This window comes from Melitaea cinxia, chromosome Z (genome assembly GCF_905220565.1).
Source record: "Melitaea cinxia chromosome Z, ilMelCinx1.1, whole genome shotgun sequence".
Classification (NCBI taxonomy): Eukaryota; Metazoa; Arthropoda; class Insecta; order Lepidoptera; family Nymphalidae; genus Melitaea; species Melitaea cinxia.
Genome location: NC_059424.1, coordinates 1981432 through 2124985, shown reverse-complemented (window position 1 = coordinate 2124985; position 143554 = coordinate 1981432). Strand labels below are relative to the sequence as shown.

Below are 143554 nucleotides of genomic sequence, written 5' to 3'. Positions count from 1 at the left end.
CGAAATGTGTATTACAACTAGCTAACTTTATCAATAATAATAAAATGTTTTAATACTGACTCATACCACACGAATATAATATATATACTTATGTTGATCAAATCAAAATTAAAAAAAGCTGTATTCAAATAGGGGGCCTAAATTATTATAATTATTATATATATAGGTATTCTATTCCGATTTGTGTATATTAGTAGTATATTCATAGATTTAGATATTTTGACATTTTACATTGATAGGTATATTTTTTTGAGTACTAATCTCGAGCATGAAGCATTAAGTACAGACGCAGTGAGTAACATTTCCTGAGCGCGTTGTGACGCCGCGAGGACCTTTTTTCACTCAGCTAAAAGTAAACTTCAGATGAAACTTGATAGTATTTTTAAAAGTTGTTGAGTACGATAATTATATAACAGTGTCCACTTACATAATATCGTAACACGTAACACATAACAGTGAACAAATGATTAGTTACTTGTACTTGACTTGGATAAAATTCTAATTTCATAAAGCTCAAAAACGTATATAAAATAAAATAAAAATTGTTTTCAAAACTTTTCCTAAAGATAAGCGCTGTGGTAAAGGGTAAAGGTGACTAAATAAAAAAATAAATAAAGGTCATTTTCGATACTTTAAGATATCTCAAAATCCGATCAGTAAAATAGAATGATTGAAGTTTCAAAAGACGGCGCTGGACCTCATCGTACGGAGCAGTAAATTGGTTTAAGAGCAAACATATAACTCAGGCTGATTCATCACAGAGTAGGAAGCTGATGGCTGTACCCGAAATGATTGCAAGCCTCATCGGGAATGTGCTGGGCTGTTTACACACGGACGATTTATTCGCCGGCCGCCATAAATAATATCGCTCCAACCGCCGACAGATATATGGAGCCTTGTATTTATTACGGTTTGTTGGACGTACCGACAGAATGACATTGCTCTGTAGGTTCATATATTTTTATAAACTTTCGTTAAAAAGTATTCAAATTAAATTAATGTTTCTTATAAAAAAGACAGAATTGAAATTAAAGTAAATATAAAGATACATGGATATGGAATCGGAAAGAAAATTCAAAATAATTAACTTTATTTTAACGATTTGAATAATTTTAAACTATATCTCAAGACGTTCGATCGAATCGTATCAAAGGGTTATGAATTTGATTAATTTTTCTTATTCTTCTCAAATGATTTGCTGACGGTTATCGCGAATCGAACGTACGTCGGTCGCGGTTTTTTCGCGCGGCAGCGACGCCCGGTCGCTATAAAGCGCTTTATTATAATACTTAGATATTTAGTAGTTTTGCGACGAATAAATTATGCAGTAATGAAAGCGAGTTTTTTCACCGTACGCATTCAGGTCTCATCCACGCCCGGTCCTGAGTTATGTTCCACGGTTTATTGGGTCTTTTTCCATATTCTCATAATCAAATTTTGATTTACTGCTTCCCGAGTTATTAAATGCTTTTAACTGTTGCCCGCCCGTTTTGGAGGTCTGCGAGATTTGGACGTCACAATGTATTCTAATTGAAAAATGATACAGAGTCTCAATGCTGTCTCCAACTGAGGTTCGTCGTACTCAAGTCCATTATAGAGACTTTTTCTTTTTTTATATCAAGTTGCTTGGTGTTAGATTCATTTGATATTACAGCGGAGTGTAAGCAGCAATTTATTTGTCTAAAAATAAATTATAAAGAAAAGTTCTGGTAGTTGTTATAAATTAAAAAGTAATACGTAGGTAGTTTGCGAATGTAGCACATTGACTAGACGTGCATTATCATAATAATAACCTCCTCATTCGATATAATTATCTCGTTAATAATTCACCTATTACTTAGTTCGTTCGTAATTTCTTTTTTATTACTTGTTTATAAGTCAGCAAGGAGGTTTGCTTACAATATAATTGTGCTCGCTCGCAAACGAAGAAACCCGATTTCAATGTACATCGACAAGTAATACAACGTAGGTAGTCGAAGAAATATTCATTTAAATACCCATTATCAGGGATAAGTTTAAAGCACTCGTCAGATCTCAGTCAAATTTAAATAGGAATATATGATAATAAGATTTCGATTTCAAAAAAATTATTAAAATCAGTTTAAATTACTGGCTTTGAAATACACAGATCGAAGACGGGCAGCAGCGTCTTCGGTGCGACAAAACCAGCCCTGCGGTCACCCACCCGCCTGCCCAGCGTGGTGACTATGGGCAAAACACATGAGTTCGCGCTATTTTTGGGGTGAACTTGTGGAGGCTTGTGTCCAGCAGTGGATTGTGATAGGCTGAAATGATGATGATGATGATTAAAATCAGTACGCAGTAAAAAAACTTGAAGTTACACATAATAACAAAATTATAAAAAATATACCTAGTCGAATTGAGAACCTCCGCCATTTTGTAAGACGGTTTAAAAATTGTATGATATATTCTGAGTTCGTCGTAAATAGAATTAAGATTAATTAACAAACTCTTAAATTATTAATTCATCTCATTCATCATTAATCTATGCTAAAAAATTGAGCTGGTTTTTTTGTTCGTTTATACCCCGAAAACTACTGAACCGATCGGAATAATACTTATACCATAAGATGCATCGTGTTTCGGAGAAAATTTTAGTATACGATATGTTGGTGATAACCTATCGTGTAAAAAAATATGGACGGGCAGAGGTCGCTAGTATTTTAGTATTTGTTATAACAAGTTGTGACACTGGTGAATGGTTATTACAAATGGAATATAAATAACTAATGTTGTCTCTAATAGTGTTAGCATTATGGCTAGAATATACTAAATACTGGTATTGCACGCCTCCGAAGGAAGCAGTGCTTTACTTTCACAAAATTAAAAATACGCTTAATATATCTTAAACGTCTATATATTAATAACAATGCATCGACATGCTGTAAAATAGACACTTTAATATAGAATACCTATACGGATGATAGCAAAATAACTCAAGAACTACTTGACGAAATAAGCTGTATAGTTGGAACGAAGTTCCTTACGGCAGGCTTGACATTTGGCTGGGCGAGTGAACTGAAAAATATGTGATACTAAAACCGTAAGATAAATATACAACGGAAGTGACGTAATATCAGTCACACGACTGTATAATATGACGTTTGTAAAACTACAATATTACTAATAAACTTTTTTTTAAATTATTTATGTAATTTTATACTGTCGACAAAAATAAATAAAGACATATGTTTTTTATTTCACTTAATAGTTTGAATTATTATTATTATTATTATTAACACCAGGTAGGAACTTCGTTGCTACCTGGTGTCCCATGACACCATTAATTATTTTTTTCAATTTTTTTTAGTATGTCAGGAAACTATTATTATTAGCCTTTCGAATATGAAAATTGAAAAATTCTTCGAGATTTTACCAAAAATATTTTTTCATTTCAACCATAATAATAATCAGGACCACCTGTGTTTACCTACAAGAATCAAATCAACCAATTGAACTTATTATTGTTTTATAGTATTATTGTAGTATAGTTGTTTTTTTCTTAATTTAAATAATTTTTTTATGTATACATACTCCCACACTCATACATACTTACACAGACATACACACATACACGTATACATTTATTTATCCATTTCTATTCATTAATTTATTATTCATGAATGAGCCTAGTTAGTAATTATAGCTTCAAAATAATAAATGCATGTACTTTATCATATTAAAAAAAAAACTATTTATTAAACACTATCCCTTTTGAAAAACGTAACACGCTATATGTTAGAGTTTTCCGACACGCATATTATTGTTTAGTAACTTTAGTACGACGGTTCCTTTACAGTTACAATATATTATAACAAAATGTCAACAATCGGTGTAAATCATACTTACGGGTAACGAAGCGTAGCGGCGGCGCGTGCTACCAACATAGTTATACAAAAACTTAATACAAAACATCAAAAAAATTGAAATTTGATGCAAGCGCTACAATAAATAACATTTTTTTTATTGAGTTTACTACTTAAGTTACGATATAAGAGTGTGGAAAATATGGTTAGTAAAATAAGTCATACCAGCTGACCCCGCAAACGTTGTTTTGCCCTGGTATGTGTTACCCTTGATTGCCTCCCTTATATCTTAGGGGTATGAAAAATAGATTCTCAGATCTACCCGATATGCACACAAAATTTCATAAAAATCGGTTCAACCGTTATTAACCGAGGTTAACCGAGGTTTAACCGAGAATTTTATATACATAAGAATATAGATATTATAGTAAACCAGCACAGAATACCGGTACGAATGTCAAGCGTCTTTTTTTTGTCGTACCAACTCAGAAACATTTGTGGGCACAACACTTTGCTGAAGACCATGACATGACAAATGCAGTTTATGATTCTGTAAAGGACATACAGAAAAACATTCATTTTTATATATATAGATGTTGCAATTAATTATTTTGATAAATTATAATCTGATTCATTTATCATTTAATAAAAAAAAATAATTTTTAGCCGACTTCAAAAAGGAAGGAGAGAAAGATGGACGACTCTATATTTTTAATGTAGGTATGTTACCTCAAAACTTTTTACTGGGTGGAACGATTTCGATGATTCTTATTTTATCCGCAAGCTGATCTTTTGTTTTGTGGTATCGTTAAAATTTTATCGAGTTCTGATGACAATTTTAAGTAATCATTGATAACGCGCTTTTTTTGCTGTGTAGTTACGGCACTAAGAATATAGCCCTCTCTTCCCGTAAGTGTCGTAAGAGGCGACTAAGGGATAAGACAGTTCCACTACTACCTTGGAACTTAAAAAGCTGATTGATGGCGGGATAACCATCCAACTGCTGGCTTTGAAATACACAGACCGAAGACGGGCACCGGCGTCATCGGCGCGACAAAGCCAGCCCTGCGTTCACCAACCCGCCTGCCCAGCGTGGTGACTATGAGCAAAACACACAGTTCACGCTATTTTTGGCGCGAATTTTTGGAGGCCTATGTCCAGCAGTGGACTGTATTAGGCTGAAGTGATGATGATGATGATGATGATGATTATTGATAACGCGTATTTACTTGTCTATTTTTTCGTCTACTTACGTTGTATTATTATACTTGTCGATGTAATTGAAGTCAGTTTTTTTTTTCGTTTTCAAGCAAACACAATTATTAAACATCGCGGTAGTCGTTGTTATGAAGTAGACTCCAATCGCGTGTCGGAGCTGAAACACTCACTTTTATACTTTATTAAAAAAATTTATTAATTTATCTACGGTTGTTGTTCTATATTAAATTTCAAGGTTATAAAAAACTTAAAAAAATAACTATTATTTTCTCTTTAGTGTATAATATATCTACATATCAAATGTAACGTTTCATGACATAATATATGACGACAAAAACATATATACCAGCTTAATTTTAATTTTAATTAAACGTTTTAATGTTAGCAAGTAAATATCATTCCTTATAATTATGCTTGATCAACACTTAAACTATTTGAATTAATAGCTTTTTGAAATAAATAAACGCCACCGTCTCAATGGCCTTTAGGAGAATTTATTTTGGATCGAGAGTCTGGTTAGACATAGAATAACCACAAAAGCCACCAAAAGAATATGAGAGTGATGACAAAAAATAAGAAAAAGAAAAGATACCAAATCAATTACAATAATTTAAAAGAAGTTTGAAAAAGAAAATGCCTTGACAGTTGTGCCAACACGTCGTCAGATTAGACGTGACTAGTTTTGTCTCAAAATATACAAATATACGATCATTTAATATTATTTAACGACAAATTTAATACTAATTGCAGTCTATTAGGAACATTAACAGCTATCAACATAGCAGATACTAAAATACATATTAAATCCGGACTCTCAGCAAATATAGAATCAACAATAGACCATCTAGTCACAGACAACTAATAATGATAAATAGTAATAAGCGCTCAGAAGCTATTCCCGTGTCCTTTTAAACGACTCCAATGAATAAGTGCCGGTATGAACTACCGATGTGAAGTTAATATCTCGAATGTGAATTATTTATCGAGTCGTGAGCTAACGATCGTCTCGCGAAGTGATCAGAAAATGTAAACTATAATTAAGTGTGAGGTTTCATAGCTTTTTTTTGATGCTATGAGATCAGAGGCTGTTTTTCATTTTATGTAGTTGTTTTCACGTTATTACTTTACTGTATTATATCACCATGAATAATCTTAGGGTTTTTTTTTCTATACCTCCGACTTCGGGGTCGGAGTCTGTGCTAAGGCTACTCATCCATTCCAGTTCTCGCTTGTTTGCTTCTCGCACTTTCATTCTGCATACTTATTTTCTTTCTTTCATACTTTCCACATTCACACACTGGGTGGGTTCCCATCTGCGCTAATTCTATATTTCTAGTTTTATTTCTTATTCTATTCTTTAACACGGGAAATCATTGGGGTTTGAGCATAATATTTTTATTTACAATTTTTTATCTTCTTTTTATCTTTTATATACATAAACTTACATTTACCATAATTCTTATTTCTACTTTATAATATAGGCTTCATAAACTACTTCCTTAATTTACAATCTTAACCTATGGAGGCAATTATTCTCGTTAACATTTTTCTTATGATTATACTTAATCTCTTAACAATTTATATCTATCTCCATGCAAAATTTCAACTGGTTTTACATTAAAAGATATCTTACCTTATTACTATTCCTACTTATACAAATTAATTGCTTATGTTATTCTAAATATACAACTATATTAAGATAACATAATTCATTAATGTCAATTTCTATTCTTTATCTCTGTGACTATTTTTCTACAATACTGCAGGAACAGTATTCTAATTTTTTCATTTTTAATAATTTCACCCAGGATTTCTGTTTTTAGTGTTACGCCTGTTTGACATTCGAAACGCAGCCTCTCATAGGCGAAGGTCGGGCACTCCAGGAGGACGTGGAGGACAGATTCGGAACACTCAGGGTCGCAGACGCACGACGGACTCTCCTTACACTTGAAGCGGTGCAAGTATTCGGAGAATCCGCCATGCCCCGTCAACGCCTGGGTGACGAACCTGTCCACCTTTATTTTCCTCGTGATCCTGTACGCGGCTATCGCGTCAGGGAAGAACACCCTGGTGACACCAGCCGTTTCCCCGTCACGATACCGCCGGTTCCATTCATCGAGCGATTGCATACGAATTGCTCCGCTTGATGAATTAAACCGGGCAACTGTCGTAGTAAAAAGCGCGTTTAAGCTTCAGCGCAGCCTCCTTGGCCAGATGGTCAGCACGCTCATTTCCCTCTAGTCCTGCGTGGGCTTTGATCCAGAACAGACTGACACGTTAGTCCTGGGCCAAAGCCCCTCGCAGATGTCCCCACGGCCAGGGGATGGAGAGCTTTCGGGCTATTCAACGTGAGTAGTGCCGACAAGAAGTCGTAATAAATCCCGACTGATCCGGCCAAGTGGTCTGCGGCCATCCGCGCCGCCCGGCATATCGCCAAGAGTTCCGCCTGGTAGACCGTACAGTAGGACGGCAAAGCAAGCTTGAGAGTTTTTGTTTCGGCGACGCCGGCCCATACGGACAACGCCGCCCCCACTTTGCCCTCAATCTTGCTGCCGTCCGTAAAGATATTGAAATTGTTTGCGCAATTCGCGTTAAATTGATCTTGGTCGACCAGGCACTTGAACTCGAGGTCGATATGACAGGCGGAGTGCGGAGGATAATCTTAGGGTTGGAATGATGATAAATAAATTAATTTAAAAAGGCATTACAGTAATTTATGTTCACTTTTTAGTATATGTTCACTGTACACACTAATTCAAATACATTGTACCTATACAGTATGTCCATCAGAAAATAAAAAAGGTCTGGGGGTGTGGGATCTTGGACCTTGTAACGATTAACGAAGTCGGAATCAGACCATTGTGTCTTTCCAAAGGTCGATGTGTAATATTTATCGCCGGGTACTGTAATAACATAAATAAGATCTTCAATACGAAAAAAAAAATGTAACGTCTATTTGAAATGTCAATTACAGATCACTTTTTTATGTCGTCCTTAAGACGCAATTGTTGTTAAAACTAAAATCAGTAGCTTTGAATATGCGCGACATTTGATTTTCTAGAATAAATTACAATTTATCTTCTATTGTATAATTGTGAAATAAAATTAATTCTAATCCGAATCGAAAATTTCGGTAGTTAATACAATTACAAAATATGGTTGTACACGCATTCAATACGTCAAAACAGTGCAATTACGGCCATCAAACATGTCGTAACAAGTGCGTCACAAGCGATGCAATCAAGTAATAAATTTTGTTAAACATCACCCGCGCCAGAGGGTTCGAGGAGCCCTATTTATCGAATTAGCCCTGTGTAATCACCGCTCGCTGACATTTGTACTGCGATCGCTTGCCCGTTGTTCTTGATACTTTATTTTACCTCGCTTCGCTGGAAGGAAAGTGATGTATGTACTTAGATGATGATGGAGCTTTTAATTGATTTAACCCTGAGTTATAACTCTTCGCAGACGTCCATTTGATAAGCCCTTGCCTGTAACACGATTTTTAATTTTACCCTAGTATGCCAGTATATTTATATAGTAACATCGGTAATTTATAGATACTAATATTATAAAACTGATGAGTTTGTTTATTTGTTTATTGGAATGAGACAATCTCAGAATTATGATTTGAATTGAAACGTTATTTTTGTGTGGGTAGTTCATCTAAATTACGCCACGGGACACATCTAGTTAACTAATAGTTCTATTTTCACTTGGGAACACTGGAAACGTTGTTCTTTTAACATTGTAATATTTTTCGTCCATATCTTCTATTAAACCTTTTTTGAATATTTTTCATAGTTCCAGCGTACCTTGTAGTCATAAATATATTAACTAATACGAACATATCGATTTCTTTCGTATTTCTTTAAAGTTTTACATTTATTTAAGAATGTGTGCTTTTTTCAATTCAGCCGCTCATCGTCGCACTGCTGGGCATAGGCCTCTTTCTCCACTTAGGAGAAGGATCGGAGAATAATCCACCACGCTGCTCCACTACAGGTTGGCTGATAGTTTCCTTACTATAAGTGATCGCTATCAGTAACCGCCGATGTTTAGGCGGTTACATGGCACTTGCACCACCACACCAGAGCGGATGTTGTTTGGCTTAGATAATATTATTATATTATACCCTCAAGTAGAAAATCATAAATTGTTATTATTGTGATAATATATTTTTGTAAATGACATACACAAAGGATCAAAGCCGTTCAATCCTACCACGCGGGGGTTGGGTACAATGATGCGTGCGATACATAATTACGTAGCTACAGAAGCAAGTAACCAGATGAAGATAACTGTGGTCACCTCCTGACCGAATAGATTTATTATTGACCATTTTACCAAGATTTTACTCGCCGCCATTTTCAGCAACGATCGTCTATGTTTAACAGCTAAAAAATTATAACTGCGGGTATGTCTTAATTACACCTAATCTACAACTTATCATTGTTATATGAATATTATACAGATTTAAATCAATTTTATTAATATGCGTATTTATAGTATTTAATTATTTTAAAAAACCACTTTGTCACACATTAATTGAAAAATTTTCAAAGTTGTCTCTTACAGATCAATTTCTAAACATAAAAGTTACATAACACACAAAACATTAAAAATTAATGAATTAACGTTTTATCGATGTCCGTAGAACCGCTTATCACATCAACGAAATCAGCTTATGCGAAATTTAAAAATCAAGGAAATTAAATTGTTCTCTTGATTTCGTTATTAGAAAATTAATCTTTAGCAACTTTGTATATAAAAATATGAATATAAAGTAATTCTCTTAGAGTAGGCTGTATTTGTGTAGTACAACGTATAGATGTAGACAGCTAACCCTAAACCAGGAGCAGCAGGAGTTACATTTGCTACAATGGCAGATAATTCGAGGGCGGTCTCCCCTTCCTCGGTGACTATTTTTGCAACTGCAAACAGCGCCATGCGGGCGTCTGGGAAATAAATACAAGATTTTTCTCTTTGTATTTGTGTAGGAAATCCTTTGATGTGATCGTACTGTTTTAGTAAACAGTATTACTAATAGTTCACCTGATTCGGAACAAAATAACAAGAATAATTTTCTCAAAAATTCACGAAAATACTTGCCTTGGGAATTATTTATTTATTTCCACTTATTGTAGGCCACATGTATCTAAATTATTAAATAGGTACAGTTTTAACATATTCTGTAGTACAGTGGGCGTTCTTGTGGTTTAATAACCAATAGCTATGGGTATAGACATAGGACATAGGCATAGATGGTTTCACCCACGTTAATTTGAGAAAAAATGTTCGAAAATATCATTTAGCCTATAGCCTTCCTCGGCAAATACATAATCCAACAGAAAAAGAATTTCAAAGCACCTAGTAGATATTTTCCCTACAATTTTATCTAGCAGATAAATTTTCAATTCGAACTTGTAGATCCTGAGCGCGTTCAAACAAACTCTTCAGCTTTATAATATTAGTATAGGTTTCTTACAGATTAAGTAAATTATCTTTAAGATAGACTTCATCTAATAATTAATCTATAAATTTTTATTAGGATGGTTTTAAATCAATTTTACATAGAGTCCATGTCAATATTTTATCTCTATCAAGCTAAATAAGTTATAGATTACAATACAAGCATACTGCAATAGCTCCGATTTCTGCTCCGATAGAAAATCTCATTAAGCACACCGCAAGCAATTACACAAACTACGGATCCAAAACTCCGCATAAAGAAACTCAAATTTAAACGAATTTCTCTCATAAAAAAAAAAATGAAATCAGCAAAAAATTCTATCCGAGATTTAACTATATCAGCATATGAAAGACCCTCGAAAAACTATCGGGGCGTTCATAATAAATTTAAAAAGGTAGGCGGTGTAGGAAGGAAGCGTTCAGTGAATGAGGCGCGTGCCGCTATTGTGCCGATATGCGGCTAATCCGTTTACTGATCTTTTGAATGAAAATATTGTGACGATCTTGACACGATTTAATAGCGATATATGTAAGTTTTCATCTATATATATAAATATAATGAATCTCTAAATATGTTGCCAAGTGCAAAAGTTAAACTGGAGTAATCCGATATTTAACCGACTTACAAAAAAGGAGGAGGTTCTCAATTGGACGGTTTTTTTAATGTATGTTAGTTCAGAACTTTTTACTGGGTGGGCCAATTTCAATAATTTTTTTTATCGAAAGTTGGTGAGTGTCATTTGGTCCCATTTAAATTTATTTGAGATCTAACAACTGCTTTTCGGGTTATATCTAATAATGCGTTTTTACTTGACTATTTTTTCGTCGACCTACGTTGTATTATACCGCATTACTTTTTACTGGGTGTACTGATTTTGACGATTTTTAATTCAATCGAAAGCTGATTTTTATCATGTGGTCACATTTAAATTTAATCGAGATCTGATTACAACTTTTTGAGAAATCTTTGAAAACTCGTATTTACCTGACTATTTCTTCTGCCTACGTACGTTGTATTACTTGTCGATGTAATTCAAGCCGGTTTTTTTTTTCCTTTGCGTTCAAACACAATTATTTTTTATTTTGTCATACTTTGTGTGTTCTCTTGGTTCTTATGGAATGATAAATTAAGAATATTAGAAATTTTCAGCGCTTATTTGAACTTTCTCAAGTGCCTACGGTTCAGCTAATAAACTAATAATTATTTTTGTAAATTTGTCAAAAAAAAAATTTAATATTAATATTTAATTTTAATATTACTGTAACATTAGTAGTTTAATTTTATAGACATTGTGTGTCCTACGTCTTCACCTCTCCGTTAAGTTGTTTTGATGATTCACTATTTATTTAAAGCAAATATTTAGAGCTAGAAACATAAATTCTGGAATCTGCTGGAATATTTATTTGAAATCGTAACAATAACAAAAAGCTATCAATTATAAGCCCTCGCGATTTTCCCTGCGTGGAATTTCTTTCGTAGACAGTTTAGTCGATATGCCTGATAACTATTCTTAAACGACTTCAAGAAAGGAGGTACATATATATACATATATTTAGGTATTTACCTTTTATTTATTTATCACTATCTTACACATTTTAAATTAAATAAAATTCCTTAGGTTTATTTATCAAATACAAACTGATTTCAAAAATATTTTTTTAATTTGAATGGGGATATGCCACAAGTGGCATATTCATCGAATCTGAATATATGAAAGTGGAGAAACACGTGAAAAAAATCATTTTATATTTTACTCGTATGTATATTCAAGGCAGTAGGTATACAATACCTACTGTAATATTAAACAAGTGTTACAATTTTCTAGTCAAACAAATTTGACTACTCATTACTCATAAACGTCCAGCAATGACCAACAATGGCCAACGTTTGTCTAATTCGAGTTCGCGTAACTTTTTAGAACCAAATCAAATCTTATCTTAATTGCAAATTATTGTCCAATTGTTGGAGTGTCGTGGTCAAAAGCGTGTCCATTTACCAATAAGTTGGTTAAGACTGCGGGGTTTTCTTAACCCCCTCACGTTGGAATTTCGACCTCTGGCCCCGAACTGATCACTTCTTAAGTTATAATTTTTGGATACGGTAATATGGTATGGAGTTACCAGAAGTGTTTTAAATCTTGAAGAAGTTACGAGTAGGTCGTTAATCTAAGTTTATATATATCTTGTAATCAAGCGTAAGGTAGGAAGAAATTTATTTTTTGAGTCAAGTAGGATTTAAGGATCTAAAAAAAATTTGAAAAGTATTTTAATTATAAAGGTATGTGAAATATATATAATTTTAGATATTTAACCGACTTCCAAAAAAGGAGGAGGTTCTCAATTCGACTGTATTTTTTGTATGTATGTTACATGAGAACTTTTGACCAGGTAGACCGATTTCGAGAAATTTTATTTTAATCGAAAGGTGGTGTGTGTCAATTGGTCCCATTTAAATTTATTTGAGATCTAACAACTACTTTTCGAGTTATATCTAATAATGCGTTTTTACTTGACACTTTTTTCGTCGACCTACGTTGTATTATACCGCATAACTTTCTACTGGATGTACCGATTTTGATAATTCTTTTTTTTGTTAGAAAGGGGATATCATTAGTTTGGTACCATGATAAGGAAACCAGGATCTGATGATGGGATCCCAGAGAAATCGAGGGAAAGTCTCGAAAATCCGCAATAACTTTTTACTGGGTGTACCGATTTGGATAATTTTTAATTTAATCAAAAGCTGATGTTTATCATGTGGTCTCATATAAATTTTATCGAGATCTGATAACTACTTTTTGAGTAATCTTTGATAACGCGTAGTTGCTTGACTATTTTTTCGCCGATGTAGATTGTATTACTTGTCGATATAATTGAAGTCGGTTTTTTTTTTCGTTTGCGAGCAATCACAATTATTTTCTATATATTTTTAATATAAAATGTTTTAATATCGCATTAAAATTATCTGATCCTCATTTTCGCTCATTGAATGCCCGAGTAGAAATTTTTTCGTCTTCCTTAGAAGGACTGGACCAGGCATGCCTGATCAGGACTAGATAAGGCATGTAACACAGATGTTTGGTCACACACCTGATCAGGATGAGATGAGATTTCCCGATCGAGTCCAGATCAGGAAATCTCATCTCATTCTCTTCAACCGGTTCGGTCCGGTCCTTTTAAAAAACACGAATGTATATTCTTGAAAAATTGTTTAACAAAAAAAGCGAATTGATATTATAAATATGTTACTTAACATAATTATTATGATATTTACTTCCGTTTATTTTTTCCAATGTATTATTTAGTTATGTTTTTACTTTAAATATTAATTGTTTTTATTATTATTAATTAAATTTTATTTATTAACTTCTAATTATTAACTACTAATTAACTATTTCCTATTACTTACGACTGCTCCACTGTGTAGAAATGGACTCCCTGCTAGACTATCCTGATAACTGTATATATACTAAGTGCGCTTAAAAACATTAATAGCGCGATTCAGGCTCAGTTCACGTAATTTCTTTCAGGCTATCCTGATCTGGACCGGACCGGGTCCTGATCCAGTATGCCTTACCATACTTGCTTATATTTCACATCAGGCTATCCTGATCAGAACCGGACCGGGTCCTGACCCAGTATGCCTATACTTGATTATATTTTACATCAGGCTATCTTGATCTGGACCGGACCGGGTCCTGATCCAGTATGCCTTACCATACCTGATTATATTACCTGATAGCGATCGTTACTCATAGTAGGGAATATATCTGCCAACCTGCTGTCTAGCAGCGCAGTGAATAAAGTTCTCGCCGACTGTTCTCCTATATGAAGAAAGAGGCCTATGCTCAGCAGTGGGATGTTACTGGCCACCCACCAAACCACCACGTAAAACCACCACGTGTGAGCAGTCGACTGCCTGGGTGGGGCGAGATGGAATCGCGCTAGCATTTGCCACCTCGCCTCGGCGGTAGGCCCGGACAAAGCCTCCGGGCCCAGGCACAATGGTGGGGTGGCCTCGCTCACAACAAGTCCACCCCTCAGACGTGTGAGGTCGCGTCGTCCGGCCGGCCGAAGTCTCCCGACTATCGGCCAGGGGGGGGGGGGGGGGGGGGCAAACCGTCTCCTCCTTCAATTGTGTTAGGCTCAATGTCAAAATATAAAAAATATTTTACAACCAATTCCTAATTCTTACTCCAATAACAGGCCGCATCCATTGGGTTCCAATAGTATTAGTAGATCGGTGTTACCCACTCGAGCCACTAACAGATATTGACGTGGCATCAAAGAAGCGCGTCATAGCCTATCCATATATCATCTTCAGTCTACACGCCGCGTTGTTACTAGCCTTTCATGTCGCCAGCCGATACTCATAGAGTAACCAACAGACAGACTTATAAACATGTCTTAACATTCAGTATTAACTCTAAGATTAATTTAATTTAAAACTAAACGAACAATTTGCTCGCGATCTTCAATTGCAAAATGATGTTTTTTTTTTTTAATTTTATTTATATAGTACCTATATACTCGCATAAATACGTGAAGCAAAATCTTTGTACCCCTTTTTACGAAAATTGCGCGGACGGAGGAGTATGAAGTTTCGCACACTTATTGTTTATATAGAGGAGTGCAGAATGCTAATATATTTTTTTAAATTAGGTATAAATAATACATTAAACCAATAAAAAACATTATACACGCTACCATGTATTTAACACACGCACGCATATGTACTCTTTTGTTTATCGTTATCTAATATATAAAATTCTCGTGCCGCGATGTTTGTAGTTAAACTCATCGGAAACGGCTTGACCGAGTCTCATGGAATTTTGTACGCATATTGGGTAGGTCTGAGAATCGAACAACGTATATTTTTCACACCCCGAAGTTATAGGGGCGGGGGGATTAAAGGGGTTAATAACAACAGAACCTTAATAATGTTCAAACTGATAATGTAAATTAATTATAGTCGAATCTCGACCACTGGACAACCGCTAGTATTCTTAAAGCGACCAGTTGTCACTGAATCGATTCTGGACGGGGAACCTTTAGAGCTAGCGTTTTAATTTTTTAATTAAAATTATTTAGAAAATGTTTCTGCTTCAAGAAAATTTTTCAAATGCTAAAAATATTAGTGGTTACAAGAACTGAGCATATCATAAAGTTCTTACTAATAAACAAAATATCTTCAATATAGTCATTATTTCAGATCGAGGCCAACATAATCATTTATTAACTTAGTTTCCAAACCCAGTTGACTTAAGTAAGTAAGTAAGTCAATTTATAATCTTTATTTAAAAATGTGTGTAGTGGTCGGCATTTGTTGTGGACCACCGGGCCTATGCAAGTCACTCTATCTTGTGTTTCACCACACACGCAATACACCTTTATATACATCAGTGATAGAGTCTAAATTCCCTTGTTCGTATGTTCAATGCAAGGGTTTACAACATTCAAGGATCTATATCATTCGGATTTTGATTTACTTAATCACTTGAATATTTTTTTTTTGTATTACAATGAATTAAAGGTATGCGAGGAATTTAACGCAAATAATTGTGCCTAATACTGCTCTAGTCAAACTGAACACGTAATGATTTGTAATATATTATTATGCTATGTTGCAACACTGTCACACAGACTAGCGTTACATGTTAGGATTTATTGAGGTAAGCAAAGTCCTGCCGTTTCCAGGAAATATCTTTCTCAATGTTTGTACTTTGGATTACCCCGACTGGGGCAGTACCTCAGCCTTAGAGAAGATCACAGCTAAATAATATAGCTTTCAGTGTTGTGTTCTTGCTGTAAGTAAGGTAGCCAGAAATCTTGGGGAGGACTGGGGGTCGGGTATGCAATGCGCGTGTAAAGCTCCTAGTATTGCAGGTGCCCATAAGCTACGGTATTTGCTCATCAGGTGGAGCTGCAGGTACGCTTGCCACACTACAAGTAAAAAGTTTGCTTAAATGTAACGCATTGATATCCTCGGTGACAATAAATACCTGTTTTGTTTGTTTGTTTGTTTGTTTGTTTGTTTTATTTTATTAGGAAAGCATATAGTGATACATTTTAACAATTGGTTAACAAAAAAGAAATATCTAAGCAACATTTAGTTGCTTTCGCAAGTACAAATCTATTATGTTTGAATGCTTTAAGACAATTATAAAAAATAAGCATAAAAATCCATCAAGAAATGAACAATATACTTAAAATAAGGAAAAGAGGTTTATGATATCATATCGAACCAGTGTCTTGCCAGTTTCGTTCTAATTGTTTCGACAGAAGTGTTAAATAGGTAAGGTCCTATGAATGTCTTAGGAAATAATGTATTTAATCAGCCTGTACACGTCATCCTGCTGGACAAAAAACATCTTATCCAAAAAAGAATTACAGATTAATAATCGTATAGGAAATGGTTTGTAAGACAATACAAAAATTCAGCTCCATTTCTGGTTTGCGGATAATTTTCCCTGCTATGAATAACGATTGTTATCAGAACGGCTATCAGCATAATACAGAATTATAAATACGAAATACTGAATAAATTTTAATTTGATTTCCGTTTCAATATTACAATATTCACGAAACGTAACAAAGTTACATTCTGTGGCTACTGTCATAGAACAAAACATGCAAAAATTTTTTTTTAATTAATGCGAAATATTACTCTTATTTTTTTGTTTAATGACGCTAAAAACTTAAACGAAACTTATTGTTATTGTTTATTAACGAATATTACTGGTATAGCGTATTAATAGTATAATAATATTTTTATTATTATTCTAGTTTTCATAGTTGAATTGAAACAGTTTGACCATTTCAATTAAACATATTTTATTTTATATTTCGGCTTAAATGTGTGTAATACGTTCCCTCGATATAATTTAAAATTTACGACAATTTCAATGTAAGCTTTAAACCATTCACAGATAAAGATTTATCTGGGAATGCGAAAATAATTATCTATAGGTACATCTATACAAGTCTGTTTGTAATATTAAAATAACCGCTTTTTACTTAATTCATATGTATGTATACACGGTATATATACCAAAATAGCATTTTTTATAATTTTTGTCTGTCTGTCTGTCTATCCGTCTCTTTGTTCCGGCTTATCTCTGAAACGGCTGAACCGATTTACACGGCCGGGGCTTACACTGGCAGATAACCGATGTGATAAGGAGTAGCTAAGGCTATCTTTATTTTAATTTTTTTTTTATATAACTCTGTAAATTGAACAATAACTATATATAAGTCGCGGGCACATATAATATATTCAATAAAATGTTTGAAATAAGAAACAAGTGATATAGCTTTAATTTCAATCGAATTACTTTTTAAGAACTAATACCTCTTCTACCTGAATGATTTTTTTTAGAAAATGTCACCAACCTTGTTAGCTAATCCTAAAGAGCTCGTAGCAATTACAGAATATATAAATATAACGAGTGCAAATTGCTTCGCTGTATAATATAGGCTTGAAGATATTATGAATTAAAAAAATGTTACATTTATCGAACAACTCTATTCTTATTACCGTCGAACCCTAGATCTATGACGAAATTTAAACGATAATCTACTTCGATGAACCAGCGGAAAAACAAACTTAATTAATAATTCCTAAGGGCGGGGACTACAAAGTCTACATAGATAATAAATAACTGTAGGTACTAAGGCGCGTCTACACTCAATAATCATTGCTGGGGCGTGGTGGTGATTGAAATCAGATGAGCAGCCTCCCGCGATATTTGCATAGCTAACGAGCCACCCGCCAGCTCCCCGTTAGCCCGGGGGTTCCAGACATTTTTACCTACATTGTGTCTATTTCAGCACAAAATATTATTTGCAATACAATGTAACGGACATATCGTTAAAGTTAAACTAGTTTTCATATTTTTATTCATTGTTATTTTTAGTCTTTTATTTAGCACGTTTGCGTACATCCGGACGGTATGTTGATTTTTCCAAAAGTTGCGAGTATTGTATCACCAACTTGCTCCTATCTGATAATACAAAATGTACCTAACTTATTATTATAAGACTTTACTATCTTGGTTTAAAAATGGAGTTGAAAGATGGACAAAGTAACATCTAAATTAGATATGACAAAAGTGATAAAAACATTTGACATTATTTTATTTTACTGCTAGATTGTAAAAACGCGTACGATCTGCCTGATGATAAGATGTTTGCGTAGTCTATACACGCCTGTAACATATATAAAATATTAAAATGATTCATAAACAATACATACGACAATATCGAACCCAATCCAATGGTTAAATTGTTTATGACTTAATCACGTTTGTTGTTGCAGCGCTTCTCCAGCTCTAGCGACATTATTCACAGCAGGAACACGCCATAAGTTGAGAGCAGTATTATTTGACTGTGAATTTGTGTAAGATTATAGTACCTACTTACTCAGTTGGGATGCTGTTTCAGATTTTGAGCAAGATGTATTCTATTAACCTTATGTTTGTGTCTTTACAAAAACATACGTTATTACATAAAGAAAATGTAATACTTACACTACTTACATAGCGTCTAAGTATACATATATAATATATTTTCAGAGTACTAAATTGTATATTTTTTAATAGATTTTTAGCGATTATTAACTCTTTATTAAATAATAATAATATAAAAAACAACAGCGCAGTAAAATATACGATACTTGCGACCCGCCCCGGCTTCGCACGGTAGCAAAAACTATCAGTGTTCCTCTACTATATTATGCATGTATTATATATATAAACCTTCCTCTGGAATCACTTTATTTATTAAAAAAAACCACATCAAAATTCATTGCATCTAAGCATACAGACAGCGTGAAACGAGTTTGACTTATACTACCTATGTGATGATTATTCCAAAACAACGTGCATATCGCCAATGATTGGCAACTAGGTATTGATATATATATTATAGTTTATCATTAAATTGAATATATTATTATAGAAATATCTGAAATATATAAGTTATTTGTAAACATAAAACCGTTATTCATTGAAATCTGATATTTAATAGACACTGTTTCGACTGTTTGAATGTTTTGAAGACGTTTGATGTTTCATTTATTGTTAAAATACTCAATTTATTGTGTTTACTCAATTTACAAATGTTCGAATAATTAATAATTTGTTAATAAAAGAAGTTATTTTATTTTAATTCATTAAAACATTCATTATATTATGTTGTATTTTAAGAATTATTTTACAGCACCTGACTATATTTGTTTGTTTTAAAAGAAGTTGTATTTGATACTATAAAAGCGGTTGATTTACCTATATATAAATCTTCCTGTTCTATACCAGCTATTGTGTGTAAATAAACTAAGAAATACTTAGTGTGTTATTTCACTGTAATGGACTCTGAGCGTGGAAACTGGCGTATCGCCGACATAATATGCACCTAGTAAAATATAAAATAGAATTAATGAATTGTAAAACATAAACCACATAACACATAACATAAACATAAACTTATAAAGAAAAATTCAAAATACAATTTCTTGACATCTATCAAAAATATTGTATAAAAAAATCAAAGCAAAAAATTAGGTTTAAAAAAATCCATGGAGTACTTTTTGAGACATACAGACAAACAGATAAAAATTCTAAAAACTATATTTTTAGCTTCGGTATCGATTGTAGATCACACAGTTTTGATTTTCCTACCATTTTATTATACCTATGTATAGGTAATTTATTTTTATTGAAAATTGAAATACTAAAAAGTTTTTATTGGATAACAAAATATTAATTAAAATATATTACTTTTTATAACGGCTCTTACTTAATCCTTAACATTTTTTAACCAACTTCCAAAAAAAGGAGGAGGTTCTCAATTCGACTGTATTTTTTTTTTTGTTTATGTATGTTACATCAGAATTTTTGACCGTGTGGACCGATTTCGACAAATGTTTTTTTTTATCGAAAGGTCGTGTGTGCCAATTGGTCCCATTTAAATTTAATTGAGATCTTACAACTACTTTTCGAGTTATATCTAATAATGCGTTTTTACTTGACGCTTTTTTCGTCGACCTACGTTGTATTATACCGCATAACTTTCTACTGGATATACAGATTTTAATAATTCTTTTTTTGTTGGAAAGGAGATATCCCTAAATTAGTACCATGATAAGAAAACCAAGATCTGATGATGGGATCCGAGAGAAATCGAGGGAAACTCTTGAAAATCCACAATAACTTTTTACTGGGTATACCGATTTTGATAAATCTTTTTTTGGAAAGAAGATATCCCTAGTTTAATACCGTGATAAGGAAACCAGGATCTGATGAAGGATCCTAGAGAAATCGAGGGAAACTCTTGAAAATCCGCAATAGCTTTTTACTGGGTGTACCGATTTTGATAATTTTTAATTTAATCAAAAGCTGATGTTTGTCATGTGGTCACATATAAATTTTATTGAGATCTGATCACTACTTTTTGAGTAGTCTTTGATAACGCGTAGATACTTGACTATTTTTTCGTCGATCTACGTTGTATTACTCGTCGATGTAATTGAAGTCGGTTTTTTTTTCGTTTGCGAGCAAACACAATTATTTAAGGAATATTTACTTCATCAACAAAAAAGTTTTATTTTATTTTCATGAAAAAGGGATAGGTAAGTATGCTACAGATAATTTTATAAGTTGGTAAATTTATTTTTAATTGGTACTACTAATTATTTTTTAATATTTTCTTTAAAAGTAATTAACGCGTAAAGTCTTGGCAACAACGAAGTCAACAACTTTGGAACTAAGTTAACTTTTTTGTAGCTGAAGTAAGGCACAGTAGGGAATATCCCTCAAAATCTGGAGCAGCTTGACTGGGGAAGTGCCTCGACCCTACGGAGATTACAGTTAAATAATACTGCTTGCAAGCAGTGTTGTGTTCCTGCGGTGAGTGATGTGACCAAAGCTGCTAGGGCATTAGGGGTAGGGTCGGCAACGCAGTTGTGGTGCTTTTGGTGTTTCAGGTTTCTATAAGCTGCGGTAATCGCTAACCATCAGATGAGTTGTATAAAAAACACGTATGAGTTTATTTTAAAACAGGAACCACAGATGTTTTTTAAAATTACAGACTTCTCATGCCATCTGTACGAAATACCAATACATGCAGCTCTCAAACAGCGCCATCTAGTTTGACTTTTAACGATTGCTTTATTTTAGCTATACAGCTAAAAGATGACGCTACTGACAACAATTTTTTCCTTAAACTTCATGTACTTTCAACTTGTGAATTATGTAAATTAGGTTCTTAAAATAATTCAATTGCATAAAAATAAATGAAAATAAACGATACAAGTAATAATAATAAAGTTAAATCTGTTACTAATTATTACAAAGGAAAATTACTATCACAAAAAGCACTTTTCAAGCAAATTGATCATACACAATTAGTCTAGCAACACTGGATTGCAAAACAAAAAAATATTCAAGCAAACTGTATTACGGTAAAGTTTGTTAAATTCGTGTCGCTTGTGTAGGTACGCCCATGGCAATATAAACTCACACAAAACATAACTATGAAAATTATCTGACAAAACAGTTTTGATTTTTATTTTTTATTTTGTTTCTGTTTTTGTTTTTTGTGTATGTCCTCAATCTTGAATAAAATGTCTTTAAGTGCGAGCGCAGAAAATCTGTCGACTGATGCTCAGGTTTGTACTGTAAATATAGTTAACGTTTATAAATCGTGAACTTAATCAAAGTTACAATTAAATTTACAGTAAGTTACATTTCGAAGGTCCTTTAAATTTAATATGGCCTCATTTGATAAATACAGGACGTAATAATGAGTCACTGCACTGGTAGGAACCCTAATACGGAAGACGATAGTTGCCTGTGTATTTTACCTATTTGCTTGCTGGCGCGTTATTATAAACTATAAGTTACTTTTAATCATGTTTTCATTCGTATGAAGTAATGTGAATAGGTTAAAAGTTATATCAAAACTTTGTCGAAACTAAGTAAACAATGCGTGTTCCGAACGTCAAATTAATAAATACTAATTGGTCTCATTTGTCTCTGGTTTTTTTGTAACGTGTTTTTAACGTATTTCAATAAACAATAGTAATTTCTTATTAAGCATTTAGAACTGTTATTTTAATAAAATTTTAAGGAAATGTTTGATTAAAAGCTTTAAGCTTAGTTTTTTTTTTTACTTTTGTCAAATAGTCTGTATTGTCTGGTACTTTATGATTATTTTTTAGGGCTATTTATATTATTTATTTTATACATTTTATTAGTACATATTTATATTATTTATATTTTTTACTATTTATAAATAATATTTTGTAAGCTTTTAAGTTTTGAAATTGAAACTGAAATAATTGAATCACAAAATATTCTAATTAAAATTATTCCATACTCTACTATATTATTACAAATTATAAATAATTGCATTGATAACATAATACACACAAGCAAATTGTCAAGTAATCTTAAATCATAATGTACTCAACATTGCATGTAGCATACGGTGTATATAATGAACTAGGTATATAGATATTGTGTAATGTATGTAGTAATAATTGATAATGTTATCCAATAATTAAATAACTGGCCATTCTGTACAGACATACCCATTGACTTTTACAAGGTGCGCTGTTTATATGAATTGTATCGTGATATTTTATGCGTAAGTTACAAATAGTTACACAACTGAGTTGGTTAGGGAAGCTACTTTCAAAAGTGGTTATCATGAAATTTAATTTTGTTGGACAAAATATATTCAGATGGTTAAGGATAGGAAGCAAAAATTCATTTAAGTTTGAAGGTTTCCTGATTTTGAATAGTAGCCTAATGTGTTGGATTTGTAAAAAAAATTGAATTTGATTTGTTTGTGAAATTTCTCCTAATTTACGCTAAGATTTCTTAAAATCAAGATAAATCAAAATAAAATAAGTTCTACTTCACAATTTTTGGAGCCCTCTCCCGTCCTTGTCACAGAGATGGTCACATTTATGAGAGCCCCCGACCTAGTGTGACGTAACATATTTTGCAATTCTATACCTGTACATTATTATTTATTACATTAAAACTTCTTTCTCTAATAATTAAAAAGTCTCTTGTATGTTAAACATAAAATAATCTCCACAAACCAAGTAACATTACAAGAGACTAAAACTATATAAATATAACTTGCAAAGACATATTTATAAATAAATCCAGTAAAGAATTTTTATATCACAAAAGTACGCTTCAGCCTGTAATATCCCACTACTGGGCATATGCCTCTTTCCCCATGTAGGAGAAGGATCAGAGCGGATATATTCCCTACTATGAGTAACAATTGCTATCAGAAGTACATGATTACAACCGGGACCGACGGCTTAACATGCTCTCCAAGGCACAGTGGGGAGACCCAAAAAGAATGCACAAACACCCAGACCATGGCAAACATCTGTATGGCTAATGCAAATGCTTGTCATGTGCAGGAATCGAACCAACAACCCCCTATGCAACAGTCACAAACAAGTGCTGTGACCGAATTTTAAATATTAATAAACCCATCTAGGAGTTCCTTTTATTAATATTTTTCAATTATTGCTATCCTCAATGTTTTGACCGTTACACTCCTATTTGAAAAAAATTGTCTCCATATTAAATATATAGATCATTTCTTGTCAAATATTGTTATAGTCAAAGACAACTCATACAAATTGTAACAGACAACAAGTGTAAACTAAGTCACAACATCACTTGAATTGTTCATACAGCACACATTATGCTAAATAATACATTTAATATGTAATCAGTTCACTTGTCGAGTACCAGTGAGTCACAATAACGATTACCTCTTATGGCTTTTATATGTGATTCAAATAAGTTCTCGAGAATTACGATTAAGAATTATACTTTAACTTACTAAATAATTATTAGTTATTTTGTTTTTTATTTTTATTTTATAATTTTAATTATGTAAATTAGTTTATTATGACTCTTTCTTCCTACCTTTTTTTTTATTGTGAGGTGTGTAACTACAACTATAATCTGTAATATAAAATTAGAATATTTTTAGTAATGGCATTATTTTAGTTTTCTATTTATAATTATGATCTTATATATTTATATATTATGTAAAAACTTTTTATTTAATTTTGAAAACATTTAATATGCACAGTTTCAATCAACACCAAACAATAAAAAATATATCAGACAGTCTTATTTTAGAAATTCTTTAGAGCGAAAGTTTAGTCTTCGGTTCAAGGGTTTAATCATTGAATATCATAACATAAGTCACAGTGTCGAAACAGTTTCTATCACTTGTTCAGTTCTGTAGCTCATTTTTTACTTTTATTTTATTCTCGTGTACTAAGAAGTTTGCTGCCTAGTGGTGTTTTAGACTTCTTGTAGAATTTTATTGGTGCCTTTTAATATTACCCTCCTAACCTCCCTTGTCGTAAATAGATCACAGCTAAATAATACTGTTTTCAAGCAGTATTGTGTTCCTGTTGGGTGAGTAAGGTGACCAGAGCTCCTGGGGGGATTGGGGATTGGGTCGGCAACGCGCTTGCGATGCCTCTGGTGTTGCAGGTGTCTATAAGCTACGGTAATCGCTTACCATCAGGTGAGCCGTACGTTTGTTTGCCGACCTAGTGACATAAAAAAAAAATCTTATTGTACTCATATTTATTTATTTACACTTTTTTACACACCAACACAAAAAGTAACAGAAATCTAATTAAGTAAAAAAAAAGTTGCATTAGTTGCAACAGGTGGCCTTATCACCAAAGCAGCGATTTCTTCCAGGCAACCTTTAGGCAGGAAACTAGATATATACTATCAGACATAAACATAAGTACATATTATATATATTTATACATATATTCATAGTGTGATGGATATCTACGAAGTTGGCGAGGTCTCTGCAAAGTTAGTCTGGAACCCCAAAACGTGTACTTAGCGATGTAATCGCCACCCGCTGTAAAACGATTCCCAAGAATTTTAATGTAATATCATTATTGTTGCCCTTTAATAGTGTGTTAATTTAACCTTTGATACTTCCCTCATCATTACTTTAGCCTATTGTAGTCCACTGCTGGACATAGACCTCGCAAGTTCGCGTCAAAGATCCCGGTTTTCCGCAATCCTCATTCAGCCACCACCGGCAATCTTACCTGGATCGTCGGTCCAGCGGGCTGGAGAGCGCGCCACACTACACAACTCACTCATACATTAGTACTTCAACATGAGCCTTACAATAAGGTTGAGATGGATGATGATTTATGTTGGATCTGATGAGAATGACTGAACTGCCGTATGCTTAGTCATCTGGGCGCAGATATCGTGTACTTGGGAATCTAAAAGTAGCTGTTGGTTATAAAATGAGTTTCCGAGATCAGCACTCAAATAAATATATTCACAAGGTTAGCTGATCCACAGCTTTGTCTTTTCTATCAGGGTATGATCCCTTAAGTCCGTGGTTTTGTTCACGCTATGTCTTTCATTTTCCTAGTACTTACCATCTCTGGTAAGCATTACCAATTACCATATCCATCACCTCCCACACAGCTTACACAACATATAATATAATAATAATATTTTTTTACTTTTAAAATTATTTATATAATAAACGATTAAACATCTAAACATAACAAAAAAAAAAAATACAGTCGAATTGAGAACCTCATCCTTTTTTGAAAGTCGGTTAAAAATGACAAATATGATTGCCTGGTTGATTGACTCTTGAAACAGTAACGGCTAATCTTGATCAGACCATTAAACAAGATTCTTTTCTTATTACAAAGAAAATTTGCTGTGTATGGAAATATTATTTTTTTAAATCATTATACAATCATCATCATTCATCATTATTGTCAATTATCTATATATTAATACGTCCTTTTTACGAAAATTGCGAGGATGGAAGTATGAAATTTCGCATACTTATAGTTTATATAGAGAAGGCGTGCAGAATGCTATTTTTTGTAATTATGCATAAAAAATTCATTATATCATTAAAAAAAAACATTCATTTATTTATTTATTAACATTACACACACTACCACGTATAGACACAGACACGCATATATACTCTTTTGTTTATTGTTAAAGTCTAGTCAAATTGAGAATTAATTAATTTTTATAATATAATTTTATGATCTAATAATTTACTCTTTGTACTTTTCAGAGTTGTGATGGAGGTTCAATGTGCCTTGAACTGGCGTTGGAGGGTGAACGGTTATGCAAAGCAGGCGACTGCAGGGCGGGGGTGGCCTTTTTCCAGGCCGCTATCCAAGCTGGCACAGACGATCTGCGAACCCTTAGCGCTATATACAGCCAATTAGGAAATGCCTATTTCTACTTAGGTGACTACACAAAGGCTATGCAATACCATAAACATGATTTAACTTTAGCTAGGTGAGTATTTTAATGGTTCATAAATAACCAGTTTTAAAGAATAACCGTTATATTATACTTGTTTAAAACCACATTTTACGTTATTATGTAAAATTATCCTACGTAAATAACTTGCTATGTAAACAAGATTCTTAAAATAAGTTACGACTGCTCTGGCGTAATAGTGCGTGTACCGTGAAGGCGTTTAAAACACCGTCGCTTGCGGGTTCGATTCCTGCTCGGAATGGATTCATTTATATTACACGCTGGACATAGGTCTCCACAAGTTGGCGCCAAAAGTGGCGTAAACTCATGTGTTTTGCCCATAGTCACCATGCTGGGCAAGTGGGTTAGTGACCACAGGACTGGCTTTATCACACCGAAGACGCTGCTGCCCGTCTTCGGCCTGTGTATTTCAAAGCCAGCAGTTGTATGGTTATCCCGCCATCAGTCGGCTTTTCAAGTTCCAAGATGGTAGTGGAACTGTGTTATCCCTTAGTCGCCTCTTACGACACCCACGGAAAGAGAGGGGACGGCTATATTCTTAATGTCGTAACCATACAACAGGTAAAATCTTAGCAGACAAGTTTCCCATTTTATAGATTGATGCATTTATATTTATTGTCAAGTCTGGGAGTCTGTCCATGTCTCAGAGAGTGAATACTCGGTTTTAGTTGTTATCATAGACACCTGATAGCGAGATCGTTACTCATAGTAGGGAATATATCTGGCAACCAGTAGTGGAGTAGCATGACAGATTCATTTTCGAGCCTTCACCTTCATAGAGAAAGACGTGATTTGTGGGTGCTTTGGGATGTTCCTGATCAATCAATCAATCAAAAAAAATAATATAAAAACTCTTTACATTTCAGAACAATGAATGATAAACTCGGTGAAGCTAAAGCTTCCGGTAACTTAGGTAACACTTTAAAAGTTATGGGGAAATTTAATGAAGCGATACAGTGCTGCAAGCGGCACTTGGAGATATCTAGGTCTCTTGGTGATAGACTGAGTGAGGGTCGCGCGTTGTATAACTTAGGCAATGTATACCACGCACAGGGGAAGCAGTTAGGAAGAGTTGGACAAAACGACCCAGGTCATTTTCCTCAAGAAGTGCGTGATTGTCTTCTACAAGCTGTTGCATATTATGAGTAAGTATATAAAAGTCACGTTTTATTTTAAGTAAGTTTTAAAGTTTTTCTTATAAAGGGAATAATAAAAATCTTAGCAGATAAGTCTCGCATTTAATTTAGAACCGGCAAATAGTAATAATCTGTTATATATAAAAGAGAAAATGTTTTTATCACATAATTCCAAATTAGCATAAAGTTGAAAGTCGAATAATGTGGACTTAGCATCTTAAAACTATATTATCTAATAAATAAATTTTAATTATGGTATAAATTGATATAACTTTTTCCTTCAGTCTCGTTTCGTATTCCATATTTTAAATCATTATCTTGTATAGGTATGTCTTGTCAGGATATAACACATATACTGTAGAATATAAAATAAGGATTAGAAAATTAATTGGAAAACTAAATAAAGCAATCAACAATCAAAACAATGCGTATTATTATTCCAGGGAGAACCTCGAACTTATGAGAAGTCTAGGTGATAGACAAGCGATGGGCAGAGCCTGTGGCAACCTGGGCAACACTTGCTACCTTCTAGGTGATTTCACAAGGGCTATACGATACCATACCGAGAGACTGAGGATAGCTCAGGAGGTCGGAGATAGGGCTGCCGAGCGAAGGGCAAATAGCAACTTGGGAAACTCACACATATTCCTAGGACAGTTTGAAAATGCAGCAGAACATTATAAGTGAGCATCTTTTGTTGTTAATTTTGTTGAAATATCCAACAAAACACTCAAAAATATGATTGTGATCATGTCTGCGATGGATGAATAGCATTGCGATGGCCATTGTTACAGAATAAATTATAATTGAAACATGCTTAATCTCGTTACTAATTGTATTAGACTTGGATTATCTATATATATATGCTGTAGCGTTGGTTTAAATTAATTTCTGTCTATAATTCTCCCCAAATTTTTAGTATTAGAAAAAATTAATACTATAATAATTTTGTTGGATTAATTTTATCATCACTTCTATTACTTAAGAAAAGCCTTTTGATTGTTCAAATTAGAATTAAATTAATGAACACTCAATCATTTTGTATTACGGGGTATACAAAGTTCGGGGTATCTAAGTAACCATTGAAATAGAAATTATGCATTTAATAATATTCAAACAAAAATAGCATGCTATGCTGACATCAGAATTTATTTAAACAGTTGCGAAAAATAAATATATGTATTAGCAGTTGATTCGTTATGCTTGTGCGAATATAAATACTGTTTGTCTGATTAAAATAACAATATTTAATATTGGCCTAAAAGTTATTTGTTGGTATGTTGAATTTTATGGGCTAATCGTAGAAGTAACCAATGAAAGTAATATATAAATGAAAAAATTATTTACATTATTTAAAAAATATTTATCAATTAAAATAGATGCTGCTCGAAGGAAATTATTTCAATTTAAGGCTAATGTTCTAATGCTTTACTTTTTGCATTGTATCGCAATTGCGAATTTTATTTATTATTCAAACAATATTACTAAAGTTAATAGAATATATATATGCTATGAAGTATTTTAAATAAGTCGAGACATAATTTAGGCATGTTGTTTAACTATAAATATATTTTATAGATTTATTAAAATGTTATAAGAACAATATAAATTAATAAAATATTATTGTTTCCGTTTGTCTCCGCACATGCTAAATACCATATTGAATTATACATTACATTTTTATACATAAGCAGATGTACTGCTTATTTTCATATCTGGATATCTAAATAACCTAATTAAATGAAAATTGTATTTTCAATAAAACCTACTACTACCAATCTTTAGTTATATATATAAATAAAAAGAGTACTGGATATTCTGATAGTGGATATATGAAGATTAATTATTATATCTATACAGACGTACCCTGGCTCTAGCTGAGGAATTAGGAGACTCGGCTGTCGAGGCCCAAGCATGCTATTCTCTTGGTAACACTTACACTCTTCTACGAGAATATCGCATCGCAGAGGAATACCACGCTCGTCATCTATCAGCGGCAAGAAAATTGCAAGATAGAGTCGGAGAAGGCAGGGCTTGCTGGTCTTTGGGTAATGCTCATGCGGCCTTGGGCAACCATGAAAAAGCACTGTATTATGCTAAGGAACATTACAACATCTCTAAGGAGGTGAGACTTTCCTCAACTTGCCTATTTATTTTATTTTTTATACTAGCTGACCCCCCAAACATTGTTTTACCATATATGTTATTAACCTCCTTAATCCCCCCCCCCCCTCTTATAACTTAGGGGTATGAAAAATAGATGTTGGCCGATTCTCAGATCTACCTGGTACACACACAAACTTTCATAAAAATCGGTCCAGCCGTTTCGGAGGAGTATTTTAACTAACATTGTGGCATGAGAATTTTATAGATAAGACTAGCTGACTCGGCAAACGTTATCTTGCCGCTAAACGCTATTTAAAAATAGGGGTTGGTGGTAGAAGGGTCAAAATTTAGGGTCAAATCAGAATAAAATAAAAAATAAATAATATATCTACAAATAAAAAAATAAAAATTTAGGGGTGGACTACCCTTAACATATAGGGGGATGAAAAATTGATGTTGTTTGATTCTCAAACCTACCCAATATGCACACAAAATTTCATGAGAATTGGTCAAGCCGTTTCAGAGGAGTTTAACTACAAACACCTCAACATGAGAATTTTATATATTAGATGTACAGGTCTTCTGTATCTTGATATCTACAGAATTAAACGTTAAATCCAATTGGGTTGAATTAAAATTAGTATGTGTTTCCGTGTAAGTAAATAATAATAATGAATCAATATTAGAGGACTTTTTATCATTTGAATTACATCTGCCCAAAAAATAACCTGTTAATCTATATTCTGAAACAAAAACCTTAAAAGTATTGTTTTGGCAACCATGTCATCAATATATGAAATAAACTTTTAGGTGTTATCTTAGCTTTATATATAATAATAATATTACATATATAACATTTAATAATTTGCATCAGTAAATCATCATCATCATCATCATCATCATTACAGCCTATCACAGTCCACTGCTGGACATAGGCCTCCACAAGTTTACGCCAAAAATAGCGTGAACTCATGTGTTATGCCCATAGTCACCACGCTGGGCAGGCGGGTTGGTGACCGCATCAGTAAATACTAGTGGGGATTAACAGTATACAGGCACTCACAGTTTGTTTCAACTGTGTACATGTAGTATTCAGGGCTATAATAAAAACTCACACATCACATCAATGTCCTAAAATGTGGACAAAATAGATAATTAATAAATGAGATTGGGTAGAAAATATATCATATATATAGATAATTAATAAACGAGGATGGGTAGAAAATGGTATTGGTTCAACAAGTTATTGTGTCTGCCAGACCGTTGAATATCATTGGATCCAAAGTCTCAGTTGATTATATAGCGATTTTTACTTATAGTAGGTTTCTACTAACCCATGCTGGAGTAGCGTGGTGGTCAGAAGCGGCTTGTGACATTTTTTGGTTCGGGTTCCCAAAAAAAAAAAAATAAAAAAAAAAATAAACGAAAAACCACCATTACCAGCTTACCATTTGTTTCATTTAATCCAAACCGTCCAAGCAGATTCACAACCACTGCCGACGCCAGCTACAAACACACAGTCACGGAAAACAAAATGATTTGTTGCCTTCTTCACTTCACACAACCTTGATGTGTTTTAAAATATTTTTCAGATTTAAAAACACGCGTAAAAGATTTAGTTTTCATACAATTTAATTAAATGCAATTATAGGACGTGGTGACCCCTTAGCTTTCAGTTTGAGGTGCAATTTGAGTCTTTTCACCCTATTTAATAAAAGATGACTCTGTATTATTATATTTTTAAAACAAAATGTCGCGCACAACCTGTTTTTTCAATACTTATTTAACAGAAAATCTGTGAAAAACTGACGAAGCCAACAGGTTTGTTTGTTTACATACGAACGACAACACCGCATAGGCAGGTTATCCCGCGGCGCGCGGAACGGCCTTACCTGTGGTTCGGCATGTGTCGATATTTCTCTTTCGCAATTTTTGAAAAACCAGTGCTAGGAATTGCACTAACCTTCGTTTCACAGGAGCGCAATTGCTGGCGCTCCACTCGTTACTACTTGACGCCAAATTTCGTAGCCATAGGGTAATATAAATAGACTATTATAGAAAGAATGTAATGTGAGGATAGTGTGTGTTATAAAGAAATATAGATTTAAGATTACCTATGTTATTTTCGTGGGAGTGCACTGCACCAGCGCTTTTTAGGATGGAGGATAGAGGACGCCTCCTGTATTGAGAGAGACTGCCTTTGACCAGCAGTGGATATATACAGACTGATTTAGTTTAATCCAGTCTCGAATGTACTGTATTACTAATAATTATGTTATCTACTTAAATAATTATAACAGTTTATTGTTTTGTATTTTATACAGCTAGGAGATGTTCTCGGAATGGCCACAGCCCAGATGAATATCGGGGACCTTTGTAAAGTCCTAGGGCTCCCAGTTGATGCAGCGCCTTCGCCTCCTCAGGCAGACTCTGCGGCTCCTCGCACGCCTTTTAACGCTCTTCGCGTTAGACGACAGAGTATGGAACAGCTGTCTCTAATACAGGTATGCTGTGGTTTTCTATTGGTATAGATATTAATCTGTTCCTTTTTATATAAAACTAGGCCAGTGATTTATTATTAACAAACGCTTTTAAAATGTTCAGCGCCATCTTACGCCGAGTGAGTGAATTACATTTAAATCGTCTGACTAGTTATGTTAATTACCACTATTTAATAACAGATGGCCATAAATGAATTTTTAGTTTGAAGCATAAATAAATAAAAAATCAATGCTTTATGTCCCATCTGCCGATTGATGCCGATTGCTCTAATTTCATTTTATTTTTCTTTAGTCGAGCAGCAGACAGGTTTATTTAATGTAAAGATATAAAATTGTATGTCTAATATCTTCTTAATTTATAAAACAGTCGGGTTTGTTCGAACACTTTCTTTTTTTTCCTCTTTCCGAGGTATGCCCGTGCCCATATCCGGCCACCTGGAGCTTCTTAGCGTTACTTTATCATCCACCCTCAATTTTGGCTCATATATAGAGGCAAAAGCTCAAACAGCTGCAAAAAAACTGGGCGTCCTCTCGAAGGTGAGACGGTACTTCACTCCGGAATAGTTTCTGAATTTATATCAAGCACAAGCTCGATCATGCATGGAGTACTGCTCTCATCTTTGGGATGGCTCAGCCAAGTACCAGCTGGAGCTTCTTGAATCAATTGAGAGACGAGCCAGGAGGCTCATCGGTGATGATGCATTGGTAGCCGCAAAGCTGCAAAGCTTGCATCATCGGCGGAGGGGGGCCGGCCTGTCGGTTTTTTATCGGATACACTTCAGAGTGTGCGCAACTTTCACTCGAAAACAGTTGAACCGATTATTCGTTTTTAATTTTTTGTATTTGTCTCCGTCCCGAATTGCAGAATAACTATTAAAGACATTGGAAAATTGACGAAAAAACAAAATAACCGAAAAAAAAATCCAATAAAAAATGTTCATGGGTTTCGTAACTGTCAAACAGTTAATGTTCATCCCCACTTATATCGTCGATACGGAAACTTTCCCCTCAAATTAAAGAACGTATTTAAATCAAGTTTTGGAATCGACAATATATATCCAAAATATTCGGATGATGGTGCATTTTTTATTTAAAAAATGTAGAATTTTGTCAGTAATGAAAAAGGATTGACATATATATTGGTTGTCAAATATTTATGTGTGCGTATTTTGTGTAAACAGCAGCGAAAGATAAAGATAAGAGATAAAGATATAGTACCTGGGTGACCGAGCTTAGCTCATATATATATATATATATATATATATATATATATATATAAGAATTGCTCGTTTAATACTATAAGATATAAAGATATAACATTAATTATCATCATATGAATAACTAAAAAAAAAGCCAAACAGAGTTCAATCAAATTTCAAGAACTATTGGCTCAGATTGAAAAAATCTTTTTGTGTTAAATAGTCGATTTCCCAAAGAAGACAATAAGCTAAAAACATTTTAGTTACTTTTTTTTTCAAATTAACACGAGTGAAACCAGCGCAGCTAGTTTGTAAGATAAATTCAAGTATCAATATATGCAAATTCAATATTCAAATTGGTAACCAATTTTTTTTAAATTTAATTTGACTACCATTTATTTGTCACCAGATAACTCCAGATGGTAAGAAACGGGAGGGTGAAGACAAAGAAATGGTCCGTGGTGAATCAGAAGAAGGCGATAACCCCGAGATGTTCATGGAGCTGGTGGCCAAGTGTCAGTCAGATAGGATGGATGAGCAGAGAGCTAGCCTCGATAAAGAGAACAGACCGAGAAAGCTACAGCGTTCTTCTAGCAGTGGGAATAAGAATCCGTGAGTAGTTTTTATCTGTTTTTGCTTTTTTTTTTTGCTTTTCAGTTGGTCAAATTGTATTGTTTTTGGATAAGTAGCTTCTGCCCGAGTATAAAATACAATATTGGGGACCAGAAATACAACAGAACCTCCCAAACACAGTAATGCACATGGCCGGTATAAACATTTACCTTGAATGTACATCAAACAAGCGACTGTTGTTGCTTCAGCCAGATTCTAAGGCGTGTTTGATAACGTTCGTATTTTTCAGTTTTTTGGTTAATTCAACAAAATTAAAAATATAACATTAAAACTAAAACCGATACAATATAACAATACATACATACAAGTGAACGTTCTGAATTTAAAATTTTAATTTAAAAACTGTTGCTTTATTTTATATCTATTACACATTACTATTGGTGACTTCTAAATTTTGAATCGGAATACACCAGAGCGGTTGTTAAGTCGCTACCTTTTTAAACATTTTAGGTTAGTTCAAGAAAATATCTGTTACACATTACTAGTAGCGATTTCTAAAGTGTGAATCATGTTATAACCCCTCCAACTGCAAATATTTGTTTCAAAATATTTGCCCCATTTTTCAGACATGCTATTAACGGTTTGCCTCATTTAATATTTGCATATTTATTTAACTTTTGTTAATATGATGTTATGGTTTGCACCTTAACACTGTAGATTGATGCTGAGTTCGTGACAATTTGTACCATTGGCGATCACGATTTGACCACCAGTGCCATACAGCTGTATAGCGTCTTATGGGTCATTGTATTTCTATTGTGTGCTTTCGGATACCCGACAAAGGGCAACTTTCACCTGGGGAATATCGAGTATATACTATTTGGTATTTATTCTAAATTAATATGAACGATCGTGAATAACGGCTTCCCGCGTTGGTGATAAGTGACAATCGACATTTGCGTTAATGTTTGCTAAGTCGATATATACCTACTTATAACAAATGTTAATATTAACAACACAAATATTTCTCATGATCTAGGACATATGTGTTTGTGCTGTATTTCTCGTGACTCCCAACACAGGTTTCTTTTTCTATTTCAAGTGTGATTAATTTATTTAAAAAAAATGGGTAATAGTTTAAAATTTTTTTATTTTGCAATAAAAGACACACTCATTATATTACTGTCAAATCAACTTGTCAAACTTTTAACTTATAATGACAAGGGTCATCACCACTCTTCATCATCACTTCAGCCTATCGCAGACCATTGTTGGACATAGGCCTCCCAAAGTTCGCGCCACACATCCCGGTTTTCCTCAATCCTCATCCAACCACCACTTCTTACTTCTTACGTAGATCGTAGGTCCAACGAGATGGAGGACGTCCCACACTGCGTTTGCCAAGACGTGGACAGGACACGTCTGCTCAAACGTTCATCGGTCTTGCGACACAGATGACCAGCCCACTGCTACTTTAACTTGATAATTCTGTAGGATATGTTGGTTATTTTCATTCTATCGCGGATAGTCTCACCTCTGATCCTATATTTGAGAGAGACCCCAAGCATGGCCCGTTCTACTGCAGGTTGAGCGACTTAAGATTTGGTCTTCAAGCATTGAAGCATCAAAAGTGAAGACTCGACGAAGCCTGTCAAACGCAGCCTAGCCCAACTGTATCCTACTATCGGCCTCCTTTTCAAAGTTTGTTGCGGCCTAGTTGAATGGTGTGGATTAGGTAGATATAATCTTGAACAACTAGCAGGACACCATCGGTCGATACAGGTGTCGGTATGACTTGGTTGTTAAACATAACTTTCGCTTCAGCCTGTAATATCCCACTACTGGGCATAGGGCTCTTTCCCCATGTAGGAGAAGGATCAGAGCTTAATCCACCACGCTGCTCCAATGCAGGTTGGCGGATATATTCCCTACTATGAGTAACGATCGCTATCAGGTGTACATGATAACAACCGTGACCGACGGCTTAACGTGCTCTCCGAGGCAGGGTGGGGAGACCAACTAGGAGTGCACAAACACCCAGACCACGGCAAACACCTGTATGGCCAATACAAATGTTTGTCATGTGCGGGGATCGAACCCGCAACCGCCAGCGCAACTGGTACAATCCATGGCTGTGACCTCTGCATCAACGTGGCGTCATAAATAACACAACATAACTTTCGTTTTGTCCAAATTCACACTGAGACCACTCGTCGGAAGGACTCGTTTAGGCCGCCCAGCATTTGGTCTAGCTCATCCAACGTCTCCGTAAAGATGACGAAAAACAAAAAAATAAACGAGGGTGAAAGATGTATTTTGGGGCCTGAGTCACCTTCGTCCCCGAGGTGTATACCCCGTTGTGAATCCCTACACGTGGTCCCTGGGTGGTGCTTACCAGGTCACGTACTAGTGGTAGGCTCTAGCTCTAGTCGTCGATTTGCGACCACCCACCGAACAAAGTTATACCGTCAAGCGGCTATCGTGTTTCGGTATGTTAATCGGTGTATCCGACTGAGAGGTTGGATCGAAAAAGTTGCTCCGTACGAATTGACCGGTCTGACTTGCACTGGCGCCACTGCGCTGTGGTGATTGGTTTTGGAGAGTAGCGAGATCCGAGGCACGGTGCACCGCTGACTGACCGCAGGTAGTTGGGGGCCTAATTAATGTGCTAGCCACACACGAAAGTCTTCCCCGCCACCTGTCGAAAAATCTCGGGATGCGCCTTCGTGCCGGTTGGCGACCGGATGAAAGAGCCCGGTGGATATCTTCGGGGGGGCTCGAGCGTCCCCGCAGTCTCCAGATCAATCCTCTCTCCAGTGCGGCAAGTCGGTGAGAAACTAAGGGTTAGAGTAGCGTGGAGCTTCGTTTCACTGCCTTCTTCTCGCCTTCCTTCTCCCGCCAACTTATATGTATATGACAAAGAGGAACAAAAACAAGGCAGAACAGCGGTTGCGCTCCGTCTCACTCTCAGTACGCCTCTCCAACATCCGAGTCCACTACCATCTCGAGACTAAGAAACCGGCCCTACTGTTCCTCTCGGAGACGCAGATTGGCAGTCCATCTGACACAGCATACTTATGTTACCCGGGATATAACTTGAAGCACAATTTTAATCCACGCGCGGGTGTTTGCTGATATACCCGCGACGACATTGTTGCCGGCGTCTCCGCAGTCTTGAAGACTCCAGCTTCTCCAACCTATGGGTTTTGGTGGATACAAGAACGAATAAAATTCTACATGTCTATATCTACTCAGCTCATCTACTACTCAGCTATCTCTCTCAGCATCGGTATCCTACTGCTGAATTGGTAATGCTGGAGGACTTTAATGCCCACCACCAAGAGTGACTATTCCCATACCATCACACTGACCACGCTAGTAGAGAGATTCACAAACTCGCTTTAGCGCTCAATCTCACTCAACTGGTCCGGGAAGCAACTAGGGTACCCGATGTTGACTCGCATACTGTCGATTGTTTAGACCTTCTTCTGACCACAGACCCTGGCCGCTATTATCGATATCGGTTTCATCGCCTTTAGGCAGCGGACCATTGTTTGGTGAAGTCTGTATCCGCCCATTCACCGCCCGTTATTGCCCCAAAGGAACCCGGCGAATATGGTGATACAAGTCAGCAGACTGGGATGAGATGCGTTTTTTTTTTTGCATCATACCAGCGGCGGCCATTCACTAACGCATCAGCCTCAGTGGCAGCCTGACCCTGGTTTAATGCTGACTGTTCTCGCGCTGAAGCATAAAAGAACATTGCTTACCTTCGTCCTTTCCACCTGACTCCCTCTTTCCGAGGTGTGCCCGTCCCCATAGCTGGTCACCTTGAGCTTCTTGGCGTTACTATATCATCTAACCTCAATTTTGGCTCATACATAGAAGCAAAGGCTGCAATAGCTGCCAAAAAACTGGGCGTCCTTTTGAAGGTGAGAAAGTATTTCACTCCGGAACAGCTCTTAAATTTATACCAAACTCAAGTTCGCTCATACATGGAGTACTACTCTCATCTTTGGGATGGTTTTTGTCAAGTACCAGCTGGAGCTTCTCGAGGCAATCGAGAGGCGAGCCAAGAGGCTCATTGGCGATGATACTCTGGTCGCTACAAAGCTTGGATCATCGGCGTAGGGTGGTCGCCCTGTCGATTTTTTATCGGGTACTCTTCGGAAAGTGTGCGCAGGAACTCCACGACCTGATTCTTTCCTGCTACTTCCACCTTCGAACAACCAGACGCAGAGCGTTACGCCACCCTTATATGGTTGACATACCCACTATATGCACTAAGCGATTCGCTAGTACATTCTTGATGCGTACGGCTAAAGAATGGAACTCTCTACCAGCGTCTGTGTTTCCGGATAGCTCCAATCTGGAGTCTTTAAGTCGCGAGCGAATAGGCTACTTCTAGGTAAGCGTGCTCCATCCTAGAAAAAAAATTGTATTCGCCGTTGACGTCGATACCTTGTACCCCCAATCTAAGGTATTAAAGACATCCTCCAGCGAAGTAGTAATCAGTTTCGGTGATGTTACGTCCCCCCGTCTTACCCCGCGCCCAATTTTACTACAAAAATGAGTTTTCACTAAAAAAAATCAATGATCATTTTAACATGCTTTAAAAGGGGAAAAAAGTCAAGTTTTAGTAATTGACAGTTTATTCATTATTTAAAACCACCATCATAATATTATGTTGATTGTTTTAAATGTTGTCTTCATACGGTCCTCACATCGATTTTTTTTGCATAATACAACACATTGGAAATAGTAATACCACAATTGTCACGCAATGTCAGACGATGATTCACAGCAATTAATTAAACATCAAGTAAAATGTCTTCGCATAGTTGAAATGCTATAATTATTTTAAATAAATAATTTATTTCTGTATATTATCAGGTCATGGTCAGGGAAAGTTTCTTCGTATTTTATATACAAACTAGCTGGCTCCGCAAACGTTGAATGATATTAACTCCCTTAATCCCCTCCCCCCCTATAAGCTAGGGGTATCAAAAATGGATGTTGGCCGATTCTCCGACCTACCTATAGATCTATCTCAGATCTACACAAAATTTTTCAAAAATCGGTCCATCCATTTCGGAGGAGTATCGTATTGTTCGAGAATTTTATATATAAGATTTAAGAATTTTTCATAACAATCAAAATTTTTACTGAACTAATAATATAATATATTTATATCTGCAACTGTGTCTAGCTCTTAGCTAATTCCAAGATTTTAGATTCCTAACATACGTAACTCTAATCATGCAAAATTTTAATTAAAATTACTTGATAAACGACAAAATTATAAAAAATATTAGTTCTACCATAGGTAACGAAAAAATAATAAAACTATTATAACTTTGAATACGTTTGGACCAATTACAATTAATAGACAAACACATAATGGCTAATATATGGAAACTACAAGATTGCATCTCAGTATTTTATTAAAAAAAGCACAGGTTACAATTCTCGCACTGTATACAAACGATTGGTATAATTAGCTATAATGGTACATTCCAAACTAACTAGTACAACATATATACTAAAATCAAATCCAGATCTCTCGTAGATTTATACCAAAAGCGACAATTAACTCCACTGGCAGGTTATGTAAACAAAATATCCAATATTACGAGTGATATAAACAGACTATATTTACAAATACTGGTAAGCCTTTGATTTAACAGGACGAAATCCCTTCCAATACGAATGTGAATGCATATATTAATCTGATTAATATGGTTGGCTACCGGCTCGCTTTAATATTCGGATCCCTGCACGTTCATTAAAAAAATATAAAAAAAAAAAAAACTAAGAGATAATTCCATATTCATGCGCTTGGAAAACTGACAAAGTACGGAATTATTGACGTTTTTCATAACCGTATGGTTTTAGAAATTATATTATACTTTTGTATCTATTTGATATCCTGGTGCAGTGATTGGCAAAACCTAATGAAATTCGTAAGTCAATAATGTTTTAAATTTTTCTATATTATTTTGAAAGAATAGTAAGGATATCTGATTAAAAAGGGAGGAATTAGTAAAACACGTCAGCAAAGTAAATTCTTTTTGTTTTAGTTGTCTTATAGATACAGAACATATGACGATTTAAATGGAATATTTACCACTTTTTGTCCGTTATTTTGTATTCTCAATACTTCGACATTATTGCAAGTGTTAGAAGCGCTGTATGTGGACTCGTTAAAAACTTTTATGTTGTCTAAGTAACGTCAATTATTACACAAATTCAGTGCTATCTTGAAATTAAAAATATAAATCTTAATTTCAGTTTTGAAAAACGATTATCACAGTATTAAAAAACAATTTTAAGTTTTTATTTGCCATTTTAGTATATCTAGGGTCTTGTTAATATTGCAAATTGTCTTATGAAATCTAAATCAATTAAAATTATATTGTATGTTACCAAGTTTCTACGCATTCATCCCATATTCAGCCTGTAACATTCCACTGCTGGGCATAGGACTCTTTCTTCCTGTAGGAAAATAATTGGAGTTTAATCCACCACGCTGCTCCACTGCAGGTTGGCGGATATATTCCCTATTATCAGTATCAGGTATTTACGATAACAATCGGGATCGACAGGTGGGTCTTCCCCACAAGGACAGACATCCAAACTGGAAAGAAATATTTGTACAAATACAAATATCCATCTCGAATGGGAGTCGAACCCGCAAACCGTGGGTGTTTTGAAAAGTAAAAATTGTAGAATTCTTGGGAGGAAAATCGCTTCTCCTTAATACAGATAGCTCAGCTACCTAGCTAGGAGAAGTAGAGATCATAATAGTAATTGCTTTCAAATTACACCTAGATACTGATTGTTCCTTTTTTGTCACTTGTTACTTGAATATGTTGTGTAAATACGGAAATAAATAAATAAATACTTCTAGAACTGTTATATAAATTTTATTGTAATAAAAATTAGAAAGACATTGAGTTTTAGGCTATTATTCGCACCACTACACCAGAGCGGTTGTTCACTTCTAAAGAAATGTATTTTAAAATATCACGCTTGGAAGTCTGTAATTATGGTCATAATGAAATCATAATGACCTCCGCTGCTTTTTTTGTGAACAGTAACTGTACTACTGCGTGCAATTATTATTACCAATACATGTGCTACTTTCGTGCATCTGATAAATGTATTGTAAACTACTTTTACTACTATTAGTACTACTGAATTGAACTACGATCCTAATCTTGTCGAGTATTTTTTTTTAATACAGCTAATAAATAAAAGCTAGCCGGTGACTTCCACGTAATTGTCACACAACAAAAAAAGTAATGTCAATTGCGTCACTATTAACGATAAAAAAAATCAAAAACTCGTATAAAGGATATCTTTGTATTCAATTTATTTTGTACAGCTTCATTCGTATAATATTATAAATTGTTAAATTTTTCATCACTCCAGGCAATATGTTATACAATACATGCTTTGTTTGAGTACAATTTAAAAAGCATTTTACATTTAGTGCAAAGGTCCATTCACATAAATCTGTATTTTAAAAAGGTTTGCAACATTTTTTTTTCATATTTAATATATTATTGTTAGTTTTCAACAATTCACTAAGTTACTTCCTACTAGTTTTACATAACCGCAGGTATCCCTATAACCCTCTCAAAACCTAATTAAACCCACTGTTATAAGAAGTACACTATCAAAAGCCCCCCTCTCTATGTGCAACTGACATTTCGATCTTAATTAATACTAAAGCTCAGTATTCTGAGTCTGTGCTCGTCGAATTATCTCGGCAGGATACCGTTGGCTCACCCTCCTCTTCCCCCCTCCCCCGCTATCCTAAACCAAATTTCATTGTCCTTTACGCACGCATAATTATTTTAGGTTCACTTGATACATGTACATGAACTAACAAGTCCGTTTGGTGTTGCCTAAAAATATTGTATCGATTTATTAACCCCACTGACTAGCCCGTTGGCATTGTTTGTATTGACCCTGCGTTTGTCTGCCGTCTTTTTATTTATACATATCTAATACTAATTAACGAGTAATTCTTGTATTCTATATGTATATAATTTGAATCTCGGAAACGGTTCCAACGATTTTCATGAGATTTAGTATGTAGGGGATTTCGGGGGCGATAAATCAATACAGCTAGGATTAATTTTTAGAAAATGTCGTTTTATCCCTGTTTTTAGGCAATGAAAAAATGGCTACAGTATCGTTAAAATACGAAGATAAATTTAATAACCTTGTAATAACTCAGGTGGGAAATGGGCCAGTCGGGATTGACTGAGAAGACCACGATTCAAATTCCTATGTCTCCAGATCGATTATTTTTTTCCTTTTTTTTTCTAATTGCACTCATAATTTTTTATTTAAATAACTAGTTCATATTTTTTATTATTATGTCGTATATGTAATTCGTATTTAAATATAATTTCAAAAAAAAAACACAACTAAAAATACCGAGCTTAACTCGGTCACTTGGGAACTGTATATTTATTTAAAAAAACGAGGTATGCCTATATCAGCTGACTTTTACCTAAAACATATGCATTTAGTTGCCCACCTTACAAAACAGAAGACGTGTGCATCATCATCATCATCATCATTATCATTACGATTACCATCACTACCATCACCATCACCATCACTTCAGCCTATCGCAGTCCACTGCTGGACATAGGCCGCCCCAAGTTCGCGCCAGACATCCCGGTTTTCCGCAATCCTCATCCAGCCTACACCGACAATCTTACGTAGATCGTCGGTCATAAATAATCGTGTAATATATGCCAAAAAAGGAGAAAGTTCTCATTTCGGCTGTATTTTCTATGTGTGTTATTTCATTATTTCATTTTGTAAATTTTTTAAACATGCAATTCTGTTGGTGGTTCTAATTAAATAAATAAATAAATAAATTTTACCGCGTGTACGAATTTTGATGATTAGTTTTTAATCCACAGCTTGTGATGTGGTCCCGTTTAAACTTGATCGAGATCTGACGACTACCTACTTTTTATGTTACCCCCTGATAATGCTTATTTTATTGACAGTTTATCGACAACCCACGCCATATTACTTTCCGATGTAATTGAAGTCGGTTTTTTTTTTCGTTTGCGAGCAAACATAGTGAATGAATATTGTATTATATAAGTACGTTTAGTACTATAAATTGATTTAATTATGTGTATTAAACTTGCGTTGTTGATTGGGCACTGTTACTGACATATTTTTCATATACATACTACTTTTATTAAAGGTTGCCTGGAAGAGATCGCTATAAGCGATAAGGCCGCCTTTGCATACATTACTTGTTTTGTATCTAATCGTTCTGAAATGTATCTTTTTTTTTGTGTGTGCAAAGTTTAATAATAATAATAATAGTATTATTATTTTTTAAGAATTACTTGTGCAATTCAAAGTTGTTTTGGGTGTTTCATTATTAAATAATGTAGTGCAGTAATCGTCTTGAAACAATTATCAGGTAAGTGTTCGTACGTCTGATCGGGAACTGAGAGGTTAATGGCATAGAATAGACGGCGAGCGCATCATATTGATCATCACAAGGATAGACAAAGCTGTGCTATTGACGTTTAATATAACAGGGAAACGGAAATTAAGCTTAATTAATATTAGATTAGGTTCAACGTTAAAATTAAATGGTTATAACAATAAAATGTGCCGTTGCGAGCGATGCGGAAAAACTTATGGATATATTTTTAATTAGTCATCTAAACAATCGCTTTGTTGTGTAGTGTTAATTGTGCCGCGTCGACGCTTAAACACCGGCGGTTAGCGGGTTCGATTTCTCGCACGCGATGGATTTACAAATATTTCTTTCCGGTTTCGATATCTGTCCTCGTGGGTCTCCTCACCTTGTCTCGGAGAACACGTTAAGCCGCCGGTCTCGGTTGTTATCATAGACACGTGATAGCGATCGTTACTCGTAGCAGATAATATAACCGCCAGCCCCCAGTGGAGCAGCGTGGTGTATTAAGCTCCAAACCTTTTCCTACACGAAGAAAAAGCCCTATGCCCAGCAGTGGGACGTAACAGGCTAAATCGTGAGTTTCCTAAAATATTTTTTCTCAAACACTGACATTTCGCAAATATACAAAATTATTCATATATAATTTTCAATTTTTTATTTTAAAATACATACGCTCGCGTACTTATCGCACGTAAGGCTTTTAACTCTTTTACTTTAAAACCATCATTACCTCAAATTATCGAATATTTAAAACAAATATTTAATAGGTGCACAGTTTTGCTACCAAACAGTACTTCGGATATACTTATGATCTCATTAATGATTCGAAGCTTAAATGTTGCGCTGTTTATGCAACTATATGTAATTGTTTAAGTATTAATCCCTTTCCACTTTTAGAATCGCTTGGCCGATTTTTTATAAGTTGTTTAATTCTTTATTTTCTTTATTTGAGAATGCATTTGATTAACGAGATTACGTCTGCCTGGTCAGCTATGTTAATTATGATATAGAACAGTTTATAAATAAGCTGATAGCTTAACTCAACAAAGGACGGGTGGGCTTACGCCCAGACCAGAAACAATATTGGTGAAAATAAAAATAAATGCCTGAAGGGGGAATCGAATTCGCTACCGTCAACGTAAATTCCAATACTTACTCTAATGTACCAAAACGTTGTCGATGCATTCGCCGATTTTGTTAAAAGCATTTTTTAACAACGTACGTATTCAACATGTGAGCCTGACATATCGTATTTATTTCCTTTACCAGACAGAAATACTAGACAAATGGAAATAGTACCAATGAAAAGCCAACAACGTACGCGGTTAATATTTGCGAATATCGTTTCTGCTCTTTCTGCCTTCTAATAAATTAAAATAAATAAGAAATAAACTCAACGGCTCCCTTTTGGACATACATAAAATGTTAACATAAATTGCTCACAACTTCAGTAAATATCTCTTTATTTTATACAAATATTTGTCATGAACGGGAATGGAACACGGCGTCGCCAGCTCATACAATAACTATTTGCTGTAACAATTTCACAAACTCATCAAATCTGTTTAAATAAAAATGAACCGCTAAATAGAACAAAATTAGAGAACGGCTGGACCAATTCGGATATTTATTTTATTTTATCCAAATACTTAATAGAATGTTCTTATGTAAAGAAAAATTGACACGTGGAGCGCTATGAGGGACACTAGTTGGGCCTCACTTGTTTAGTTCATGGAGCCAGCTTAAAAGTCCTTACTAACAAAAAAAAAATGATAAGTTTGTTTTTCACAACCAAAAACCCATGCCTTAAGATCTTACTTATTTTTATTTACACTATTTTATTTACATATTTTTCTAAGTCATATTTTTTAAGTTGACTCTGGCTCGTGGTCATGTGGTGGACACCACATGACCGCGGTACCAACGGAACAATTGTGTGTCGACTACATGGTGTTCCCCCTGGCCCAAACAGAAAAACTAAAAAATCAAGGCGGCGTTTAACGTATTTAGAAAATTGCGCAAATCATTAAAAGAAAATATATATACATATATATATATATATATATATATATATATATATATATACATCCTGCTAATAATTAGGCGTCCCACATGGGCCGAAATGCATCTAAACTGGCGTCCACCTCCTTTAGACGTCCGCATATCGGACGCCACTTTTTTAATCGATGTCCTATTAGTCCTTTTGGCTCTAGCTACCTGTACAACAAAAATCGCCGGAAGGCAAAAAATCGTTGAGACATTTGCATTTGTATAACTAAAACTTCCGCGAAATTCCGCACCAACGGTGCAGCGCTAGTCTAGCGTGTATATCGACAGAGCGTATACTCTGCTAAAACTCTTCCGATACAACCGATTATTTGACGTCCTATTGCGACGTTGCCAAACTGACTGTATTTGAAGGTTTTGAAATATTCAATTAAGTCAAAACAAATCATTTAAAAACAGTTTGCCGAAGTTGCTACGCACGTGTCGCTGCTTATTTGACGCTCGGTTGCAATATACTGCTTAAGTAGTAAAATAAAATAAAAGTACACTTAAAAAGAAAAAGTAAGGCTTTAACGAATTTACGAATTGAATTTACATATTAAACGGAAAAGTGACACTATTTTGTCATAAAAATAAAAATATTTCTATAAGTTAATATACATTATCTATACTTTTTTGCATGCACATGGAAGCCAGGCTGGGTATCAGTCTTTGAATTTGAAAAAACAAAGGTTCTGTTACATTTAATACATTTTTGCAATGATTTTTTATTTGGTTACTGAGCGCCCCTACTGAAAATTTGTGTTTTTTGTTTAGTGACGGTTTGGTCATGGACGTCGAATATGTAGTGGTTCCAATAGTAGGTATACAGGTTTACGACGTCCGTATATAAGGTAAGGGTTACGCAATACGTAACACATATACGGACGTTAGTTTGACGCATACTGTTATTAAGGATACGAAGTTTTTTTTGCAGCTGTTCTGGCTTTTGACCCAATCCAGGCTACACGCAATGCCGTCAAAAAACTTTGAGACACTTTTAGACAATGAAAGTTTTAGAATTGCTCTCGGTCTCCGGTTGGGAACTCCACTGTGCTTTGAACACAGATCTCCGTGCGGAAAAGAGGTTGACTCTTTCGGAATACACGGCCTTTCCTATAACAAGAGTTCAGGTAGGTTTTCCCGCCACGGTTCCCTAAACGATACCATAAAAAAGCTCTTGCCACCATCGACGTTCCTGCTCTTATCGAGCCTACTGGAATTAGTCGCAATGATAGCAAGAGACCTGATGGATTGACGTTGGTTCCCTGGGAAAGGGGACGGGCCAGGGAAACAGCCTTAAAAGCGGGAGCCACAGCGGAAAAAGCTGAAACGAATAAGCGGCACAAGTATTCGTCATTAATTTCAAATTACATCTTTGTGCCATTTGCAGTCGAAACACTTGGACCTTGGAGTAGCAGTGCTAAATTTTTTTTTAAATGAGATAACTCCTCGCCTTGTTGCCTCCACTGGTGACAAGAGGGCTGGTGCATTTTTTTTTGCCCAGAGAATCGGCATAGCGATTCAACGAGAAAATGCTGTCAGCATTCTTGACACGATTCCACGCGGACATGATTTATACCAAAACTATCTGTAAATATTTAGTTCTTAAGTTGTGAATTGTAAATATGTATAATGTTTAATAAACTATTGTTATCCACTTAAAAAAAAGAGAACTTAGAAACCTACTTAAAATATATACTTTATATTTTATAAGTAAATATTGTTTGACGACGTTTAAATTTGCCAGACGACGACTTAGGTAAATCATTCTAGTGAAATAGAGTTAAGTAGTTAGACTATTTAGTCTGTATAAAAAATATTTTAGCCATGAGATATTTTTATATTGAAAATGATAATAATATGTTGTTTGTAAAAGCAGGTGGCACAACTATTTGTGGCTATAAAACTTAATTAACCTATAAGATTCGTCAGCCAAGAAGAAAAAATAATATCCTCGTATTCTTGAATACCCAGTTACCCATGTTCTAAAATTACTTGAAATCCGTTTAGCTGTTTTGGCGTGATGAAGACACAACGACACATACAAACATATAAAAAAAATGTTCGATTCAGTAACCTGTATTCATAGACCGTATCACTTTTTTTAAATATCTTCAATGTACAGAAAGTATCCGTGGCAAGATAAGAGAACATTATTTATTATTATTCTTTGAGTCAAAGAATACTTATAACAAATGGACACAACGATAAATAATTATTTATTATATTATTATTCTGATGATGTGCTACGTCGTCAATAATTAAAATATTAAAAGCCTAAATAAAATATATGTTGCAGCTTATTAAGAGAGCTATTATAAGATGAAAAATTGGAGGGTTTCCTATGACCGTTACATGTTAAAATTTCAACGAGCGTAATAGAATTATTTCTTAAGTTAACGATAGATGATCGCACCTACTAGAAAACTGGCAACGTCGCATTTCAGCTTACTTCTCACTCATTTCATCATTACTTATATAGGACGCTAAATAATCGGTGCATTAAGTGAGGCTATATGGATATATGGAGGAAGCAGTAACATAAGTATCATGAAAGGGGTTCATAAATGGTTGGGCACAACTGTAAGCAGAATATTCTCAAAAAAGAAATTTAAAGAAATTGATATAACCCACGGAATTTAAAATGAAAAAAATAAGCAACATTCGCAGTAAAAACATATAAAATGTAAGCATAACTGAGGGACGTCGTAATAACGCAGTTCGTGATTGACGCCAAAAATGTATCTGGATGTATATATATATATATATATATATATATATATATATATATATATATATATATAAATTTACGCGTTTGCGAGTTTAAGAAATAAGTACTTAAAAATTCTTACATTGCTATTATATATCTGAAAAACGCATCTCATAAATGCAAGTATTGCTAACATCACAATAACACATGGATGTCATATAATAATAACGCATGTATTATACGCAGTTTCAACCCTATTATTACGTGTACAAACTACGCACCAAAGGAAACAAACCAACGCTAGCTCGCAAAATGTTTAAAAAAGTTTCCAAATTCACTAATCCAGATTCACTAATCTATAAAAATGAATTCCTATTTACCGTGTGCTCGCTTCAATTTGAAAATTTTATCACTTTCATTCTGCTTTGTCGTTGCTTTTTTTTTGTAAGTTTCTACGGAATAAAGAACTTACAATACAATACAATACAAATACTCTTTATTGTACACTATCAGAGAAAAATTTTACACCGTAAAAGAAAATATAGACATGTACAAAAGGCGGTCTTATCGCTAAAAGAGCGATCTCTTCCAGACAACCTCTAGCATGAAAAGGACATGACTAAAGAATTAGACGGCATGGAGGTGTACATACATAATATATACATATAATACGTGAATATACATACATACACATACATACACATACACATATATATACATATACATACATACATATATATACATATACACTTAGAACTTAAAAAATTGTGCAGATAATTTCAGAAAAACACTTTATTATTATTATTTTAATTTGAGTTTTTACAGTTCGCTAGAAGGTCAATGTCTCAGTCAGATAATCAGTGTCCGAAAAAGCTTACCTAAGAATGTTTTAAAATAGAAAACCTATTTTAAAACATTCTTAAGTTCGCTTTTATTTAGGAATGATAGTTCTAAAGGCCTTTCTAGCGCTACAAAGACTAACTACTAACTACTAAGGATATTGAATCGCTATTAAATCGTGCCGATGAAGCGTGTGTCTGTGTGTCTGTCACCGGGATTTCATGTTAAGCTGCTCGTTGCCGATATAGACAACGACCAGAATTAGTAACATTCAGCTTTGTCTGTACACGTTAACTAGATTGCATTGTCATGAAAATAATTAACTTCTTTAGATTCACAATATAATTTCTTTTAGAAATATACGTTATAACTAAATGCGTTTGTAATTAATAACAACATTATTCTATATCAAAATTGAAAACAAAGATGAAAGGTTCAAAGTATTACCTAAGAAGTAATAATTTTAACATTAGAACTCTCGGCTTAAAAGTATAAATATATATATTTAAAAGACTTCAATAGATTAAGAATCTTAATCTGCTCGCTGCATCGCGGCAGCGTCCTGTGCGGTATTAAGATAGATTATTTATTAGGTCTAGTATTTAAAGGTATTTAAATATGGTTCGATAAAGCGCTTAATTAATAAAAAAGTTATAAATTAAAAACCTAATTTGTTGAAATTATATTATCACCGAAGTTATATATACATACAAGAACATCGAATTGATAAGAAGATGTTATTTCTTGGTATCTCGATAACGATTCATTGCCTCGTGCTTTACCAATATTAGTTGTATCCTATATCTATACTAGAAGTTGAAATTCTAAATTATTCGCTATTTTTTTTTAATATTCTATTAATGTCGGCTTACATTATAAAATAGTAAATTTTAAAAATATTTATGTTTTGCAATAACCAAGGCTTCTGCTGTATTACTTACTTCATTTACATCGACAAGTAATACAACATATGTAGACGAAAAAAATTGACAAACGCACTAGTCGTCACTACAGTTTTCGAGGATTTCCCTGGATTTCTTTGGGATTCCATCATCAGATCCTGGTTCCCTTACAATGGTACCACACTTAGGATATCTCCTTTCCAAAAAAAAAAAAAAAGAATTATCAAAATCATTTCATAAACGAAGAAGTTATCCCTGAACATACATAAAAAATTATATATATATATATATATATATATATATATACGGTCGAATTCAACATCCTCCCCCTTTTTTGAAGTCGGTTAAAAACTAAATATGTAGCAAAGAAAACCAATCGTACACCGATTAGTATCTAATGACTTGAAAAATTATTTTATTACACAAAAGTAATGTGATTTTTGATCGACTTAAAAAAGAGGAGGATATTCTCAATTCGACAACTTTTTATATGTGTCACCTCATAACTTACTGAGTGGATTTTGTTTATAATATTTTACTTATAATTTTTTTCTTAATAGAAAGTTGGTGCTTTCCATCTGGTTCAATTTAAATAAATAAATAAATAAATATCTACACAACTTGTCGATGTTTTTGAAGGCGTATTTTTCGTGTTCGAGTAAACAAAATTATTATCTCGTAATCAATTTGTTACACGTTGTCTATATCGTTCAAGTAAAGTTGAACGCGTAGGTACACTACATGCACTACGTATTACAGGTAAACATTTATGCAAATCAATATTTGTAGCGTTGTCAGGGCATTATTAATTTGTACTATTTGCGTTGTGGTGGTTAATGCCATCAAAGCGAGTGGACCATGATGAGGGGGACGAATCAGGAATATGTCAGTACATCACTATCCCTAGGTCTACGACCTATTGCGAGGTCAGGAATAATTCTGTAATACCTGCGTCTGGATAAATTAAGTAAACATTTCTGAGGACCAGTCTGACGTGATTTTAGTTGCTCATCAGTTATCATTAATAGAAAAAGTTACGTTGCCCTTTCTATAATAATGTTAGTTATATGGTAAAGATGTGTTGTATACATAATTATATACATAAATATTCGGTATGATATATCAAGTTTTTACGAGCTTTTATTTAACTTGTAATGTATGTATGTATATTTGTTCGGGTGGAATCTTGCAGCTCAATTTTGAAGTAGATATTTTCAACAAATTGAGCTGAAATTTTGTATACATGTTCTATTCGGATGATAGTCTATGGTTTACTTTGTGCCGTCATTCTAAATCCAACATGGCGGCATATCCAAGATGGCGGACAGGTTATTTTTAATTCTACACTATGGGTATCAAATGAAAGGGCTTGCTAAGAATAATATGAATAAAGTAATGTCAGTCTAAATCCAATATGGCGAACTAAATATTTTACTTCAGCCACAATAACATTTTTTTTTAATAATTATATAACTTAAAGAAGCTTTTTTATCATATAAATTATTTAATGACTTTAAGTAGATAGTAAAAATATTAAAGTGAAAAATTTTTTTTTTTCGTTTTAGCGCATTCAAATAAAAGCTTGTTTTCTTTAAAGTTTTTTACTTTTAATTTCTTATAGTATTAATGGAAAAAGTTCGTTGTACTTGCCTGTAAAGAAAAATGTCTCAATGTAACCTGTATGTTTCAAAGGAATTGATTCTTGCACACATTTATGATAAACCTACTACCTCCTACCGCTCAATACTTAGAAATACAACGTTAGTAGGATAATTTGTTTCCGCATTTTTGTTCACGATTAACCTTTTAACTTTCATCCATTCCCTCAAAGCAAACCTAATTATTTTCAATGTTATATATATATCTAGTATCCTAACTCACAGTGTCTACACACCATAACAAGCTTTAACTAGATTTGCAATGGGCGGCCAAGTTCTATCTCTATAGATAAACGTGATAAAAAGAATTACACCTGTAAGTATCGATTATAAGGAAACCTAAATAAATTTACAAATACGTTCAAAAATATCTTTTCACAGAATTATCTTTGTTACCAGTAATAGTTTTATTATAAGTATAGACAAAATTACAAAATAGGAAACAATAGTCACGATAATTTAATAGTTGTGTTTGCAGGCAAACGAAAAAAAAACGACTTCAATTATATCGACAAGTAATACAACTTAGGTAGACGAAAAATTAGTCAAGTAAATACGCATTATCAAAGATTACTCCAAAAGTTGTAATCAGATCTCGATGAAATTTAAATGTGACCACATAATAAACATTGGCTTTCGATTAAATTAAAAATTATCAAAATCGGTACACCCAATAAAAAGTTATGCGGATTTTCGAATTTTCCGCGATTTCTCGGGGATCCCATCATCAGATCCTGGTTTCCTTATCACGGTACCACACCAGGGATATCTCCTTTCCAATAAAAAAAGAATTATCAAAATCAGTTCATAAACCACGAAGTTATCCCCGAACATACGTAATATATATATATATATATATATATATATATACGGTCGAATTGAGTAACCTCCTCCTTTTTTGAAGTCGGTTAGAAAATATATAGAACGTTTTAAAAATAGTATCCACATGGAAATAAAATATTTTATTAACGTAAACGCATATAGGAAGAGATCAGCGGTCAGTGACCCGATGGGTGGGTGAAATTTGCGGCCGCCGCATACATACCCGAAGCGGAGGTGGTTACAGAATTTCAGTGGCGATGCGTACTAACAATGGTCTTTAGACATCTGTAACATTGGAAACGCACGCATTAGGACATTGGCCACTGTCTGTCGCCGATTTCTGGCGATCATTGCCAATAAAGGAAATTGGCACGCTTCGACAATATCGTTTTCGATTGATACGTTGGCATCGTATTCAATTTGTTGTTACTTGTCAACAGGTGAGATGTAAAGGATTTTTTTAAGCTATAACAGTGACGAATCACTCCAATTGAGTTTTATTCAATTATATCAATCATTATTTATTTATTTATTTTAATTAATTATTTTTTTAGACGAATTTACAGTTTTTTTTCATACTTAATTAAAATATACATTACATTAAAAAAATTACAAAATCGATTATAAATTCACACAGGTAGATAATATTCAATAAAAAAGTAGTCCAGGCACAAGCATGAGACAAGTACACAAATAATAAAATAAATAAATTGTTCACTATCAACAACTCCTTGTAGTAGTGAATCCTTTGTCACCCACGTCTGTATGGCCAATTAAAAACTTTTCATGTAGGTATAGGGCTTCGAATCCGCAACAGTTGTAGCGTCAGTTAGTTGCTGTGACTATCGTACTAACGCGTCGTTATATACGTATAAAATAGCTTTCGAAAATAAAAACATACCTCCCAAACAAATCTAGAGTTATACTTTATTCATTTTAACCATTTATCTCTGTTCGGATTAAAATAGTAAATTAGCGTTTTATTTAATTAAAACATGAAATTTTAAAGCCTGAGGTAAAAATGCTTTTATTTATAGCACGCAGGTAATGGATTCGAGTATTGAGTTTCAGACGTAACATTAATTAACACAAACATGTATTGTTTTTAGTATAAAAATAGAAATGGTTAAAATATTTTATTAATAATATATTATTTAATAAATTCTCTTCACTCTTTATAAAATCGATGGTGCAAAATGAGTAAACAACTAATGCGCCAACGTGTAATACCTCCGGGGAACGACGCCCCTTGGTCCAATGCTCTGACCAAACACGCCAAGGTGGAATCCCGTAAACCGCTTATTGAGATATAGGTGACTGCGTCTTTCAAGATATTGTTTTCCAAACTCGTTGAATACGTGAAACACACTAGATTGATATTATAGTTAACTGAAATTTCGTTAATTTTTATTTTTAAACGAAGGAGGTTCTCGATTTGATTGTGTATTTTACTGAGTGTACCGATTTTGACGATTCTTTTTCAGTCGAAAGTTGGAACCAAATGTGGCGCCACTAAAATGTTCATCAGATCTGACGAGTAGTTTTTGAGTTATCTCGTAATCATGCATATTTGAAGTCGGATGTTTTAGGTAGTCAAAATACGAACACAATTCTTAAAACAGCCACTTGTAGAATTCCCACTAAATTTGAACTAAAAAAAGAATGAATGCAAACAAATACATTATCTCTGATCGAAAAAGCCACCACGTAACAGCTCTTATCTATAAAATAATCTCTAAGCATCATCCATGTTAACCATTGTTCAGTCATTTTTAGACGACACACTGGTGATACTCGTTTCGACTTTTCGAATGACGAATTTTCATAATACTATTTACGTGTAAGAGTACTTCTCGTGTCCATTATGTGTTCTCCTTTGGTACAGTTCGTTTAGCGTCTTAGTGCGACAGTCGAAGCGATGTCAGCTTCCGACGGAAGGTAATGTTATTATTATTTTCATAAAAAGGTTATTTTTCACAAAAACAGAAAAATACGCTAGAAAATGACTAAATGCTTGTCCGATGAGGTTTGCACAATAAAGTTTTTAAAATTCTACTTTTATATTTTACGAATAAAAATATCGAGATATTGGATTTGAAAATCAAGAGACTTACGTAGAGATTAAATACCTCAGGATCTAAGAATATCTTAGGAACATAGTAAATAGAAATTTATTGGATATTTTAAAAATATTCAAGCATCTTCTCGTTTACCAATTTCCCTTCAGTTGTTTGATTCGGCGGAATTATGAATTTCCCTTTAAAATTAAAAGTTTTCCACAAATATGCGTAGTCTCAAGATAACAGCGACTGTAAATAAAACACTTGAGATTCTATAACACTGTTCTATTGTACTATTTCTATGATAATATTTTTACGTAAACGTTACGTAAGTTTGAATTTAAGATTATTTAGATTTTTTTCTGAGCGTTTCGTTTCAAACGTTACCTGAAGAAAACAGTTCTAGGGCATCGCAAATTTGATAAAGTAATATCTATTGCTGACGGCTTTGCGACCTTATCCTTGAGACACTTTTTACACCTAAGTTTCAAAAAACTATTGAAATATTGATAATTTCAAAATATGATGTGATAAATTTGTTTTGTTATCGCAAAATAATAGCGATTCTATTTTTATATTAAGTTTGTCTCAAATCGTTATTTCATGTTTTAAAAAACTAAAAATGGGGGTTTTGAAACAAAATCGATTTTTTTATCTATCGAATATATAAAATTCTCGTGTCGCGGTGTTTATAGTTAAACTCCTGCGAAACGGCTTGACTGATTCTCATGAAATTTTGTGTGCATATTGGGTAGGTCTGAGTATCGAACAATATTTATTTTTCATCCCACTAAATGTTAAGGGTAGTCCACCCATATTTTTTAAATAAATTATTTATTCTTTATTTTATTATGATTTGGCGTTGAAAAATATATACAACCCTAAATTTTCACCCTTCTACCACCAACGTAATACACAAACACTACGCCCAGACCACAACAAACATCTATATGGTCGACACAAATGTCTGTCGTGAGCGGGAATCGAACCCGCGACCGCTAGCGTAGCAGCCAGTGTATGACCGTTGCGCCAACGCGTCGTCAAATTGTGTTGTGATGTGATTGTGTTGTAATCGTGTTTGTGATGGTGTTGAATGAAGCTTTTCAGGTTTCCCTTTTTATATAAAGCTGTGATATCGAATGCCGTCACGTACGATTCGTACACGCATTTAATTGTGTTCTTCTTTACCGTTGCATTGTATGCACAGGCTTACAATTATTACAATTTTTATTATTTATTAACGGAAACATATGAGTAAAATTACACATATGTATAAATAAAAATTAAATTAATTATAAGATTTGCTTAAAAGAATTTTAAAAAAAAGCAGCTAGTTTGAATTATAAAATCAAAATGGATAAGTTGCTTGGTCGATAGGACGCATCCGGAATTCGAGCTCTCTAATATTTTATTTTCAGGGGAATTATATCGCTATCAAAGGTTTATGTTGCGTTCAGTACCACCAAACAATGTTTTGGGCTACACTACGTAGATATATAATAGAACCAGACCCAGATTTAATGCACATTTCAGTTACAAAATGATGAAAGTTTTGCAATATACCTTTTATCATTTAAATTCCATAAATCTGTCGTTCGTGACAAACTCTTTGAAATGAAGTACGAATTTATTATTAAATATCACTAAGCCCCACCTGCTTTGTTTAAGTACAGGTCGCTACAACCCTTAATGTATTTCTGAGAACTAAATAAACGTGTTAATTGTAAAATCTAGTTACGTATTTCTTTAATATTGTTATTAACACGAAATAGAGACGTGTCCTGCGGTTTCGTCTGCGATAAATGTGTGTTTAAAACGATTTCGTACCTTTTCTTCCTCTCGTAGAAATTCCTATATTTTATATATTTTATTGTATAAATTTCTATATCTAGAAACAATTTTATGAAGGTAATAGGTATTAGTAGAATCTAGAATAGGGGTTCCCAAACTTATTTTGTCTACTCCCCACTAAGAGAATAAATTATTTTATAGTGCCTCCTTTGAGCAATCTCTTAATGAATATTAGTTGATGTTCACAAGTTGTAGTCGAGAGTCCTTATAGATTAAATGACAAATCGCCCCCAGAGCCTCTACACAACGGTACCATTTTTTTTTTCTAGGTTTCTTACCTTATTTTACAACACTGATCTAGAATATAGAATCTAAAATAAAATATAGAAGGTAGAATATTAGAAGAAATTAATTTATATTTAATATTTATAATTTATATTTTATTATTAATTTGTATTATAATTAGGTTTAGAAGAATGTTATTCATATTTTAATGCATTTATTTCACGTAGTAGTTTGCTAAAAATACCTTTTTTTTTGACAATTTTTTAGTAAAAAAATTTCAAGAAATGAAATGAAAAAAAAAACAGACACGTTCAACGTAACCTTTAATTATTAGCATCGTTTAATTTTCATCAATATTGATGTATTATTATCGGCTACGTTAGTCGATGTAGCTTATTATCGGAATTTTCTTTCTTTTCCTAATACATAGCTCTAATTTAGTGGTGCGAGTAATCGACTAAACGCCGGCGGTCGCGGTTTCGATTCCGAACTCAAAAACGTAGTGGACTAATTCGGGTAGTACTTTGTTTGTTTTCTAAAATTTCTAAGAGTTTCTTACGGAATGAAAAATTAAGAATATTATAAATTTTCAGAAATATGACATTTTTTAATTTCACGCTTTTGACAGTTCGCATGATAAGACCGTGTTTGTCGCGTCAGCTAGTTTAAAAAAATATAACTATCTAATTTTCTTCTGGTGAATTCCTCAGTTTTTTTTTTTTTTTTTTTTTTTTTAAATTTTATTTAACCTGTAACTTGTCACTACAACAACGGATACAAAAGAAAAAAAATTGTCCTATTTGTTGCAGTCCTTTAACACACAGACGGTCCGCCTGTTCCCAAAGTAAGCAACTTAATGCTTGTGTTATTGGTAACAGCCGACTGTATTACAGCTTAATATGTTTATTACTTTTTTACTACTATATATATATATATATATATATATATATATATATATATATATATATATTAAAACACTTACAGAGTAACAAAAAAAAAATTACCGCAGTACAAAAAATAAAAATAAAAAGTAGATACACTGACAGCGTGCAAAGGCAGTCTTATTGCTTGCTTTAAGCAATCTCTTTCAGACAACCCCAGGTAAAAAGAGATTATTAATAATAAATGCGCGATAGTGCAAAATAGGTAGATATAAATATAATTATAAATAAATAAAAGCATATATATCTACAAATATAGAAGTTTAAGATAAACATACAAAAGTATGTGAATAAATAAATTTACGTAAACCTTGCATAAGAATATATATATATATATATTGCAAAATATGTAACGTCACACTAGATAGAGGGAAATGTCTCTTAAATGTGACCATCTGTTACAAGGATGGAGGAGTCTAAATACACGTGATATTTCCCCACCTCGTTTTTTAAGTATTACGTAATCAATGAGGGAGTGCTATTAGGAAGTAATGAAGCTATTCAGCATAATAGAAACAAAAAGAAACAGGCCAAAGACATGGGCAGCAGCGCCAACCCGCCTGCTTAGCGTGGTGATTATGGGCAAAACACATGAGTTTACGCTATTTTAGGCGCCGACTTGTGGAGGCCTATGTCCAGCAGTGGACTGTATAGGCTGAAATGATGATGATAATAGATGATGGATAACGTTAGAATGTTTAAGATCAAACCACGGCAAGGGTACTAAAATTTTTACATTACATTACTAAAAGTTATAAATTTAAATACAGTTAATTTTGGTGTATAAATATACTGATTTTTTAGATTGATGATTTTTTATAATGATGATGATGTGAAGCATATATTACGATATTAAATTGTGTACTCTTAAATAAATATATATGAACTTTAGATTTTATATACATCAAACCTCATTTGTATATATATATATATATATATACTAGCTGACCCCACAAACGTTGTTTTACCATATATTAACATTTTCACCCCCCCCCCCCCCCCCTATAACTTACGGGAGTGAAAAATAGATGTTGGCCGATTCTTAGAGGGTTCGGGTAGGTACCCGATATGCACACAAAATTTCATGAGAATCGGTAAAGCCGTTTCGGAGGAGTTTAATTACACACACCGCGACACGAGAATTTTATATATTAGATATATATTTACAAACATAATAAAATTGTTACCATGGAAATAAACTAATAGGTGTGTACTAAAATAACTACAAGCCACGCGGTTTGTTCACACAATTCGCTTCGACACCGCCTGTCTACCTCACCTACCGCGAAACAAAGTTACCCGGCTTTCGACCGTTTCTCTTTGAACTCTTTGTGTATTGAAAAAATTGTTACTACGCTTTGTACTGGAAATATTAAAGTTTTTGCAGATAGTTTGATTTTATTTTATCAGTGAACTTAAAGATTTAAACTCGATATTTTCGAAATTATGACTCCGAGCTATTATTGTTTACTGTTTGTAACATTTATATATTAATCAAATGTATAAAAAAAAGTTTTATAAAAACATGTCTCAAAATCAATATACTGTATAAGTATATGCTTGTACTGTATTAAATACTTTTGGGTTATTTGGAAGAAATGTCTACATAGCTCAATATCTTTTCACTATACAATCTGTAACCATGTTTAATGTATGTCATATATTTGTGGTGTGCAATAAAGTAAAATAATAAAAAGTAAATATTCATATGATGCTATCTTCAATAATTTATTAAAATACTAGCGGACCCGCCAGACTTTGTCCTGCCCAGAAAACAGTTACCAAACTTGATTGCTTACATACTGATAGCTACGCCACCTACCGGGTCCAATTGAGATAAAAACTACCCTATTTCCCAAATTGAACCAAATTACAGATGCTTACAAAATTTGATAAAAATTGGTTTAGCAGTTTAGGATTTTATCTAGAACATACATCGTGACACGAAATTTTTATATATATAGATTTAAAAACAAATTAAAAACGTCAAACGTGTAACTTTTTTTTGTTTTGATCGTGTTACAAATATTAAAATGCAACACAATCGTGTTTGTTGAAGTTGATGGACATTTTTTACCTTTATTTTATAACATGTTTACGTATACAATTTCTGGTCGTACAGACGTAATATCTAAACTAAATAAAATAAAACTATTAATACTTTCATAATATGCATTTCATTTTCCGGTTATAAAGTTGGTTCATTAATTTACTGCGTTTCTGCTTCTCAAATACAAATACTAGCTTGAATTCGCCGTGTAAATATACTATGCAATAAAATATATTCGACTTCAACTCTCCTTTGGTATCAAAGGTATTTTATGTAACTTATGTACGTTATTATAATATAACTACACCACCTACCCGATCTTCAAATAAATAATTCTCAATCCTATTTCGGTTTGTCTGGAAGAACTGTACACATATTCTTAAGTTGTTTGTAATATTTTTATTTTTTATTTGCATATTGTGGTGTACAATAAAAAGTAAATAAATAATAAAAAATAACTTCATACCTTCCCTATTGGTATTCTCAGTGCAGTCTTAGGCCATTGGGCATTCACAGGTTTGAGGACAAATTAAATTATAACCATCTACGCCTGACAACGCGTTGGCGCAACGAAAGCTGGCTTGTGGTTGTTCCGCTGGCGGTTGTGGATTCGATTCCCGCACATGACAAACATCTGTGTTGACCATACAGATCTTTGCAGTGGTCTGGGTGTTTGTGCAGTCCTTGTGAGTCTCCCTGCCGTGCCTCGGAGAGCACGTTAAGCAATCAGTCCCGGTTGTTATCATTTACACCTGATAACGATCGTTACTCATAGGAAGGAATATATCCGCCAACCTGAATTGGAGCAACGTGGGGGGCTAAGCTCTGATCCTTCGGGAAAAGAGGACTATGCCCACCAGTGGGATATTACAGGCTGAAGCGTACATTTACGCCGAAAATAAACGTAGATAGAATAAGAAACGAGTATCGCACCCGCGATGCCGGTGTTGAGGTAAATAGAACCATTGTACAAATGCAAACATCTGCCCCATGATTACGCACTACGACACTTGAACGATTGCTTCGTTACACAATAAAGTTGTAATACGTAGTTAAATAAAAAAATGTATTTATTTTATATATTTACTAGCTGACCCCGTAAACGGTGTTTTGCCATATATGTTATTAACCCCTCCTTAACCCCCCCCCCCCCCTTATAACTTAGGGATATGAAAAATAGATGCTGGCCCATTCTAAGACCTACCGAATATGCACACAAAATTTCATAAAAATCGGTCCAGCCGTTTCGAAAGACGAGAGTAACTAACATTGTGAGACAAGAATTTTATATATAAGATTATATCTACGGCCTGTTTTACCAGTTGTGGATAAAGATTATCCTGCAAATAAGTTACGATTAGACTGTAAGGCAGGAGGTAGAATAAGCCGTTAAAACATTTTTCACCTCATTAATTAAAGTAAACCAAAAATAACTAATTAAATACTAATTAAAAAAAAAAAACTTTTGTGAACATATTTGCGAATAGAAATATCTCATAAATACAGCGGAATAAGATCGTGAAAAAGAATAATACACCAAAAACTCTTATCTGTTGGACATCATCATCTGTCTAATAGCATTATGTATAAATGGTGAAACAGGAACTTAATCTCGTGTTTACATTCAAAATTAGTTTCAATAACAAAGTCGGTAGGAAAGCAGTCTACGTTCGTATATACATAATGTTGATGCTACGGCGCTACGAACTGACTTCGTAGAACGTAGCGCGTATGTACTCTAACTGGGGTAATCATATTAATCTCATCATAAACCAATCGTAAATAGAAAATTTCCGTTATATCGAAAAATATAATCTCGTCCCAATAATTTTGAACTATAAATTTATCAAACTTTGAGTGAAGAATTATTTTAAATTATTATTTTTATTATTATTTTATTATTTATATTGTGCTGTGTGGCTACGGCACTAAAGAATTTAGCCACCCCCTCTCTTCCCGTGGGTGTCGTAAGAGGCGACTAAGGGATAACAAGGTTCCACAACCACATTGGAACTTACGAAGCCGACCGATGGCGGGATAACCATCCAACTGCTGGCTTTGAAATACACAGGCTGAAGACGGGCAGCAGCGTCTTCGGTGCGACAAAGCCAGTACTGCGGTCACCAACCCGCCTGCCCAGAGTGGTGACTATGGGCAAAACACATGAGTTCACGCTATTTTTGGCGTAAACTTGTGGAGGCCTATGTCCAGCAGTGGACTGTATAGGCTGTAATGATGATGATGATTATTATTTTTTTTAGCGTGATACCTTCCGTGGCCCTTAAAGAACATACAAAAAAAAAATATCCTTATTGGTCGAGCCATTTTCGGGTTATGCGCTTAGCAACATTCATTTTTATTTATATAGATTATTTTTTATTTTTCTTATTTTCCATTTTGACAACGGCGTATACTACTTAGATTTTGAATGTATAAGAGAAATCTTTGACAATGTCATATATTTTTTTGGTTTACTAAAGACAAAGAGATGAAAGATAATCTCAGGCAATATAACACCAGTAGTCGTTTTAATAAACATAAATATATAGCAAAAATTAGCTTCTATTAAAAATCACTCAAATGTAGCGCGAAGTATGAGAAATTTTATATTCACTTTTAAATCGACTTCAAAAACGGCAGAGGCTCTCAAAGGTTAAGGAAGTGTCGTGTAAGCTTAATTTCCATAACATAATAATGATAATTAATTTTTGTACCGCTTTTCAAATCGAAAACAAATTTATTTTTTTCTTTTATATGAGATAGACGTCTGGAATCCATTTCATATAGAAATTGTATCAATGTTAATTTTTGTCCAATAACGTTATTATAATTCGATGAAAACCAAGTAGATTATAATGGATGGTATATATTTAGATGTTATTCGGTAAAACGTTGACTTGATGCTATATAAATCACAAAATTTGTTTTTTAGCATTGCGAGTATATATTTTAAATTATTTTTGTAATTGGTGTAGTAATATATATATATATATATATATATATATATATATATATATATATATATTTATCATATTGCTAGTTATTCATATACACGAGATATTATTTTGTAAAATACATATATTCAAACTACTTAAAACAGCCATTGAATTACGTATAATTAAGTTGTCATCGTGAATAAAGAACCATGTTCGCATAACACGCTATATCAATACTATTTATTAGTATTACAACTGTCACAAAGAGTATTCAACCAATGTGTACTCGTATCATTACATAAGTACCTGGGTGACCGAGCTTAGATCGGTATTTTTAGTAAATCGTATTTTTTTGGAAAACATAATACGAATTACATATTTATAAAATATGAATAGTATTTTTTTTACTGATAATAATAAAAAAATATAAACAAATATAAAAAATCATAAATAAATAAAATATAATTAAAAAATAATAAAGATAAAATATGAAAAATATTTTTCAATTTTACCGATATAATAATAAAAATAAGAACTGGCTATTTAAATAAAAAATAACGAGTGCAATTAGAAAAAAATGAAAAAATAATAATAGATCTGAAAATTTGAGGATTTGAACCGTGGTATTTTCGGTCGATCGCGACCGGACGATTTCCCACCTGAGCTATTATAACTTTAGTGACAAGTGCGAAATTTACCTTCGTATATCTAACGATATTTTTCCATTGCCTAAAAATAGGGATAAACCGACATTTTCTAAAAATTGATCCTACTAAACTACTATATATATATATATATATATATATTTATATTCTTGTATATATATATACAAGAATTGCTCGTTTAATAGTATAAGATATACAACAAAGTCACTTCCTGCTGTCTGTATGCTTAGATCTTCAAAAGTACGCAACAGATGCGGTTTTCTTAAGTAAATAGAGTGATTCTAGAAGAGATATGTATAATAAATGCGTGACATAGTAGAGTAACACTGATCGTTTTTGCAACTGTGCGACGCCGGGGCGGATCGCTAGTTGAAAATATAACGAACTTTGTAGGTGGGGTGTAAATCAATAAATGATAAACTCGAATCTATTTCCATTTTTAATTTATATAAGCTTAAAACATAATTATGTTTCTGTTATTATTGTGAATAATCGTGTCATATAATTTGGACAATTTATGCAAATTCTGTATTAGGTGTCTTTATACGTAAGTGATATGTAATTGTTATATCTTAAATAAATAAAAAAACAAAAAATAAAATAAAAATATAAGTTTAGTATTTAATAACATACAAGAAAAAAAATATTAATATAAAAAACAACATTCGATCAATAAGAATGAAAGAAACAGGAAAAAAATTGTAGTCATATAATTGCAAATAGGAGAGAAAAATCAATAAAAAGTATCCCTGCACCCCTAACATGACAACTAAAATCAATCCGCAGCCCGTTTTCAGTAAGCTGGAACTTGATACAATACACTACATACGAAAATAAGCTTCACGCAAAACGGGCTATAAGTGGCGGTACAGTAGTCGCAATCATCGCGGCCTAGTGTACTCGTACGGCGAACTTCACTCGCAGTCTGCACACAACCTGCTCACGTCTAGGATTCCTAGTCCCTCATTCGTCCTATCGGCGTCCTCGCGCAAGCATTAACTATCCTTTCCGCGTTTCGGTAGCGCGGGAAATTTTTAAATTCCCTTTCAGTCGTACAGTTTGTTAAAAATGGGTTCCTGCCTTTGCATGACCAAGAATTATGAACACACGAGCACTACCTCTTTCGATGAGTGAGTACCTTTTTGTGACAATTCTGCGTTTTGTTTACTCAATTTCATAATTAAATATTATATGCAAAGCGACGGAGTAATATTGGAGCGAAATCAACTATTTAAATGATTTATATTGTTAATAATATTCTGCATATATATCTAATATATAAAATTCTCGTGTCGCGGTGTTTGTAGTTAAACTCCTCCGAAACGGCTAGACCGATTCTCATGAAATTTTGTGTGCATATTGGGTAGGTCTGAGAATAGAACAAGATTTATTTTTCATCCCCCTAAATATTAAGGGTAGTCCTCCCCTAATTTTTTTAAATTTTTAGATGAATTATTTATTTTTTATTTTATTATGATTTGGCGTTGAAAAATACACACAACCCTAAATTTTCACCCTTATACCACCAACCCCTATTTTTAAATAGCGTTTAGCGGCAAAACAATGTTTGCCGAGTCGGCTAGTATAATATATAATTACTAATATGTAACATTTAAAACATGTATCGATGATTATATTTTCTGCTAGACGCTTGCTTATTCTACTTTTTATTAAATTAGAATCAATGCGAAGTGAATGAATGATTTAAATAATTTAATTCATTTAGTTGTCAAGGTTTTTATATATTGTTCCTAATTTACTGAATGAATATATATGTAATTTAATGATAATAATAATAGTATATAAATTTATTATATTATACGTATGTATGTATTATACATTGAACGGGTGGAGTGAGATCCAGAATAATAATAGTTATAATGCTTTCTTTATTAAACACTAAAAAAAAATTAATTAAATTACAAAAATAAGAAAAAGTACAAAAGGCAGCATTATCGCATAAAACAATTCTCTTATTAATAATTTATTTGTCTTTTATTTTTTGACAAAAGTACATAGTATACAAGTGAAAATATATAAAATCATTTATTACATTGTGTGTAATTGTGAAGTGTATTCAATTTTTTTCTAGCTAACAGAACATCTCAGAGGATATTAAAGTATAATATATATTAAATTTAGAAGTTTTAATTTTTGTACTACAACATATGTCTGTCTATTTCCTTAAATTATGTTTATAATAAACGAAAGTTTAAGTAATTAAAATAATTATGATGATAGTAATAAAAACATTTTGATCCATCTTCCACCTCCTATGCTCTACCACTATAAAGATATGGACCTTTTTTGCTCTTAAATTACAATTAAAAGATTTTAACCAAAATAGGCTCTTCATCTCAAGCAAGAAAATATTTTTTTTTTCTAAATGTAACAATAATGCTTTATTTTTAAAATGAGAAATACCAATTTATTGTCAAATGGATTTTGAGGTCCTTAAACAAGAATTTTAAATGTGAATAAGTTATGTCTTATTTAATAATATTTAAAAAAATGTAATAATAAATAAATTTCAGCTATTGTATAAATTTAAAGTGAAAAATTATTGAAAACTTATGTTTGGTTACAAATAGTTTTCATATACATGAACAACGTTATTTTGTTGGAACACAATGTTACTGAATAATTACGAAACAAGACATAATTTTTTTCCTTCTGTATTTTATTTGATAACTTCCAATAACAACTAACTGTATCAAACAAATCATCTTAACTATTTTCTATATATATTTAAATGTAAATAAAATTAAATTAATTATAACGTTAAAGAAAGTGTCTCCGACTTATAAATAGTCATTTATAGTTATATTTCCTGTTTATTCCGATTCGTATAAAAACTCTCTACTTCATGTTTTTATTAATCATCAGTTCATCGCGCCTACCGACCCTCTAACCCAATCTACGAGCCGTAAGATAAGAAACAAGATTGAATAAAATTGTACAGTATGCATCATCTATCTCAATACTACGCAAACTAGTTAGTAGCAACACAATTATTTAGTATATAATAATTGTGTTTGCTGGCAAACGAAAAAAACCGACTTCAATTACATCGACAAGTAAACGTAGGTAGACGAAAAATTAGTCAAGGAAATATGCATTATCAAAGATTACTCCAAACCTTGTGATCAGATCTCGATGAAATTTAAATGTGACCACATGATAAACATCGGCTTTCGATTAAATTAAAAAACCGACTTCAATTATATCGACAAGTAATACAACGTGGGTAGACGAAAAAGTAGTCAAGTAAATACGCATTATCAAAGATTACTCCAAAAGTTGTAATCAGATCTCGATGAAATTTAAATGTGACCACATGATAAACATCGGCTTTCGATTAAATTAAAAATCATTAAAATCGGTACACCCAGTAAAAAGTTATGCGGATTTTCGAAAATTTCCCTCGATTTCTCTGGGATCCCATCATCAGTTCCTGGTTTCCTTATCATGGTACCAAACTAGGGATATCTCCTTTATATATATATATATATATATATATATATATATATATATATATATTTATAATCTATCAAGCTTATTGTCAAATTTCGAAAGATATTTATTGTCGTCATAATTTGAATTCATTGAGCAAAAAGAGAAATAACTTTATCTAAAATATAGGGAACCGTGAACAAAAAGGTGCCTTAACCTTACAGGAAATCACAGCTATTTGACTTAGCAGTAGTGTTTAATAACGGTCTCAAGTAGTGTGTTCCTGTTTTGGATAATTCAGCCAGATAGCCTGGGATGGCACTGTATTACCAGCAGCGGTGTTAGGGTCGGCAATGCTCTTTTGATAGTCCTGGTTTTCCAATATCTGTGGTATTCATAGGCTACGGTGGCAGCTTACAATGGACGGCCTCTGGGTATTTTATTATTTTCACTATAGTGCCTTGTGTGTGTGTCATTTAATTTTCGAAAGACAAGAGAAACGGAAACAAACTTCTAAGAAAAGTCAGAAAGAACGGAATTATCAAAAAATATAGTACATTTCTTATCACCTAAACCATTTTATTTACGCTTGTTTTTAACACGACGTATTCGACGATTTCCAAGTATTTTTGTCTAGCTTCGATGTATCATGACTTACTGGTATGAATTAGTAATGCCGCGATTTACATACCTCGATCACTCGCGTCTAGTTAAAATTTTACCCAAATGAATTCGATCGTACATTCGTTAGAGTTCTTCTAATTTAACATTTAAATTATAGGAGACATAGCTCTTAAATTTTTAAAAGACCTGCAATAGGTAATCAGTTGGAAATTTGGGATATTGTACACTTAAAGACTGCTAAAAAGAGAATCGCAAAAAAAAACCTGGGTCACAATGAAAAGAAAATTAAAAAGTAACGAGTGTGTCTTAGACCACACGACTGAAGTAAAACTATACGAAACTTAACTGGCTATGAGAGAAAGGAAATGTGTGCTCGCACTTCTCTCTCTCTCTCTCTTGCTCCGTTCGCCTCGTAACTCTCTCGTCACTTATTCACCAGCCTACTACCCAAGTTCAGCGCGCGTAAAGAAGTTTACTTGAAAAATGTTGTATAAATATTAGATTCTTAATTATTGGTTTTGACCTTTCTAATACCTTACGTGACTCTACAATTAGCGTCACAATAATTATGCTCATTAATATTTTTTTTGACTAACCCGTTGGCGCAGTTTGTAGTGGCCCTGTTTTCTGGTCCACAGGTTCCGAGTTCGATTCCCGCCTGAGTGTAGGTGTAATATATGTAAAAAATATAGCCACACCCTCTCTTCTAATGGGTGTCGTAAAAGGCGACTAAGAGATAACACAGTTCCACTACTACCTTGGAACTTAAAAAGCCGACCGATGGCGGGATAACCAACCAAGTGCTGGCTTTGAAATACACAGACTGAAGACGGGCAGCAGTGCGACATAACCAGCCCTGCGGTGACCAATCCGCCTGCCCAGCGTGGTGACTATTGGCAACACACATGAGTTCACGAAATTATTGGCGCGAACTTGTGGAGCCCCCTATAGTGGACTGCGAAAGGGTGGAGTGAAATTTATCAAAAAAAAAAAAAAAAATAGTTTGAATAGTCGGCTGTAACCTATGTTACAAGCATTAAGTTGCTTACCGTGGGAACAGACGAGCGTGTGTGTATGTAATTAGGTATTTATTTCTTAATTTATCAAAACTACCTCGGTGTAGTTCAGCAAATTATACAGGAACATTGTAAAATATAAACGCTACGAGTAGATGGTGTTTTACCGAGTCCACTCCACATAAGAAAGGCTAACGAGGAATATTCAATAACTTTGAACCCTTGAAAACTTACCGTAGCGAGCTATAAATGTACGAGTACCTGTTTAGTTCGATTGTAACATGTAATACGACCGCTTCGAATGGTTTATTAATTAAGTTTTGCCTGGCGTTAAAAATTACTTAAAATCTAACATGTCGGATAATATATTTGGGTTTCAGTTAGATTTGTATTATGGAAGCTGGTTTTATATTATAAACTTTGGGATAAAAACTTTCCTACTTCATTTAATTATCATCCCTTAACAGCTTACACTGGAGTTCGCGGGGGAGGCAATAATCGGTCAATGTCCTGTTATGAAGGGAGAAATTATTAATTTTTTTAATAGTTAAGCTTGATTTTTGTATGATGCGTCTGGAAAAATTTTAAAGCTCATTGCAGGTTATTTTGAATAGCAAATTGTAATATTAATCAATCCGGTTCATGTTTCTTAGTAATTAAGTTATTAAGAAAATAACAAAAACTTTCTTTATATAAAATGGTAGGAAAGTCAAAACTGTACATTGAATATTTTTTAAAAGAATACTTGGGGTGTGATCTACAATCGATACCGAAGCCAAAAATATAGTTTTTAGAATTTTTGTCTGTTTGTCTGTATGTATGTCCGGGATAAACTCGAAAAGTACCGCATGGATTTACTTCAAATGTAGGACGAATATTATTAAGAAGTCGGGTCAACATATAGGCTACAAATTATCACGCTATCACCTACGGGGAACGAGCAGTGAACCTTTATTTCTTCAACGCATTCTGTAACAACGTGTAATCTAACGACGCATATTTGAATGTTGTTGTTATTATGTTAATAACCATGTCATAAGCTAGCTTCACACTATAAATAAAGACATTCTGTAGTATATTTAGTATCAGCATTGTAACCGTGCGATGCCGGGGCGGGTCGCTAGTGTATGAATAATAGTTTATTTTCAATTTCGATTTGCCGCACGGTAATGATACGTGTAAGCGTCTAAACACCGGTGTTTTGCGCGTTCGATTCCCACTCGAAATGATTGTTTGGAATTATATAAAGATTTCTTTCCGATTTGGATGTATGTCTTTGTGGGTTTCCCTTCCATGCCTCGGGAGCACATTAAGCTGTCGAACCCCGTTACTATCATAAACAACCCGCAGTAGAGCAGCGTGGTGGATTTAAGGTAATTAAATTCTGGTCACTTTACTGACTACAGGAACACAACTCTGCTTGAAAGCAGTATTATATGTCTGTGATCTTCTGTAAGGTCGAGGTACCTCCCCAGTCGGGCTGCTGGATTTTGAGCAGGGTATTTCCTGCTGTGTCCTATTTCAGTTAAAGACACCATAAAGCAAAACGATCTATCATTTTATTTTATACTAATGTCTACTACACTTTATTAGTAAAAATTGTCACGATGCTTACGATGTTTTTTACTTCGCAATATTTTGTCAACTGCGTAACGTCGCTAAGCAAAATATTAACATCGGTCATGGTTTTTTTTAATCATATTGACAACATCCACGGGCTCTTAGTTGCCCATGCCATTTGTACAACATAAAATATTTGTTTTAATATCGGCGTGCATTTTTTACAATAGTTTAACTTCAGACCAGCAGTTCTAAAACTGTCTAGAATAGCTAGGATGGTCCGGTGCTGACAGCTTTTTGCTGTTATCTAATATATAAAATTCTCGTGTCTCGGTGTTTGTAGTTGAACTCCTTCGAAACGGCTTGACCGATTCTCATAAAATTTTGTGTGCATATTGGGTAGGTCTGAGAATCGAACAACATCTATTTTTCATCCCCCTAAATGTTAAGGGCAGTCGACCCCTTTTTTTTAATTTTTAGATAAATTATTTATTTTTTATTTTATTATGATTTGGCGTTGAAAAATACATACAACCCTAAACTTTCACCCTTATACCTTCAACCCCTATGTTTAAATAGCGTTTAGCGGCAAGACAACGTTTGTCGATTCAGCTAGTCTTATATATAAAATTCTCGTGTCACAATGTTAGTGTTACTATACACCTCCGAAACTTGTGGGTATATAGGGTAGGTCTGAGAATCAGCCAACATCTATTTTTCATACCCCTAAGTTAGAAGAGGGGTGATTAAGAGGGTTAATAATCTATATGGCATAATTGTGTTTGCAAGCAAACGAAGAAAAACCGACTTCAATTATAATACAACGTAGGTAGACGAAAAAATAGTCAAGTAAATACGCATTATCAAAGATTACTCCAAAAGTTGTTTTTAGATCTTGATGAAATTTAAATGTGACCACATGATAAACATCGGCTTTCGATTAATTTATTATTCCAATTAAAAATTATCTTATTTCCAAAAAAAAAGAATTACCAAAATCGGTTCATAAACGACGAAGTTATTCCCGAACATAAAAATATATATAGATGTTCCGTGCAGAATAACATTTACGCAGATTGATTGCAATTGAGACTTACACGAAATGTCATTTTACCTTTTCCATGAATCTTTATCGAACCCCACAGCGGAAATATGTAGTTACATTTCATAGGATTTAATTAAAACCGTCAGAAAGTACAAGAATGTAACAGACAGGTGGGCGGAGTGGATGGCGGAAAAATGTTAAAAACTAGTATTTTCCTTTCATGGATGTTACTTACTGCTTGAGGGCTATGTTTAAAAATGATTTTGTATTTTCTGTTTTAAACGAAACGTGAATTTAGTCACTTTGCAGGCTACATTTTTTTTTTCAGTCTGTAAAGATTTTTCAGTATAACATAAATATGGGTGCAACAGTAAGGTTTAATCGACTAAACTGAAATGTGTCAAAACTCATTTAATGCTCCTGAGTCCCTCACGGAAGCCATTATACAAGAAGAAGAGGCATCAGTCTACAAAAAGTGCATACAGTCCTTTTGTTAGGTCATATAAAAACGTAGATTTTTTTATATGTGTAAATAGATTTGAGTAGATCATATATATGTTATTGTGATATACCTGCTCCATATAAAAATTAATAACAAGAAGATTGGAAGGGTCATATTAATGAAAATGACTCACTGGCAAAAGTTAACCTTATCAGTTTCCTTTAAGACCGTAAGACCTTTATTACGTGAATAAGTGACGAGAGCGTTACGAAAACTGTGATCGGTCGAGACGAACAGAGTAAGAGAGAGATGTGCAAGCACATTCTCTCATTGCCAGTTACGTTTCGTATTTCTAAAAGACAATGCAAGCCTATTGCTAAAGATGTTTTACTTCAGTCGTGTGGTGTAAAGCACACTCTTTTTTTTATTTGTTCCGATCGTCAACTTTATTTACATACTAGCTGACTCGGCAAACGTTGTCTTGCTGCTAAACGCTATTTAAAAATAGGTGTTAGTGGTAGAAGGGTGAAAATTTAGGGTTGTATGTATTTTTCAACGCCAAATCATTATAAAATAAAGAATAAATAATTTATCTAAAAATTAAAAAAAAAATGTGGTGGAGTGCCCTTAAAATTTAGGGGGATGAAAAATAGATGTTGTTCGATTCTCAGACCTACCCAATATGCACACAAAATTTCACGAGAATCGATCGAGTCGTTTCGGGGGAGTTTAACTACAAACACCGCGACACGAGAATTTTATATATTAGATGATGCAAGTAAGCGTTTTAAGTAAACCCTTAATTCGAATGACGTCGATCAAGCAAATGCGTAAATGGGCATTCTTAAAAATTAAGTTATACTATAAGTACGATCTTTTCACAGTAAAATTTTAAAAAAGATTTTCTATTGCGCTTTGTTTTACGCGAATTAAACAGCGAATTAAGAAATTTAAATGTATAAAATCTTCGTTTTCAGCCCCTCCGAGAACATGCTCGAGATGCTTAATATGATTTCGAGTCTGCAGTCGGAGCGAATGGACTCCCAGAGGGCGGAGTTGCGTCCGGTCACGAAGACTGGTACAAAACCAACGAACAAGGCAACATCGTTACCTGGCCTGCGTCCTCTGCAGACGACAAGCACAAGGCCCGAGGACGATTTTATGGAAATCATTGCTCGGGTTCAAGTAAGTTAAATTTAATTTTTATCTAGGTAATGATGAACAATAACAGATAATAAGGAATGCACCCGCCAACTTGCAGAAAAGCAGCTTGATGAATTAAGCTACGATCCTTCAATATTGAGAAAGCGGACTGTGCCCAGCAGTGGGATATTACAGTCTGAATCAATCACTTTATACATACAATGTAAGCAGGTTGTGGACAGTAAATGTAAAATATAGCAGTTGAACCTGACCAAAAATTTTGCCACTCCAAAGAAAAACAGTTTGTCACACTTATTTTTGCAAACGTCTAATATGCAACTTTTGGTTCTACATGTGACCGTTAAAGTTTTGACTAACCTATTGGCCCAGTGTAGTTACGCTGCTGTGCTTATGAGGTTGTGGATACGATTCTCGCCCCAAGTCAGGGTGTAATATGTATATTTATGTGTATATATATATTTTTTTGTATATGTATAAAAAATGTAGATATATCAGTCGACTGCTACCACTGGTTTTATATTCGCTACCTTACAAACAGACAGTAATATAAGACAAGTATAATTGTGTTTGCTCGCAAACGAAAAATAAACTGACTTCAATTATATCGACAAGTAACACAATGTAAGTAGACGAAAAAAATTAACAAATGCACTAGTCGTCACTACGATTTTCGAGGGTTTCCCTCGATTTCTCTGGCATTCCATCATCAGATCCTGGTTTCCTTGCCATGATACCACGCTTGGGATAGCTCCTTTTCCAACAAAAAAAGAATTATCAAAATTGGTTCATAAACGACGAAGTTTTCCCGGAACATACGTAATATATATATATATATATACACATATATACGGTCGAATTGAGTAATCTCCTCCTATTTTGAAGTCGATTAAAAATGCAAGTATGTGATACACCTTAAATGTGTATTATTATTCGAAATTTAGTACATAATTATTATTATCATTTGTATGATGTCTACGATTTTATATAGAACTGATTATTATGTTTTGATGAAAGGGGATAAATGTCGATATAGTGGTTGAAATTAATTTCACTTATGGTCCGAAGTTTACTATTAAAATTTTACGTTAATACAAAACATGGTTGATACTTAATTGATATTAAAACCGCGACTGAAGGTTCGGGGTTTAATACAGTTGCTTTATTTATTTTAAAAATACAATATATACATTTTACTGTTTTTATTTTTAAGCCTCGGTTTATAAAGAGTGTTGTTACAAGTTGTAGCTATCGAATGGATGTATCAATTCAGTGCAATATTTTGACATGAAAGAGTTTCCTTGCATCAAGTAAACGATACTATCCTATTGTTATTTTCTTTTTTAATTCTACTTGAATATTACAAGTTCTAATTAGGTATATATTGATATTTAAGCTTTAGGCTCCGGTAAAATAGTTACTAACGAACAAATCATACGCGAACGCCAAACATAAAGAAGCTTTTAAAATTTAGAACAATATTCTCAACGTAATCTGAAATTCCTCTAAAAGTAAAACATTCAATTAGACAAATGAAAGACTAGAACAAATTTATAGGAGACAATCTATTGCAGTCTAAATAAAATAAACATCAGAAGTAAAAAATTTCATATAAAATTACCCGAAAGAACGCTTTTGCTTTCACTTCTTTACTATAGAACGTACTAATAGTATGAATGACTTTGGAATCGCTAACGATCTTGTTAAATAAAAATATGCTTGTTCAAACGCAAAATCTAAGTTTTATCAAACGGATAGGAAAGACTTTTCCGGACCAACTAAGTTACTCGATACGATGCCTTAGAACGCAATTTTCTTGATTATATCCGTGTTTTGATGATATTACGACTTTTTTCCATTTTGTATTTAAATGTTTTTTTTTTTTTTTCTATATTTAGAGTTCTACGTTCATCTCAGATGTGTTGGAGATTACATTAGTTATTTTAGTTTGTTAGTTTTAATTTAGTAAGTTTTTACCAATAGTGGTGCCTGAGGCTATTTTAGAAACAAAACGTTTTAATAACTCGTAGGAACCATGCAATATTTCATTCAAAAACATTCATTAGCTTCAACGTGATACCTAGCTATGATAACTACAGATAGACAAAAACAAAAAAAAATACTGTTTTGGCTTATGTATATAAATAAAAAAGAATATCGTAAATATTTCGTAGCGATCGTGAAAATAAAAGAAATATTGACAATGACACCTTCATGTTTACAACACTTGTATTAGATATTTTGTAACGGTGTGGTTCATAGGTATACAAAAAGAGATCACTGAAATAAAATAAATCGTCGGTTACAGGGCTCAAGGTTAGACGATCAACGCTCAGAGCTTCCAGCCCCGAAGCCCAAGGAACGTCCCCCACTGGACGATGATTTCTTCTCGTTGATAATGCGGGCGCAATCTGGACGAATGGAAGATCAGAGGGCCAGCGTAAGTTCTTTTTTTTATCCTTAGCAGTAAAATATTTTGTAGTGTTGTAACTTTTATGTTAGACAATACTACTTAATAATACTTATTTGACATAAATGAAGGCTTAATATGAAAATGCCACATATAAATCTGAAATCTATGACTTCTACTTTCAATTGAATATGACGACGCGTTGGCGCAGCGGTCACAGTACTGAGTGTTGCGCTGGCGGTCTCGGGCTCGATCCTCGCTCACGACAGCCAGTATTGGCCATATAGATGTTTGTCGTGGTCTGGGCGTTTGTATATTGTGTGTTTTTCCGGACCCCCCAACACAGGAGGAAATCCTACTGGGGGCCTAATTCAAATATAGAATATAATATTAATAAAATATAAATCGAAAGTGATTAAAAATTTGTTATGTTATACATACTAATTAATACATTTACATTTCAGATCCCGCTTAAGGAAACTGGAAACAAAGCATCGAATTCCAAAAAGTAAAACTGTAGCACATTATAATGAAGTAAACATTTTAAACGACCTGAAAACGACATCTCTCTCCAATTATTCGAAACCGAATTATTTTACCCTTTAATTCGCTTTTACCCAACTTTTACGAATTGTCAATTAATTTATAAATTTCTTAATGTTATTTTGACCAATTACATAATTGGATCGAACACAAAAATTAATAAATATTACGATCTTGACGTTAGCAGATTCGCAATATTAATATAAAAATATAAGAGATACCAGCGGCTTAAAATAAAAACATCATATATAGAGGACTGATGGACTTTTGGGTTGATACTAGTACCAAAAACTCCTGTAGTTTAGAACTGAGTTTATTTTGAACAAATAAGTACTGCATAGCGATTTTTTTTTGGCTTGTACTAACTAACACAAATACGCAAATAAACAATCAACGTTACCTTAAAAGTGGAGTGTGTACAATGATCACATATGTTAACTAGCTGAGCGCGCAACTTCGTCCGCGTGGAATATAATAAAAAAAATATTGTTCAGTTCGCAGAGTTATAAAAATCAATACATTTCTAAAATTAAAGTAACCTAAGCTACTTCTTATTACATTAGCTATCTGCCAGTGAAAGTCCCGTCAAAATCAGTCATCAATCATCCGTTTCAGAGATTGGCCAGAACAAACAGACAGACAGACGAAAATTGAAAAAAATGTTATTTTGGTATATTATGTACCCGTGTATGACTTAGTTAAAAGCGGTTATTTTAAGGGGATCCCAGACAAATTCGGCCGTTTTCATGTGCTATAAAGTATACGTTAAAGTTACGTTAAAAATATCAAATAAATATATGTTGTAACTCGGATTCAGTTTATTAATGTGACTGTAAGATAATTGTATAAAACTCTCTAAATAAAGAGAAATAATTGTTTACCTGGACCTCCTTTCGCGTACAAAAATCGTATAGGCTTTCTAATTTTACTACTTACAATAGTGAATATTTTTTTTATTAATTAAGAATCCTGTACTTAATATTTCTACAGAAGGGTTTTTTGTTAAGTGCAGTATTTTATTAGAAAATCGTAAAAATATAATTTCTGGTTATTTTCCGGGCGACAGGCGGCTCGCGGCAGACGGCCAGAGGCCTTTGTACGGGGAACTTGTGTCGCTCGTCATCGCACGCTGCTCTTCCTTACGCGCAAATCTATTTACTTTTTTTAATCCAAGATAGGCATCAAAATGTAACAGACAGACAGACTTACTGTTGAATTTTGCAATTGTATTTACTTCAAATAAAAAAATAATTTAAATTATTAATTTTGAGCTGTTTAAATGTAAAGCTGCTTAGCTTGTGGTCTAAGATCCGAACCTAAAGTCGATCTTCACCGAGCCGATAATAGAATAAAATATAAATTTAGTATATCTATACAAATAAAATTGGAGCGGCTGCTTTTAATATTAAAATAACCGCTTTTTACTAAATTCATATGGATGTATACACGATACATACACAAAAATAGCATTTTGACAATTTTTGTCTGTCTGTATGTCTGTTTGTTTCGCCTAATCTCTGAAACGGCTAGACCGATTCTGACGGAACTTTCACTGGCAGATAGCTGATATAGTAAGGAGTAACTTAGGCTACTTTTATTTTAGAAATTTATTTATTTTATAACTGCGAACTGAACAACAAGTAACAACTAGTAATTAATATAATTTTATAGCCTAAATGATCGACACGACAAGAAGAAAATTAAATAATAATTATGGATGATCACAACTTGTACGCAAGCTCTTGCTCTAGGAAACGGATCAATCGCATGTCCTAACTAGTACAAGCTAGAGCCGGTAGATGGCCGAGTTTAATAACCTTTGCGTAATACTGATCAGGTGAAGTGCGGGTGGGTGGGGTGTGGTAAAGTCTAAATGCTCAAGGTCATTGAGAAGGGGGAGCCTCTTAATATTACAAACAGACACTCCAATTTTATTTATTTGTATGGATATGATATTGGTGAAAACATTTTCTACTTTGGCACCATGTAGCGTCAAGAATTTCAGATATAAAAAAATGTATAACGTCAAAAAAATAATGATACCTATTCATAAATTTTGCGAATGTCGTAGAAGGGTCGTTAAAATGTGCAATTTAATTCTGTCGTTATTTAAACTTTTTGAATGTATACTGCATGCTTAGATTAAGACTCGTCTATATACGATTGTTTATGTAACTTCGGAATATTAGGAACTGAAGCGAATTTAGTGTTTATTCGCAAAGCCAAATTAGCGATCATACGTTCAAAATTAAAGGAAAAATTCGAATAGTAGGTAACTCTTACAATCTTTGGAAGAAATTATTCTTTTTACTATCCTGCTATTTTAATCGTATTCCACTATGTACTCTAAAAGTTTTTATTTTTATATTTTTGTGATCACTATTGTCTACACATAAATGAAATACTGTTCTGAGTTTGAAATGCAAGTTGAAATACGAATTGCAATATATATAGAATAGGGCGTGTCAAACAATTTATTTCGTAATGTAAAAAAAAGATCATTCTTTATTTATTAAAAATATTTTACATTAATTACCTAATTTATAGTTATATAAACTCTTTATTTAGTCTAATTTTATACAACGAGACGTTGTTTCAATGCACTGCTGGCGTCCGATGTGAATTTATTTATGCTATATTTATTTCTTAAATAAATCATTTTAGGAAAAAAAAACATATATCTACACATGGTCGTCTGTTCCTAAAGTAAGTAACTTAATGCTTATGTTATAGGTAACAGCTAACTGGTATAGCTTTTTTTTCGATAAACACAATATATATATTACACCCAGACTCGGGCGGGAATCGAACCCACAACCCCCGGAGCAGAAAGCGGGGTCACTACAAACTTCGCCAACGGGCTAGTCAAAATTAATTAAAATTTTATTTTGTGTAAAATTAAATCTGCGATTTTATTTAACATTAATTTAAGTTGTCAATACTTATAAAAAATTATCCGAAAAATACCTTTGTTTAATTAAGGAAGTTGTCAACTGTTTATTTAATATAAAAATGAATTAAAATTCCTTGCTATATATAATATTTAAAACGACTGCATTTGTCAAACATTCCAAAAATATTTTTTTTTTCATTATTTAATTTCACTACTTACTTATCTTGTTTTAAGAGTTGGCAACCCTGTAAATTGTTACATAACAAAAAAAAACTAAAAATTGTTGCCAAGTGAAAAAAGTATAATATCATAGTCCGTGAGAAAATGAAGAAATTAATCCAGTCAAAAAAAAAAATACCAAATATTAAAGAAGAATTAGTCTAGTTTTATCTCAAATTAAAGTCCGATAAACTGTCAATTTTTATATTTTAAATTTTCGACTAAGTAACGTTTTAGATAAATTTTATATATTCAACTATACTTTGTATTCTAGTGTTAGGTTTTATTCTAAGGCCTATAATTATGTCGCGCTATCACTATTTAATAACAAGACTATCTATTACTTATTTACTATAAAATTATACATATTAAACGTGTCTGCATATAAAAAGAAATACTAATTGTTGACATTAACATCGTGTCAAATGTCATGAACCGGAATATACTAACCTTATGTAGCCGAACAATGGCATTGAACTATACAACTTTTTAATTCATGGTATTGACAATGTCTGTATATGATTAGTATGCAAAGTTATATTACAACAAAATTAGGAACTGAGAAGAACTGGCATTTGAGAACTCTCAGTATGATATGTTAAAAAACAATTAGAAACATCGTAAAAAGATGGAATAGTTTGAATGCTGTAATGAAAAAAATTCTTGCCTAAATTATGACTGAAATAGAAAAAAATAATAATAAAGAACTGCAATAAAATATACCAACCGTCCTTGACAGATTTCATAAGAGTACTTAGGAACAATGTAAACTATCCTAACTATAGTTAAAATAGCCATACTACATTTTTTTTTTTTTTTTACTTTTGATTATTCGTAATTGCAACCAGTATTTATAAAACCTTTTTTATGATGAATTTATTTTGAAGTACGTTTCTATACATTTTTCATAATTATAATATATTATATTGCTATGGCGATCAAAATAATGATTAATGATAAGTCTAGGTTTCATCTACTCTCTTTGGAAATATATATATAGATGACGTTTAAATAGGATTTAGAGTATGGATACAGCCCAAGGAATTGATAGATTAACAATCGACGTTAGTTTACGCGTTATTGTGGAAATCGTTAGTCTTATAAATATATATATCCATTGTAATTTGTAAAGTTGTAAGCTCATCGGGCTATATTTTCAGAGAGAACAACAAAATTACTTTAAAATTATTTCATTTTACCCAAAGTAGGTAGTTTACATAATAGAGACCTGCAGCCTGTGCTAGCTTAGAGAAAGCTGTGTCACAGGTTACAGTGTCTTCGCCAGTAACAGTTTCGCTCTTAGAAATCGTACTTTATGTTCAGGCATAAAAACATAAATGCAAGTAACCTGTACACTAGTAATTACAGATACATGTCTAGTACCGGTTTTACGATTTGACGTTATAACATACATATATTATAAAGTAATGATTTTCAAATTAGTACGTTGACATATTCGCATATACGCCCCAACTTAACTATGAGTCCGCACTTCAATACGGCTCTTTTGAGGTTTTATTATATCTACAAGGATGAATCCAAATTAAATTTATTTATCTCGTTCTTCAACAAGTATGCTATAGCGAATTGTTCTATGAATTTATTAACTTTTTTATTCTAACTTATTTAAATTTTATGATATATTTGATTAAAAATGATGAGTGAATTAAAAAAATAACGCAATTTTTTTACACAGATTATTCTTAGTTACACTTAAGGCCTAACACATGTAATGGAAATGTTATAATTTTATTTCGATCTATGTATTTTAATAGTTACTGTAGTGTCAACAGTATTGCCAAATTGTGAATTAAATATTTGAAACTCGAACTTTTCATTTTCTTGATATCCTGTGTAAAACTACTTAATGCCGTTTTTCTGAGAAAAAATATTTTCTAGAAATGCTTCTAAGGCAGTTTTTAAAGTGTGTGTTTCAACGAGCTAATCGATCTGCAAATCATTTTTAAAATAGTCAAGCAACCGCAAATATCCTGCTGAAAATATGGAGTAGCCCGACTGGGGCAGTACTACACTCGACCTTACAAAAAACCAAAGCTAAATATAATACGGTGACCAGAGCTCCTGGAGGGAATTGGGGATAGGGTCGGAAATGCGTTTGCGACGCTTCTGGTGTTACAGGCATCTATAAGCTATGGAGATCGCTTACCATCAGATGAGCCGTACACTTGTTTGCCAACCTAGTTATATAAAAAAAAAGTTACTGAGTATAAAATCACAAAATTAAGACTGAAACAGCTGGAGCAGATAAAAAACGTTTTTGGCCGATATCGAAACTATGCACTTAAGGGGGATAAGTTGTGGAGACCCTAAGTGTAGAAATGAAAATTTCGCAGCTTTTGTTTCCTATTCACTTTTTTTCTTAACTAAAACTTACCTATCGTTTATGAGTTATGGCCTATTAGGTATTTCCGCCGTGGCCTCTTTCTGTGAAGAGCTCATGGCGCTGAAGAAGACTACGGAGCATAAGGCCATGCTGATGCGTTACGCAGGAGGCGACCCGCGAGAAGGGGACGCCGCTATGCATTCCTTCACCCCCTGCAACAGAGCTGATGCCCTTTTCCTTCTTCCACGTGGATGATAGAGCGCACTAGGTGCCTGTGAGCGCTCTATAAGCGAAGGTGGCCTGCACAGGCAGGTCTACCGTCGGGGCGTCACGGTTGTATGCACTAGCGATCGCGTGGCGCCTCACAATGAGGATGACGGTACTGCTGGGTTTTAGTGGGTAGTTCGTGCGATTTTTTACCGCACCTGGAGCCCCCATACTCCCGTCGCCTTTGGGCGGTGGGACTAGTGCGTAAATGCATTTCCCAGCGAAAAAAACGGCTGGAGATCAAAGTTGAGTAAGTCTATTTTCAAAAAAAATAAAATACAAAGTATTCCTTTTTTTCGACGTTCCAAAATTGTATTTACCGCATAGAATATTTGAAATAATAAATCAACCACTTGAGAGTATTTGACATACAAAAAAAAAAAAAAACAATGTATAGGTTTGTTTTTGTACAGCATCAAAAGATAGATAGGAAAATGTCTTTTCTTCGAAAAAAGTACAAAAAAAAAATTAATATCTTAGAAACGGTGAAACTTTTGCTAAGGTTATTATTTAATATGTTGGTTGGTTGAAGGTCAGCCTTTCGTCTACCTTCCTCTTTTTTTGTCTAACTCTACCGGACATCCCGTATAATAAGCACAAAAGATATAATAAACATAAGCACAATACGAGTTGTTTTATTGTAGAAACTTATGATTTGCCTGCATTTATGTTTTAAAATAGAACGCTGCCCATCGCACCTCGATAGCAGTGACGTACAGCGGCATTGGCGCGAAAGAAAAGTAATTACACTATCGTACTAATCTCTCACTATTGAAATAGGGTTCCGTTGCAAGACTTGTAAATAAGACCACGGTAAATAGTCAATAATTTACCTATTTCGATAAATCTATTACGCTAATTTTATAGTATTTGTAAATCTCAGTTATACTATGATCTTAGAGATCAGTCTTGTCCTCATTAATTACTTTCTTTATAAATCACATAAATACATATTATTTAACAGTTTAATTAAACATTATACATATTAACAATTCAAAACTTAAGGGGTTACACTACCTCAGCTCGAATTCAGATTTCACCCGTACTAATACACATGAGAATTAAGAGCGCTTGGTTGTTCATCGCGCGAACTATATGTATTTTCTCCCCATAAACATTATCAATAGTTATTTTTTAAAACACGCAACATATAAAATGTTCGTCATACTTATTTCAATTACAATGCTTAATCTCAAGTCCATATCTTCTATATTTACTGAGATATAAAGGTTTTAATACAAAAATAGAGGTAACTTTGCGATTTTTTGTATCGAGAAAATTTTATGGAATCGTGTTTTCGAAGCATATGAAAGATAGTTTATGTCCTGAACTTTACCATACATAAATTTCAAAGTTAAATATTCAGTAGTTTGGAAGATATGGACACCCTGCTAAGTGGTTAATTAAGCAATTTGAGGTAGCATACACTCTTAAGAACTAACTATTTACAGATTACAGAGTACAAATCATGTCCGCGTGGAATTGTGTCAAGAATGCTGGCCGCGTTTCTCCATTGAATCGGTGTGCCGATTCTCTGGACAAAAAATTAACCAACCCTCCGCCAAAAAGTCACCAGTGGAGGCAACAAAGCGAGGAGTTATCTCATTAAATGTTTTTTTGCACTGATGATGACTGATTTATAAAAAAAAAAACCCTATAGATTAATGACTGCTAAATACCTACATATTTGTTCGTGCTTGACCTGAAATCACAACAGCTACTGCTTGTCGTGTTGGGATATCCGTTACAATAATGAAAAAAAAAAAACCTTTCACCAATCTTAATATATATAAATCTCGTGTCACAATGTTTGTCCTCAATGGACTCCTAAACTACTTAACCGATTTTAGTCAAATTTGCCCACCGTGTGCAGTTTGATCCAACTTAAAAGACAGGCTATATTTTATTTTGATATATTATGTTATTATTATATTTCAGAAAAAAATAAGGTGATACGAAGTTCGCCAGGTCAGCTAGTCTATTAATATATTTGTTTTAAACCAAAGTGATTTCATTCTTAATTATACGTTATTTGATATATATTAATGAATTTGAGATGAGTGAATAAATGGATGAATTACATATTAAGAACTAAAAGCAGAACAGGGGAAATAGATTATATTTACGTATCACTGTGCTATTCTGAAGTGTCATGCCCGCAGAAGTCTAAATAATGAGTCAGTCTTATTATTTGGATTTCTGTGGCCATGCCACATCCAGTCATTTTTAATGCATGTTTTGTCCGCAACATATTATATACACTGTCGATCACTGCTGTTTACATTCTACCCACCAAGTTAAGATTATTTTCATTAAGTGTGAATTTAGTATGTGACTTATTTTTTTCTTTTTTCTTCCTTTTAAATTATTTATTATGCTTCTGTAAATTATGAAACGTGAATACTTGTATCTCTAATGTACTATGAATCAATTTTTCTATCAATTGTGAAATTTTTATATTGTAAGTAATGATGACATTATGATGTGTTTTTATGTAATTCCCAAAATTTATCTGATATTATGTGATTATTGCTGGGTTATGTGTTATCTAATGCAACCATAATCTATCTTTCACTAAGTGCAACGGTGATTTTTGCATGTGGTGTTAGCCTATAAGTGGTTGTTGCACTTGTGCTATGTATTAATTATATTTAAATGTTAAATGTCTGTGAATCAGTGTAAACAACTGTTGGCTAACCTAATAAATAAAATAAAATAAAATAAATCTAAATAATTAAATTACACTCTTTGTGTACAAGCTGAGTATTTAAAATTTAATGATAAAGAATTTCGATTTCCCGCATTTTTATTTTTCAATCAAATAAACAAAATTGTATTTGTTTCGAAAGAAATTGTGTATAATATATCAAAATATATAAATAAACATATTTATTTTTATATTTATAATACTTTATATATTTTATAATATTTTTAATATTTTATTTTTATTTATTTTATACTTTATTGTACACCACAAATATATTACAAACAAACCAGAAAGATAGTTACAGACAGTGAAGTACAATGGGTGGACTTATGGCTAATTAGCCATTTCTTCCAGACAACCCATAATATATAAATTAATATTTATAATATTTTTTATATTAGATATCTAAAAAAATCACTATGTTGTCATTATTAAACTGGACATCAATCCGTCATCGAAAAATCTATGGAGAAGTAATTACTGCTACTGTACTAGTACCTAAAAGTATCGGAAACTGTAATTGTCAGTCGCGTAATTTCTATAGGAAGCGGGCGTTAATGAACTGGTTTTATCTATATCGGCCGATAAGTCTTAAAACTATCTATATTATCTCTTTTACCGATTCATATATTAACAATGAAAATATGTACACAAACATACGTTATACAAAATGGATTATGAAACTGTATCACCGAATCGAAATCGGTCCATCCGTTCTAGAGCCACGATGCCACAGGGGTGTTTTAAGTTTGACGACGATGTTCGCCGATATAAGCGTCAAACTTAAAACACCTCTTTGCGTCAAGGTTAAAAAAACAAAGAATTTTTTTTCTAGTATCTATACATCTATATTTACTACATTACTAATAAATGAAACTGAAGTGTCTGTGGGGATTTTAAAGTATCTAAGTAACGATGTTTTTTCAAGTATACACTACACACGATACTCAAACGATTTTCAGTTTTCAGTTTGTCCGGGCAGATCTTCGGAACGACTGAACCAATTTTTATGGGATTTTCACGGAAGATATAGAAGACTGTGGACCATATAGACTTTTTATCCAAGTATTTCCGCATAATCGGAATTTATCTTAAAACAACATTTTGGGACCATTCAATAATTATACCGGTCCGGGAGGGAATTAGAAAAATCTCTACTTACCCTTACTTTGGTTAACGGGTTCTTACGTATATTTTCAGTTTTCCAAGTCGATATTTTATACTACAAATCGCGTAGTCAAGTGGTTTGGCAGCGAACATATTTCATTTGCTTCTAGAATGTAAAAAAAAAACGTATCAGGATGAGCTGTTCATTACTGGTTTTACAAATAATTAATAGTGTATAATATAATAAAACTAGCGACCCAACTATTAGTGTTCCTCTACTATATTAAGCATGTATTATACATATGGACATTCCTCTGGAATCACACTTTCCTCTCGAAAGTCCGTTGCATAGTTTTAAAGATTTAAGCATACAGACAGCGGGAAGCGACTTTGTTTTATACTACCTATCTTTACATAGATTTATATTATAATTGCACTATGAATGGCATATTTATTAATAAAAACTCATCAAATATGGTGGACTTCTAAAGATGGCGGTCTAATTTTTTATGTTTTCATACATTAAGTGTATCAATTGAAAAATTGAAAAAAAATATATAATGGGCAGTTATTGACTAGTAAATTACAATAATAATCCTCGGTAAGTGCTTATTTAAATGTAAATAGTACCAAAATACACGAAATACTGATTTCATAATAAATATTATATAAAAATTTCAAAGGTGAATCAAAATATGGCTGTTGTTGTTGTAAAACCTAATGAGTTACCATCGGAACATCGGTAGTCAACATCAATTAGCGTTTCTATTAATTAACATTATGATCAAGCAACGTCAAGATATAGTGTCGTTTATTTGATTTATATTCTTATTTGTATACTAATACGTGTCTGATAAGATTTTGAATAATTACTATTTCTAGAACATTCTTGGAAATCAATGATCTAAACAGCGTTAAAAAAAGGTAATAACAAAATGTTTATACCATAAAGTGATTTGTTGATGTTTCATTTCTACAATAAATATTTAAATAACGTTCATACTTTTATGAGGTTTGAAACGTTTAATAATTTTAGAACATTAATATCACAGATGGAAAAAATGAGTATGCTATACGGTAACATTAGCGTGTTCGTTAAGTTTGACAGTGACGTCTGACATATTATTATCAGCTAGTCTGTGTAGATATTGTGGAACTAAAATCATAAACTGCGAACTGCGAAGTGTTTTTTTTTCAATATAGTTATAAAAATCATTTATAAAGTTACGTTATATCATTATTGTGTTGATTAAATAGAGGTTTTGCGTAAAGTTTTAGTGCATCCACGTTTCTTGCGAAGTACGAGTCGGTTCTTAGAACCGAGCGCTATTTTAAAAAGTAGTAAATTACAAGTTCTTGAAGTTTCCATGGTTTTTTACGCGAGATGGATGATTTTCAACAGCCTAGCACTTCGAAATCAGACGAGTAAGTATCCTTTTCAACTTATACTCGTAAATATTCAAATACATAATGTGTATAGATAAAAAAGTTATAAGTAAACTTATAAGGAAGTCAGGAAGTACATGTACTGTGTACGTTTTTTTGATTAAAACTATATATACGTATACACGAATACTAAACAAATGTAAAAACAAGTAATAATGTACAAACGAAACATGTTATTAGGAAAACATTAAGTTGTAGTAGTTCGCAAATATGTAATTTTAATTACAAAATTGACGTCAGACTCATAAGCAATAGACAGATTAAAGTTGTATTACCAAGTTTCAAGGTGAAGGGTGAATTTATATTTTATTGTGTTAATACACTTTTTATGTGTTATTTACTTTTATTTTATTTTTGAATCAGATATTACTTATTGAGTACAATTATAATCAATTTCTATATTACAAATAAGTGCTAGTACAAGTCTAAAGCAGTCATGTGCACTGTCCTTCTAAATAAGTTTGTTTAATCAATAGTTGTGTTTTGTAGTATTTTATGGACAGCCAATTAACACTACAGTATAACAAATAAAAAGTAGTAACTTTAAATATTAACAAAAAAAAAATGTTTAAATCATTGCTTCAATCACAAATATATATATAAATATACCTACCATCCATAAATCAAACTCACATATCTATATGTATAACATTTATTTTTATGAAAATTGTATACATCTTTCCAAGCACCATATTAAGTTATGTAATTACTTATTTGAAAATATTATACAATACAGAAGATAATTAAGATGTGAGAAAAATATGAAAAATATATAATTAAAACAAACAAAAAAAAAGTCAAATCAGAAAACATTCACACAAAAAAATTGAATAGAAAGCCTAAATAACATTATTCTTAGCTCAATACTTATTTCAAACGAATCAAATTCTTTAAAATTTATTAAAGAAACATGCAATTATAATGGTAAATGAATTCTAGAAATCCAATCAAGGACCATCTGAATAATTAAAAAGTTCTTCAGATGAACATAAAGCTTTAGATAAAAGACACGGGTACAAAAATTTATTTGAAGCTATATATCATAATAAAATGTGGAAAAATTATAAATATATTAAATATTATTATTCTTATTTTAGCATAATAAACATACTACTTTAAGATTCAAGTTCATTTGCTCAATGTATTTGTTATATTATTATTATTTTTGACGATAATTTAGTTGAATTAAATAAATTTAATATACAGTTTTTTGCTGAACACGAAAAAGTTCCAAATTATTTCAGAAAAAAAAAACAGAAAGCCAACATTATTTTCCACTGATATATTCTGTATAATCAAAATAAAAAAATAACCTTGATTCCTATAACTTAAACGAGATGTTAATTTATACACATTAAGTTGAGTTCATTATCATTTCATATGGAATCATCATACAAGTTCTAATTAACTAAAATAAACGAAATATTAAATCACACATAATTAAAGTAAGAGCGAGTACTGTAGCTAAAAATATATTTAAGCGTATTCTGTTAACTGTTTATTGGGCTATTTGTGAGGTGAAATGTCTATAAATATCAGCTTTTTAATTCTTTTTAGAAAACTTTTGATTCAGTATTTATATATTTATTTTATTCCCTACGAACCTGACAAATATAGTATTATACATATTAATTTAAAACTTATAGTATACAGACAGCATTCAAAGGGTAGTTTTATCGCTTTAAGCAATGTCTTGGTTCTTACGGACAGCAGAGAGAAAATTAGTAATAAAGTGCAAGACATTGCTGAAGTGACAACAAGACAAAGCCAGTCCTGCGGTCACCAACCCGCCTGCCCAGCGTGGTGACTATGGGCAATATACATTAGTTCATGCCATTTTTGGCGCGAACTTGTGAAGGCCTATGTCCAGCAGTGGACTGCGATAGGCTGAAGTGAGTGAGTGTGACAAATAGCTAGGTATTTAAGAAAGACTTCTTTAAAAGTTCTGTCACATATATCTGTCCATTTTATTTTAATATTGGCTGTCTTCAATGTATTTGCTTTGCATGTAATTTAGAGAATTATGTAGTGGTTGATATATCACAGAGTCTAAACGAAATATCTGGATTGAGAACAATATTATATAACATACATAATACAATTTACAAAAGGGATTCGTATTTACAATACACATTGTAATATGTATCGCAATTACGATATAAATGGAGATAAATTTAAACATATTAATTTCTATATATGAACTTCACACTCAACAGATTCTCATCTGTGTCGGGTGTACGGAAAATCACATAAAACATAAGCACAAAAACCCAGACCACTACAAACATCTATATAGCCTTTACAAATATCTATCGTAAGTAGGGATTGATTCCACGAACGTCGGCGCAACAGCCAGTGCTGTGATCGCAGTGCCAATACATCATCATTCACTAAAACATTCTTATGTTTTTTTATTAGGCTGTAAGTTTTTTTAACCTAACACAGTCAAGAAAATAAAATAAAAATTTAGCGCAATGTATTGGCTTATCTCGTATCATAACGTCATCTATCGTAATAGGCTTGTACTTTCATCATCATCATCATCATTACAGCCTATACAGTCCACTGCTGGACATAGGCCTCCACAAGTTGACGCCAAAAATAACGTGAACTCATGTGTTTTGCCCATAGTCACCACGCTGGGCAGGCGGGTTGGTGACCGCAGTACTGGCTTTGTCGCACCGAAGACACTGCTGCCCGTCTTCGGCCTGTGTATTTCAAAGCCAGCAGTTGGATGGTTATCCCGCCATCGGTCGGCTTCTTAAGTCCCAAGGTGGTTGTGGAACCTTGTTATCCCTTAGTCGCCTCTTACGACACCCACGGGAAGAGAGGGGGTGGCTAAATTCTTTAGTGCCGTAGCCACACAGCACTTGCGCGGCTTGTACTTTACATGGGTATAAATACTTATTAACAATTTTTATGTATTACAAATAAAATGTGAAATTATATTTTGTTACTTATAATAGATACAGAGAATAAACAATATCCACAATCCAAAATTCTTTTATACTTATTGCGTAATAAACATTCTAAGACGACACTTAATTATCTGGAAGTATCTAATCGTCTCCTTTAATTCGTTCACGCGATAATTCAAGTTCCAATAAAATTTTACACAATAAAAGAAATACAGAGATATATAATCAAAATCATACATTGCTTTATTTTAGTATACTCCATAAGCACTTATTTACACATTACAATTACATTCGTTTTATTTATCAATTATGTTATGTTAAATAATATATATTTAAATGTAAAAAAGATTCGGCGAGAAACTCCGTAGTTATTCGTTTTAAAATTATATTATTTAAAAATTGTATATTTTTGCATAACCTACTTCTTACTTTTATTTCTTAAAGTTAGTTTAGCTTTTACGGTTTTTTCGATATCGAAAGCCTACGAAATTTTTATTTTCAAAATTTATATTGAGATTTTCAACAAATCAAAATATATTACAAATTAGGAGGTGATTTTCGAAAATAGAAAAATTTGTCTGTCAACAATTAGAATAAATATTTTAGGTATATTAAACTTGATTTAAAAGGAATTCAGTTAGTTCGCAGCAGCAGGAGCCTGGTACGTTTTGTTCGAAATGTTTATAAGTAATGCAATTTACATAGGTATATACAAATTTGTATAAAACGTGCAAGCGGCCAATATTTAATAAATATTTTTTATATTAAAACACAGCTACGTCAGTATTAAACGACGAAAAAAACAAAAGTTAAAAAAATTATTCCCCATAAATATTGCAATTACCAAACACAATGACGATATTTTGGCTGAGGTCGAAGCTATAAATGTATTTGTAATTAGTTGTGAAGGGTTAAAAATCCTACGTAACTAAGTGAAGTCGTTTCGCTCTGACGTATTTTATAGAACGTTTAAAATAAGTTTTTTATTTTTAGCACTCCGGAATCACGATAGTAAGGATGATGACGTATGACAATTAAAATCCTTTTTCTTTTGATACAACATATATAATGATAAAAAGTGATTTTATTTACATATATTTTTATCTTATGTTAATGTGAAACTTGAACGGTGACAGGTTATGAAGGTTTGAACCCGTTTTTTATTTATTTTATTTTAAACAATCTATATATATATAAATGAATGTTTTTCTGTATGTCCTTTATAGAATCGTAAACTATGCATTTGATAATGTCATGATGTTCAGCAATATGTTGTGCATGAGCCAACAAAGGTTTCTGAGTTGGTACGACCATAATTGTGTTTGCTCGCAAACGAAAAAAAAACCGACTTCAATTACATCGACGAGTAATACAACGTAGATCGACGAAAAAATAGTCAAGTAACTACGCGTTATCAAAGATTACTCAAAAAGTAGTTATCAGAACTCAATAAAATTTTTATGTGACCGCATGGCAAACATCAGCTTTCGATTAAATTAAAAATTATTAAAATCGGTACACCCAGTAAAAAGTTATTGCGGATTTTCAAGAAGTTCCCTCGATTTCTCTGGGATCCCATCATCAGATCCTGATTTCCTTATCATGGTACTAAACTAGGGATATCTTCTTTCCAACAAAAAAAAGAATTATCAAAATCGGTACACCCAGTAAAAAGTTATTGCGGATTTTCAAGAGTTTCCCCCGATTTCTCTGGGATCCCATCATCAGATCCTGGTTTTCTTATTATGGTACTAAACTAGGGATATCTTCTTTCCAACAAAAAAAGAATTATCATAATCGGTACATCCATTAAAAAGTTATGTCGTATAATACAACGTAGGTCGACGAAAAAAGCGTCAAGTAAAAACGCATTATTAGATATAACTCGAAAAGTAGTTGTTAGATCTCAAATAAATTTAAATGGGACCAATTGGCACACAAAACCTTTCGATTACAAAAAAATTGTCGAAATCGGTCCACACGGTCAAAAGTTGTGATGTAACATACATAAAAAAAAAAAAAAAAAATACAGTCGAATTGAGAACCTCCTCCTTTTTTGGAAGTCGGTTAAAAAAAATGTAGCAGCGCGCGCAGGGTACAGTTAGTTACACAATAAAGTAAATAAATGGTAAAAATAACTTGTTATTTTTTTTATTGGAATTTATCAACCCTAATAAATTAGATAAGTATTATTTGCCTTGGTGAAATTATCGATTTATTTAATAAATGAAATCTTCATTTTTAATACGTAAAGAAAAACTTTGTACCCCTTTTTAAATTAAGTACCAAAATTTTTTTAAAATTGCTCAAATGCAGTGACGGAGGAGTATAAAATTTCGAATACTTATCTACACTAATATTATAAAGAGGTATAGTTTTTAACTTGTAGGGGGTAATCTTCGCACATACTAATCCGAGCATGAAAATTCTTTCACTAACAGAAAGCTACATTATTCAGGAGTGATAAAGGCTATATTTTATTGTTTTTGAACAAAAAATTCCGGTCCTCTCTGGTCCTGCAAACGGACCGACATTGTGGCGTTAGAGTATAAGGACCAGCACCTCGACGTACCTCCAGTCCACTTGGCACCTCTGGAGAGCCTGCAGCACAGCCCATGTCTCGATCAAATCAAAGGCCTTCTCATAGTCCACAAACGCTAAGCATTATGGCAAGTCTCTTCGGATACCAAAATAATATTTTTTTACAATTTTTTCCTGTCTATCTGTTTGTTCCGGCTAATCTCTGAAATGGCTGGACCGATTTTGACGGGACTTTCACTGGCAGATAGCTGATGTAATAAGGAGTAACTTAGGCTACTTTTATTTTAAAATTTTATTTATTTTATAACTCTGCGAACTGCACAATAACTTTTTTGTTGAATTCCACGCAGACGAAGCCGTGGGCTAGCTACTAAAGCTAGTTACTAAATATTTTATTTAAACAGGGATATTGGTAAAGTTATTGAGTGCTCGAAACTGCAAAAGTAGGGCTAGCATACATCGTTCTTAAAGTTTTGTTTGTTTTGTCGATAGGTACTTGGTAGATATGATTTATGCCCTCGTATTTTTTTTTAGATACTTCATATTTCGATTTATATGGCTATCTTCTAGTATATTAACTAGTTACAAGTGTTGTTTTATTAACTATGGTGTGATGTTTTTTTTTACTGTTTATTTTTTATTTATTATCATAACCTACCATCCGTCTTTCTAGTAGCAAATTATCTTTCTCTATGTTAGCCTAATTTATCTATATACAATAAAGCGATAAGATTTCTAGTTGTACTATGTTTGTATTATCATCATTACATAGTATAAAACAATGTCGCTTCGTGCTGTCTGTATTCTGAGATATTTAAAACTACGCAACGGATTTTGATGCGGTTTACTTTAGTAAATAGAATAATGGAAGTTTTATATGTATAATACATGCATAATACAGTAGAGGAACACTGATTGTTGTGTTTTAAGTTGTGTAACAGAGTCATAAACATATTTGTAATTTACAAGACGTTTGTAACCTCTAGGAAGTTAATATAAATATTTAATCAAAATCAATATCAAAATCAAAAACAGCTTTATTCAAATTAGCCCCAAGAGCACTTTCAAATCGTCATTTTACAAATTAATACATTATTATATATCTTTTTTATAAAATAAAACAGTTATATGCTACTGATTTCAACTCTAACGTAAATGTATATAAGTACATATTTGTGTAGTAACGATTTTTTTTTAATACTTGTTGGTTTAATCTAATTTAATTAATTTATTGTCGTTCAGTTAACTTCGGTTTTAAATGAGGTTTTGATACTTTTTTGAGATAATGTTTAATATCATTTAGGATTGACGAAGATTAGTTGCTTTTCATAATGGTTGACATTTGTCATATCCAAATAGTTGGTCTGCCAATCACAGATAAATAAAATATAAACCATGACATCGGTTAAGCAAAAAAAAAAAACGTTACATTACTTTTAGATCCTTTAACAAATAACAATTGAATGTAAAAAGTTTTCAGTTTCCAACTCATTTTGTAATTCGGTATCATCCTAGAGGCAGCCTAACGAACATAATCGCTCACTAACGAACGTGCCGATTTATTTTTCCATAGAAGCTGTTTTAATGCCAAACGAAACCAAATAAAAATGTTTCTCTACATATGCCGGTAAATAAGTCCTGAGCGATATTTTCTGAAACATTTTATTTACGTTATATGTGTACAAACAAGCGTACGGTACGTTGATGGTAAGCGGATACCGAGCTCTGGTCTAACCTAACATACCTCACTACAGGAACACCACCAGTATTATTTAGCTGTGATCTTGAAGATGATGATGACGCCGCGTTGGCGCAACGGTCACAGCCATCGATTTTACCTGTTGCGCTGGCGGTTGCGGGTTCGATCCCCGCACATGACAAACATTTGTATTGGCCATACAGATGTTTGCCGTGGTCTGGGTGTTTGTGCAGTCCTGGTGGGTCTCCCCACCGTGCCTCGGAGAGCACGTTAAGCCGTCGGTCTCGGTTGTTATCATGTACACCTGATAGCGATCGTTACTCATAGTAGGGAATATATCCACCAACCCGCATTGGAGCAGCGCGGTGGATTAAGCTCTGATCCTTCTCCTATATGGAGAAAGAGGCCTATGCCCATTAGTGGGATATTACAGGCTGAAGCGATCTTGAAGATCTGGAAGATCTGAAGAGCTTGACGGTTGAATTACTTCCCAAGACAGGCTGCTCCGCGTTTTGAGCAGGAAATTTCCTGCTATACCCTTCCTCAATGTAAATTTATATCGAACTAAACTTTATCAAAAGTTTATTCCTTATTGATTTTTTTAGTACTAAAGTCGTTACTTTTAAGTATCGTTATCATAATCGGGGCTTTATTATACCTAGTAGTTGCCGAGCATTTTGAAAAAAACTTGTCAACAACGTCAATGTATTTATAAACTAGAAAATCAACGAAGATCTAAATTAATAATAATCTTGTGTCGAAAAAAAAGTTTGCTCTGAATACTAATTTCACCACAAAATGTACAATACATAAGGTAAAAATGTACCTTTGAACCGAATCGTAACAGGCGTTGCAAATTTACTTATTTTTTGTATCTTGAATCCAAACAAGAGTTTGTGAATTCAACAATCATTCTCCAAAAAGTTTAAAGGTTAGTGTTTATTTTAAAATGAGTTATGCTGAAATGGCAGATTTACCACTTTTGGGGCTTCCAAGTTTAACCACCCACGTCTATGAGAGCATTGTTATTGCAAAATTAAAGAAACGTGTAGGGGAAATGGATTGTTGGACCTCTCTGGTGTAATAATAATAATAATAATAATTTTTATTTGTCTTTTTTATAAATATGTTTAAAAATGTAATCATAAGGAAATATATTGAATAAAAGATATAATAATAATTAACGTTTATTTCAGAAGTGTACATCAATAGTGTATTAGTGTGTTAGTAACAATATTTACTTATAATCTATGTTAGTTATTGTTTATAAGATGATGATAATAAAATAAAATAAAATAATCATTTTAGTTGGCAGGCAGCAGGCTGCAGTATAAGCGTATGTTTTGAAAGTCATCTATATTTTAAATGTAATATGTACGTATAAATGAATAAATTAAACTATAATTGTAATTTATAATATGGACCGTCAGATACGCCTTGTCAGACGCGCACTGGCGCGAAACTAGTTATCAGTTCCTCCCCTTTTCGAGATTCTTCTGGCAATATTATATTTTAATGATAATTAACAGAACAAGAGTAACGTCGAAGCGGCAAACCTGTTTTCTTATATCTTTACAAAATTACATTAGTTATATATAAGTACATAATGTATATATATATATATATATATATATATATATATATATACAATATTTTACATATACATTTTCAATTATATCGAAGTTTCCACAAAATCGTGACAAAATAATATTCAATTTATAATAACATTCAAATTATACGATTTATTCATGGAACTCTCGATTAAAATATTTAGATAAGAACACAATTTTATATTTAACTACTGACGCGCCCCGACTTCGCACGGGTGCAAAGCTTATACTAAATATAAAATATAAAATAAAATAAATGTAATACCTATATATATATATAAAAAAAAAAAAAATTGTTCACATTGGAAACCTCTAAAACTATCAGTGTTCGTTTACTATATTATGCATGTTTTATAAATATAAACCTTTCTATGGAATCGCTCTATTTACTAAAGAAAACCGCATCACATAATACTATTATACTATGTAGTGATTACGAAACGTCTATGACATGCGATGGTTCAGTATCCGGTCTATTAGATTTGCAAATTACTTATCATAATTATGTATTAATATTTTTTTTATCTAGTCTTATTTATATGGTGTTACCTGTTTTATTAGCAAATCTTTATGACATGACATGTCATAACGAAAATTATAAAAGAATTTGTACAAAGAAATGAAATACTAATATATTTAGGTAAAATGAGGTAGTTGTAAGGATCTTCACTCGCTCATTTATCCTTTCTTTTTAATAAATAATTAGTGACGCGAATATACCATCACTCGTCACTTCATCCTATCGCAGTCTACTACTGGACATAGGCCTCTACGAGTTCGCGCCTAAAATGGCGTGAACTCATGTGTGTTGCCCATAGTCACCACGCTGGGCAGGCGGGTTGGTGACCGCCGGCTGGCTTTGTCGCACCGAAGACGCTGCTGCCCGTCTTCGGCCTGTGTATTTAAAAGCCAGCAGTTGGATTGCTATCCCGCCGTCAGTCGGCTTTTTAAGTTCCAACGTGGGGTTGTGTTAGTCGCCTCGTACGACAGCGCTCACGGGGAGAGAAGGGGTGGCTATATTATTTACTACCGTACCGTAGCTAAGAAAAATATTATTATATACATAAGTATGTTGCCAGAGTAGCTCGTATATTAAGATAAAGTAAAATTTAAAAATGGGTTGGTTTTTTTTTTTTCATGTAGAATGTGATATATAACAACTACAGAACCTCCCATTTGAAGAAACTCAGTTCAGTCGAACACCCTATATGATATAATCACACACTATATAGGATAAATGATATCATTTAGCCCCAGATAGTTTACATTTTAGATGTGTCTTTTCATTAGATCCCTCACTCACTTCAGCCTAATATAGTCCACTGCTGGACGTAGGCCTCCACAAGTGCGCGCCAAAAATGGAGTGAACTCATTGTGATATCTGGCATTCTAATCTAAACAAATGAATAAAATGGGAGTGTCTGTTTGTAATATTAAAATAACCGCTTTTTACTAAATTCATATGTATGTATACACGGTACATATACCAAAACAACATTATTTAAAAATTTCTTAAAAATATATTTGAAACGGCTGGGCCAATTTTGACGGGACTTTCACTGGCAGATAGTTGATGTAATAAGGAGTAACTTATTTGTTTTATAACTCTGCGAACTGAACAATTTACAAGGACTTTTTTATTGAAGTCCACGCACACGAAGTCATGGGCTCAGCTAATTAACATATGTGATCATTGTACACACTCCACTTTTAAGGTAACGCTGATTGTGTATTTGCGTATTTGTATAAGCACAATCAGAAATATAATTGCTGTGCAGTTCTTATTTCTTCAATATAAGCACAGTTCTCCCTGTTGTTTTTGGTGCTAGTATCAACCCAAAAGTTTTTCAATCCTCTATACATGATGTGTTTACGTTAGGCCGCTGATATCTCTTATATTTTTTTTATTAATATTGCTTATCTACTAACGAATAACTGATCTTAATCAAAATCAAAACTAACTTTATTCAAATAGGCCTCAGAAGTACTTTCGAATCCTCGTTTGACAAATTAAAATTTTAAAGTGATTAGTAGTTTTAAAAGTGAATCACCCATTCGGAATACAGATTCTGCAGAGAGGAATCGAGAAACTTCGCAGTTACTGTATGCAGTCTTTTGAAAATAATATATAAACTGTGTTTTAGTTCAAAATTACTGATATCTTGCATGAAATACAGAATCACTAAGTCCAAACATTTTCGAATAATAATACGCTTATTAACCGACCTCACAAAAGGAGGAGTACCTAGGTTACTCAATCCGTCCGTATATATTTAATCGGGGATAACTTCGTCTTTTATGAAACGGTTTTGATAATTCTCATTTTTTCATCATCTTCATTACAGCCTATACAGTCCACTGCTGGACATAGGCCTCCACAAGTTTACGCCAAAAATAACGTGAACTCATGTGTTTTGCCCGCTGGACAGGCGGGTTGGTGACCGCAGTATTGGCTTTGTCGCACCGAAGACGCTGCTGCCCGTCTTCGGTCTGTGTATTTCAAAGTCAGCAGTTGGATGGTTATCCCGCCATCGGTCGGCTTCTTAAGTTCCAAGATGGTTGTGGAACCTTGTTATCCCTTAGTCGCCTCTTACGACACCCACGGGAAGAGAGGGGGTGGCTACATTCTTTAGTGCCGTAGCCACACAGCACATTTTTTGGAAAGGAGATATCCCTAGTTTGATACCATGATAAGGAAACCAGGATCTGATGATGGAATCCTAGAGAAATCGAGGGGAACCCTCGAAAATCGTAGTGATGACTAGTGCGCTTGTTAATTTTTTTCGTCTACTTACGTTACGTTACGTATCACTTGTCGATGTAATTGAAGTCGGTTTTTTTCTGTTTGCTAGCAAACAGAATCATTTTATTAGTTTATTTTTTCATATGACATACCCATACGATCGAAGAATGATAGATGAAGATCCTGTTAGTAGGTAACTGCTGACTGGTATATTATTTTGTATATATTTTTGTGTGATAAAAAAAAAAAATCATACCTTGAATGTTACAGGGTTATGCAACAAAATAAACATGTATGAAGGCATGAAAAAATTGCTACCAATACCAAATATCGAAACTACCACGTCGAAAAAAAAAATACATAAACTTTCAATGTCATAGACAATGTAAACACATGAATGAGGTTACAATACGTTATTTGAAATTCAACAGCTCATAGTCGAATTAAAATTTATAAACCGAATTCTGTACAAAAACATACATTCAGAAAGTCATTGACGGACTTCAAAAAAGGAGGAGTATAATAACTTTTTACGGCGTGTAACAATTTAAATGTTTATTTTTTTCTTTAATGGAAAACTGGTGCATGTCGTGTATTCTCATTTAAATTTGATCGAAATCACTCGAATGCTTTTTGAATTATCCCTAACTAGCGTCCCGCTCCGGCTTCGCACGGTTGCAAAAACTATCAGTGTTCCTCTGAATGTAATATAATAGTTTTAAAGATCTAAGCATACAGACACTGACACTCGTAACTGAGGTAGGGCACAGCAGGAATTTCCTGCTCAAAATATGGAGCAGCCCGACTGGGGTAGTACCTCGACCTTACAGAAGATCACAGCAAAATAATACTCTTTTCAAGCAGTATTGTGTTCCTGTTGGTGATTAAGGTGACCGGAGCTCCTGGGGGGATTGGGGATTGGGTCGGTAACGCGCATGCGATGCTTCTGGTGTTGCAGGTGTCTATAGGCTACGGTAATCGCTTACCATCAGGTGAGCCGTACGTTTGTTTGCCGACCTAGTTACATAAAAAAAAATACAGACAGCGGGAACCGACTTTGTTTTATACTATGTAATGATAATGAATTAGTCTTTAATTGACTACTTCCTACGTTGTACCTAGTAGGTATTTGTCGCTATCAAATCAAGTCGATTTTTCATTTGCGAACGAACAAATATATTTAAAAAATATTGTTGCGATTATAACTGACAACTTTAAATATATCACGACTAGTAATGAAGCAGTAACCACAAACCGTTTGAATAGATTGGTGAGTACAAAATACCTATTATGAAGAAAACGATTGCTGTGGTACCAAATAACTAGACTGAAACTATATCGCGACTAAATAAAAAAAATGTCTTTATAACCGACTTCCAAAAAAGGTGGTTCTCAATTCGATTGTATTTTTCTATGTATGTTACTTCAGCACTTTTGACTGGATGAACCAATTTCAATGATTTTCTTTTTAGTCGAAAGGTGTTGCGTGTCATGCGGTCCCATTTAATTTTAATTGAGATCTGGAAAAAATAAATTTATTAAAAACATTTTTTTTTTGATAAGAAAGTTAATTTTGACTTGTGTTTTTGTGCGCACGTCCTAACTTAGGTACTGGAATCGAAAAGGGTTATGTTAGAACTGTCTTTACCTATGATCACCGATCATAAATTTTGAATATTCTAAAGATCTTATCAATTATAAGCTTATTACTTTAAATTACTACTTATTACTTTAAAGTACTCAAATTAAATCAAAAACCTTTCAATATTTTACCACTACTAAAGGCGCCGTGGCTACGGGTACGCTAGTAACTTAAAATGACCATCGACATATATGGTAAAAAATCCCGTTTCTCATATAAAACATTTCGTTGGTGTCCATGTTAAAGTTGAATATATATTTATATTGAAATCAAAAACATCTTCTGAATACTTTATTGTTTAAAAAAAAGAAAAAACAAAATTCTAATTAAAAAAAAACATGTAAATGCGGTGTTATCACTAATAGTCTAAATCTCTTACAGATAATGCCTAAATAGATAGATAATATATTAGTAATATGACATGACTAAGTACCAGAACAAAATATCTTAAATATTAGTTATTGAAAATAATATAAGGTTTGAAAATTAATTATTCATCTTAAATGCTTTCAAATAACTATATGAGCTTAGAACGAAATCCATACAACTACGAGTATATAATAAAGATATATATATATATTTTCTGATGAGATAATTTTTAATTTGTTATTTTATCTTTGCATAAAATATATTCCACGACCTTGCACCCAATAAATGAATTTTTTAATATAAAATCAATATTTAATGTATAAGATTAGCACTACATCAGAGGTATTTGTGTAGTCACCTGCATCTAATTTTACAAGTTAGCATTCAAAAGTTCATCATCATTTCAGCCTATACAGTCCACTGCTGGACATAGGCCTCCACAAGTTTACGCCAAAAATAACGTGAACTCATGTGTATTGCCTATAGTCACCACGCTGGGCAGACGGGTTGGTGACCGCAGTACTGGCTTTGTCGCACCGAAGACGCTGCTGCCCGTCTTCAGCCTGTGTATTTTAAAGCCAGCAGTTGGATGGTTATCCCGCCATCGGTCGGCTTCTTAAGTTCCAAGGTGGTTGTGGAACCTTGTTATCCCTTAGTCGCCTCTTACGACACCCACGGGAAGAGAGGGGGTGGCTAAATTCTTTAGTGCCGTAGCCACACAGCATTCAAAAGTTAAAAACCTCAAAGCGTTTTGGAGTTTTTTTTTTCTTTCAGATATTCCTACTCATGTTTTTTCGATAGTTGGAGTATTAAGGGTATTATGGGGTTATCTACAACCTGTCCTCCTCATAAACATGAGGGATGTTTAAGAAAAAAAAAATCTTAAAACATTGAGAGACTAGCTGTGCTAATTGTTTTATATTTTATTTGTCAAATACACATTTTAATAAAATTTACTATTAATTTGTAACAGTTTAAATATTTCGTGAAACAAATTTTTGCTTAATCTTCGCTTTTGGAAAGGAAGCGGCGATTTTTGATGGGTATATATTTTTTTATTTTGTTTTCAAAAAATTATTCATTTGAAGTTCCGGTCAATGAAGTTGAAAAAATGATATTTAAAAGTTCATTGAAATAGGACAACTTTGATACCGGATTATTGACATTGTTTATGTTCTGTGTCTTTTGAATAAGTAATAATAAGGAGTTATTATATATCTAAAATATTTTTATTTAATCCTACATATGCATATAAAATTAATAAATAAACGATGTAATAGTCAAAGAACCTTACACACAGAAACGATCCTATTTAGACACAGATAAAGGGCAATACATACCGAAAACGGAGCGATGACACGTGGTTCTCAAAGAACACAATCCAACCGCGTCGCATCGCACCGCATCGTACGGTCTGTGGAGCTCAGCTGTGTTTGAGATGTAATATGCTTGCAGGTAGAGGCACAACCGGGCGAAGCTGCGGCCCTGAGTCATGACGCGATACGGACATAGCAGGTATTTATGAAATGGTACTAATGTTTGTTGATGTGTGCGCATACTAACCTGAGGCCGCGGCTTCATATTTGTACGTGACGTTGTGTCATAGTGTAACGTCCTCTTATGTACGAAAAGGAGGAAGTTGTCAATTCGGTTGATGTTTTTTATGAATGTATAGACCGATAACTCTAAGATTTCTGGCCCGATTTACGTGATTCTTGTTTTGTTCGAGGCGGAATAATTGCAATTTGGTCCCCTTAAACTTTAATTCAGTTTGGCGCTGTTATTTCATATTTTATGAGCATTTTTGTTAATTAGGACGATTTAATGTTAACGATACCATGTTGACGGTTTTTTTAGAGGAACAATGAAACGTACTATAGCAATATCAATAGATCTATCTGATCTAATCTAGAATAGACCTAATGGAGTTTTCAAAAGAAAATATTATAGAGACTTTATATATTTGAAAGATACATTACAAAGATATATTTGAAAATACTTACAGGTATTAAAAGTATCGTAAACAAGATAATAATTACTATAAAAAACCAAATCGATTAAACGCTTAAATGTCAACGCACACAATTAAATTAATAATATTCAATCACCCGTATGTTTTTACACTTTTGTGCACTTGTGACTAACTTTATTTACTAAACCCTCGTGATTTTTACAACTTTTTTTTTTATCTAGCACAGAAACATCGTTTTGTTAGTAAAATGTAAAATATTAAATAAAAAGTATGAGTATTGAATACGCACATTAAAAATTGTAGTAAAGGCGATATTTAATCAATAATAACTTAATATTTTTATGTCAAAATCAAAATCAAAATCAAAAACTTTATTCAAACAGGCCTCAAAAGCTCTTTCGAATCGTCACTTTACAAATTAAAATTTTAAAGTGATTATTATTTTTACTATTATGTGATTATTTATACATCTATTACATATAAATATTATTGATGTGTCTGTCTGTCATTTCAAAGTAACTGTTTTGTCAAGTGTATATAATAGTTATTGACATGATACTAAAACAAACAAAAAATCTCAAAAGTTTTGTCTGTCTGTCTTTCTGTTTATCTGGGTTAGTCTTCGGAACGGCTGAATCGATTTTTATGTGAATTTCACTAGAAGATATAAGGGGTTGTTGTGCAACATATAGGCTACTTTTTATCCCGGATTATTAAATCGGGAAATTCGCGGGAAAAACCGTGTCTATCGCGCACGTCGCGTACCTACTGCCCAGATAGGTATGAAATGACCAAACGTTTTCTATTAAATACAATTTATGCGAGCAAATCTATAACATCTATACTTTTTTTTTTTTTTTTTTTTAACAAGTCTTATACATCCACGGGCTTATGAACCCATGTCCTTTTTTACTCTAATACATGCAAATTTTTATTTTTATTTTTTTTTCTCTATTACAAGGTAGGCGTTAGTCAACAACATCGCTGTTCAAGTCAGACTATGTTTGTTTTTAATGTCTCCAAAAGAGACGTGAGTCCACCGACCGGTTCTTAATCTAATCTATGGTACAACATTTTTTTTTTTTTTTTTTTGTATAATTATTATTTCCTTATAATACTATACTTATATCTAGCTAAATCTTACATTATTTACATGCGTAATAATCGTTTTCTTAGAAATATATTTTTTAATATTGTCTATATTACTACCAAACTTACTCCTCCCAAGCAAAGCAACCTATTCGAATTTTATTTTGACAGCTCGAGAATACTCTCAACGACGGCGGTGTCTCTATTATGAATCGCCATCTTGAGACTATGCTCGAGGTTGTCTTTTTCCGTAGCCTCCGCCGCCCTCCCGACGAAACGACAGATCGCGTCATCTCTGTAGTCGGTGTAGTAGACACAGGCCTTGGTGTGTCTAGTCACCGCGACTATCGTATACTAACATCTATACTAATACTAGCTGACCCGCAAACGTTTATTTGCCATATATGTTATTAACTCGCTTAATCCTCCCCCTTCCTCTTATAACTTAGGGGTATGAAAAATAGATGTTGGCCGATTCTCAGACCTACCCGATATGCCCACAAAATTTTATTAAAATCGGTCGAGCCGTTTCGGAGGAGTTCAATGTTTAACACAATGACACGAGAATTTTATATATTAGAAGATTATAAAGTGAAAACCTTTTTTGTTTCGTCTAAGAAACTACAGGTCCGAATTGAAGAATTATTTTTGTGTTGGATAGCCCATTCACTGAAAAAAATGTAGGCTATATTTTTTCTTCAAATTAACTTGGTGAACCCGCGGGGCATAGCTGGTTTAATTGTATGATTAAAAATAAAAAATAAATTATGTATGTGAAAATGCCCGTAGTAAAATGAAGCTACAGTTAAGCCTATGTGTACATAACACCATACTCATGTAACTGTAAACTGTAACTCATGCAAACTGTGTGTATCCATCACATTGCAGTCGTCGTTTCGTCTAAATCCACGCCGGTGACTTAATCAGACGAAAAAATCGAGTAAAATCTCATTAGAAAGTAAAAAGACTGAAATCTGTATTCGATCGATCCACCCGCATTTGTATATACCGTTTATAAAAATACATACAAACATACCTACATACAAAACATTTTACTTAGGAACTGTGAGTTTGATATGCGTTTTTATATAACTTATTTTATTTTTACGGTAATTTTCCATCCTCCTATATATATATACTAGCTGACCTGGCGAACTTCGTATCACCTTATTTTTTTCTGAAATATAATAATAACATAATATATCAAAATAAAATATAGCCTATCTTTTAAGTTGGATCAAACTGCACACGGTGTGCAAATTTGACTAAAATCGGTTAAGTAGTTTAGGAATCCATTGAGGACAAACATTGTGACACGAGATTTATATATATTAAGATATACAATGCTCGTGCCTTCTTTATATTAGAGAATAGGAAAATATTTCTGAAATGATCAATCGATATATTTAGAACCCTGGGGTAATATAGTGCTTTGACTTAGTTCTTATATAAAAAATTGAAGATGTTTACCACTATTTCCACACATCTCCTTTGACATGAATAAAATCTGCTTATATTTTTAAAACCGCCCGACTAACTAATTGATCGCCCATGTTGAACGTTTATTACACATTATATTCATTTCGCTTCTGAGCTCTTACGTAAGCCAAACACCTATAAACGTGACTTAGCCATGTTCCTACGTCGTGTACAGGACACTTTCAAATTTTCAACATAGTTAGAAAAATTACGCACAATGCGGTAATTGTTATGCGGTTGCTTAGTCGGATATAGCATTATTTCTTATAAATTAAAATACGCTTGTTAATTTAAGAATTTGATGCAAATAAATAACCGACCTCAAAAAATTAAGTGCACCGGTTTTGATGTTTCCTTTTTTTAATACTGACTGGTGCTTGTAATATGCTCCTATTTAACTGAACTTTTTGCGTTACCCCTAATAATGTTTATTAAATCGATTAATCTTTTCAAGGACCTTCGTTGTATTACTTGTTGATGTAAAATGTTAATTACAGTCTGTCTTATTTCCTTTTGCGAACGCAATTATGCTCGTTCTTCACACCACATAATTTGTAAAATGTTATAAATTATCGCAAAAATATATCGTCACGAAAATAAGTCTAAGTGCGTGTCCTACACAAATGACGGAATCATCTTAATGTGTTCACTCAGCTCGTGCCGCGTCCCTTGATGTCACTAAAATCTTTATTTACTAATAGAGCGACGCCAGGTCGCTGGTCTTTTAAAAAATAACATGCCGTGCATAATTCTATCAACACTATTTAGAGTATTGAAATAACTATGTGTGAAGTTAGGTTTAGGTGCGTACATGGCACACGCACAACTGGAACGTTTGTGTTGTATGCGATGGACTATGGATATACAATTCTTTAAATTAAATTTATTGTTTATATACGAATATACATTAGCCTACTCGCAGTCCACTGCTGGACGCAGGCCTCCACAAGTTTGCACCAAAAATGGCTTGAACTCATGTGTTTTGCCCACAACACGCTGGGCAGGCGGGTTGGTGACCGCAGGGCTGGCTTTGTCGTACCGAAGACGCTGCTGCCCACCTTAGGTCTGTGTATTTCAAAGCCAGCAGTTGGATGGTTATCCCGCCATCGGTCGGCTTTTTAAGTTCCAAGGCTGTGCGGTTACGGCAGCAAAGAATATAGCCATCCCTCTCTTCCCGTGGGTGTCGTATGCGGCGACTTAGGGATAACACAGTTCCACTGTATAGGAATAATAGGTTTAAAATTTAATTTGACGTTCTTTCTATAAATATAAAATGAAATATATATTTCTACTAAATACAAACGTTTGCTTCAAGAAGAAATAGCATCATGAGGTAAGGAATAGCGGGAAACATCTTGTTCAAAATCGTAAGCATCTCAACTGAGTATTAGGCACTATACACCAAATACAAGTGCTCTCAAGTAATTTTGAGTTCCTCTTATGAGTAAAGAAGGTAGAAACCCTAGAGATGTATGCGTATCTCGCGGTAGAGTCGTCGTTGCGCTTGCTATCTAGGTATTGCTGGCGTTGGTAGGTAGCGGTATAGTTTAGAGGTCAAGATAATATTTTGAGATATAAGTATTTATTATATAACGAGAATGTTATAATAAAAAATAACAAAATAAATTTTATTTTTGAACATATATTTATTGCGTAAATCCTTTGTGTATTCACACATTGCCAATATAACAAAGAATATTCATTGAACGGTGTGTAATCTGTCAGTGGGTAGTCTTTCAGTGGGTAGTCTTTGAAAGCATTTTACCGAAATATATAATAGAAAATAAAATCGTATTACTATCAAATACAACAAAATTAAATTACATCAATTTAATTTTGTATGAATTTACGTAACGTTGAAGTTTATTCGAGTTGAACTAACAAAGGAATTAAATATTAGGACATCTCATAAATTTCTTTAAGAATTTTTAATTTTCTTTTTCGAGTTGATGACACTTTAATAGGCCGTAAGTAGAATTATTTTTTCTTAATCAACCGTACCCTGTTCCTATATAAAAAACGATTCGTTTTGCTCACAAAACATTCAATTTCGAGCGCGACATTTGAAAGTAGAAACCTGGCTTTAATTGTTAAGGTAGGGAAGTTGGAAAAGTTACTAAAATATTATCTTCCTAATTATATGACGACGCGTTAGCGCAGCGGTAACAGCACTGGCTGGTCGCGGGTTCGATTCCCGCTCACGAAAGACTGAAGTTTGCCCGACCATATAGATGTTAGTCGTGGTCTGGCCGTTGTGTTTGTGTATTGTATGTGTTTCCGAACACCCACACAGAAGAAAATCCTACTGAGGGATCCTTTGAGTGTGAAGCGTTTATTAATTCTTATTATTAATAAACTTACAAAGAAATAACAAAGTTAAAGTTTAATATTAGAGTATACCATTACAGTAATTAACACAAAGATAAAAGAATACGGGAGTAAAACAATGAGGAAATAGATAAACAAAAAGTGAAATAATTTACGTAATATGCAGTACGATGGCATAATGTTTTTGTCCACGGGAGTTGTTTGTGAGTGGCAGGTCAATGAGACATGGTCTGCGCACGAAGCTGATACTATTATTTAGCTTTGAATTAGAATGAACTGTAAATTGTAATGAATATCCTTAAAGACTTTCTTTTAGCGTCTATTTTTCGTTGTTTAAAGTATCATTTTTATTATTGCATTGTAATCGTAATGAAATATCTATATATATAATAAAATGGTAGGAGAGTCAAAACTGTACATTGAATATTTTTTTAAAGAATACTTATATAGGGTATGATTTACAATCGATACCGAAGCCAATAATACACTTTTTAGAATTTTTGTCTGTTTGTCTCTGTTTGTCTGTATGTATGTCCGGGATAAACTCAAAAAGTACTGCATTGATTTACTTCAAATTTGGCACGAATATTATTAAGAAGTCGGGTCAACATATAGGCTACACATTATCACGCTATCACTTACGGGGAACGAGCAGTGAACCTTTATTTCTTCAACGCATTCTGTAACAACGTGTAATCTAACGACGCATATTTGAATGTTGTTATTATGTCAATAACCATGCTATAAGCTAGCTTCATACTATAAATAAAGTCATTCTCTAGTATATTTAGAATCAGCATTGCACCCGTGCGAACCCGGGGCGGGTCGCTAGTGCTTGATAAAAATGGGAACAAAACGACTTCGTTGCGATTTCTACTATTGTTTATAAATTAAAAACTCCACTTCTAAATGGTGTATATCGACAGATCTTTAAGGTTACTGTTGTAAACACAGTGTTACTTCATAGAACGTGAAGCGTGATGCGGGAGAAATTGTACAGGCAGTTCAAAAAAAAATGAGTTTGCTCTCGACCAAACGACTGAAGTAAAAGTTCTTTAGCTATAGGCCTGCACTGTGTCTTAGATATACAAAACGCACCTCTCTAGCTCCATTCGCCTCGCCCAATTACACTATTCGTAACGATCTCGTCACGCATTCAACGGCTTAAATAAATAAATATCTACATAATACACACACGGTCGTCTGTTCCTAATGTAAGTAAGTTAATGCTTGTGTTATAGGTAACAGCCGACTGGTATATAGCTACATTTTTTTTCGATAAACATACTTATAAAATATAATACATATATAAATCTTAATATATATAAATCTCGTGTCACAATGTTTGTCCTCAATGGACTCCTAAACTACTTAACCGATTTTAGTCAAATTTGCACACCGTGTGCAGTTTGATCCAACTTAAAAGATAGGCTATATTTTACTTTGATATATTATGTTATTACTATATTTCAGAAAAAAATAAGGTGATACGAAGTTCGCCAGGTCAGGTAGTATATATAATAAATATTTATATTACATCCAGACTCGGGGTGGGATCGAACCCACAACCCTCGGAGCAGAACGCAGGGTCACTACAAACTGCGCCAACGGGCTAGTCAACTTACTTCCCAAGTCAAGTGTGCGTTAAGAAGTTTAACTTCAAAAAGTTTGCTTGTCTATTGCTTTTATACCCTCAATATTTCGATTTCATGTAATGTCCTTTCTGTCATGTAACAAATCTGAAAGTTGCAATTTTATAATTTGTATAAACTCATTAAGACGCAGATAATATGTTGTCCAGCGTCGTTTTATTTATATTATATGACCACTTTGGTAAACAAAAATGTTTGAGTATGATTGAGGAAATTATAGATCAAAAACAGTGTTTATTAAAAAGCATGGCCCTAAGTCTGGAGACTATGGCGGATGGACAAAGAGATTCGTCTTTATGTACGTAAAAATATCAATGCAAAGGCGTTACAATTAAGCGTTAATATTAAGGTTATATTGTGTTATCTTTTAATGACCCAAATTTTTATGATATAATTGTAAATAAAATTGTAATCTCCATTAAAAGTACAAGTAAACAAACATTTCTTTTATCTAAAATATCTCGCTGCTTTGTTTATTTGTTTATTACGAACAATCAACAGAAGATACAATACTCGAACAAATATTTTAATACATAATAGTTAGGTAAACAATAATTGTTTTACTTCTTTTATTGACAATCACTACAAGCGGCTGCTCAGTGTAAATTAAATTTAATCAGTAAAATCACAATAACATTAACAATTAAACGAAAAAAAAAAAATATATTAAAGGCAAAAGAAAATTGTAAACGGCGCAGTTAGTTCGCCACACGTAACCACAATTGACAAAAAATCAAATGTTTAAAATAATAAAAAAAATAAAAAACTTCACAATTTTATATTTTTATAACTTAATAATAGGCGGGTCGACTTAAGGAGTGAGATTAATACATGATAAAGAAGTACCCCCGGGTTTTTTTAGATGCTTTAACTTATTAAGTAGCGCCAATTTTATCCTATCGTTCGTGATTTCAATGGATCCTATTCACGCGATATCTGCTTATTCATAAGTGTATCTAGTTCATTACTATCTTGTAAAATTTATTTCTGTTATGAAATGTCAGTTATATTATTATATATTCATTGTGATGTGATTTCAATAAGATAAAATCGGTATCAAGAAGGTGAGACAGGATTATGTGAGCGATTAAGAGCTGGGCTATGAATGTACTTAAAGCCTCTATCACGTTTCGCGTAAAAAAATCTTAACCTTTTTTTAAATTTGACTTCGTTTAAATAAACGAGCTAGTTTGAGCTATTACACCTGATGAAACCCCCCCCCCCCACCCCCCCATTTGAAGATATACAATATTTGTAACTGGATAATAATATAAAAATATTATAAATTCAGAAAATATTTTTTATTTTCATGATTTATAAACAATGAATTACTACAAATCCAATTTATTCGGAATACAAGGCGCCTACTCCTGGACATTTTGGCCTTGGAATATTGTGAGGTCGACGTATAAACATATAAACAATTTTAAATAAAAAAAATTAAGCTTCAAATATACGAACTTCAAATACGTTCCAAATATGATCGACAGGAAGGAGCTTTAGTTTCAAAAAAGAATCATCTAACATGTTATTTTATTTTTCATAAAACTATTTGCATAAGATACAATAAAAAAAAATGCTTATAATAAAGTATTTACGAAATTGAATACGGTAAATTATTTTCTGATAGCGAATAATAAAAAACATAAATAGTCTTATTTAAACGTTACATCAAAGGGTATTATTAAGTATATCCCTGAAAATGTTAATACATTAAGGAAAAATTTCTAGCCGTGGTGTGTCGTTATAGCACGTGTGTATACATGTGAGTGCTTTACATCAATATGAAGAATAAAGATTTAATTTTGAAAACTATTTTCACCATTCGATTCGCGCTATTGCCCTCACTCGTAACTGGTCTAGCTCCTAAATGACTTGAGGCCCACGATAAAACTTTGCAATCTTAAATCTTCTATAAACCATTATCCATTTTAATAAAAATTAAATAAAAATACATATAAATGACAACTTCAAAAAAAACTTTAATTTTATAAATTGGAATGCATTTCTTTTCTAATTTATTTTATTATATTTCAAATTTGATTTAATGTTTTAGCAAAATCCATTTTACCGTATAAACACTTCCATATCTTATTTATTTTAATAATATAAAATAACTTTAATGTCTAGTGTTACCAAGTATACACTACATACGCTCCCGTAATGGGGATGAATGGGACTTACAGTAGCGCGTAGGAGTTGGTCAAAACTTTAATGGGTATAGTTCGTTTACTATATAATATAATTCAATAATATAATACGTATGAATCAAGATGATGTATAAGTAAAATATATTCGAATATTTTTTAATGTCGACATCTTTTAGTTGTCCGCTTCACGTGTATGGGCCTTTCTCTACTAACAGGAAAATCATTGTCCAAGCACTTTTTTTTTACTTTGACTATATTAATGCATAGTTTTATTTATGAAAACACATAATATACAACCTGTTATTTATGGAGCCAAGCTTAATCTTTAGTTTATAATCATAATCATTTCATAAATTCGCTCTAAAAGCCACTAAAAACAGTCCTCTGTTATGTCCTAATTCCGGATCGAGTATGATTCGGTTCGGTTTTTATTAGTTGTATTTAAAAATGTAAAATCTTATAACTCTATAAACATAAAGAATATTGAATGCATGTGAACAAAAAACAATTATAATTTTAGAGAATTTATTAGTACTAAAAACTAGTGTTCGAATTTTGTCCCAAACATTTTTGAACAGTCCTCTGTCACAATTTGAATATCGCGCCATAAAAATATTAAACACTATTGTGGTTACATTTCGCGTGAAACAGAACGTTAACAGTGTGAATTTTGCTCGGTCATCATGCTAAAGAAGTCGCCGCCATTTTGCGCAGTGACAACTCCGCGTCTGTGTGAGAGCCACGTCTCTGCAATGTTGAGTAAACATTCCTCTGGTAAGTCTATTTTACGGTGTTTTATGTGTTATAATTATATTTATTTAACTAAAAAATTGCTGAGTGTGATAATTTATAGCTGTCTCTGTATTATGAAGTAATATTTAAACTGATACGTGGTATGACATTTTTTACGTAAAAATAACAGTCCTTTGTGCAACAGTCCTCTGGAAATTTATAACACAGAGGAATGTTCAATGTGACAGAGGACTGGTTTATTTGATGTCCGTGTATTTTATGAATATTCTTTATAGTCTAAACTAACCTACTGCTTGCCGATAGCCTCTTTCTTTCTTACAGTAGCCTGTCACGGTAATTCAGGTATTTTGTATTCTATTTTTATGGATTTTGGAATATATAATAATACGTACCTAGTAACTACCTGTTTTTAAACCCTTACTTTTTTTTTAATATTGAAAGTATGTTTGATTGTTTTAGTATTGCCGCAATGCCCCCAAAGAAGAAACCTAAAACTAAGAAGAAATAAAAGAGCACAACAAAATTGCAAAAAGATTAAGATATCAACGGCTAAAAAATTACCCTGTAAAAAGAGAGAAATTGATAGAAAAAGAACGACGAAAGTACCAAAGAAAGAAGGGAAAAGGTACAAGAAAACCAATTAAGGATATGAGTCGACGTGAATACAAAGCTGTGACTAAAGAACGGAGAAAGCACTGTGCTACCTATCGTGCAAAAAAAAAGCTTTGAAAGAAATTACAAACAATTTTGTACGACAAAATACGCCTGAATCCGAGGGTTCTTCTTCTTCCGAGGTCTTGTGTACAAGTTATGGCGAAGCAAAGATAGTTGTATATCTTATAAAACAATTCAGAAATCAGTGCGTCAATCGGTTTTAGTACCCAACCTTCGGACTCGTAAAGACAAAATTTCATCTGATTGCATAAACACTGTACGAATCTTCTATGAAAATGATGACAACAGCAGACTTGGCGCAGGAAAACGAGAATGCCTAACCAGAAAAGGGATTAAAAACAGAAAAGATATCTATCGGATAGTATCGCAAATTTATACAAGAGGTTTCAAGCTGAACATTTTAAAATAAGCTACACAACGTTTTGTCGTCTACGTCCTTTCTAGGTCATAACACTAAATGTAAACGATCCTGACACGTGCCTGTGCATAAAGCACGCGAACATCGATTTGAAACTGTCAGCATTGCACAGGCGAAGAATTTTGACTTACAATAGTCACACTGCTCTGCTTTAAAAGACATGTAATCGCTATGACGAGCTATGTTTGTCACGAACCTGCCAACGCTGTATTGACAATAATCCTGACTACAGAAAGTTTGATGACAGCAAGCCTATTGAATTTAAAAAATGTATATCCGAGAAACAAACTTATAACGACGAAAAACGTTCACGGTTCGCCCTCGAGAACTAATAGAAGAGCTGCATGAGGATTTGAAAGCCTATTATCAACACGAGAAAAAAAGACGCTATCACACATATGGATTTTTCAGAAAATTGTTGTTCCAAATACGGTCGTGATTACATCTTGGTTAAATTTCTAGTAAGAAACACTAAAGGTTATCTGGAAGAAATCGCTATTTAGCGATAAGATCGCCTTTGTACACCTTGTATTGTATCATTCTATATATGTGTCTGTATTTCGGTGTACATTAAGAATAAATAAATTAATAAATAAAAACAAACACTGAATATTGTTATGTTGCAGTAATCAATAAGATAAACACAGAAGAGGGCGAACTAACACTAACCTTCTTAAAAATTGTGATGACAAAGGACACACATTCAGATTCGATGAAAATGATTTTCTAATGTGTCCTTTGACCAAGTATTAAAGAAGTTGCCAACCCAGATATTGCCCTAAAAGGAAAACGAATATTTTTTAATTTAAAATACCTACCTGTACCTGTTTTTGAGAAATAAGTCTGCATTGATAAGTAAACAAGGCTGATTCTTAGTACCTTAGTTACCTTAGAGAGCTAAGCTCGCAATTTGTTCCTGATAAATATAAGTATTTAAATTCTGTATGTACAGTATTCAATAAAGAAGAGAATTTATTTGATTACATTTAATAATTAATATTATTGTGTTTTTCTTCATATTAACATTGACATAAACTGTTCTCTGGGTGGAAAAAACAGTCCTCTGGGTGGCAAAACAGTCCTCTGTCGCATTTTTTTTACAAAAATGCCAATAATTCGAAAAATAAGGGTAAATTACAATTGTTTTTTGTTTATATGTATTTATATTATAACTATCTATCGACTTAGCACATTATATTTTTAATTTTCTAGAAAAAAGGTTTCGGACAACTGTCAATAGACAAGTTTCCAGTTAGTAGAGAAAGGCCCGTATATTACATATATCGGTTATCTTCTAACGATATATATTGATAGTTTCGATTGAAAAACTTATACGTACGATTCATTACAATTGGTGGCGCCGTAAGCTTAATGCTGGCCCGTCATTCAGTATATTTTCACTAACTCAAAATTAAAATCAAAAACAACTTTATTCAAATAAGCTTCAAAAGCGCTTTCAAATCGTCATTCAACTAACTAAAATTTAAAAGTGATTATTAGTTTTTAAAACTAAAGCTACCACTGATCCGGAATGTAGACTCTGCAGCATAGAATCTGCAAAAAACGCGACTGACGTAGAAGAACAACATTTTATACGAAAACTTAATAACAATAAACTTTCCGCATCTCGGTAACTTGCCTTGTTGGTTTAACTGTGTTGATTTAAGCATGGTATCAATATAAAATAATGGATGTGCTTATAAACAAAACCCGCAATATATCAACCACAGTTCGCAATAACTAGTAAAGAGAAGATAATTTGCTATTATATATAAAAGATACATAAACATATCGTCTCGATAAAGTAAACACTTTAATTGTAAAACGTGACACATAACAATTTCTACTAACAGAATGTAATAAATAGAAATGTTTACGATACATCGTCGTATTGTACTCTTGAAATAATTTTGTCTGTTAGGGACAGCTGAGAATGGGAGTGCTGTCAAACGCAGTAATATATCACTCTCGCTTGTTATATTATATCGACAACAACACAGTTTTAGATGAATACTCGTAATCTTTTTAGCTCATTTTATAGATTTAAATACACGTAATAATATAAACTGTAACTTTGGGCTTTAAATTTGTTAATTTTAAAGTCTATTTCTTTATTGCTTTCTTGTCTCTAATTCGAATTTGTGTTCGTATTTGGTCCGAAATAAATAATTTATATATTTACTAGCTGACTCAGCAAACGTCGTTTTGCCATTTATGTTATTAACCCCCCTTAATCCCCCCCCCCCTATAACTTAGCTGTATGAAAAATAGACGTTAGCCGATTCGATATGCACACAAAATTTAATAAAAATCAGTCCAGCCGTTTCGGAGGAGTATTGTAACTAACACTGTGACGCGACAATTTTATACCTATATAATATTGTTTATTTTTAGACTAAAATTCCGTGAAAGAATCCAAGTTACTTTATTTAAATCCCAAAAAAGCAATATTATTGTTAAACCGTCATAGGTAAATGCTGTAAATCGATATACCATTTTCCATCATTCTAATAACGAATATAAATCGTCACTAATTATTAGCAATGCTGTTCGAAATAGAATTTAGTTTATAAACTTTCATGGCGTATACCGATTTATATGAACGATATATTTATCACGTTTGCGTTGAACATTTTGTTTTCTAGATGTTTCAGCACTATTGCATACGCTTCAGTCACGAGTATAACAATAAACTTGGTTAATACGCCTAATAAATGACGCCGCGTTGGCGCAACGGTTACAGCCATGGATTGTGCCTGTTGCGTCGGCGGTTGCGGGTTCGATCTCCGCACATGACAAACATTTGTATTGGCCATACAGGTGTTTGCCGTGGTCTGGGTGTTTGTGCAGTCCTTGTGGGTCTCCCCGCCGTGCCTCGGAGAGCACGTTAAGCCGTCGGTCCCGGTTGTTATCGTGTACACCAGATAGCGATCGTTACTCATAGTAGGGAATATATCCGCCAACCCGCATTGGAGCAGCGTGATGGATTAAGTTCTGATCCTTCTCCTACACGGGGAAAGAGGCCTATGCCCAGTAGTGGGATATTACAGGCTGAAGCGATTGATTAATACCTGTTATCCGTCCTTGATTACATTACACAAATTAACGACCAATTCTTGTATTTCATCGATCGATGCGTTTGAGATTACAGCCTCAGTAGAATTTTGAAGACCATAGGAAGAACCATAGAAAATGTGTTAGAAATCAAACAACAAAAAAAATGTGTTCGTATACCTATAGGTTCTTTGATAAAACTCGAAAACTACAAGTTATATCTCCCTCAAAATAAAATTGAACTACATGGCAAGCTCCAGCTTTCTAACATAAAAGGAATCATCATAATCGGTACACCCAGTAAAACGTTAAGAGGTTACGAACTTTACACGAAATACAAACGAATTGAGAACCACTTATTTGGTGTTTTTTAAAATTACTTATACTCGTATTACTTAGTAGCTTACTTAGTATTAAAGAAATTTCATATTATTTTCTTTTTACCGGCACATAATTTTATTACACGTGTAAGTTTTTCTCTAAACCTGTGAGGCACAAAAAATTATAGTATTATCATAATATATGTCATGTCCCGACAAGCTTGAATCAGATCGGTGAATATTTTTTCATTATTTAAATACATATTACGTCGGCGGAAAAGTTTCATTGTTTTTTATTGATTTATTTATTTTATACTTTATTGTACACCATAAGTATATTATTACAAACAAAGCATAAAGATAGTTACAGACAGTAAAGTACTTTTTTTTATATAGAAATTCAAGGTATGATTTTACAAAATTTATTTACATTAAGTAACAGTGTTAATATATACGTACGATTTTGTTCGATAACTTACCGCCATCTCGTTGGTAGTGACAGGGTTCCGTTGCTGTAGAAATTTTGGGACTTCTCATAAAAAAACCTCGACAAGTAGTTTTGACGATTCTCTTTTGATATTAACTTTGCCTTACCTAAAGAATTCTGAAGAGAACGAAACAGATGGAAACCTTAGGGAGCAAGATCGGGGCTACTATATATGGTGGATGCATACTGACTCAAGTTAAACTCATTCGATTTTCGTTGAGCGACTAAAGACGTATGTGTTCGGGAGTTATCTTGAAGTAAGACCACACCTTTTCTGTTGATCGAGTCTTTCCATCACACCTACGGGAAGAAAGAGGATATATCTTTACTGCGGTAACCACACAGGAATTCGATTCAGCGATTCTGTCCGCTTGTTCTTAATTTCTTACTTATGTCTATAACGTCATGCGGTCCATAAACGTCACAAATGTTGTTCTCGGCTTGAGTTGCCTTTTTCCTGTTTTTAATGTAAAACTTTAAGATGTACCGAATGTCTTCGTTGGATTCACCGATTTTGGCGGATAGTAAAACTAATGAAAATTGATAGGATACTGTTTTTTTTTTTTTTTTTTTTCAATTCCATTTTTAAAACATCACCTTTTCATGGTATCAAAACAGCCAGTTACAAACAATACTACCATCATATTGCACTTTTTAGTAGAAAATATGAAAAGACTTTTTCCCCGAACTATTATGAAGTTTAGTTCGAACGATATGATCTTTTGGAAATAATAACGCTGTGTGTTTGAGAATTTTAATGAAATATGTTTGCTAAGTGCTGAAAATTTAGTGAAACAATGTTAGGCATCAGAAAGACGGGAGTTGGTTGATATTGTACTCCAATAGGATTTTTATTCCACTTTTCTTGTAGTTTTTTCTTTCTTATTTGTGTTAGAGACTGTTTGATTTGTATATTTTTTTCTATTTTTTTTTTTGGTAATTTAAAATATGAGAAAATATTTCCATGCTTAAATCCTTATTAATGTTATAAATGTGAAAGTAACTCTGTCTGTCTGTCGCGCTTCACGCTAAAACTATTGAACCGATTTAAATGAAACGTGGTACACAGCCTAGAGCCTGAGAAAGGACAAGAACTTTTTAATCGGAAAAAATGGGTGTAAGGGGTTGAAAGGTGGGATGAAAAGTAGTATGGAAGTATCGTCATTTTTGGAGCTAGAAGCTTGAAATTTATCTTTTAGGCTGTTTAGATATAAATAAATATGATATTAAATTTTTTTTAAAGTTTTACCCTCAAAGGTGTAAAATAACAATATGGAATAGAGGATGAAAGTTTGTATGGAAATATGTAAGATTTATGTTAATATTTTAGAGGTTTGCGACAAGAGACAAAATATCAGAGCTATTCTCGTGTCCAAAATAAACCAAAAGAAAAAAAAAATGCTGTTCAAAGTCCACGTGGATGAAGTCGCGGTCACAGCTAGTTCAGTATATTTTTACATATTTGCGTTAAAAAATTCGAACTCGTCATTATTAGTTCGAAGTTCCTTTCTTAAACAATCAACGCCCAAGCTTTGATTTAAGTGTAAAAGAGTTTATAACGGAAATACTATTCTAATAATTGAGATCTACTAGAGAGAATCTTAACCCCTCTTCTTAAGTCCCTTTGTCATTTTTTTTCCTGTTTAGTTTGCCACATATATCTTATATATAAAATTCTCGTGTCACAATGTTAGTTAAAATACTCCTCCGAAGCGGCTGGACCGCTTTTGATGAAATTTCAACATCATCTATTTTCATACCCATAAGTTATAAGGGTTGATGGGGTTAATAACATATATGGCAAAACATTGTTTGCGGGGTCGGCTAGTATACTATAATTTTTTATGGCCTAGGAGAAGTGACAAAGAAGCTATACCAAACTAGTAATATTGTTTATGACTATATTAAGAGTTATTTCTGAATCTACAGTAAAATGATCGTCTTAAATCTATCAAACTTAATTATTCCGAATCATAACACGATAAACACTGTCTATAAATACAAAGGACGATATGCAAGACATACAAAACTCGCTTGCGGCTTTAAAAGCAAACATAACCATCTTGGCCATCATAGCTTGAAGGCATTTCGCTTCGAATTAGCAGTTTTGTTTTATGAAGTAGTACAGTATACTACATAAATGTGTATATGTATACTGTATTATATACTCGGACATGTATAGTCTATGTTATGATATTAAAAACTAATACCTAATTGTCTGTTTTTAATGTCATTACATATATTACATAAATCCATTTTATTGCGAAACTGTTCCTAATTTCGCGATTAAAAGTATTTGTCGTCGTCGCTCGTTGTGTGAACTCACATCGTGATCAGATTTTTTTTATTGTTTGCGTGGTTTTGGTATATGATCTGCCAAGATAAAGACAGATATACTGACGGGCAAAAATGAAAAAACAAAACGTAGTACATTTTTTGGCTTCAGTAGCGATAATAAATACAAGAGTCATCTCGTCATCATTGTTATCCTTTCACAAATAATCTTGTTTTCTCTGTATATTTTAGGCTAAATATAAACTATTCTCGTTCCCTCGTTTAGTTTTATCTGACACCTAATTTCAGGTCCCAGTGTCAGGTGTCTCGGACACTAATTGAGAGGTGGCAGATAACTCTTTGTCAGTTTTTTTTAACAAATAAGTACTGAGTATATATATGTCTTCCGCACATACTTCTAAAATTTGCTCTAGAGATAATTTATAAATAACAATAAAACAATTTTGGATATAAGTATAAATATTGTCCGAGAAATTATAAATAAAGTAGTTGTCATATAATTCTTGTAATCTTAAAAACTATCGTCATCACTTCCTTCTGATGAACTTTCTGTAGACACGTGTAATATACTGCTGAAAACAACATATTGTCAACAGCACTGATGAAAATATTTGTTATTTACTACCACGTAGCCCTTCACTTGAGCCTAAACAAGCTCAATTGGGTTGAGCTCACAGCGTTTCGGTGGCAAACGTATGACGCAACGATTTGTGGACTTAGCCATCTCATCTCGTCTACGAGAAATTTTTCAAAGCGATCTTTGTTTTGTTTAATTAAATCCGAAAGTTGCAACTTTAACATTAGTACGTCACAAGCAATATGTTTTTTCGGTAGCAATTCAACAATGTCTTGTTTGCAAGATGATTGTGATGATGATTATTGTGGTGCTTTGTCAAGTTTTCGATGACGATACGATACAATCTCACCCAATTTACGTAAGACGTCTTGAAAACACTTCGGTCGATGTCTTGATGGTAGTAACCGGTTTTATTAGATTCAAAAATTTTAATACTCCTAATTACAGAAATTATCTCCAAAAATATATTAGAAATGATGGCAATAACAGGCAGGGCCGTATTTAGGGGAGCGCAACTGGGGCTACAGCCCTGGGCCGTCCCCAAAAGAGCCCCACAATAGACTTCGAAAAAAATTCAAATTCAGCTTATTAAACACTAGTAAACAACTTGTCCTTTCATATTTTTTTTACGCTTTTTACCTTTCATAAAAATTGTAAATTTTATTTTGATTTTGGTGCAATAAATTATGCATTTTCGGACTCAACCCCTTTGTTACCCCGAGGCCTCAGACCTCTAAATCCGGCCCTGATAACAGTTAATCTACGGTTTAGCTTAGTTACTACTGATATATTTGAGTCAATTTCTATGAAGTTTTTATCCTTAGTAAGCAAAAATAGATTTGGACAAATTTTCACAGGTCATAAGTCAACATTTGAAATTACTATTTTTTTATTAAAATATACATATAAATTTCAATTTAATTCAGACTTCGTAGAATAAACATTTCTTGAAAGTATAAGTGTATTAAATAATATTATTACCGTGAACGATGTTTATTGTCTATTGCACTAGACTTGCATTGCGTAATCTTATGTTTATCATCCTCGACACGTGTAAACGATGACTACGTACAAAAACTTATACGATTCAATCGATATCCATTGCTGTTTTCAAATGATGTTGAATGTGTTGTTAAATGAATGTCTTGTTACTTTGATCCGTAATGGTGCACATTTCGTGTGGTATATGGAAATTCTCGTAAATTTTGTCGGTCATGTTCATGGTCACTCCGTCACTTATTCTTCAATTGCGCAAGAGTGTTATGCTTTGTAGTTATTGTTTGTTGTTATGTGTTTATACTGATTTATAACGATTTTAGCAAGAGAGCGGAAGGGATTTTAAGAGTTTTGTATATGTATGTGTGTTTTGTTTTTTTTTTTTTTTTTTTTTTTATATAACATTAAAATGATATACTGTAAAAAAATATTTGCTTTGCTTCTGCCCGTGATATCCCACTGCTGAGCATAGGCCTCTTTCCCCATGTAGGATCAGAGTTAAATCCACCACGCAGCTCCAATGCGGGTTGGCGGATGTAAAAATATATAAGGTTTTTTAAAACATTACCAGCACGTTACAAGTAAAATTGTAAAATTATCTTTACTGTATTGTATGTTATTATTGCTAATTGGCAAGTGAAGGTTTAAAGAAATTTGACAGAAATATATCCCACCAAAAACATTTTTATGTAAAATGTTGCCAAGACGAGATCATATGGCTCGCACTGTCAAAAAGTTATCAGATCTCACGTAGAACTTACCATCCATGCTGTCCCGCGACGGGGCCAAAATGAAGAGGCAGGGGGCAGAATTGCCAGCAGCAGTAGTCCACCTTACCAGCAGTTGTAATCTACAACAGCGGCCGGTAGTAACGAAACGGCCAAGCCACATATTTTGACTAAGGTGTAGAGTTTGTGAAATTAGGGCTTGTAGAGTTAGGGCGTGTAGAGTTAGAAGCTTGGCTCTACGTGAGATCTGATAACTTTTTGACAGTGCGAGCCATATGATCTCGTCTTGGCAACATTTTACATGAAAATGTTTTTGGTGGGATTTCACTTCTTTTTGTAAGTTGCTTATGACAATATTATAGCTGCATTTTACCTCCGACACATTTTATACCATAAATATCATCCAATCTTCACAATATTCGGTTTAAGCACGCTGTTTTTGATTTTATGTTGAACTGATATGCAAACGGTGACCTCCGCCAAAACTTAAATACCAAAATTACAAAATGTAAATTTTCGACATAAACTAATAACCGATTTTTATTTTTTATGTATTTTATTATTATTATTAATAACAAGGAGTCCCTATATCAATTTTCAGACCTCTAGCATCAAAATTTGCGGAAGTCTCATACAAACTTCCATCTCCTAGTTTAAGGGGTTGGGGGGTAAAAGTTCCAAGTTTTAGAATTTTTTTGTTGTTTATGTACTAATACTAGCTTACGTACCAAATTTCAGCTTTCTGGGACTTCAGGAAGTACTCTATGAATTTTGATGATCATCAGTGAGTGACGAAATCGGGGCTTTTTAGGTATCAATAAAATCTAAAGTATAAGAGCTATGCAATTGAAACTTTATATGTTTAATAAGTCCGCTATTCACATCATATCCCCAGAATTTTGTTTATCTGGTATAATCCAAACCCAAGTTATGAGGGTTCAAAAAAACGGCGAAGCGCTTCGAGAAAAGATAGGTAGTGCTTTTCGTTTTTTTTTTTTTTTTTTTTTTTCGCTCGTCTTGGCGGGGGCACTACCGTGCCCCCAGATAATTAATACTAAAAAAATTTGCGGTGTCCGTTACTTGATTTTGTGTCCGTCTGATTAACAGGATTTAAATATTTCTTTTATTCGATAGTATTGGTTTATAGTAGCTTAGTAATATTTTTATATCATTAGCGACAAACAAGCCTATATCACACAGTCCACCCAATGTATTCTATGCAAATTGTCGACTATCCCTGCTATCAACACAGCGTATTTTCGGCGTATTTTAATATTTTTTCCGAATCTAATGATGAACAACAGAATCAATTGAATTGAGCCCTTCTCAAATAAATTGATCGTTTAAAAATGCGATGTCTACGCGGAATCGTCTCTGCACTTTGACGCCATTTGGAAGCTATTAAACAACTTCAACTGAGGTAGGGCACAGCAGGAATTTCCTGCTCAAAATATGGAGCAGCCCGACTGGGGTAGTACCTCGACCTTACAGAAGATCACAGCAAAATAATACTGTTTTCAAGCAGTATTGTGTTCCTGTTGGTGAGTAAGGTGACCAGAGCTCCTGGGGGGATTGGGGATTGGGTCGGCAACGCGCTTGCGATGCTTCTGGTGTTGCAAGTGTCTATAAGCCACGGTAATCGCTTACCATCAGGTGAGCCGTACGCTTGTTTGCCGACCTAGTGACATAAAAAAAAAACAATGAAATAATGTTTTCTTTTCTATGCATACAAATCACTAAATTATATTTACGTTACATCATTGTAATATTTTATCGTTTACTTTTTTAGGATTTCAGATTTTACTACCATTTTTATTAATAGTAGATTCGTGTGTGTATTATTTAAGCGAATGCACAAACCGTTTATCAACTGCGCTTTCAATTAATTCTTTAATGAGAATTTTTGCTGATGGCAATTATTTTCAATTAACAAAATGTTCGATTCGAGTTCGAGGAATGTGATCTCGTTACAAATAACTGGTTTAGTAAAAATATAAAACTCACCGTTAAAAATGGAAGCCAATATGTTCGTAGGTTTTTTGATGATGCAGACATTGCAGAAATTTTTAATTTAAATTATTACGACTTTATTTATACACATTAGGAATAATGAAACAATTTTGTTTATTAATACAAATTAAAAGTTTTCTATTTATTTTAATTTATAACTTAAGTATACGACGTATTTTTTTTTAAAGGATATACATGTTATTGAGAAGAAAATAATAATACGAATGTGAATTATTACAATTTAAACAGCTATTGCTAAAAAATGAAGATTTTTTTTTTCGTTTATATAATTATGATTATATCTAAGATAAATTTAAGAATGTTATGTTTAATATATCATTTGAGTATTTTTTATGGTACTAATACACTTTTGTCACATCAATGCCAGATGCAAATACTTTGAAAAATCTTAGCATTGTTTACGCGTTTAAGTATATACGGTTCTACCTATCTGTTACCATATTCAGAAATATTAATGTGTTATTCATTCGCGATCAAGGCACATCATATATTTTGTGTTAGACATTCGAAAATTTTCTATTCGAAATTGAGGCTGAATTTTATTCAACAACGTTTCCCGCGCAACTAGAATAAGACATAGTTAACCTCTTTTTAACCGACTTCAAAAAAGGAGGAGGGTATCAATTCGACAGTATATTTTTTTTAATAATAATAATAAGCGTTTATTTCAGACGTAAACATCCATAGTGTATTAGTGTGTTAGTAACATAACATTAATGTGTTACCTCAGAACTTTTTACTGGTGGTGATTTTGATGATTTTTTTTTATAATCAAAATTTTAGATTAAAAAAAAAAGTTTTAACTGAAAAGTGGTGCTTGTCATGGGGTCCGGTTTAAATCTAATCGAGATCTGACAAGTTATTTTTGAGTTACTTCTAATAATGCGTATTTTTTCGTCGTACTTACTGGTCGATGTAATTGAATTTGTTTTGTTTTTGTTTGCATGCAGACACGAGTGTTATAAGTTTAAAATTAAAATATAACTATAAAAATATTATTATGTTCTACCTATAGTAAGCTTACGTTGGATCAGTGGTCACTGAAATTGACTGATGCGCTAGTTGTTATATGTTCGATTTCCACATTTGATAAATTTTTGTCATCACTCACTCATCATCACTTTAGCCTATCACAGTCCACTGTTGGACATAGGCGTCCACAAGCTCGCGCCGAAAATGGCGTGAACTCATGTGTGTTGCCCATAGTCACCGCGCTGGGCAATGGTTGCACCGCAGAGCTGGCTTTGTCGCGCCGAAGACGCTGCTGCCCGTCTTCGGCCTGCGTATTTCAAAGCCAGCAGTTGGATGGTTATCCCGCCATCGATCGGCTTTTTAAGTTCCAAGGTGGTAGTGGAACTGTGTTATCCCTTAGTCGCCTATTACGACACCCACGGGAAAAGAGACGGTGGCTATACTCTTTACTGCCGTAACCAGATAACAGAATAAATTTTTATATTTATTTATTTATTTAATAGACACACCATCGACACATCATAAAAACATTGCAAGTAAAAATACAAAGCTAGACACAGGTTAGTGTTTATCGAGTGTCTAGACATTTGTGACTATACTCGTACGTGTTTCTGAACCCGCGACACGGTTTGTCATCCTACTGGCATCAGCTAAGTTTTAGAGTTTATTTAGTACTATATTATGTTGATGTAAATTTATATACGTGTATATATAATGTTCTTAACAATGATGAGAGGTGCGGTACGCGAGTAGCATCAAGCGAGTCCCGTCATCACTCCGAGGTAATTAGGATTCATAGACATACCTACATCTACAATCTAAACCTTGTAGTAAGAGATTCGAATGACTTAAAGAATTATTGAAGATGAGGTTGCGTTTCTCCGTGTTGTGCACGCTTAACCTAATCGCGGCTGTTCGGTAAGTTCGGGGTGTGTGTTATTTTGGAGGGGCGTGTCTTGTGGGCGTTACCGACGTTCTTATTTTGTCACGGCCTTTGCTTCTCTTTGTTAACCGGCCTCCAAAAAAAGGACTAGGTTTACATTTCGATTGTGTTTCTTTTTTTTAATGTATGTTACCACAGATTTTTTGACTGGGTGGACCGATTTCGATAATTTTTTTTTAATCGAAAGGTGGTGCGTGTGGTCGTCCCGTTTTAAACTTAATTGAGATCTGACAACTACTTTTTTACTCGACTATTTTTTTTATCTCCTTACATAGTATTAACCTCTATAAGTTTTCACTAGTTTTCACTAGTTTTCACTAGTCGTTCCAATTTTGATGATTCTTGTTTTGACCAAAAGCTGATGCTTATCACGTGGTTCCATTTAGTTAGTAATCTTTGATAACGCGCATTTAATTGGCTATTGTTTTGCGAACCTACGTTGTATTGCTGGTCGATGTATTTGAAGTCGGTTTTTTATTTTATTTGCGAGCAAACATAATTTCCTTGTATAATTTAGCTACACACCTTGTATAATTTAATCTAATCGAATTAATACACAAGAATAAAAATATAATTGTAAAAATTTGTTCCATATTACTGGGATGTACGTGGAAATGAATATTAATATATGGGCCTATGTCCAGCAGTGGACTGCAGTAGGCTAGAATGATGAGTAAAGTTTAATGAAGTTTTTTGCCGAATCTTCTAAGCAGAATGTACATTATTTTTTTTATTTACCTATATATGCCTAAAATACAGGACTTTTCTACTTTAGGCGTCAGGGGTTTAAAATACAATGTACAGATATAATATATTAAATAATTAAAATAAGCATATACAAAATAAATAAGCATCTAAAGTCCACGAATCCAAGAGTCTTAAAAGACACCAATAAGGTTTTTTATAGTATTAGTGAGCACTTAAAAAGAAATTAATATGATTAAATGATTAAGGAAATACGTGTGAATAGATTAGCAATAGAGCTTCCTTATATATACATACTGTTTTGTCTGTATTTTATAACGTAACTACAACATATATATGTCTGAAATTGTAAAAAATATTTTCTGTTTCTGTTTAATAAATTTCATTTCATTTCATATTTTTCAAATAAAGAAACAATATGTATAACTTCGCAATTATAAGTAGCAAAAGAAAACCGTTAAGAAACCAAAATACTTCCCTATTCGGGCTACTTCAGAGGTCGGTAACCCTTTTGCGATGCTTCTGGTGTTATAGGCGTCTATAAGCTACGGTAATCGCTTCCCTCAGTTGAACTGTACGCTTGTTAGCTGTCCTAGTTGTATAGAATAACGAGCACAAATTTTATCAAAATTGTTCATTAATTTTATTCGTTTGTTCGTTGTTCAGTATGTTTCGATTCCGTTAAAATGCGTATGCAATCAGATGCCGATGTCAACGAACAGAAACGACCACTTAACATCAATTGGTCCATCGGTGCATTATTTTGTCACTGCATATAAAGTTCTTCATACGTTTGATATGAGATTTAGGTTTTAGTATTAAAGATAAAATTATATTTATGTAGCCAACCTCTCTTTTCCTCCTTCTTGACTAAGGGATAACACAGTTCCACTAACCTCTTGGAACTTAAAAAGCCGACCGATGGCGGGTTAACCATCCAATTGCTGGCTTTAATATATAGAAGCCGAAGACGGGCAGCATCGTCTTCAGTGCGACAAAACCAGCCCTGCGGTCACCAACCAGCTTGTCTTGCGTGTTGACTATGGGCAAAACACATGACTTCGCGCCATTTTTGCCGCGAACTTTGGGAGGCCATGCCTGACTATTTCGCATCGAACAAAAAATAATCACGTTATCGTTGTACATGGATGTTTGTCGTGTGGTGGCATTGAGTTTTCCCTAATAATGCGTTATTAATTATTTTTTGACTACCTACAATACTCATCGATGTGATTTGAAGTCGTTTTTTTCGTATGCGAAAAAAAAAACAATCTAATATGTAAAATTCTCGTGTCGCGGTGTTTGTAGTTAAACTCCTCCGAAACGGCTCGACCGATTCTCATGAAATTTTGTGTGCATATTGGGTAGGTCTGAGAATCGAATAACATCTATTTTTCATCCCCCTAAATGTTAAGGGTAGTCCACCCCTAAAAAAAATTTTTTAATTTTTAGATAAATTATTTATTTTTTATTTTATTATGATTTGGCGTTGAAAAATACATACAACCCCAAATTTTCACCCTTCTACCACCAACCCCTATTTTTAAATAGCGTTTAATGGCAAGACAAAGTTTGCCGAGTCAGCTAGTTATTAATATAAAACAAAAAAACTAAGAACTAAGATTCGTTGAAACTTCTAGAAATTCAGGAATAAGAAAAGCTTTATTCGAAAAGATTTATTCGCCTCATAACATTTCCATTGTTTAGGTTTCTTAAGAAAAAAAAGTCAGTAAACATCTTTAGCCGTTATATGAAAATAAAACCTTTAAACCGTTGTGCATTTTTGTTTTCTCCCTCAACAACTCAACGGGTCCTCAGTGGGATTTTCTCCTGTGTCGGGGATACGGAAACACACACAATACACATGCACAAACGCCCAGACCACGACCAACATCTATATGGCCAATACAAATGGCTGTCGTGAGCAGGGATCGAGCCCGAGACCGCCAGCGCAACACTCAGTACTGGGACCGCTGCGCCAACGCGTCGTCGTATTCAATTGAAAGTAGAAGTCATAGATTTCAGATTTATATATGGCCTTTTTATATCAAGCCTTCATTTATGTCAAATAAGTATTATTAAGTAGTATTGTCTCACATAAAAGTTACAACACTACAAAATATTTTACAATGGCCAATACAAGTATCTGTCGTGAGCGGAATCGGACCCGCCACCGCCAGCGCAACAGTCAGTACTGTGACCGCTGCGCCAACAGTCGCCTTCTTTTGCGTAATTTCTTTTTTCTATTTTTCACTCTACTTACCTTTGAGACAAGAAGCAACAAACGTGGACGTTTTGATCTGGAGATCACAAATAACAACATCTTTCGTAGCTAGCCCCTCGTCGATATTTATGTTTACGTGTTTACATGTCAAGTGTGACGTGTTACGACTAGTCACCTCGAATAACACTAAAAATAGATAAATATGTTTAACGTATTTATTTATGACCAGATGACCCGGTTGAACTACTTCGTATCACATTCGTATATTTGTGAAAAAAATATGGACCAAAAACTTTCCGAACGCACCTATAAATATTTGACTGCCAAGTGACATTTTTTTTACACAAAGATTACACAGCTAGGAACATTTTGTATTTGAAAATTAAATTGTCGCTTTTAGTATTTTTCGATACTTATTATGTTTCTCATCGTTCAAACTTTCGCTTAATTTCCACAAATAATTCAAAATCGAAATGAGCCAAACGGTCCAGCCATTCTCGAGTTTAGCCAGACAAACGAACAGCAATATTTATATATAGACATTACGGAATAATATTTTACTAAAGTTGTCCGCAGTTTCTGTTAGTTTTTTTTTTTTTTGTAGTATTCCTGTTTCATATTTTAACAATATTTTGTTGTGTATTGGTCAGGCTTTATTTAATTTCTTCGCTGTATTAATCATTTCATTCCTATGTCAAGTATTATCACATATCTGATATGTGTTTGTGTATAGATGTATTATAATTGAAACAAATTAACGTAGTTTCGAAGTAAATTCATGGAACTGTTTATTAAAAAACACGTAATAATGCCTTATAAAATATTCACTATGTATTTATAATGGATAATTAACTCGGATATGACTTGCAGGTTATAATATTTCGAATACATTGGTTCTTATTTTTAATAGTTCTATTTTTAAAAAAATAATAAAATGATGTCATTTTTAAACACAACACCAGTCATCAATTGCGTTTCAAGAGTTACCTGTTTCACAATTGTATGAAATAAATCAGCACAAAACAAAGCGAAAAAAAAATCAGTAAATATTAAAATATACTGTTTACCCACCCATAAATAATGTATTTTCATGAGCTTTTGACGTTTCTAAGAATATAAAATGTTTTCCGATACATGTAGGTAGAAACTTTGCTCACTTGTTTACCATTGTCCTCTTGAATGACATATGGAAATGATAAATCTGTCTGGTTATTCGTCGTTTCAGTAATTTTTCGATATTGATTTGAACTATATACAAATCATTTCACCAGTCTGCTTCTAGTAAGCATAACTAGGCGTAGATTTTTAAACCGACCGTTTAATCCTAGTTTCTATTTTCTTTTTCGGTTACGTACAGTTTAATCTCGAACATTGAGGGTACATAGTTTGTGAGCCAAACGTTCCCCAATCGGTAAAACTGAAGGAAAATTACTGTTAGCCCTAGCAGTAGCAATCTCAATTCAAATTTCGAAAAAAAAAAAACAGCAAAACGAAGTTCTGTTTTTGTAGCAGCTGAATTTAAAAAACGGGATTTAGGTACTTAATCAAAAATCATGCGTCAAGGACATATCCAATTTATAAAAAATAACAATAACATTTAGTTTCTAAAATATATTGCAAGATTAAACGTTGCAATAATAATATCTTGATGAAATTAACGAACTAGTCACCTAATGAATTTACTATGGTATTAAAAATCTAATTACAAGTACATTAAGTTACGTGTACACAATTATGTTGTTAATGTTAATATATTTAAATAAATGTTGATGAAAGGTGTCATATAGTATGTTAGCTGTGTGGCTACGGTATTAAAGTATATAGCCACCCCCTCTCTTTCCGTGGGTGTCGTAAGAGGCGACTAAGGGATAAGACAGTTCCACTACCACCTTGGAACTTATAAAGCCGACCGATGGCGGGATAGCCATCCAACTGCTGGCTTTGAAATACTCATGCCAAAGACGGGCAGCAGCGTTTTCGGTGCAACAAAGCTAGCTCTGCGGTCACCAACCCGCCTGCCTAGCGTGGTGACTGTGGGCAACACACATGAGTTCACGCCATTTTGGCGCGAACTTGTGGAGGCCTATGTCAAGCAGTGGACTGCAACAGGCTGTGATAGTGATGTTACGATGTGATGAGTGTATGTATAATGTATGTATCATTGAACCCCATAAGGAAATATAACAGATCACAGCTAAATAATACTGCTCTTCAGGAGCTGTGGTGAGTAAGATGGCCAGAGCTCCTGTGGAGGGTCAAGGGTAAGTTTGACAACGCGCTTGCGATGCTTCTGGTGTTGCAGGGGTCTATAGGCGACGGTAATCGCTGACCATCAGGTAGGCCGCGTGCTTATCCCCCTGTATGAAAAAAATGTGTGCTTGGTCAACGATTCTACATAATGTTACTAAAAATTAATTTCATGAAAACACAACAAATCCTATTCTATCATAAAGATTAGCTATAAATCTTTCGTAGATCTAACAGAAAGCGAACTTCAACAAAATCAATTTGCAGTTGTTTCCACTTCTGTTTTTAGTCATTAGTACGTAGTGAAGTAAACACACGTCGAAAATATAAATAATTCATTATTCTTCACTATTTTATTAAGATTTTCAAACATGTTACTTTGTTACTTCCGTTTGTAAAGTACCATAATATCCAGTGACTCCATAATACAAACACCCAAAGCTACGGTTCAATTGTCAAAGCAATTTGATTCGAAGCATTATGTACGTATACACAGTTGGTCTGCGCCCGCCGAATGCGAAATTTTTGTTGACATGCGACATGTGTAGTTATGAATATGAATGTATTTTGTAATAATAATAAACAAATAGACAAAAAAAATTAGATTGAAATAATGCGATTCCATAAAAAAGATGTCACAATTGTGAAAAGATTAATAGAATACTGTTGAGATATCAATCTGGAAAACGGTGTATTCTCTAGAACTCTAGTTAGTCATTACAAGAACACAATGATACATGAAAGCAGTATTATTTAGCTATAAGCTAAGCTGCCCCAGCTTTTGACAGCTATAAGCCAATTATTGTTTTCAGTGTAACAGTATTTTTCCATAAGTTGTTCGTTAATTTGCACCACTCGTTCGATAGGGTTTCCTGTTATTCTGCTGTAGATTATAGAGTTCAGATTGAGTGTCTGAAAAGTATTTACATATTTATCTTTAATAAGCATTTGCTATATGCTGAAATTTCATAAACGGTAACGAGAACAACAAATACGTAAAGGTTTTGATTCGTTTATACGAAGACTCAGTTTTGAGCTCTTATTTTGTTAAGTATAAGGCAGATAAAATTATGAGGAAATCGATATTTGTACAAATAGGATAGGATATTTATCCTTAGCGAGTAGCAATAGAACTCGCGACCGTCGCGTCGGAGTGTAGGCGGCTACACCTTAAGATTAGCAAGACGAGAATCGAACGTCTTTTTTGAGACAGCGGTGCCCATTCGGTGCTTCTCCTATTACCTTAGATACTACTTACATTCCCAATATTTAAAGCTCGTTGAATAACACGTGATAAGATTTATCGATTTCTTAAAATACTATTTTGATATGCAATTTTTGGAAATTTATTATATAATGTGGACGGGCCTATAAAGTCACTTTTCTATTTTGAAAGAGAACGATAGGAAAGATAATTTCACCTACAAGACTTTGTATGGCGTTAACTGGCTAGTAATAAACGCGAAGTCGAGTATCGCGTACTCGTAGTTGTTTATAAAATAGTTTGCCGAGATCTTACGTAACCTGGTTCACTCATTAGTTTAATAAAGACGATTGTACACAAGTTCACACCGAAACCATAGGCAACTTTACTCCGACTCAATTATACATTCAAGGTTTCCTACGCATTAAATATTTATAGATATTTTATATTAAATTAAAATATCGAAATTTATAATTTTGATTGAAAGTAAAATTTAATAGTCTTAATACATGATTGAACATTATAAATATAAATGTTATTAAACGTATTTCTTGGCAGAATTGTGGTTATTTATTTTGTTTTCTTGTTGTTTTTTTTTTTTTTTTAAATTTATTAACGTTTTCGTTTATTCTTTTAACGTTTAATAAAGTCCTTAAACAAACGACATGCTACGAGGATAATTCAAAAAAAGCTTGGTAGTTTAAAGGATGGAGTGTTGAATATTTTAAACAGGTAAAAGGAAACATATCTATATAAGATACTATACATATATAGGCAGGTCATTTGCTTTGTAGAGGTAAATTGTAGTATTAACTCAGGACAATGGTAATTTTAACTCACAACTAAAAAAATGCTCTGTGTGGCTACGGCTGTAAAGAATATAGCCACCCCCTCTCTTCCCGTAGGTGCCTCGCCTGCCCAGTGTGGTGACTATGGGCAAAACACATGAGTTTACGCCAATTTTGAAACGTGAACTTGTGGAGGCTAATGTCCAGCAGTGGACTGTGATAGGCTGAAATGATGAAAACAAATATTTAAATATATGTAATAATATGTGGTATGTTAATATGTGGTAGATTGTTATTAGCTTTTTAGTTTTCTATTCTGTATTAGATATTCTTATGTAAGCTCAAAAGCATCAAAATAAAATGAAATGACGTAATGAAATGTTACAAATCATAACGAATAATAAGTACGCAGTTAAGACGATTTTGCACAAGGGTTGTTAAGGGCAGGTCGCTCGCGTTTCGACTCGGAGTAGCCAGTTAGTTAGGAGAGGCCGACACGCGTGGTGCGTTACGCGGTATGGACCACGAATATCCGCGCGTTCTCGATTTCTACCTGCAATATCACGAGTTGCAAACACCGCAAAGTCAATACCAATTCCCGTATGATATACAGTAAGTAAACGAAAAAAAACTTGTATATAAGCACGGTTAAGTTTTGCCATTTTTTTTAAACAATAATCAACAAAAAAAATTCGAATCAACATTGACATTGTTTTATTAATAATAAATGAATTAAACAGTAAAAAATAACAAAAAAAAATCTATCTGGAAAGTTATTAAGTTTCGTTTTTATACATTACTTTTATCTAAAAATCTAAAATTGTATTAAAGTGATATTGAAAATCGATTAAAAAAATAAATAATAGGAAAAAATCTAAAATAATTACAATATAAATTTTCCGAAGTGTTAAATTTTTATTGAGTTATATGTTATCGAAATTGTTGTTGTATGTGCTGAAAATTATTTTTGCATGTTTTAAATTATTGTTGTATGTGTTGAAAAATAGTGTTTTGTGTTTATGTTGTGGATTGTTGATGGAGAGCGCCTTCTCGTGACCTTACACGCAACAGGTAGGAGTGAGAATTAGACGTTTACTAAAGGGGATGAAGCCTAACATAAAACTAATTCGCTTAAGCCTCTTCTAATCCAAATGTGTACTAACCGGTTTTGTACATATCTCACTAGTTATATATTATATGAAACGAAATAATTAAATTTTAATTATTTTTTTTTAATTTCAATCATATCTGTGATTAAAATTATTTGAACAAAGCTTTCATTAATGTTACAGAGAAACGTTTCTGTAGTTAAATATACAGATATAATGATAATTCAAATATTTATTTTTAAATCTTCAGCGTATAACTTCTACATTGACACAGGTTAGAAATTAATCAATTAAAAATTTAATTTCTTAACAGTTTACTTACTGTCACCTGAGTAGGAAAATACACTCTGTATGTGCTTGCAGGACGGGAAACTTATTTTGTTCTTATTGTACACTGTATCTCTGAAGTCTTTTATTAATATCAGTTCGACATGAAAAAATGTTTAATTGCAAATTATGTTTTTTAGCGAATTTTAAGAGGCGTCTATAGGCTGTAATATATGACTCTACAATAACACCTAAAAAAATAAATAGGAGCACGTCGGTTTTATTCATAGTAGAGTAATCGGGTGTTGGTTTGGGGTGGGCAGAGTATTAACATAAGACAAACTCAGGTACCACGTAACTTTGTAATTGGCTTTAATCTATTTTGTTTTAATGTAGTATGTTTGTGGTGTATAAATAAGAACAAAACGTAGTTATCATTTTTTTTTTATAAAATATATTAAATATGTTTGGAATCCTCTAATGTATGGGTGGCACAAAAATGATTTTTTTTTTTAATATAGGTTAAAGATGTACCTCGTTAAAATGTTTTTATATTAACAGATTATGCGTTACCTACGACAACAAATTAAAATATTGCTCGCAGCGTGCACAAGCAGGTTCATTATAAATATATTTTCGCCATTCTTTATTTTAAATATATAAACTAATACACATAATTGGAAGGATACGATTAGCAAATACCCCATACACCAATAAACACGTTATTTCCAACGAAACCTTTTTGTCATATCGTACTGATATTGATAACAGACTTCGGGGTTATGGTGCTGTTGATTAAAAAAAAAACAACTTCTCACTCGTAAATATTAGTCGACGTACTGCTTGGCGAAAATAATCTTCAGAATATATTTGATTATTTTTATTATATGTTATATACCTGTTACCAAATATAAATCTACAAAATGTCCCTCTACGACTAATAATAATCGGAGCGAAAATTATAACAAACACATGAGTTCACGTTAAAAAAACACATGAGTTCACGTTATTTTTGGCGTAAACTTGTAGAGGCCTATGTCCAGCAGTGGACTGTATAGGCTGTAATGATGTAATGATGAATGTAGGTAAAACTGCGTGGGTAGGCTAGTTATATTAGATGCTTCTAGTCCAAATGTTAAAACCTAACGCGTTTTTCGTCTTGAAGATGTACAAATATTGTCGATAAATATTAAAACAACTATTTGGCTAAAGATTGCTGGTCTAATTTGCTACTATATAAAAAAAAAACGCACGCGGAAAAGCAAAACAATCGCATGATGTACATTGTACCACAATGGGCACGGGCAAGTCAGAGCCCCTGAATGTTGTAGCCATAAATAGAAACGGACTTTTAACTTTTCTTTTTTACATTAAAAAGGAAAAACATTTAAGTAATCTATTGAAAGAGTTGAATATTTGTGTCACAATAAATTTAATAAAACCTGTAACTTTCTTACGTAGGATTTCACCACGTTTACTTAGCTTCATTTTCGTTAAGAAATATGGGCCTTTATTGTATCAGCAAAAAGTTTTTATATTATTTTTTTTGTAAGGTACATGATGTTAAATTATTAGTAGCTAAATTATTGTTTAATAGCTAAATTATTGTTTAATAGCTAAAGAAGATTGAGATATTGCTTTTGATTTAGACATGTTAAGTCTTAATTATATTATCGTCAACATAGAGACGATAAATTATCCTGTAGTTACGAGGTCCGATAATTATCAAAAGCCTTAATTTAACTTGTATATGTATCCTGATAGTGATCGTTACTCATAGTAGGGAATATAACCGCCAACCCGAATTTGAGCAGCGTGGTGGATTAAGCTCTGATCTTTCTCCTACAGGCGCTTCAGCGCGTGCGTATGTATATGATTGTATGTCGGTTTGTTACGTTGGAAATTTGCATCTAATTTTTGAAGCATAAATTTTCAACCGATTGTGCTCAAATTTTGTATACATTTTTAGTTTAGATGACAATACATGTTTAGTTTTGTGACGTCATTTTAAATCTAACATGGCGGAACATCCAAAATGGCGAAATAGTTATTTGGTAATAATATACTCTTACAATATGGATTCCAAATGAAAGGGCTTGCTAAGAATAACTCAAAAAATAAGCTGCCGTAATTCTAATTTAAATAATTTAAAAATGGCGGACTTTAATGTACTCCTAAAATGTGGGTATCAAACGAAAGGCTTTGTAAAGAGTAACTCGAGAAATAAAGTAACGTTACTCTAAAATCAATATTAAGTTTTTTTTATGATTTCCTACAATGGGTATAAAATGACTTACTGAGAATACCAGATTGAGAAACCCCTGCAGCGATAAGTAAAAAGTAAAAGAAAAAAAACTTTTTCACGAAACAAACTTTTATTTAAATGCGCTGTGAGAATTGTTTATGTAGATATAACACGTAAAGTAACAATTGAATAATTTGATCTGATTGATTTTGATTTTAGTTCTTAAATCTCGCGACAAGCTTTTATCGAATGATAGATATAATTCTCGGTGTTAGGGCCCAAACTCCTCCGAAATGGCTAATTAGAATCGTTCATTCTTATGAACATTTTTGTGCATATTTATTAGGTCTGAGAATCTGTCGTAAACTATTTTTGAATCTATTTTTTTTGTAGTAAACGATGATGATAGTAAAAGTTTGAAAGGAAACGTTCGTTTGTGTCTTTTGAGCGCATTTAAATATATTTTTTATTATTATTTATTTCTTTACTTTTAAATATTTTTTATATATTATTTAAGGAATTTATATTGATATTATTTTTTTTAGCTTCTTTTATATAAATAAATAACAAATCATCATCAGAGCCATTCATCAACGTAGCACAAGTGCAATATTAAATATATCATAGAAAAGATAAATAAAATTTAACATAGCTATAACTTTGAATGCTTAAACGTTTTTAATTTTAATGTCAAATCGCAATAAAATAAAATAATTTATCCATCATTGAATCTTTGTCACCGTTGTAAGTAAATTACTTTCGTAATCAATATTGATTGCAACTTGACTTTCTTATATTAGGAGTTATTAAGATCGTGTTAAGATTTGAATTAAACCTTTAAAAAAATCTCAGTTTATCTTAATAGAAAATTTTTCTTATTGTTTACGATTCTGGTAAAGTTTTCAAGTTTACAGGTTGTAATTAGCGGATGGTGAACTGAGCGTACTCAATATATTAAAATTGTAGATTGTAGAACTGAACGTATTCAAAGAAAACTATCAAGACCGCGGGTACAAGAACGCAATTTAAAATATTGGTTTATATTGACTGTAATACAAATATGAATACAGTAAGAAGCCTAAAAAGTGGCAACATGTCGGAACACACCATTAAATCTAGTAACATGTACCTATCGGAATAGAATTTGCAAAATAAAATCTATACTTTTGATATAAGTGTTTAGTTGTGGTACACATTAGTTTTGTTTGCATACATCTATTAAATTCTTATTTTTCAGTTTCCATCCGAATTTTACATTAGAAGGCAATACGGAAAGAAATTTCTTCTTGCGAATTAACCGCCTGTTATAGATTTTTAGTTTTTGTAGTTTACATTTAAAAAAAGGACAAAAAGCTAAAAATCTAGCATATAAATAAATAATAATAAATATAATAATAAAACATAATATGTGTTGTTGTATAATCAGAACCATTATCCTCAGATTTCTCTAATATAAACGTGATATAGTAGTTGCAGCACAAAAGTACAAGCAAAAGTTTAAAAAATTAAATTAAAAAAAGGGTTTACAAAATATAGATAAAAAATGATATGTTACTGTTATTCAAAACTGTAATATATCCAATTTTTTACGGTGTATTGATATTTAAATTTCCTGTATATAATCATTATTGAAGCAAAAAGATCTTTTTTTTTCTCTATGTTTGGATATTAGCCATAAATCACGAAAAATCTACTGAATAATTTTGATAAAACTAGGTATGATTTATCTTCATACTACAAGCTAGGCCACGGGATAATTTCAAGGTCTTTACATTGTCATTTCAAAAATGACATACATTTATAACCTTCAGTAGTAGTAGAGCCAAATAATTTGACTCGGGAAATATACAGAATACTTTGATCGTATAACGAAATATAAGCTGGCATACTTGCTTAAACAATGAATGGGATGATAGTCGCAAAAGTAGCAGTGCAGCTTAACTAAAATATTGTAAAAATAATAAATTAACTTTATTCATGTTTGGTTAGATTACACATTTTCATTTTGGGATTTTTTTTTTTCGAATTTAAAAAGTCATTTTAAATAAAAACTCCTTGGATAGAGTTGAAAGCTTCATGCTCTAATTTTATTATCTGTCATTATTCTCTTACCTTTAAGGCTCAAAAATTGCAATAACAAGATTTTGCTTAAAACTTATATGATATTGGAAAATATATATAATTGTATTTAGACTGCTGAGAGAGCGCTGAACTCTTCCCTGATCCAACAAATTCTTATCATCAATGAATCAATTCTTGCTTTAATTGTGTATGATAAACGAACGAAGGTTCAAAAATGTATTTTATGATTATTAATAGTGATTAACAAAAATGTATCTTTTAAGTCTATATTTATAAATTAGTCTAACTTTTCATAAATGACGCTCATGAAAAAGAAAACTTAGAACTTAGAACAACGAATATCATCGATAATGTAAATACAACCATTTCGACAGATGTTAACAAGTATTGTTTATAGGTTAACCCGCGATAAAGCTATGTTATTGCGTCGGAACAAGGGGTGCACCTGGCTATGTTGTTACATACGTTATGGAAACAACTTAGCCTCCACAATGTCTAGCTTTGAATGAAAATTTCAACCGTATTGGCAGTATGTTTTGAATATTATTCACGCAATATCAGTAAACGCTAAGATGAAATTGTATACTGCGTTTAATAGATATCTGTATATATTTATACTAACACTGAACACTGTTTAGAAAGTTACGATTTAGGGACTGTATCAACAGTTACTGATAAGTACTTATATCTCAAGAATAAGTTACTGATAGACTTTGTCAGTAAAACGTAAAAGGGGTTCAGGTTCTACTCCCGACTGACTATTTGACTAGCCCGTTGGCGCAGTTTGTATTGACCGTGCTTTCTGTTCTCCGGGTTGCCTGCTTGAGTCTGGGTGTAATATTTGTATTTATATATTTATATAAGTATTATTTCTGTATACATTTATCAAATATATATATCTAATATATAAGATTCTCGTGTCGCGGTGTTTGTAGTTAAACTCCTCCGAAACGGCTTGACCAATTCTCATTAAATTTTGTGTGCATATTGGGTGGTCATAACTAAGGTAGGGCACAGCAGGAATTTCCTGCTCAAAATATGGAGCAGCCCGACTGGGGTAGTACCTCGACCTTATAGAAGATCACAGCAAAATAATACTGTTTTCAAGCAGTATTGTGTTCCTGTTGGTGAGTAAGGTGACCAGAGCTCCTGGGGGGATTGGGGATTGGGTCGGCAACGCGCTTGCGATGCTTCTGGTGTTGCAGGCGTCTATAAGCTACGGTAATCGCTTACCGTCAGGTGAGCCGTTCGCTTGTTTGTCGACCTAGTGACATAAAAAAAAAAAAAAAAAAAAGGTCTGAGAATCGAACAACATCTAGTTTTCATCCCCCTAATTTTTTTTTATATATTTTGATAATATATTTTATTTTTATTTTATTATGATTTAGCATCAAAAAAATACATACAACCCTAAATTTTCATAATATACTAGCTGACCTGGCGAACTTCGTATCACCTTATTTTTTTCTGAAATATAATAATAACATAATATATCAAAATAAAATATAGCCTATCTTTTAAGTTGGATCAAACTGCACACGGTGTGCAAATTTGACTAAAATCGGTTAAGTAGTTTAGGAGTCCATTGAGGACAAACATTGTGACACGAGATTTATATATATTAAGATATGGCAAAACAACGTTTGCTGGGTCAGCTAGTATACCTATAACAGTCGGCTGTTACCTATAACACAAGCATAAAGATTAATTACCTTAGAAACAGACGACCGTGTGTGTGTTGAAAGATATTTATTTATTTATTTCATTTTACATTATACGTGTGTGATTACAAGTGTCTGACTGATAAAGTTAAGTTTAATGGTGGGACAGAAGAAACGTTTTTATGAAGTGTTATACCTATTCAAAAGCGGAATGTGTCAGTTAACAATTTGAACCTTTAACAGCAACCAGGGAAATTGACCCGGAAGTCTAGGACGCTAGGTCAATATCTCTTATTTTTGAGTATAAAGCCTAGACCATTATTTCCTTACTATAATACTGTGTAGTGTATTTACATATCCACCGAAACTGACTTCAATACGAATAATATTACATTCGAGTTAGTCAGATCACTTGTGCATCGAAGTGATCTTATTAGATCTTTTGTACACAAGTGGGTGACAATGAAGTGTTAACAAGATACAGTGCAGTGGAGTGATGAATGTTTTTTTATTTAAACTAGGATTTTTACAATCAATAATGCACCGGGCGTGTAAAAACTTCCACTGAAACCTTTTTATGAGTGACTAACTATGCCCGCAACTTCGTCCGCGTGGAATTAAACAAAAAATTATTGTTCAGTTTGCACCGTTGTAAATGAATAAATTTGTAAAATAAAAGTAGGCTAATTAACTCTTTACTACATCAGCTATCTGCCAATGAAAGTCCAGTCAAAATCGGTCCAGTCATTTCAGAGATAAGCCGGAACAAACAGACAGACAAAAATTGTAAAAAATGTTATTTTGGTATATGTACCGTGTATACATCTTATTCGATTATTATACAATTATTAACATGATAAAAAAGTTATTTATATTTAACATCATCAATCCTGTTGTAAGGTGTCGTTAACAGAATTTTTTGGTTAGCGCGTTGGCGCAGTTTGTAGTGACCCTGCTTTCTGCTCCGGGAGTTGTGGATTCGATTTCCACCCCGAGTCTCGGTGTAGAATATATATTTATTTATTTATATATATATATGTATTACTTATATGTATGTTTATCGAAAAAATTGCTTTGCCAATCAGCTGTTATCTATAACACAAGCATTAAGTTGCTCGCTTAGGAACAGACGACCATAGGTGTGTTGTAAAAAAAAAAAAATTAACATTATGGCTGGTAGATGCTAACGCTGGTAGAAGCGTTCCTCCAATATACAGATCATGCTCATTTTTATTTTATATTAAATTCAAGAAAAACTTGATGTCTAAAATTCTTAAACTATAATGGAAATATGACATCGAAAATTCTTTTCTAATATTCCTTTAATATACCGAAAACCAATGTTTAATTATATACTTACCTTTAAGACTGTGCGATGCCTCTCAGTTGTCAAGACAATTAGTGTAACCTAAGTACACGTAACTACGTGCTATTAGCTAATAGCTAAATTAAACTAGATATGTCCGTACGTATACGATACGTGGATTAACCGAAAGGTCATGAGATAGAATCCATTCTAGTACCGTGAAATTCTGGTGTATTAAAAAGCTTAAATTTGCTAAACATTATCTTATCAAAAGTGTCAACTGAACTAGAAATCGTTTTTAAGTTAATTTAATTTAAATTACGTATATTAATAATTATTTTGAACAGTTTTTTACATACAAATGCAAAGATGTCAAAAGTAATATTTTGGAAAGTAGCTTAGCCTTGCTGTGATCACAGCTAAGTGGAACTGCTTTCAAGCTTTGGATATGTGTGCGTGTGCGTGTGTGTTCTAATATTAAGCTGATATTATTCTACCTTCATCGTTCCGTACAGAAAAATCTTTAAGTCATTTATATTTATAAGCTATATTTGTTACGTTTTGCAATGCTAAGTCTAGTCATGGAAATTGTTCGAATGGCGACTTGAACTTACGTGTTTTGATATTAGATATCAGGTACATGATAACGTAATAGCGTTTAATTATTCATGTTATATGTAGGTATACGATATCTATTGTCGGGTGCCTAGCATTAATTATCAATTTAAAGTATATTATATTTATATCGACACATAAAATATTCGCATTTAATTTAGAAAATGGATTATATCTACGATACACATGTACTTCGGATTTGACAAGAATCATCTACTCGTAGAACACAGTTACCGCGAATCAGTAATTTTGACTAGACAGACTAGATAGACGTTATTTCAGATACAAAAGTTTTACTAAAAGTAGGTAAATAATTATTATAGCTAACCTATTTTGTATGTATACAAAGTTTCTTTCATTCTATTGTTTATTTGGTTGCCTGTAAGAAATACTATTTGTGCACTAATGACGTTAGATTGCTTATTACGATTCTTGTCGTTTAATATTTGTGTGTGTGTGTGTGGGTGTGTGCGTGTGGGTGTGTGCGTGTGGGTGTGTGCGTGTGCGTGTGCGTGTGCGTGTGCGTGTGCATGTGCGTGTGCATGTGTGTTTGGTATATCTTACACACTTGCTGTTAGAAGTGTATAGTGTAGACTATTTAGTATTTGTAAGATATAGTGGAAATCGGTACTAATTTATTATCTCAAATTACGCAATAGAATAGTAGCGATTTTAATCCTAAAGTTTTTCCTTCTTCTGTTTGAAGATAAGACTTATGACCAGCTGTAGTAAGCGAGGTGTTTTATTACAATACGCTACTATGGAATAGTTATAAAAAATATATAAAGATTTTGTAATCGTTTATCGTGAAGCAGTAGGTTGTGTTGCGGCCTTGTTACGTTTGACCGATAAGCTTCTGAAATAACGAATGGATTGTTATGTTACTGCCTTAAAAACATGTTGTTGCTATGCATCGAATTTTATTGCTCAGTAGTATTACAGTTGAAATTAACAAAGATAAATAGAGATATATTCACAAAGTCATCTTCTGCTTTATCTCTATTATATACAAGATGACCCGGAGAACTTATCACCTAGGTATATTTGTGAAAAATGTGGACGAAAGACTCCCTTGACGCACCTATACAAATATTTGACCAACAAGTGACAATTTTTTTGACAAAAAACTCATCAGATCTTTCACAGCTAGGAACATTTTGTATAGGAAAATTAAACTGTCGTTTTTAGTAGTTTTTGTTACTTATTTATTTATATGTCTCTCTCCGTTTAAACCTTTCTTGAACTTACAAATATTTCAATGTCAAAATCAGCCAAATTCGGTCCAGCCTTTCTCAAGTTTCAGCGAGACAAATGAACACCATATATATATAGATTAAAATCATAGCACGAAATATCTTGTTCAAAATTTAGACAACAACACCACTAGGGAAGTGCTTTTACTTACAGAAGATCACAGCTGATATACGCTCTTTCCCCATGTAGGAGAAGCATCAGAGCGTAATCCAACACGCTGCTCCAATGCGGGTTGACGGATATATTCCCTACTATGAGTAATGATCGCTATGAGGTGTATATGATAACAACCGGGACCGACGGTACACGCGACGGTACGAGCGCAACAGGTACAATCCATGGCTGTGACCGTTGCGCCAACGCGGCGTCACAGCTGATATCACAACTAAATAACACTGGTCTCAAGTATTATCGTGTTGCTGTGACGAGTAACGTAGCCAGCTAGTAGGAAGGAGGAATAGAACTCGCGACCGCCAGCGTTTTAAGGGATTACACCTACAAATACACAAAAACGACAGTCAGCTAAATATGTATATCTGTAGTTAACCTGACACAAACAAACATGATTTCATACATTATGTTTATCTATAGGTCAAAC

At 33.2% G+C, this 143554-nt stretch overlaps 1 protein-coding gene and 1 long non-coding RNA gene across 2 annotated transcripts; both read left to right on the top strand.

Moving 5' to 3' along the window:
* The first annotated feature begins 21957 nt into the window (after window positions 1-21957).
* On the top strand, window positions 21958-76033 carry LOC123668985 (G-protein-signaling modulator 2). Its single transcript, XM_045602667.1, has 10 exons — window positions 21958-22182; window positions 26658-26887; window positions 27739-28017; window positions 28452-28691; window positions 29869-30133; window positions 32439-32537; window positions 34224-34426; window positions 72689-72896; window positions 75181-75312; window positions 75747-76033. The coding sequence occupies exons 1-10, from the start codon at window positions 22117-22119 to the stop codon at window positions 75792-75794; spliced, it is 1770 nt and encodes a 589-aa protein (XP_045458623.1). The 5' UTR covers window positions 21958-22116; the 3' UTR covers window positions 75795-76033.
* A 54384-nt stretch (window positions 76034-130417) lies between these two features.
* LOC123668720 lies at window positions 130418-139393 on the top strand. Its single transcript, XR_006745634.1, has 2 exons — window positions 130418-130514; window positions 139360-139393. It is a non-coding gene; the product is annotated as an uncharacterized LOC123668720 (long non-coding RNA).
* The last annotated feature ends 4161 nt before the right edge of the window (window positions 139394-143554 follow it).

Coding starts and splice junctions, on each gene's coding strand:
- LOC123668985 (XM_045602667.1), top strand. CDS start 22,117: ATGTCCTCAATCTTGAATAAAATGTCTTTAAGTGCGAGCGCAGAAAAT. Junction 32,538..34,223: donor CAGCGCCTTCGCCTCCTCAG/GCAGACTCTGCG, acceptor ATTTGTCACCAG/ATAACTCCAGATGGTAAGAA. Junction 72,897..75,180: donor AAATCATTGCTCGGGTTCAA/GTAAGTTAAATT, acceptor CGTCGGTTACAG/GGCTCAAGGTTAGACGATCA.